Source organism: Pleurodeles waltl, chromosome 7 (assembly GCF_031143425.1).
Source record: "Pleurodeles waltl isolate 20211129_DDA chromosome 7, aPleWal1.hap1.20221129, whole genome shotgun sequence".
Lineage (NCBI taxonomy): Eukaryota > Metazoa > Chordata > Amphibia > Caudata > Salamandridae > Pleurodeles > Pleurodeles waltl.
Window position 1 is genome coordinate 1146650679 of NC_090446.1, and position 144179 is coordinate 1146794857.

The following is a 144179-nucleotide window of genomic DNA, read 5'->3' on the forward strand; positions in this document are numbered from 1 at the left end:
GGGTCCACACTTGGGTGGCATGGTGAGCAAAAGAACGATGGATTTCTCCAGGGGATTTCCCCTCACAACTTGTAGCCCCAGATTAAGGGCCTTGCACCTCTTCCATATTTAGAAACCGGAGTCTGAGATGGGAAGAGACAGGAGAGGACCCCCCGTAGGCCCAGGGAGGGGGGACCCGCAACCACCGACTTCTATTAGCTACTCTTGACAAGACCAGGGATGGATGGTTTGTTGTAGGTTAACTTGTTTACTGTCATTTTTTTTTTTTTACACTGTTTCACCTACGGTACGTGCTGGCTACGCTTACAACCTTGCATGATGATAAGTGTCCCTTAAAGTAGAGTATTCTTAGTGCACAATGTAACACTTACTCTAGCTGAGGACAAACAACAAAGGAAGTGGAGTTGTATTGGGTAGTCTATGATGCTTATTGATTAAGTATGCTTGTACTGTTTCACAAAATGTCAATAAAAAGAAGGTTACAAAAAAAAACAAAAGAACTATGGATTAAATCCAGATCTGTGACTGGGTGCGAGTTTTCAAAAAGTTTCATCATCCTTTTGTGTTACTTTTAGACAGTGGGCATTTCTCTGCTCTTACATTTCTATGTGCCTTGCAGCCTGCCTCCAATACATGTCATGGTTGAATGACAGCTACACATTGTGCATTTCCGCTAGTCAGCCAAAACATGGGCAGGATGGGTGTGACAGAGAACTCCTTTACATTCATCCGTATTCTGGGCAGGAAGAGGGAGCTGACACTCACAACTGAATAGGCAATGTCTAACCCACAAAAGGGCTGATTACCCACTACTGATAGTCTGGTGATAGGGCTAGGAAGAAAGGACCTCTACCCTTAAAAGTCCCTTCTTTGAAGTTTCCCCAATTCAAAGGCACAACAGAGAATATGTATTGAGTCTCTGACCCCACCAAATCAGACACTTCTGGACCTACAACTGGACTCTGTCAGAATAACTGCAGTGCTGCAAAAAGGACTGTTACTCTGCTGGACTGCTGACCTGGAAGGATTGTTTTTCTGCTGAATAGTCATGCTGCCTGCTGCTTTCTGACCCTGCTGAGGGAGAGTTGGACTGTGCCTTGCCCCACAAGTGATCTCCATGGGCTTCTTGGCATGCCTCTTGTTGCTTGAGGCTCAGGGACCATCAAAGTCTCTATCCCTGCTCTTGTGCCTGGTTCCCTAGAAGTGGACCCAGAGAGTTGCAACACTGAAATCAATGCATCTCCCATGTGTAGCAGAACTGGTGTATCGACCTGGTTGCAGGAATAAAACTGGTGCACAGCTCTCAGAACTGCTGCATTGCCTTGAGAGCCTGATGCAACGGAACTGCGCTTTGCCGACACTGCAGTCTATTGAGATCAACGCATCCCTCGACTGTGTGGGCAAACCGGGTGCATCTCACTTTGGAACCAATGCATCTTTGCCCCAGTGCTGGTCTTCGGAGATGATGCATCACCATCACTAGATGGGATAGATCAACGGATCCTAATCTTGCAAGGACCTGATCGATCCATCTTGCCACGCAGCTTGCTGCTGCGACCAGGAAAGGTACTGCGTGCATTCTGTAGCTGGCCTGCACTCCATTGCAGTCAGACCCAAATGTGACTTTGCTCTGGTCCAGCGTGACCTAAAGTAACCCTGACATCCTTTGGTGTAGTTTCCCTGGACTTTTTGCTTTCTGACCTGTTTTGACTGTGTGCTGCACTTTATTGTGGGCTTTATGACTTTGTCCACTTTACTACTGCTAACCAATGCTAAAGTGCATGTGCTGGGTGTCAAAAACATGGTAACACTGGCTTCTCCATCATTGGCATGTTTGATTTACTAATAAGTCCCTAGTCCCTAGCCCAAGACCTATAAGTCAAATGCTACTAGTGGGCCTACAGGGTTGGTTGTGCCACACACTACGATAGTGTAGGAGGCTGGCCTGGCTTGTAGTGGGTACCAGAGGTACTTACACCTTGTGCCAGGTCCAGTTATCCTTTATTGGTGTAGAAGAGGTGTTTCTAGCAGCTTAGGCTGATAGAAGGTAGCTATGGCAAAGCAGCTTAGGCTGAACTAGGAGACATGTAAAGCTCCTACTATACCACTGGTGTCATATGCACAATATCATAAGAAAACACAATACCCAGAAGTACTAAAAATAAAGGTCCTTTATTTTTATGACAATATGCCAAAAGTATCTCAGTGAGTACCCTCAGAATGAGGATAAGGTATAAACACAAGATATATGTACACAAACCAAAATTATGCAGGTAATAGCAAGAAAAGTAATGCAAGCAATGTAAAGTTACAGTAGATTGCAATAGGAGCACATAGGTATAGGGGCAACACAAACCATATACTCCAAAAGTGGAATGCGAACCACGAATGGACCCCAAACCTATGTGAGCTTGTAGAGGGTCGCTGGGACTGTAAGAAAACAGTGAGGGTTAGAAAAATAGCCCACCCCAAGACCCTGAAAGGTAGGTGTAAAGTGCACCTACTACCCCCAGAGAGCACAGAAGTCGTGATAGGGGGATTCTGCAGGAAGAACAAACACCAGCAATGCAACAACAGTGGATTTCCAGACCTGAGTTACCTGTAAGACAAGGGTAGTAAGTCCAATAGTCGCGACAGTGTCGAGAGTGGGCAGGAGCCCAAGAAATGCCAGATGAGGGTGCAAGGAAGCTGCCACCTGTTGGAAGAAGCTTGGAGTTCTGCAAGAAATAATAGGACTAGGAACTTCCCCTTTGGGGGATGGATGTCCCACGTCGCGATGAAGCTTGCTGAAGTGTTCCCACACGGAAAGACCACAAACAAGCCTTGCTAGCTGCAAGGGTTGCGGTTAGGGTTTTCGGATGCTGCTGTGGCCCAGGAGGGACCAGGATGTCGCCACTTGGATGAAGAGACAGAGGGGATGCCCAGCAAGTCAGGGAGCCCTCCCAGAAGCAGGCAGCTCCCGCAGAAGTACCTGAACAGGCACTTGAAAGAAAAGTGAACCGGAGTCCACTTAAAGTCACAAAAGGGAGTCCCACGACGCCGGAGGACAACTCAGAAGGTTGTGCACTACAGGTTAGAGTGTCGGGGACCCAGGCATGGCTGTGCACAAAGGAAATCCTGGAAGAATGCACAGGAGCCGGAGCGGCTGCAAATCACGCGGTACCCAGCAATGCAGTCTAGTGTGGGGAGGCAAGGACTTACCTCCACCAAACTTGGACTGAAGAGTCACTGGACTGTGGGAGTCACTTGGACAGAGTTGCTGAGTTCCAGGGGCCACGCTCATCGTGCTGAGAGGGGACCCAGAGGACCAGTGATGTAGTCTTTTGGTGCCTGCGGTTGCAGGGGGAAGATTGTCGACCCACTGGAGATTTCTTCAGAGTTCCTGGTGCAGAGAGGATGCAGGCTACCCCCAGAGCATGCACCACCTGGAAACAGTCGAGAAAGCCAGCAGGATGAAGTGACACAAGGTTGCTAGTAGTCGTCTTGCTACTTTGTTGCGGTTTTGCAGGCGTCCTGAGCAGTCAGCGGTCGATCCTTTGGCAGAAGGTGAAGAGGGAGATGCAGAGGAACTCTGATGAGCTCTTGCATTCATTATCTGGTGAGATCCCCAAAGCATAGACCCTAAATAGCCAGAAAAGGAGGTTTGGCTACCTAGCAAGGAGGATTGGCTACCAAGAGAGGTAAGAGCCTATCAGAAGGAGCCTCTGACGTCACCTGCTGGCACTGGCCACTCAGAGCAGTCCAGTGGGCCACAGACACCTCTGTTTCCAAGATGCGAGAGGTCTGGGACACACTGGAGGAGCTCTGGGCACCTCCCCTGGGAGGTGCAGGTCAGGGGAGTGGTCACTCTCCTTTCCTTTGTCCAGTTTCGCGCCAGAGCAGGGCTAGGGGAACCCTGAACTGGTGTAGACTGGCTTATGAAGAGATGGGCACCATCTGTGCCCATCAAAGCATTTCCAGAGGCTGGGGGAGGCGGCTACTCCCCAGCCCTCACACCTATTTCCAAAGTGTTACACCCTCTCTCAGAGGAAGTCCTTTGTTCTGCCTTCCTGGGACAGGGCTGCCTGGACCCCAGGAGGGCAGAAACCTGTCTGAGGGGTTGGCAGCAGCTGCAGTGGAGACCCCGGAAAGGCAGTTTGGCAGTACCCTGGTTCTGTGCTAGAGACCCGGGGGATCATGGAATTGTCACCCATTGGGGTGACAATTCCATGATCTTAGACATGTTACATTGCCATATTCGGAGTTACCATTGTGACGCTGTACATAGGTAGTGACCTATGTACAGTGCACACGTGTAATGGTGTCCCCGCACTCACAAAGTCCGGGGAATTTGCCCTGAACGATGTGGGGGCACCTTGGCTAGTGCCAGGGTGCCCCCACACTAAGTAACTTTGCACCCAACCTTCACTAGGTGAAGGTTAGACATACAGGTGACTGATAAGTTACTTAAGTGCAGTGGTAAATGGCTGTGAAATAACGTGGACGTTATTTCACTCAGACTGCACTGGCAGGCCTGTGTAAGACTTGTCAGAGCTCCCTATGGGTGGCAAAAGAAATGCTGCAGCCCATAGGAATCTCCTGGAACCCCAATACCCTGGGTACCTCAGTACCATATACTAGGGAATTATATGGGTGTCCCAGTATGCGAATGTGAATTGGTAAATTTAGTCACTAGCCTGTTAGTGGTTACGCTCTCTCTGCTTTCCAAATTTGTCACTGAGGTTCTGGTTAGCAGAGCCTCAGTGAGACAGTTAGGCATCGCACAGGGAACACATTCAGGGCACATACTTAAGAGCACTGGGGCCCTGCCTGGCAGGGTCCCAGTGACACAGACTAAAACAACATATATACAGTGAAATATGGGGGTAACATGCCAGGCAAGATGGTACTTTCCTACAGATAGCCTTTCAAACATGACTCAGGCCTGCCATAGCCAAGCCTGTTTGTGCAGTTTAAACTGCCATTTCGACCCCAACCTTCCTTTTTATTACATTTTCAGACACCCAAAAGGTAGGCCCTGGTTAGCCCCAAGGGCAGGGTGCAGTGTATGTAAAAAGTTAGACATGTAATTTTAAGTTTAACATGTCCAGGTAGTTAAAAACTCTTACATTCATTTTCAATATTACAAGGACTATGGCTCCCGTAGGTTAGTATGGGGATTACCTTAAAACATCTTTTAAGTGTAATTTCCCACTGAGAAAAGATAGAAACATGGAGTTTGGTGTCTCTGGACTCACAACAAAAACATATCTTTTGGTAAAGGTGTTTTTTTAAGTTGCTGGTCTGAAAATGCCACTTATGGAAAGTTGGCATTTTCTTACTTTAACCATTCTGTGCCTAGCCTGCCTCCAATCCGTGTCTGGTCTGTGTGGTCTGCATCTGTGCATTCCATCCAGACAACCATACAACACAGGACACTCCACTGCCCCTGCATTCCATTTGCATACCGATGGGTCTTCCTGGGGAGAAAGGGTGGAGGGGCTTTCCACCCTTCAAAGAGTAGTGACCTGACCCCACACATAGGACTGATAACCCTCCACAGACTTCCTAGCAGACAGGCCTGGGCTAAAAGGAAACACAGGCACTTCAAAACCACTCTGAGGACCCCCCTCTTCAAAGACACATATGGGTAGTACTGGGCCTCTGAAACCATATAGAAGGAACACTTCTAGAGTGAGGACATTCTAACAGGAAGAAGGATCGTTGTGCTGTTTGCCCTGCTGTGTAGGCCTGCTGCCTGCTATACGCTTGGGAGTGAGGACTGAACCTAGCGCTCTACATCCTGCAATCTAAAGTTTCTCCAAGGGCCTGACTGAACTTGCATCCTGTTTTGGAAGTCTCAAGGACATCAAAGACTTCACCTGCATCTTGCTACCAGCACCTGGCCTCATCTGCTTAGAGTCCTGCTCTGCCAAGTGGTGCCAAATCCATTACTGGGCCCTTGGAGGTGAGTGTGCTGCTGCAACAGAAGAACTGAGATGACACCAGGACGTCACTTGGAACCGACGCATCCCGCTGCACAAACGCCTCTTTACCACAGTCTGCACCGAAGCTGCGGATACCGCTCACCAACTGTGCAACACAACAACCCCAACTTACAACACAGCCCGGGCTTTGCCGACACAGCACCAACACATCGGAACCAGTACTCATTGCTTCTGGACAACGAAGCATCAACAATGTTGCCCAATCAGGAAACGATGCATTGCCTGCAAGCGTGGCGCATCCCATCTTCAGGATCAACGCATCAACACAACAGAGGTAATGTCAGCAGGTCTGCGTGACTCCGGTACCCAGCCCACACTATATTAGTGTTGGACTGCCCTTTTGAATTTACCCTGTCAAGGGGACCCAGATAATTCCAGTTAGAGTAGGTATCTTCTAAGCACTGTATTTTGATTGCATCATTGAAAATTCATAACTTGACCTGTGCATGTTGGATTTTTATTGTTTTGGTCTTGTTTGACGCAAATAACTATTGGTTACTTTTCTAAACTGGTGTGGCATCCTTTTGTGGTGTTTTCACTGTGCTACTGTGTGTGTTCACAAATACTTTACAAATGACCTCTTTAGTTTAGCCTGACTGCTCTATGCCAATCTACCAGAGGGTGAGCACAGGCAAACATTTATTGGTGCTTACTTGCCCTGAGTAGGACTGTGGTCCCTATTTAAACAGAGTGCAAACCTCTGAGAACTAAAGATCAAATTTCTAACAAAGCTCTAAGGGGCATATTTATACTCTGTTTGCGCCAGATTTGCGTCGTTTTTTTTTACGCAAATCCGACGAAAAGCTAACTCCATATTTATACTGTGACGCTAGACCCGTCTAGCGCCAAAGATCTTGGAGTTTGCGTCATTTTTTAGCGTGGACACCTACCTTGCGTTCATGAGATGCAGGGTAGGCGTTTCCACGCCAAAAATGACTCTAAGGCATTTGCGCCTTATTTAAACTCCCGTGCAAAAATGACGCACGGGAGTGGGCGGGCCTTAATAAATGACGTCCAGCCGCATTTGCGTTATTTTTTAATGCCTGGTCAGGGCAGGCGTTAAGGGATCTGTGGGCTCGGAAGGAGCCCAGAGGTGCCCTCCCATGTCCCCAGGGACACCCCCTGCCACCCTTGCCCACCCCAGGAGGACACCCAAGGATGGAGGGACCCATCCCAGGGAAGGAAAGGTAAGTTGGGGTAAGTATTTTTTATGTTTTTTTTTTGGCATAGGCGGGCCTGATTTGGGCCCCCCTACATGCCACTATGCCCAATGACCATGCCCAGGGGACATAAGTCATAAGTCCCCTGGGCATGGCCATTGGGCAAGGGGGCATGACTCCTGTCTTTGCTAAGACAGGAGTCATGTCAATGGAGGTTGGGCGTCAAATAAAATGGCGCAAATCGGGTTGAGGCAAGAATTTTGCCTCAGACCTGACTTGCCCCATTTTTTGGCGACCAAGCCCCATTTTCCCATACGCCGGCACTGCCTGGTGTGAGTCATTTTTTTTTACGCACACCAGTCCACAGCGCCGGCTAACGTCATTCAATAAATAAGGCGCCCGCATGGCGCTTTGGAATGGCGTTAGCCGGCGTTAAACAGTTTTGCGTCAAAAAGTATAAATATGGCCCTAAGAGCGATATTTGATTGTAAGCACCATTTTGCATTTATTTTTTGAAAATTCATATTTTGCTTTCTACACAGTGGATTATTTTTCGTTCTGGTCTTAATTTATTGATGAAGGCATAATCTATTTTTCTAATCTGGTGTGGAGTCTTGTTGTGGTGTTTTCACTGTGTTAATGTATGAGTTATTGCACAAATACTTTACACATTGCCTTCTAACTTAAGCCTGCCTGCTCTGTGCCAAGCTACCATAGGGTGAGCAGATGATAATTTAGGTAGTGTTGTGACTTATCTTGACTAGGATTGTGGTCCAGTAGTGGGTTGTTCCTAGTTGTTATATCAAGATGGATAAAAGAATGGACCTGGCCAATCTTTATGATATGAGGATGTTATTATTTATTTGGTTTCTATGTGCAGAGATCAGTCTTAATCAATCAATTTCTTGCTTAGTTGTCCTTCTTTGTTTCTTCCTGTTGACTTTTACTCTGTCTGTTCTCGTCTATGGTTTTTCTTCTATTCGCCTTTTAGATATCATCTCAGGGATCAGAAGTAGCTTGCACCACCACAGGCTGGATTCCAGGGAACAGATTCAAAAGAAAAGGTAAGTGGACCGTATTTTCTTGTTCATATATTTTTGTTTTTAAAGGGGTGGAGAGAAAGAGGAAAAGGAAGACCCGGAAAAGAAGAATTTAAAAGGGAGAGAAAAGCCCCTGCAGAAAGAAAAATAAAATCTCCTGTTGATATAGTGAAGGATAGTGCTCAGATCTGGTAGTACTGTCTCTTCATTTAAGTTGATATGATTTATAAACCTGTGCTGGTGAAATGTGGAGCCCAGTAATGATGGTGCCCAATGTTTTAAAACAGCCACTTCTTCTCTATGTTAAGCTTCTCCCTCTCCCTCCCTCAGCCTGTCCGCCCCTCCTCCCCACCTCCATAAGTACTTTGTAGAATTATGTATGCAGGCACGTACCTGTATGACACGTGGCAGGTTCTCTCGTTTCCTCTCACCTCTGGTCCCTCTCCCGTTGGGATGATGGGTGCACTTGTCCTTTCTTTGTGGCGTGCGTCTCCTTCTCCGGCACTCGGTCTCTTCAGTGTTCTCCCTACCGGATATTCGGGTTTGCGTGGATGGTCCAGCTCCTTTGACTTTCAAAAGTGCTCCAGGGGTACAGAGTTGTCGGCCCCATACTCGCACTATCCAGTAGGTGCCGAACAACTCTGTTACAGGTCCCTACTTGGACAGGATGCATACCTTTGCCAACTAGAGATCCCATTTCTAAGAGTGATTTATGTTTAAAGATTCAGGTTTTGTTTGTGCCTCAAATGTATAGATAAAGGGATGACAGGGACAACCTTTGTCGAAGGAAGCTGGTGGGTTCCATGTCCTGTCTGTCACATGATTGGCTACCTGTTACTACATGTTCTGCATGAATAAATGTTGTAAGGAGTCACTGTAAGAGAGCAGATGTGGTGGCAGGGCCTCATGTCCGAGGAGATCATAAGGCTTGCACATCTGGACTACTGTGCAATGGTAGTCAAAAACTAGTTGTTGCCTCAATTCGTTGTGTGACATGAGGTGTGGGAAGTCTCAGGTTTGACCCGTAGTAGGATTGCTGTGACTGCTAACTATATTTTTGCTGTGTCTCCATGGGTACTGGAGAGTTTTGTTTGTTTTTGGGTGACTGTATAAGCTAGATATGTTGGTGATTGAGTGGTTGTAAATAATTGTCTCTGCTCCATTTATGCAAACTAATCACTTTTATATTTAGTCGTTTGTAAGGAATAGAGGTGCTAGTACCCAGAGTGTCTGCATTACTTATATATCTGAGCTGGTGTTTGGAATGCTGTGAGTGAATGATGTAAAATAATGTTGGTATGTATTGTGGAATGTATGCAAGGAGCTAGTGACAGCTGGAGGAAGGATAGAGCCCTGACAGGGTCTACCAGCTGCTATTGTAACCCTAAGGGTCTAGCTTGAAATGAAGAACTTACCTTCTTCCGGGGTTGTTGCATTCACAAAGAACATTGATTTTAAATTACACAGAAAACAAGATGCCTGTAGGAATGGTGTATTTTTTTTTTTTAAAGTTCACTGGTTATCAATATATTTGGTGTGGAATGATGAAGGAAATTGTCACAGATGCAGGTAAGGTTCAAGGATTTGGTTTTATAGGGTAGGGACAGTGCTGTACTAAACTGTGGCCTGAGGACTGATTGTGATAAGAACACAGCAGTATGACCTTGCACAGGGGACAGTTGTGTACAAAACTGTGGCCTGAGGACTAGCTGTGGAAAAGGACACAGCATTATGACCTTGCATTCCTAGCCAGCTATGGAGTTTGCACATTGGTGAACAATGTCACTGGGGAAAAAAGTGATGATCCATGTAGAAAAAAAAGTGTTTTCCGATACAAAATGAACAAGGGGCACCTGTACATATAAATATAGTTATATTACAGTGTTTGAAGTGCAACATTCAGTTTAGGGAAAGCGCATCTCAAAAATGGATAACAAGACGGCTGATACTCAATCCCATTCACAGGAAACAAGAGTCCCTTACACAGTATAAAAAGTAATAGCCCAAGTGGCTCAAGAGCTCTGGATGGGGGGCATCAAAAGACATTGTAATGAGGTGAAGGCTTCTTTTTATTGTCTGATGAGATTATATAAAGTAATTGAAAACAAATTACGATGGGATAAGAAATCGCTACAGGTACTACTTCAAAAAATTATGTATGTTGTTTCATTGGATACTATTTATCTCTAAAAAGAGTCCACAGGCAAGCTGAGCCACGTTGATGGGTTTAAACACCAGCTTAAGAGGAATGAATAGGGAAATCAAAAGAGCAATGACAGCCAAGTTCTAGCTGAAACATCTGACAATATGGAGTAATGACTGCTCCTTCAGTTTGGAGGAGTATTAGTTCCATTCATTTTTCACATTTTAGTTTTTGGTGTACTTATGGCAATAGATTTAGTGGCAATGTGTCTAGAAGAGGAGACCGTCTTCATGGATCCTGGTTGTGGGAAATAAATGTGTGGCTTGGTTGGTTAAGTAAAAAATTGATGAGATAATGCTTGACCATGTTCAGCGCTCAGCTGTCTTTTGAATAGGTTTGCACTATAGATATACCATATACATACATATCGGCTAAAATGTCACCTTGAGAACCTCAGTGATGAGGCACTGTGAGCTGTTGTGACTGCAATTACAGTCTACAGTAGGGAGGAATTCAGCACTAGATATTTGCAGTTCAGCATGGGCTGAAGTAAAGAGTAACCAGACCCTGGTTATTGTAAGTATGTGTCAGAGAAGGGTCAAGGTAGAACCAAGGTCTACAAAACTATTGTTTCAGGAACCGAGTATCCACCAAGAGGGCAACAACTATGATGAACAAAGATAAAGTTATGAGTTGGCAAGAGTAGGTAAAAGAGGTCCAGGTGCAATGTATGCCTTGTGTTTGTGTGAGAGGATCATGTACAGTCACAATAGGATTGTATTTTTCCACTTATAGACTTTGTGCCCACTAAAAAAGAAAAGGCAACGAAAACAAGGTGATAGATGGAATGCTGGAATGAATCAGAGCCATGGGCAATTGGTTGTGCCTGCACCACAATGCACTGTTTTTTCACCCACCATTTCACCTCAGTTTGCACCCAGCTATATGCAAATCAGGCTTGACCCTTCTCAAATGGGAACAGTCCAGTAGGCCAAACTGGCAGGCCAGGTCTCTCTGGTATGGAACACAAGCCACCTAGAACTGGTTTTGCCTTTATTAGGGCTCATCAACAAGGTATAGCTTGGTTCCATTGGCACAGTGAGCATGGGACCCATGTCTGAGCATACCAGTGACACTTAGGGCAACAAAAACAAGGTGATGGATAGAATGTTGGAATTAATCTCAGCCAATGGCAATCGCTCGGGCCGCATCCTTGTCCATTGTTTTTCACCCACCATGCCCCCTCAGTTTGAACTCGTCTTGTGTGACGCAACAACAACGCAAAGGCATAGTACATCTGCACTGCTCTCCCTGCTTTTTGGAAAGCATTACAATGATGTAAAACAGAGAGGTGCTACTATATGATCTACACTAAGGTGAAAGTTGTACAGAACCTTTTTTATAATGTATTTTGATATCATTAATATTCTCTCATTAAATCTGATATGAGTATATTGAACACAGAGAATAAGGTTAGATGTAACTTATTTGTTGATAAGGAAAGTTTGTTGTGCTTCAAACAGAACAACAAATATTTGAGTAAAGACAATGCCTGAAATTCTATGTCAGGACCGGAGGCTCAGATTATGCTTTCTCTTTCTTTACTGACTTAAACAGCAGCCAATCAAATACAATTAACAGAAAAAACTACAACACCCAGGATACCTAACATCCTGTCACATGGTCCAATCACTGTCCATGTCCTCTGCTATGAGTCCTTTGACCTATGAAGTCACTTCCTCTTTCTTTGCTGCTTCGCAGCAGATAAGTACACGTTTATTTTCTCTCCTGCATTCTGAATGTATTACGAGTGTTTTTAATTGTGTAATTGGTTTAAATAAGCGTCGCGATTCAGCGCGCTTTCCTGCTATTGATGTAAGCGCCCTCGGGCTTAATATTTTGGCATTTTGCCAATTTGTGTAGCCCGTCTCTTTGGTGGAGTGGGAGCTGAGCTGCCCTCGGGCAGTCTTTTTTCTATTTTTAACGCGCGCGCATTATCGAGCCGATCTCTTTCCAGATTGGAAATCGATCGGCTCATGTATGCTGCGTGTTAGTCTGTGCCCAATTCCCTCAGCTAAATATTGCTCCCTGACGCCCAGCAGTTATTAAAGGCTGGCTGGGTTGTAAAATAAAGAACAGGCTTCTGCCTAGAGTGCTTTTCAGGTCGCTCCCACCACACTTTAATTAAGGGCTCCTTTTCCTGGCCTGAACTTGGGGTTTGTGCACTCCCCCGATTGGACCCTTGGTTTATAATAATTTTTCCTCCTCAGTATTGTTACTATCCTTGAACCATGGCTCAATGGGATGAGCAGGAAACCGAATACTACACAGAAGAGTTGGGTAATCAACTTGAGGTTGATCTGGTGGAAGCCCTTGATACCAGGGTCCAACAATCAGTTAATGAGGCTCTAATGAAAGCTCTGGGCCCTTTTTCTGGGCAAATATTTGACCTCGCCCGATCCCAGGGTTGGTCTCAGCGACAACAAGAACCCAAAAAATAAAAAGATAAAGCCAAAAATCTGGAACCAGGAGCAGAGGTCAGTGCTATTCATGCTGACGCTTTCGAGAAACTGCGAAAAAACGCAGTGGCGAACACAGTTACAGTTCGAAAAAAGGAATCCCCCTTTCTTCCTCTTCCTCTGATAAGACTTCCTCCTCTGATGATTCAGATGGTTCTGATGACCCTGTACCGAGCAAGAAAAGTAAGAAAACACCCCCCCCACTCCAGGTTCTGGACTTTGATCCTACAGAAATTATTCATCCCAGGTCCTCCAATTGGGTTCCCTCTCCCGAAGTAGCGCAATATGTTCAAGCCGAAAAAGCTTCGATAAAGAAGTTAGGTCACGCCTGAAGGCGGAATGCCCCAGACCTGACCTGGAAGGCAAGGTGTCTGAAACTCCAGAGATAGACCTCACCATGGTCACCTTCATGAAAAAATTAGCTAAAGATCCCAAAAAAGGCTTAGACCGCTCATGGCGCAGCTGCCAAGACAAACTATTGGACCTTTCAGGACCCTTGACTAAGATCCTGAATTGGCATATGTAGCCAAAGAATCTGGTTCTCCGGTGGACACCGATGTCCTTATCTGGTGGGCACAAAGAGCTGTGTGTCTTTTAGGTAACTCTAACTGTGCCATTTCAGCAGAACGAAGGAAATCGGTGCTTATGCGCACTGATCCCAAATTATCGGATCTCGCGTCTTCTGAAGCAGGACCTTCGGCCGAAGGACTGCTCTTTGGATCCTCATTCATTAAAGACCTAGCTAAGTTTTGCTCCACTTTTTCTTCCCTTGACAAAGCACAAATGTCACTTAAAAAGGTTTTTAAAAAAGGCCTTTTTGGCAGGGCCGGTCGTTACGGGGGACGTATGTCCGGCCGCAGCTCCTTTACCAGTCCCCAAAACTACCATCCAAGAGGCAGAGGTGGTTGGTACGGAGATCAAGACTCCACCGTCTACCCCACGCGACCCAGAGGGGGTCGACCCCGCTTCCGCAGGGGTCATCGCAGGGGACAACAAGGAGCTATTCAAGACTCAAGTTTCACAGGTGAGCATTATTCATTTTTCCAAGGTCAAACTTGGGGGCAGAATTGCATCTTGCTTAGCAAATTGGAAACGGATATCCAGAGATCCATGGGTTCTCCAAACAGTAGAGGGATTTTGACTGGAGTTTGTCAGTACCCCCAAACAACTCTCCCCCCCTTCACTAATGTGTTTTTCCCAAGCAAATCAAGATTATATAGACAAAGAAGTGCAAGCTCTCTTAGACAAAGAAGCCGTACAATTTGCTTCCCCTCATCCCTTCGGTTTCCTCAGCCCTATTTTTGTAGTAGACAAAAAGGGAGGAGGTCACCGCTTAGTCCTAAACCTAAAGGATTTCAACCACTGGATTCTGTACAGACATTTCAAGATGGAGGGTATCCACATGTTAAGGGACATCCTGTTAGAAGGAGATTGGAAGATGCGTCTGGATCTAAAAGATGCCTATTTGTTGATTCCAATTTTTCCTCCCCACAGACGATTTCTACAATTTCAGTGAAAGGGTCAATGCCTGGAGTTCCTGGCATTCCCATTCGGTCTATCGTCAGCCCCTTGGTGCTTCATGAAGCTACTGAGACCAGTGATGGAATGTCTCAGAACCAAGGGTGTCAGATTGATTATATATCTGGACGATATTCTGCTGATGGCTCAGTCCCCTCAAGTCCTAGTCTCGCACTTGGATTGGACCATCAGTCTCCTACAGGATTTAGGTTTTCTGATTAATGTACAGAAGTCATTGTTGAAACCCACACAGATAATAGAGTTTCTGGGCTTCCAGATAAATTCCACGTTATGTCAACTTCTCCTTCCATCTCAGAAGATACGCAACATCAAGAGAGAATTGAGATCGGTTTTAACCTGTCAGACCGTATCATTGAGGAATATAGCCAGAATAGTGGGCTTATTAGCTTCTTCTATTCAGGCGATATTCCCGGCACCCATACATTATCGGACACTTCAGAGGCTCAAGATCAGACATTTACAACAGGGTCTGAGTTACTCAGAACAAATCCCATTGACTACCGAAGTAAGATCGGAGTTTCAATGGTGGCTTCATCATATGGAAGCTTGGAATGGCAGAGTGATTTTCGGCTCTCGCCCGGAGGTAGTGATAGAATCCGATGCCAGCAGATGGGGTTGGGGAGCTCGTTTCAACTCCCTAGTGACGGGGGGCAGATGGTCAGAATGAGAACAATCCCTTCACATCAATTGTCTGGAACTTCTAGCGGGTTCATTTGCCATAAAGAGTCTCTCCCCGCAGAAAACAGATTGTTGCATACTATTACGGATGGACAATATATCGGCCGTGAGGTATGTCAACAAACTGGGAGGCACGAAGTCAAGAATCCTGGCGGAGATTGCCAAGGATTTCTGGCATTATTGCCTATCTCAACGTATAGTAGTCATAGCGGAATACCTGCCTGGGGACCAGAATATCATAGCAGACTGGAACTCCAGATACCTATCAGACTCCAGCGATTGGAAGTTAGATCCACGGATTTTTGCTCAGATAGTCAAGGAATGGGGCAATTGTGAAGTGGACCTGTTTGCATCACGTCTCAATTGCCAATTTCAAACGTTTTACAGTTGGCGTCCAGACCCTTATGCATTAAAGACAGATGCCTTTCTTCAGGACTGGTCCCAGTTTCGAGGCTATGCGTTCCCTACTTTTCTGATGATTGCCAGAGTTCTGTCTCATGTGCGGAGACAGAAAACAGAGGTTGTTCTGGTGACTCCGTTTTGGAGGGCACAGCCTTGGTTCCCCAGTGCTCTGCATTTAGCCTGTGCCTCTCCTCTTCTGATTCCTCCTTGCCCGAATCTTCTCTTGAGTCCAGAGGGCCTTCAACATCCTCTGATCTTGTCAGGGAAGTTAACACTTCTGGTCTGGTTAATTTCAGGTCGAGATGGAATATTCGAGATGGAATACCCCAGATGTTTCGCAACAAGCTGCGGAGTTCATTAAACAGGCCTGGGCCAGTAATACCCATAAGAGATATAATTCAGCCTGGCGCAGATGGTCTAGTTGGTGTGATGGAAGGGGTGCCAATCCAGTGCAAGCACATATTGGTTTGATTGTTAACTTTCTAGCAGAACTATCTAGCTCGGGTTTGGCTTATCGGACGGTCAATAATTTTAGATCTGCCATTTCAGCTGGACATTCGCAGTTAGAAGGTAAGCCCATTGGAGAACATCCATTATTTTGCAAGCTTTTGAGGGGTATACGTCTTTCTAAACCCCCTCAACCTAAATATACTGTTTTATGGGATGTTAATATTATTTTAAAATTCCTTGATTCTTGGCCTGCCAACAGATATTTGTCTCGCAAACAACTTTCAGCTAAGCTAACCATGCTGTTATGCCTTGTCTCTTGCAAAAGAGTATCGGACGTCAGAGCCTTAGATTTAGCAGGTAGAACTTTTTCGCCAGAAGGAGTCTCCTTTTCGGTGACAAGAAGAACTAAAACAAATTGCAGGTCAGTATCCTATCCAGTTTATACGGAAAATTCAAAATTATGTGTTGTTCAGTGTTTAAAGGATTATGAAGTTGTCACAGAAGAATTTCGACAGGATGAGAAAGGTCAATTGTTAATTGCTTTGCAAAAACCTTTTAAACCAGTTTCCTCAGCTACTTTAGGTAGATGGATGAGATGGTTGATGAGTGAAGCAGGTATTGATACCTCGGTTTTCGGGCCCATTCTGCTAGAGGGGCTATGGCTTCAAAATCATTTGCCTCAGGTTCTCGTTTAGAGGACATAATGAAAGCTGCAGATTGGTCTTCAGAAAATACTTTTCGTAAGTTTTATCATAAACCTGTATTGGATGTAGCTAGTGTGGTGATGGAACAGCTTTGAACTAGCATAATGGGGGGCGTGGCTTGGCCACCAGGCAAGATGGCCGTCACTCTGTGAGGCTCTGCCGGGGCCGGGCAATTTATCCGACATAATTTATCCTACATGCGGCAGTGAAGGAGCAGACCCCTGGGACTTCCCCCCGGAGACTCCGACGACGCTGTGCGAGCCGGGTTTGGCTGCTGCGGGCACCCGGGAGGCTGAGGCGCGCTGAGAGGCCTGGCGCCGGCGGTCGTCCGCGCGCGCCGGCTTCCGTGGTGTGCGCGGAGAGGAGGGAGGCTGCGGCCGCCCCCCCGGTCGAGGGGAGAGAGGACGGGGGCGCGAGGGACCCCGGGGGAGCCTGATCGGCAGCCGTTTCGGACCGCGGCTCCCCCTCCCTCCCCTTCTTTTGCTGATTGGCTCCTGGTGCGTGCGGCGGCTGGGGGCTCCGGCCTCATGGGCAGCTCCCGACCCTCGGCTGGAGTTTCCCTCCGGGCTTTCTGATCCCCGGGCCCCCGGCAGGAGCGTGCGGGGCCCGGTCGATAATAAGCGCTTTCTGAGAGCACTGTGACTGAAGGAGGCGAGGGCCTGAATTTGGGGCCTGCTGAGGGATCTGCATGGTGGTCCCTGGTATTGCCCCCGGCTGCCTGCACACGAACATTGCTGGTGCCCTGCGGACCGCTTCTGGAACCCTGCACTGTACTAACAGCACAGAACCAGGTAAGGGGCGGATTGGGGATCGGGTCGGAGGCCCTGGCTGGTACGGCGCTGTGCTCCTGAGGTCCCCCCTGGCTCGTGGAGCTTAAGCATCCTGGTTCTGCAATCTGGTGGCCAGCTGACCCCCCCCCCCCCATCCCCCCTGTGCTGTGTCGAACCCCCCTGCTGCTGGTGGGGCTTACGGAACCTACATACGGAAACGGATTGACTTGGGAGAGGAGGAGATCGCCAGGTGCTCCCTGGGGCCGCCTGGTGGCCTGGTGAGGAAAACGAAGCAGCTGACCAGGTGATTTTTTTGGAGACAGAGACCCGCAGTCTTGGATAGGTGCATCTGGACTGTGCTAGTTACACTATATGTGTAGTATTGCAAGATGGGCAAGGCAGATAAGCGACAGGCTAAACTCTCCTTCTCTGGAGGAGAAAAACGCGGCGCCCCTTCCGCCTCCCAGACTGGAGATGCAGACGCCGAGGGGGAATCTGCAGAGATGTCTGTGAGATCCATGTTCATGGAACTTAAGACCAGCCTGGTGGGGATAGACGCCAAGCTAGATCATGTATCGGAGCGGCTTGACCGCATCAGAGCCCGGGTAGATGACCACGATGCTAGGTTTGAGACTCTGGAGACTCGCACATCTGAGATAGAGGATGCGCGCAGTGGCGATAGAGAACAGATTGCACAGATGGAGCGTCTCCTGGAGGTGATACAAAACAAAAATGAGGACCTGGAGGCCCGGTCCCGACGTAACAACATCCGCATCGTGGGGCTGCTGGAGGCAACTGACATGGGACGCATGGAGGACTTCGTCGAGAATATGTTACAAGAGCTGTTCGCTGGCGAGCTCTCTCGGCTGTTGGTGATTGAGAGGGCACATCGTTCCTTGGGCCCTCGCCCCCCGCCTGGCACTCCTCCACGCCCAATTATTGCACGACTATTGAATTACAGGGACCGAGATACTGTGCTCCGGCTAGCTAGGGAGAAAAGTCCTCTAGTGTATAAGAACTCCGAAATTAACTTCTTTCCCGATTATACCCCAGGTGTACAAGCTCAGAGGCGGGCTTTTCTACCGACAAAGCGCCTGCTCAGCCAGGCTGGAATCGGGTTTGCTCTGTTATACCCAGCTAAATTGAGGGTGCGACATGAAGGCAAAGTGCTGTATTTCTCGGATCCAAAGCAGGCGAATAAGTTCACAAGACGATTACCTAAGCAGCGGGGGCGGGGACGCCGGGGGGGGTGGGCTCCGAAGACGCCTCTCTCAGTGACAATGATTAAGTGTTAGGTTCGGGACTCCATTACCTCTGAGGCTGTGGGGGCGTGTGGGTCCGCTCCGCGATCTGCCCCTGATGTGTAGCTGCTGCTTTCCCGTGGCCCCTCTCCCCTAGACCATCTGGGTGGAGAGTTGTACGGGAGGCTTCTGCCCCCACGGATGATTCCGGTTATTTTCTGTTACATGCCTGCAGTTTGGGCTCTAGGGATGGTTGGATGGGACACTACGAGGGTCCGATTGGGGGGCCTGGGTGGGAGGTGGGAGGATGGGGCTAATTGGGAAATGTTCCTGGTTCCTTTTTTGTTAAGTTTTTGGCAGGTGGAGGGATGTGTCCATGTGCAGAGTTGTATGACTGTGGTTCTGGACGGGGGATGATGTTTCTTCTGCTGTGAGATGCTTGACATGGAATGTGCGGGGACTAAATGATAATCGAAAGGCCCAGCTGGTGATGGCTTATGTTAAGCGTCATGGCATTGACATCTGTATGGTACAAGAAACGCATCTGATGGCATCGACAGTTGGTAGGCTGAAAGCTGGCTGGGTTGGGGAGGCTCACCATTCTGCATACTCTAGCTACGCTCGTGGGGTTGCAATCATTATCCGTAAGGGGCTGCAGTGGCGCACGCTCGAAATTATTTCTGACCCCAATGGTAGATATGTAATACTGAGCGGAGTGTTGTTAGACAGGGCTTGCCGGCTAGTGGCAGTATATGGGCCAAATGTGGATGACCCGGAGTTTTTCCTGGAGGTATGGCGCCAAGTAGAGTCGCTGGGAGCTGGGGCTGTGATCTGGGGCGGTGATTTTAATGTTGTCCTAGATGCGTGGCTGGACCGGGAGAGTGCGGCCAAGATGCAACATGTTTCTTCAGCAAGGTCATTGACAGCAGTAATGGATAGCGGCGCGCTGGTAGATCTGTGGAGGCAGAGACATATAGGAGTGCGGGAGGGCACCTGTCTAAATTACTTCCATAGCAGTTGGTCCCGTATTGATCGATGGCTGGGCACTAGAGATGTGGAGGACTGGACTAGAGCAATAGACCATCTTCCCCGTACGCTGTCAGACCACTCACCGGTGTTATTAGAGCTGGCGATACCTGGTGAGCTACAACCGATGGTGATGTGTCGGCTCCCCAGTGGTGCTCTCCGGGACGACACCTTCCGAGGGGAGGTACGGGAGGCTATTCGGTTATTTTTTTAGGAGAATCGAGGGTCGGTGGACTCCCCTGGCACTGTATGGGAGGCATTTAAAGTGGTTATCCGTGGGGTGTGTCTTGCAAAGCAGCATGGGATAGTGAAAGCTTTAAGGCGGGAGATGGCTGATATCGAAAGGAGGCTTGGTGACCTGGAACGGCGCTTAGAGGCGACATGGTCAAACGAGGTGCTTGCCGAAATCAGGCGTGAGGTGTCACTGTATGAGGAGGCCTCTCTCCGAGAGGTTTGCTTCCTTGGGAGACATGCGCAGGCTCGCAGGTATGGCGAGGGTGAGAGAGCCGGGAGGACACTAGCGGGATTATTGCGCAGCCCCTGGGCCAGCAATTACGTCACTGAGGTGATAGATACTGAGGGAGGCAGGGTGACTGGAACGGGAGGCGTGATGCAGGTATTTACTAAATTTTTCTCGCAGCTATACGCGCCTCCGGTGGGTCTTAGGGAGGCAGATATGAAGGAGTATTTTGAGAGCATTGCGTTAGTATGGTTTGAGGAGGCACACAGGATGTACCTGGATATGCCGTTCACAGTAGAGGAGGTGGTGGAGGCGATCCAAAGCCTACCTGGGGATAAGTCTCCGGGCACCGACGGTTTAACCCCTGCCTTTTATAAAGAATATGGGGACATCCTTGCCCCCTATTTGCTGGAGGTGTATGAGGAGTCTCTGGCGACGGGGTCGCTTCCGACCTCCCTCCGGGAGGCTTTAATAATAACTGTTTTGAAGCCTGGGAAGGACCCGACACGATGCGATTCGTATCGCCCACTTTCCATGATAAACATTGATAACAAGATTCTCGCAAAAATGATAGCTACCCGACTACAGCCACTACTCTCTAGAATGGTGCTTCCGGATCAATCGGGCTTTATTCCCGGGAGATCCACGAGCCATAATCTGCGTACTTTCTTTGCGGTGCTGGGATCACTAGAGACAGGCGATGATGTGGCTGCAGTGTTTCTTGATGCGGCTAAGGCCTTTGATTCTCTGGCCTAGGAGTATATGTTTGCACTTCTGAACCGAGTGGGTCTCAGCGCGCGTTTTGTGAACTGGATCAGGTTGTTGTTCACTCTGCCTACTGCCAGGTTGCGCCTTAACGGTGGTATATCAGCCCCATTCCTGGTCTCGCGGGGAACGCGACAGGGCTGCCCGCTGTCTCTGCTTCTTTTTGCGGCTGCTATGGAGCCACTGGCGGCAGGACTGCGACAGAAATATAGTAATAGCGGCCTACAGTTCCGGCAACGCCCTGTCTTGATATCTTTATATGCAGATGATATCGCGATATACGTGTGCAATCCCGGGCAAAATCTAGATATCTTATTAGATGAAATTGTTCGCTTTGGGAACTTTTCTGGGGTCACTATTAACTGGTCGAAATCAATGATCCTGCCACTAACCCCTAGCATGGAGAGATTTGATTTGCGATACCCTTTGGTTTGGGCAGATGGGCCAGTGCGCTATCTGGGCATACACCTGTGCTGCGACGCGGAAACGCTTCGGCTTGCTAATTACGGGACAGCGCTGACATGGCTAGAGGAAAAGGTGGAGGTCTGGAAAGCTCTGCCCCTTTCACTGACTGGTCGCATTGCTATTGCTAAGATGGTGGTACTCCCTAAATTTTTGTATTTATTCGTGAATCTTCCCCTGCCACTCACTAAGGCTTATTTCCGCCGCCTGAGATCCGCGCTTGTGCGGCTGGCATGGGCGGGGCGACAGCCCCGCATCGCTTGGGAGAAATTGACGCAGCCATTTGAGCGAGGCGGATTGGCAGCCCCAGACCTGGAGTTATATTATCACTGTGCACAGGCGCATTTTGCGTACTATTGGCTGAATCCGACCCGTTATATGCCACACCTTGCACCGGAGAGTGATTCTGTCTGGCCTGACGGCTTGGTATGTGCGCTCGGCAGGCGGGTTCTCCCCCGTTCTAGAGGAATAGACACGGTCTCCTGCACTGCGGGAGCATGGAGAGCGTTGATGCAGCGGGCTGGGATGCCAGCTCCCTTTGCTCCATCGCTGCCTGTTATGGCGGTGGCGGATGCCCAGATGTTTTGTGATGGAGGGGTGCACGGGTTTCTACGAGACGCTGACTTGCCGGTTCTGGGAGACTGGGTGGTGGACGGTCGGCTGTTGGATGTTCCTGGTGCACTCTCGAACTGTGATGGCACCCCGCTGCAGCGTTTTTGTGCTCTCTGTGTCCGCGCTTTGCTGCGGGTTCGTTTTTTTGAAGAGCCGGATGCTCCCTCGGAGTTTCGGGCTCTGGAGGCACTCTGTAGCGCGAGATCCCCCTCCAAGTTGATAACTAAGCTGTACAATGCTGTGCAGGAGCAGGGGGGCGGCCTTGTGGTACCCGCTCGGGCTACATGGCCGAGAGATGTGGGGGAGCCTATCCCGGAAGCGATGTGGCACAGCTGTTGTGCTCATATGAGGACATTGTCCCCGAATTATAGACTGCGCTTGCTGCACTTCAAGTTTCTGCACCGAATATATTATACGCCGAGGAAACTACATTCCATGGGACTGCAAGCGGACACACGCTGCGTCCGATGCGGAGCTCGGGACGCGGGCTTCTTTCACCTGGCATGGGAGTGTGCGGAAGTGTATAAGTTTTGGGAGGAGATAAGACGGTCGATTGTTGAAATGATAGAGGAGGAGATACCCCTCTCTCCTAAGATAGCGCTGTTGGGATATATGGACGAGGTTCATGGCCCGCATAGACGTTTAGTGGGCCTACTCATGCTGCTGGCTAAGCGAAGAGTCGCAATGTGCTGGGGCCAGGGGAGAGCCCCCCGTAGATCGGATTGGTTACGAGATGCTGCTTTTTGCCATGATCAGCTGTTAGTATTCTGGGAACTCATGCCAGAGAGATCCCGCCCTAAAGATATCTGGAGCCCTTTAAATGAATACTTTGCGACGCAGACTGAGAGTGCTGTGTGACTGATGTCCCCTATCTGCGCGTTTCAATCCCCCCCGAATCATGCGAGTTACCTTGCTGTGCGATAGCCCTGCGCGATGTGGCTGTGTCCTCCACCTGCCTGTTTTTAGAGGTTTTTGCAATTGTTATCTTTTTGCAGTTCTCCCTGCTCGACGTTGTTAGATTAATACCATTGGGCGTGTCTGCCCTTGCCCTTCTACGGGGTGGCGGACTGTTGCACTCCTCCGATATGGAGGGCTTTTTCTTTCCTTTCTTTTTCCTGGAACGGATCCCTGGATATCAGCATACAGAGAGAGATACCGGCAGAGTCACGTCTGCGATATGGGATACCACAGTAGTTATATGATGTGTAATGACTCTCATATATCCTTACCCACTTGTCGAGAGATCTGCTGAATTAATGTATGTTTCTTTGGTTTGTGTTTAACTGAATAAAACAATAAAAATAAATAAAAAACAAAAATAAAAACTAGCATAATCGGAGCCTCCGGTCCTGACATAGAATAAAAAAAATTCTAGCTATTGCGTCAAGAATTTTCAATTCTATTAAGGACACGGAGGCGAGGATTATCCCTCCCTTGTTATATATATGGAATATTTATTATCAATTATTGTACATATCTGATGATATATTGTTATTTAACCCTCCCATTATTTTCAATTATAAAGTTTGAGATAAGGTATACTTTATGAGATATTACCTGCCTGTTTGTTGTTACAGCTTCTGATCAGAAGAACGCCTGAAATTCGCAACCTCAAGAAAGTTGGGTTATAATGTTCTAACCAGTTGTTTCTCCGGCATGGAGCCTTCCAAGTTTCGGTTCTTCAGTATGGAGAAGAAGTTCATGACTCCGGATTACGGGATGGCGTAAGAAGTTCGATTTCAAGTTGATTTTATCTGTTTTGAACAAAGAAAGAGGAAGTGACTTCATAGGTCAAAGGACTCATAGCAGAGGACATGGACGGTGATTGGACCATGTGACAGGATGTTAGGTATCCTGGGTGTTGTAGTTTTTTCTGTTACTTGTATTTGATTGGCTGCTGTTTAAGTCAGTAGAGAAAGAGAAAGCATAATCCTCGCCTCCGTGTCCTTAATAGAATTGAAAATTCTTGACGCAATAGCTAGAATTTTTTTTACTCCAGCCCCTATTTGGACCTTGTAAGTCTCCAAAACATCTAGTGGAGATGTGTTTATCAATAAAGGAGACTATTCAAATTTCCCATTTGGGTTTTCTCCAGTCAGGTAAACACAGGGAATTTAAGTATGAAGACTGGTTACAGAAATTGTGTGTGATATAAGTTGAAATAATTTGGCACACCTTGTTTAGGTGTTAACAAATTATTGGCTCTGGCTGTCAGATAAGGGAACTTAGGGGCATATTTATACTTGTTTTGCCAGAACTTGCGTCTTTTTTTTATTTTATTTTAAGCAAATTTGGTGCAAAACTAACTCCATATTTATACTTTGGCGCTAGACCCATCTAGCACCAAATTTATGGAATAAGTCATTTTTTGGACATGGAAACCTACCTTGCGTTAATGTGATGCAAGGTAGGCGTTCCCGTACAAAAAATGGCTCTATGGCCTCAGCGCTATATTTATCCCCCCATGCTAAAATCAGGCATGGGGGGAGGAGGGGTCAAATACTGGTGCAAAGCTTGCTTGCTTTGCACCATTATTTAATGCCTGGGTCAGGGAAGGTGTTAGGAGACCTGAGGGCCTATTTCCATGGTGGGGCATCATGGAATAAGCCCACAGGTGCCGACCCCAGGGACACCCCAACCAACACCAGAGGGACAGCAGAGGATGAGGGACCCCATCCCAGGTAAGTATAGGTAAGTACAGGTAATCTTTTTTTTTTTTTGTAAGTGCTATGGCCATGCCCAGGGGACCCTGTTCCCCTCTGCTGGCCAGTGGGGTGGTGGCCATGACTCCTGTCTTTTCTAATACAGAAGTAATGTGGTATGGATGGTTTTGCGTCAGAAAATGACTCTAGGCTGGTTAGCGTTATTTTTATTTTTTTAACTCTAACCTGCCTAACGTCATTTTTTGGTGCAAAACCCCCTTCTCCCATACCGCCAGCCCTACCTGGCTAACGTCATATTTTTCTTTTTTTTTTACGCTAACCTACCGTTTGCACCCGCTTGCGCACCATTCCATAAATATGGTGCCCGGCTGGTGCTCAGAAACTGTGCAAGCCGGTGCTAAACTGCGTTAGTGCAGTTTTGCACCAAAAGTATAAATATGCCCCTAACAACGTCTGACAGACTTTTCTTTAATGAAGCATTGACTTGAAATATAAGGAATATGACTACCACTAATCTCTCACAGCTTGATTAGCTTTTACAGATATTTTTGTCTGCTGTGGGGCAAGAATAAGAGAAATACATATTATGTATGAAAACCTACGTTTAAGGGTTGATCATATTGATTACTGGTATATTAAGACCATTAAATTAACAGCATAGTTCATAGTTTAAATGCCAAAACAAAAACCATTTATTGGTGAAATACCACGTTTCTCCAGAATACATGTTGACACCTAATCTGCAATTTACCTTGCCACTTTTTTCACAACTTCCAAAATCACTGTTGAAAAAAGAAAATACTTAATTTGTGACCATTTTTTCCAAAATATAAAACAAAAGAAACTTAATCACAATATGAAATTAAAGACAAGAAGTTTATTTACTTTGTTCATTGTGTTTATTGCATCTCAAAGGGCACACATGCACTGGGGATTCCAAACAAAATACAAAGGAAAGCCATTTTGAAATGTACTTTGTATAATTTTCCCCGATTACAGTGTATGTTTATCCCCACAGTAAATCCAGAAACAACCACTTATCTTATGGTACCATACATCAATTACATAGTTAATTTGAAAGACTTACAGAAGGTGAATGTCTTTCTAACCCTATATGCTTTCACAAACAGCTGCCAAGCCACTTTTCAACACTGATAAACAGTGACTTCATTTGAATGCATCAACAATTTAAGCCAAGACACCAGCGTAAAGACTATGAACAATGAAAATGCGATCACAAATTTACAAAATAAATTATTATGTAAATAGTGTTTACAGAAGAACTTGATGTAGACAGAGGGAATATACTTCCTGCACATTTTGAGAATAATAGACTAAACAAACAAACTAGCAAATTAACAAAGATGAACACAAAGCAACGTAAAAAATAAATTGCCAACTTATCGAGATGGTCTGACGAAAGGTGATCCAAAAAAGTCTGTTTTCAAGAATTTAAATCCCTCAAAATGACAGACACATTTGGCTTCTTTTTTTGCTTCACTGTGCTAAACAGTTTACCTGGGGTCAAGCCCATTAAACTGACACATATGCTGATCCATGTACAGGTATATACATAAAAGCCTCCAAAACACAGACACGTTACTCCGAGTGGATCACCAAAAACAGTTGCATCATCTGCCCTCAAAAGTTTAGAAAACACTAGAAGGCATCAATAACATACATCCATTGTTTAAACTGTAAGACACAGAAGGAACCCATTTTCACAAAAATGGAGGTAAGAGTAGGGATAACAGCTAAGGTAGTACACATTCCTAATGTTCACTTTCACAGCTGTGCTACAACTTTCAGAAGTAAAATTAGGTTTGAAGAAGCACTGGGTTTGGTAGTGGTGGCTCATTTCAAACTGAGCTTAAATAGGTCACCGGTAGGCTCCAAACTCACATTCCCATCACAAAAGTGCAACTGTAAAGAGAAAACACAACAGTTAGAACTGCACTCACACCCATTTCCTCAGTAATTTCCACATTTTGTTTGTCCATTTTAAATCAGAAACATGACATTGTTCACCAGGTCACTTTCTGGGTTCATAAATTGTAACATTTTAGGGTTTTGTTTTTTTAGAGTCGGCGGCAATAGTAATATTCTGATTTAATAATTAAAAGGGCCACCAGTAAACGAGGTCACAATACATCTCAAAATTCAAGTATACTCCATGAAACAAAGCAACATTCTAGAATGTGTACTGCTGATGATTGGTAAAGACCAGACTTGGTAAAGTGAGCTGTCTTTTTACTCTATAGTGAATGGCTACTTTAAATTATAAATTCCAAGAAGAAATCTTCTCCCTCATGATGATGGGGGAGAATTACACCACTGGGTTCCCTTTTGAACAATAGTTCCTCCATAAATTGGAGAGATTTTCCCTTACCACCTATCGTAAGTCAAGCCACTAGTCTTTACTAAATAATCTTCTAGGTATAAAAACTAAATACAATAAATGTCAAATGTATTCAGAAGTCGAGAAGTTAAAGCTCAGTACCATGTTTACATGCAAGGAAAGTGAGTATAATTATGAGTTAAATTGCTAACCATCCAACTTAATGATCTAGGCTCATGCTAATGATATAGGTCTCTTGTAGGATTAAGTTGCTCGTGCACAGCATACAAACCCAACAGTTCTGTGGTGACTTCATACCAATGATAGCACACAGAGCACAAGGGTCCACGTGATCCCTAAATAGGCGAGGCAGAGGGAAAGCTGCTACAAGCAGCCAATGAAACATCAATCATGATTTAAACATGGAGCACTGCAGCTTAGGCTACCTAAGCGGAAAACAATGGAGAGTAAAGCGACAGAATATATCAAAATAAGAGAACATTCATTGGCAAAGCCAACAGGTTTTGCCTATTGTGCGAGTCATGCTGTTTTTTTTTTTTTTTTTACTTTTAGTAATATTGCACTGCAGCTCAACTGCTCTGCAATATGTAAAACAAAAACTGAAAGTCAACATGATTCGCATAGGTGGAACCTATAGGCTTTGCCAATGCTTGTTACCTTTTACACACTGATTACAGTGGGGTTAGTGCTATATAAATGCCACAATGCAATACATTTGCATTAATTTTTTAGCTGCACATCAGATGTTTACCCTTCCACCAGTTTGCTTCTGTAATCCTCTTTGTGATTAAATGAAAGGAGAAATAACTTTGGTGTGATAACTGGCTCTCTAAAAATCGCAAACTCGAGAACTGGACAAATGCCTAATTAGGACATGGAATGGCCTTTTTATTACTCACAAGTACTGGCACAAATGTTGAGAAACACATGGTGGCATGGCAAATCACCAAAATTGTGATAATCTTGTGCAAATAAGGAAAACGTTACTTACCCAGAAAGTGGCATGTAGTGCTGTAGATTCACATGCGTTGCATAAGTCCACAATCTAGTGTTGGACTAAGAGTTGTTTTTCTTCTAAGAATGTTTTCGAGTCACAAGACCGAGTGACTCCTCCTCTCGGTGACAGTGCACATGGGCAATGTGTCCTTTGTTAGATTGTTTTCCCGCAGGAGGGTGAAGTAAAGAGTATGGAAAATGTCACTTACCCGGTGTACATCTGTTTGTGGCATGTAGTGCTGCAGATTCCCATGATCTGCATAGCTTTTCCGACATCTAGTGTTGGGCTCCGAGTGTTACAAGTTGTTTTTCTTCTAAGAAGTCTTTTTGGAGTCACAGGATCGAGTGACTCCTCCTCTCGGTTACAGTGCACATGGGCATCAACTCCATGTTAGATTGCTTTCCTGCAGAGGGTAAGGTAGGAGTGATAGAGTATAAAGAAAAGAGATGTCCATGCTAAATTTAAACATATATATATATATATATATATCTACATTTACATATGTATAAATGTTAACTCAAATGACTACAGGCTGTCGGGGAGGTAGAAGGGTGCATCTGAATCTGCAGCAGAACATGCCACAAACAGATGGGGCAAGTGACATTTGCCGTCCGATGGCATGTGTAGCTGCAGATACACATGCTGTGCATAGACTACAAAGCAGTTAGTCCTCCCATAAAAGCGGTGGTTAGTCTGTAGGAGTCAGAGGTGTTTTAAATAATGTTCTGAGTACAGCTTGACCCACTGTGGCTTGCTGTGTTGCTAAAAAACCTACACAATAGTGTTTAGTAAATGTATGTGGTGTTGACCAAGTAGCTGCTTTACATATTTCAGCCATTGGTATGTTTCCTAAAAAAGCCATTGTATCACCTTTCTTCCTTGTGGAATGTGCTTTAGGAGTAACTAAGAGTTGTCTTTTGGCTTTAACGTAGCATGTTGTCCATACGGATCAGAACCACTTTGTGGGAGAGTTGTGGCAGAAATGCTTTGAGCGCTAGAAAGACTGCTAATAACTCCAAGTAGTTGATGTGATAAGTTTGTGAAATGGGATCTTATCTGCCTTGTATTCTGAGGTAGTTGAGGTGATGTATCTGTAGTGAGAGTGATTTGAGGCACAGGGTCTTGAAAGGGCAGCCCTTTTGAAAGGTTGGTGGGATTCTACCATTGCAGAAAGGGGTAAGTCTCTCAGTCCAGCAACACTAGATCCTGAAGATGACCCTGTGACTGAGACCATTGATGAGACAGACACTGCTGTAATGATGCATGTGTAGTCTGGCATGAAGAACTATGGCAGCGCAGGAAGCCATCATCCCTAATAGCTGCATCAACAGTCTGACTGTGTAAATATGGTTCTCCTTTAATTGAGACAGAAGAGTTTGCAAAGCTTGAAGCCATGCTGGGATTGGATATGTCAACCTTGAATGAGTATTGAGAATTGCTCCCAGATAAGGCTGTATCTGTGAGGGTTGGAGATAGGATTTGAGAAAGTTGATTGTGTAGAAGGTTTCCTGTGTACTGAGTATGCTTCTGACATTGTTGGATGATACTGGTTTTGATGAGCCAATTGCCCAAATATGAGAAAACGTGAATATGTTGTCTTCTGAGGAACGCAGCCACTACTGCTAAGCATTTTGTGAATATGCTGGGATCGGTTGTTACCCTGAATGGTGGAACCTTGAATTGATTATGTTTTCCCGAAAAGACAAATCAGAGATATTTGTGATGTGCTGGATGTATGGGAACGTGAAAATAAGCATCTTTGAGATCTAATGCTGTCATGTAATTTCTATGCTGTAATACGGGAAAAACATCTTGCAGAGTGACCGTATGAAAATGCTCTGAAGGTATGTATAGGTTAAGAGGTTAGAGGTCCAGAATTGGTTTAATGAGCCATCTTTCTTTGGTGTGAGGAAGTTTAGGGAATATACTCCTAACTCTTGTTGAGATAGGGGAACTAGTTCTATAGCCCCTTTGAGATTAAGGCATTGTACCTCTTTTAAGAGAATGAGATCATTGCGTGAGTTTGTGAACATGAGAGGGCATATTTGGTGGAGTGGAAATTAGTTCTAGACTATAACCATGTTGGATAATTGACTGAACTCATTGATCTGTGATGATACTGAAACATTGAGGACAGATATTTGCTAGTCTTCCCCCCAGCGGAGAGGTGTGTGCTGTTGTGATTTGTAAGAAGTCACTGTCTTGTATTTGAAGCAAAATGTCTAGAGGTGGACGCCTCACCTCTGCCTCTTATTTGCGCCCCTGTAAGAGCCTCTGAAGGAACCTCTATTGTACCTTGTTTGGTTTGGGAGGTGGAAGGCTCGTTAGATGACTTGAAATCTCCCCTAAATGTTGGCCTACAAAAAGTACCTCTAGTTGGTTTAGTTACTAAGCCCCCCATTACTTTAGCTGTTTGAGTCTTTTTTCAGCTTGTCAATAGTGGTATCAACCTCTGGGCCAAATAAGTGTTCTTCATCGAAAGGCATGTGGACAATTGCCTTTGTATTTCTGGCTTGAAGCCTGAGCACTTCAAGCAAGCATGCCTTCTTATGGGAACACTGGTGTTAACACAATGATCTGCTGCATCAATGGCACATCAGATTAAATTGTTTGAGATGGCCCCCCCCTTTGGGACTATCTCCGGACCTCTTTTTGATGTTGTTGTGGATGATACTGGAGCGGTTCCTCCATTTCTTCCCAGTGAGCCCGGTCATACCTTACTAGGAGTGCCTGAGAATTTGCAATTCTCCAGTGATTTGCAGCTTGAGCACCAACCCTTTTGCCCACTGCGTCCAGTTTTTGTTTTTTTGCTCTCCTTATCAGTAAGAGGAGCATCTCCTCTGGACTGACTTGGCACGCTTTTGTGCCGCACTTACGATTAGAGTCTGGTGGTAGTTGTGATTTTATAAATGTTGGATCTGAGGGTGCAGCTCTGTATTTTTTTTTTACTCGACCCTTGGTGTAATCACTCTTGACCTAACAGGTTCTTTGAGGATCTCGTGGCATGTCTAAGCATACGTGGCAGCATGGGCAGGAACTGACTCTTTATGGGTGTTGATGAAAGTGTCAAAGAGGAAATCCTCTTTGCTAGGGTCAGTGTGCATAGGTACATTATGATATACCGTTGCACTTGCAATAACTTGGTTGTATGCTGTTGTTTCATCAGAGGGTGAAGGCCTGGAGTATAAAACAGCGACATTGGAGAGTATGGGATCTGGATCATATAAATGCCATGGATCTAGATCTTGTGGAACATAACCTAAGTCATCTCTATGAGGTGATGATTACCCTTATGGAGAGAATTGTGGCTGTATGAAAGATGTAGGAAATTGTGGTGATGGTGGAGTAGGAGGAAGTACAGGAGAGTGAGGTGGAGAAGGCTGAGGTTGATCTGGAGCCTTGTCTTTGTCCTTGGAGACATAGTTTTTTTTTTTTTTTTTTAGGAGGAGGAGCAGTGTCCAATGTTTCTTGAAAGGTAGGGTCTCCTTTTAATTGGAACAGGCGGAGAAGCAATTATTTTCCTTGTTCCTATTTGTATATGAATTTTGCGCTGACGAGCGTCCATGACTTCCAAAATGGGGTCCACTTGCGAAGTCCCTTCAGCTGAAATTGTGGAGTCTTCTGTAAGCATAATTTTCGATTCTGAAATTTTCGGCATTGGAGTTATTCGGACCGAAGGTGTCGGCTCCGAAGCTGATGTTGAAAGCTTCCCATTCAGGGCCTAAGTGCTCGAATTGAAAGCTTGACTCGATCCCGATATTGGTTGGGAGGCTGTTGAGTCTTTGGTCAGTGCCGAAGACACCTTGGTCTTTGCAACTTTCAGTGCTGAACCGTAGGGTGGGGCATCTGAATATAATTTTCAGATCCTACCATGGGCCGAAGGCAGTGGTGGACCGATGACCAGCTTGGAAGTCTTTTTCAACATCTTTATGTGCAAAGATGGGGTGTTGTACTCACATACTATGTTGCTGGAATTGACTGGCTCTCGATGTCAGAATCTTCATCCAAGTTGGAGTCTCGGGTAGAGAGGGCTGCCTGATGTTCAGTTTCTTCTTGTGCATGTTCCTCTCCAAAGATGTCAGGAGTGTTGCCCAGTGTCTTGGAAGTCATCTCCAATGACGTGCTCTTCAGTCCTGGAGTCTTTTTCGATCAGGCGTCGCAGGTCTCTTCTTTAAGTTCCGGGGACAAGCACAAGTTACACATCAAGTGTTGATCTGTGTATGGCAACTTGGAAGGCATTGAGGACAGAACATAAATGGAGTTCGTCCCATTAGCCCAGCATTTTTTGGCAGCAAATTAACAGAGTAGGCATAAGAAGGGTTTGAACGCCATTAGGGGCGTTGAACCGACCCCGACGCTGAAAATCAGACTGATTAGTTAAAGTGTGGAAATATGCTATCAAAATACTATACCGTTGGCAAAAAAATGACGGAAAGGAAAGTTCGAAAGATCGAACCGAGAGGAAACACGTTCAAACCAGACAGTGAAGAGAAAAAAAATCTAACAAAAGGACTCAATGCCCATGCGCACTATCACCAAGAGGAAGAGTCACTTGATCTCGTGACTCGAAAAGATTCTTCGAAGAAAAACAACTTGTAACACTCCGAGCCCAATACCAGATGGGATACTTATGCAAAGCATATGTATCTACAGCCACACATGCCATCGAACAATAAATTACTGAAGTACACCATGGTGACAGGCTTTCTAGTATTTGCTGAAATTCAACTTACGGGCAGAGAAGTAGATGCAATTTTAAGGAGAACAATGCACTGGTCTCAATCTAAGATAAACCACCTCTTTCCCCTCCACACACAAAATTGGAGACAATGGGCATGCGCAGGTGGAAGTAACAGACAGTGTCAGTACTAAAAAGTGCCTTCTGTCTGCTTGAAGTTGGGTAGGTGTTCGTGTGTTGCACATGGTAGTTTTTGAATAGGACGTGGTGTACGTGCCGAAATGTTGGGTAGGTTGCACGAATAGAGTGGTGCAAGAGTATGTAGCGCTAGGAAGAGCTGCTGCATGCTCCTGCTTCATTCATATTTAAGGTATAGCCTATCAATCCAGGTATAAGGTATACTCACCAATGCCAGGCTTAAGGTATGGTCTCCAATTCTAGTCTCCTAGCTACCCGTTCACTTCAGCAAAGTTTACTCTAAAAAAGCTGATCTCCATGAAGTGCTCACAATATGGAATGCATGATGAATATAACTTTAGAAAGCATACATGTGCGGATAACTATTTTGTTATTTCCAAACTCTATTTTACTTGTTTTATTCATGTCCGAACGATGACAAAGATTCCAGTTGACTTGCTGGGTTCGAACCTGCGAGCAAAATGTTAAATCCAGCACTTGTAATGGATGCAACAGTCAACTGCACCACTATATAAGGCTTAATTTATGGGGTTTTCTCACTACAGAAAAACCAATAGGTTATTTTGCATTAGCATAGTAAAGGTGTCACTGAAGCAAACACAAAATAAAACAAATAAAAAATAACTTCCACTAGCAGTGACAAAATAAGCAAAAAAAAGGAGTCATAAGAAAGACAGTAAAACAAAAACAGCAGATGACTCAGCATCCAAAGACATTAACTGAAATCTTTCCAAACGGCGCTACCAATGTTTTCAAAAGCAAATCATATGTTTTGACTCCTAAAATAGGTTTACTCACTGATTTCACAGACACTAGAGGTAACACACTGTACACATTCGCCCCCCCCCCTTACAACTTAAAAAACTGCCAAACAGTTGTACATTCTCATAGCGGTTCCGAAAAGAATTACATGAAAGTCTCGGGGAAGACTCTCCGTCTTCTTGGCGCAGTAGGACGGAAGTGTAATGGATGAAGGCAGGAAGGAAGTTTCTGGATGAGGGTCACTTTGCGCAGTGCGCACAAAGTGTTGTAGTTTTTACGGAAACCCAAGATATCGGTGCTGTAGGTCCAGTTCAGTTACGAAGAAGATATTTAATACTGCAATAATATTTAAATATATTCAATAAAATGAAAAACAAATCTGGCAGTTGTAAAATAAACAAAACTTTGTTTGGAACAATAAAGGAACTGTGCCTTCACATTTAAATGGCCGGAAAAGCAAGTATGGCAAAGCATAAAAGAAGCTAGAGTAAGGGTTAGATCAGCCAACCTGGAAGCTGGGAAACAGAGTTTGAGTCCCCCAGGAGGCACAACATCCATTGTTTCTGTGCAAATTGCTTAATCGCTCCATGTCTGTAAAGAGCTCCAACTCGTTCGTGCGACGTGTAAAATAGCAAATCAAGAAAGAAAATAAATAAACAAAGGTTCGTTTGTTACAATACAGAAACTCGTGTCTTCACATTTCAAGGGCCAGAAAAGCAAGTAAGGCGAGGCAGAAAAGAAACTAGCTGTAAGTTTCAGAGAGGGTGACCTGGAAGATGGAGAACAGGGTTCAAGTCTCTGATGGGAGGCACAACATCCATTGTTCTGTGTAATCATTTAATCTCTCCAGGTTTGAGGTATTTGTAAAATAGTAAATCAATTAAGAAAAAATTCTAGCAAAGGCCATGGAAACAGTAGTCCCCAAAAGTGGATGTAAACCGTACTTGGGCCTCAGGACACTCATAAGAGCAAACACAATGAGGAAGAGCAGGAAATAGTATGCCACAGCCAACAGAAATTGAGGAAAAGTAAGTGGCAAGCACAGGAACCAATGAAAAGCAAGTAAAGGATTTCACAAACACAGCGCAAACACTGTGCAGGTGAAAGCTAAAAACCAGAGCAATGCCCTACGTAGGAATACACTGAACATTAGGCAAGCAGGTTAATAATCCTCAACCATCAGCAGAATAGATGAAAAAGAAAACCAACACCCTTGTACAGAAAGGGGTCATGCCTGTGCGTGAAATTCACAGCCGCACTGCACCTAATGTCAATCAATTAATCAATCAGTGTATTTGTAGAGCGCACTACCACCCGTGAGAGTCTCAAGGCACTGAGGGGGGGGGGGGGCAGGGTGGGTGCTGCTACTGCTCAAATAGCCAGGTTTTGAGCTGCTTCCTGAAAATCAGCAGGTCTTCGGTCTGTCGCAGGGGCAAAGGAAGGGTGTTCCAGGTCTTGGCGGCTAGGTGGGAGAAGGATCTGCCTCCGGTAGTTGCTCTCCGGATGCGGGGGACGGTGGCGAGGTCAGCTGAGCGGAGTTGGCGGGAGGGGTTGTAGAAGGTGAGTCGTCTGTTGAGGTAGGCTGGACCAGTGTTGTGGAGCGCCTTGTGTGCGTGGGTGAGGAGCTTGAAGGTTATCCTTTTGTTGACGGGGAGCCAGTGTAGGTCTCTCAGAAGGGGGGTGATGTGGCTGTGGGCATCGAGGATCAGGAGTGCGGAGGCGTTTTGTAGGAGTTTGGCCGGGGCTCCCGTGTAGAGGGTGTTTCCGTAGTTAAGTTTGCTGCTGACAAGGGCTTGGGTGACTGTTCTTCTTGTATCTGCGGGGACCCATCTGTAGATCTTGCGGAGCATGTGGAGGGTGTTGACGCAGGTTGAGGAGACAGCGCTGACTTGCTTGGTCAAGGAGAGTGCTGAGTCAAGGATGATGCCCAGGTTGCGTGCGTGGTTGGTGGGTGTTGGGCCGCTCCCAGAGTGGTCGGCCACCAGGAGTCGTCCCAGGCTGAGGGGTTGGCGCCGAAGATGAGGACCTCCGTCTAATCAGAGTTCAATTTCAGTTTGCTGTTCCTCATCCATTCGGCGACGGTCTTCATTCCTTCGTGGAGGTTGGATTGGGCGGTGAGGGGGTCTTTGGTGAGGGAGAGGATCAGTTGGGTGTCGTCGGCGTAGGAGATGATGTTGAGGTTGTGCAGCCGGGCGAGCGGGGCCATGTAGATGTTGAAAAGTGTAGGGCTGAGAGACGAACCTTAGGGAATGCCGCAGATGATCTTAGAGGCTTCGCAGCGGAAAGAGGGGAGGTGGACGCTCTGGGTTCTGCCGGAGAGGAAGGAGGTGGTCCACTCCAGAGCCTTGTCCCTGATCCTTGCGTTGTGAAGGAGTGTGCATAGGATGCGATGGCAGACGGTGTTGAAGGCAGCCGAGAGGTGCAGGAGGATGAGGGCCGCAGTTTCGCCGTTGTCAAGCAGGGTCCTGATGTAATCGGTGGCGGCGATGAGGGCGGTTTCCGTACTGTGGTTGCTGCAGAACCCTGACTGGGATGGGTCCAGGATGTTGTTTTCTTCGAGGTAGTGGGTCAGTTGTCTGTTGACGATCTTCTCAATGACCTTGGCCGGGAATGGGAGCAGGGAGATGGGGCGGAAGTTCTTGAGGTCTCTCGGGTCCGCCTTGGGTTTCTTGAGTAGGGGTTTGATCTCAGCATGCTTCCAGCTCTCGGGATAGGTCGCGGTCACGAAGGAGAGGTTGATGACTTTGCAGAGGTGGGGTGCAATGGTGGCGCTTGCTTTGTTAAAGATGTGGTGCGGGCATGGGTCTGACGGAGATCCAGAGTGGATGGAGCCCATGGTTGTGATTGTGTCGTCTTCGTTCACGTTGGCCCAGACTAGTAGTAGGTCGTAGTTGAAGGTTGAAGGAGAGTCTGAGGAGTCAGTGATTGGCGGGTGGTCTGGCTGTTGAAGCTGTCATGGATGTCTGATCTTGTGGTGGAAGAAGGTGGCGATGGAGTTGCACAGGTCTTGTGAAGGTGGGATGTCATTTGTGCTGGAGCTGGGGTTGGAGAGTTCATTCACGATGTTGAAGAGCTCCCTGCTGTTGTGTGCGTTGTTGTCCAGGCGGTCTTTGAAGGAGGTTTTCTTGGCAGATCTGATGAGGTGATGGTGATTGCGAAGGCGTTCTTGAAGGCGGCATATTTGTCCGGAGTCTGTTCGAGGAGCCACTTTCTCTCCAGTTTCCGACAGGTTTGCTTGGAGACTTGAAGGCCCAAGGTGAACCAGCTGGCTCTCTTGTTGGCACCTCTGTTGGAAGGTTTATTGATCGGGGCGAGGGTGTTGGCACAGTCTTCGATCCAGCGCCAGAGGTTGTAGGCTGCGAGGTGGGGATTGGTGGGTTCGGTGGGTGGTTTTTCGGGCGAGGATTGTGTTCAGCTGGTCTTGGCTGATTTTGCTCCAGTTGCGGCAGGGGATCTGTTGGGTGTGGTGGTGCGTGGTAGGTTTCTGGAAGGTGAAATGGATGCAGCGGTGCTCAGTCCATGGGAGTTCGGTGGTGTGGCTGAAGGTGACGTGGGGGCTAGCGGAGAAGATGGGGTCCAGCATGTGGCCGGCGGAGTGTGTTGGGGTAGTGATGAGTTGTCTGAGTCCAAGGGTGGCAAGGGTGTCGCTTAGGGTGGTGGTGTTGGGATCGTTGTTATTCTCCAGGTGAAAGTTCAGGTCGCCGAGGAGGACGTAGTCAGCGGAGGCTAGGGCGTGCCTGCTGGCAAGGTCGGCGATGGCGTCGCAGAACTGAGGAGGAGGGTTCCTCTGAGGGTGGTGTTGGGGTTGGTGTGGATCTGGAAGTGCAGGTGTTCGGCGGTGCTGAGGGTGTCGTCGGTATAGGTGGTGACCCTGATGGTGTTCTTGTGGAAGATGGCAATTCCACCTCTGACTCCGTTGGTGCGATCCCTGCGTGATCTTTTACCCATCCGGAATGGCTATGGCGATGTCTGGGGCCGAGGAGGCATTCATCCAGGTCTCCGCCAGGAAGGCGACATCCGGGGTGGAGGTGTCGAGCAGGTCCCAGAGTTCGACGGCATGTTTGCATGCGGAGCGAGTGTTAAGTAGGATACATCAGAGGTAGTTTCGGTCAGGCTCGGCAGGAGGTTGGATGATTTGGAGGCTGATGAGGCGGCAATTCCGGCAGGTGAAGGGTCCCTGGGTGTGCTTAGGGGAGGCCAGGAAGCAGGCGTGTGCTCGTCCAGTGTTGAGTGCGCAGAGGGTGCTGGCGGTTTAACGGCGTTGCTGGCCGTGCTGGTTTTGGGGACCAGGTGTCCTGGTGCTCGGCGCGTCGGGCTTGCCTTAGGTGCGCCTTTGGCGCGCCAGTGGCGCGTCCATGCTGCAGCTGCCATATGAGGGGAGGTGGGAGGGAGTGGCAGCAGGGAGGAGGGAGGTGAGCGAGCAGCGAATGGGAGGGGAGCAAGCAGCGAATGGGAGAGCAAGGGGGGGCTGCAGGGCCGCAGCGGCGGGAAAAGGGAAAACTGAAGTGGAGGGAGGGTGGCAGGGACGCAGCGGCAGGGGTCGAGGGGAAGGAAAAAGAACAAAAAAGAATCACAGGCACCTGGAAGCAGAGGCAGCACCGGCACGCGGTGCAGGGGAGCAACCTGCCTGAAGCCATGTGTCAATATCTATTTGACTGTTTTACAAATAATTCTTGCTCGTGCACTAGATGGCACAATACGCTGCTATTCAGCATAGGTAAGAACCAGGATGAATAATTACCAACATGCAGATATTAATGGAGAAATATCACTGATGCTCCAATCAAAGGACACACACATTTCTACTTTTCACAGCAAATATAGCCTAGCGTGTACCGGCAATTGTAAGCCACATTACATATTTGGCGCTCCCATGGCTCACAAGATTCTAATGCCCTAGTAACCAGTAGTTAACCTAATAATAAAACCAGTAGGCTGACAATTGGTCTTTAAGTGTTCTCCTGTCAGGATCCACATTCTTAGAGAAGGCTCTCCATGCAACAGGTTACCCTCTTCGGATCTTTTCAAACATGTCTTGCTTGATCCAAGCATAGGTTTTTAAAACTCTTCTACCTTATTTCTATCCTAAGCTTGAAAGGTGACATACTTTCTCATCAGTAACGTATTAGCAATTTCACTATGTTGTTGAGCCACAGTAAGGTGATTGTGCAGTTCTTTTCTTGAGGTCAATTGATAACAAAATGAAAGGACAGACATGGAAATACAGTAGAGTAACTAACGTAATTCTTAAGAGAAATTCCTGCCACTGCTATAAGATCCTTCAACTAAAGATCAGCAAATGTGAATAGGTAGTTAGCTTTATAGAGTAAGGCAGAGTTTTAATTGTTATCCAGATCTCGAAGATACCATAGGAACATTTTTACGATCTCACTATCAAGGAAGAGAAGGAGCTATGAGAATATATACAAGGAACTCTTGCTGAGGGACTTATCTGCCACTCAACCTCTTAGGCTGTGAATGGAGAATTATATATATGCAGTGATGACTATGAACTAAACGTTATAAGAATAAAAAAAAACCATCTCTTTCCTCTCATATCAGTGCTCCTTGATTAAATATGTACTGCTTTTGTCTTTACATAAATAGATTTAAAAGGGGTACACAATTTTCTTCACATTAGGATACATAATGAATGGAAACCATGTATAAAACTACATGGCAGTTTTTCCAGCACTTAATAAATTAAATATTTATGGATACTTTGGACATCTACGTTATTGTATACCTTGAAGACAACCCAAGGTTTTCTAACACACTACAAAACATTGGAAGCACAAAATGTAAGTCCTTTGATTACAACAAAATCATCAGTATGCCAAGTTAGGGAAATGTGTGTGTATGCCTCATATTTAGGATTCACATTTAGAGCAAATACGGTCAACATGGACAAAGGAAAAGTACAAGCTTTTTTTTCACTTGCCTGCACCAACTATTGTTAGAGGAGTGCTCAGGTTTCTTGGTTTCTCAACATTTATGAAAAACAATATATTCAATCCTTTTGATCAATCATTGCTCCTACAGTACAGTTAAATTGTTCAATTTATTGGCATCCTTGGCAAGAAGAAGTTTTAAGGAACTGTAAGAGATATCCACAACAGCCCCTATTTTGCAATCTCCTGATCCTGCATTACTATTTATGGTAGAAAGAAAAGGGTCTGTCACATCAATTGGTGCAATCATATCATAAAGAGATTCAAATACCAACAACTTACAATTACATTGAGTTGCTTTCTACTCCTGAACACTTGCAGGAACTGAATTGCATTACTCAAATTACAAAAGAGAGATTAGCCACAAGAGATGCTTTCCCCCACCTGAGACACTATTGGGGAGGTGCCAATCAACACATAATTGTTTGGATGGGCCATAAATGTATAAGCTTTCCAAAGTTTATGCACTGTGTAAACCGTAGTCTTGCACCTAGACCTAGAAACGTGTGTGCAGAAAGACAGATTACTATCCCAAAAATATCAAATTTTCATGCCTGCTTATTCATTATGTGATAAGTTCATATATTAGTGCTACGAAACTCCACTAACTGGAAACCATGATGTTTGAGGAACTCTAGCTTTCGCACAACACATTGTGGTAGTCAGAATTGAACAAGAAGTCAAACACACACAATCTTGTGTCACATTTCTTTAATCTAAATCCAGTCACACTAAACCTATGGGACTACTTATGCCCCTTCCAACTCCTGTGATACATTGGTCCAGAATTTACATTGACTTAATAGTTGAACTACTTCAGTCAGAATTTTGCACAATACCTTAAGTAGTGGTGGATGATTTCAACATAATGTCCCACTTCAGACATAGCCTTCTGCACCAGTTCTAGCCTCAGTGTTTTTAAAAGAGATAACCAGATGTCATAGTCTACTTAACCTCTTAGCTGCTGGGCCTTTCCCCCCCCCCAGTGCTGAGCCCTTTTTTGGCTATTTGGGGTAGTTCGCGCTTAGGCCTTCATAACGTTTTGTCCACATAAGCTATCCACGCCAAATTTGCGTCATTTTTTCCAACATCCTAGGGATTCTAACGGTACCCAGAGTTTGTGCTTTCCCCTGGAGGAGACCAAGAAAATAGCCAAAATACAGTGAAAATTTCTTTTTTTCCAAACAAATGGGAAAAAAGGGCTGCCGAAGAAGGCTTGTGGTTTTTTCCCTGAAAATGCCATCAACAAAGGGTTTCTGGTGCTGAAATCACTATCTTCCCACCTTTCAGGAACGGGCAGACTTGAATCAGAAAACCACATTTTTCAACACAAATTTGGCATTTTACTGGGACATATCCCATTTTTACTATTTTTGGTGCTTTCAGCCTCCTTCCAGTTAGTGACAGGAATGGGTGTGAAACCAATGCTGGATCCCAGAAAGCTAAACATTTCTGAAAACTAGACAAAATTCTGAATTCAGCAAGGGGTCATTTGTGTAGATCCTACAAGGTTTTCCTACAGAAAATAACAGCTGAAATAAAACCATATTGAAATTGAGCTGAAAACAACAGCCATTTTTCTTTATGTTTTACTCTGTAACTTTTTCCTGCGATGTCAGATTTCTGAAAGCAATATACCGTTTTGTCTGCTGGACTCTTCTGGTTGTGGGGATATAAAGGGCTTGTAGGTTCATCAAGAACCCTAGGTACCAAGAGCCAATAAATGAGCTGCACCCTGCAGTTGGTTTTCATTCTATACTGGGTATACAGCAATTCATTTGCTGAAATATGAAGAGTGAAAAATAGGTATCAAGAAAACCTTTGCATTTCCAAAATGGGCTCAAGATAAGGTTTTAAGGAGCAGTGGTTATTTGCACATCTCTGAATTCCGGGGTGCCCATACTAGCATGTGAATTGCAGGGCATTTCTCAAATAGACGTCATTTTTACACACTCTCTTATATTTGGAAGGAAAAAATGTAGAGAAAGATAAGGGGCAATAACACTTGTTTTGCTATTCTATGTTCCCCCAAGTCTCCCAATAAAAATGATACCTCACTTGTGTGGGTAGGCCTAGCGCCCGCGACAGGAAATGCCCCAAAACACAACGTGGACACATCACATTTTTTGACAGAATACAGAGCTGTTTTTTGCAAAGTGCCTACCTGTAGATTTTGGCCTCTAGCTCAGCCGGCACATAGGGAAACCTACCAAACCTGTGCATTTTTTAAAACGAGAGACCTAGGGGAATCCAAGACGGGGTGACTTGTGGGGCTCTGACCAGGTTCTGTTACCCAGAATCCTTTGCAAACCTCAAAAAGTGGCTAAAAAAACACGTTTTCCTCACATTTCGGTGACAGAAAGTTCTGGAATCTGAGAGGAGCCACAAAGTTCCTTGCACCCAGCGTTCCTCCAAGTCTCTCGATAAAAATGATACCTCACTTGTGTGGGTAGGCCTGGTGCCCGCAACAGGAATAGATCACACAACGGTCAATGTTGGTCCTTACATGAGGCAGCTGTTGACCCTGGTGTGATCCATTCCTGACGCAGGCACTAGGTGTAGGCACTCAAGTGGGGTAGTGTTTTTATCAGGACAGGTGAGGAGTCACTGGGTGGTAGGAATTTTGTGGATCCCATTATATTCCTGTAGTTTGTGTGACAGAAAAGCGAGAAAAATAGAGTTTTTATTCAACATTTCAGCTTTGCAGGGTATTCTGGGTAAGAAAACTTTGTGGAATCCACACAAGTCACACCTCTGTGGACTCCCCCGAATGTCTAAACCCAAACATTTCTGGAAACTAGTGTGTTTCTCTATATGGCAGCCAAACCCAGGACCAAAAACACAGGTGCCTGCCTTACAAAACCAGTTTGTTTTGCCATAGATCATTTTGATGTCTCCACAATACGATTTGGGTGGTGGAATTTGGGGCTGAACTAAATTGGGGAGCTCCCAAGAGAGCACTCTCTCTCTCCCTCTGCTTGCCGCCGCATTCACCTGCTCTCTGGGTTGGGCTAACCCACTATTACCCAGTTGCACAAACAGCTTGCAAAGGGACAGCAGGACTGTCCTCATCACCTCCCTCATAATGTACTGGAAGAGGAGTTATCGAATGGGACTCCTCCGACTGAAAAATCACTCCCAGAGTCTGCGCCATTGTCCTATCCCTCAGATGCTGTCTCAGTCTCTGATCCTATGTCAGAGCTGTCCTCTATAACCCGAGTTCAGGCAGCAGTCATCCATCAAGATGCCATCTCTGCTATTGGCTAAACTGTTGCTCTAAAACACTAGCCTACGTAGACAGTCACAAAATCGATGGTGTGTGTGAGATACGTGCAACAGTAGAGGCCACCTTACCTGCGCTTCTTCCCTCAATCAGCACGTTCTTTCAAGACACTCAAAAAACACCTTGTCACATACCATTCGTCACAGTCTTTAGCACCTCCTGCGCCCAGTCCAACAATCATTATTGGTGCTCCCACTCCCTCCTCCTCGGATTCCCTCATTACCACCCAGCAAAAGTGCCCTTCATCTCTCCATAGCCGCCCTTCACCCTGCACATACTTTCATTGGTATTATAGCGCAGGTAATGGCTGACTTTACTAATGTACTCAGCTATTTTCATAAAATACAGATTTGCTCTTTGCAGTAGGCATATAAACCTTCTGCGCTTCTTTATGGCACTAAAACTGCCACTAGACAAGTCTGACCCTTTTCCCCCCAGGGAAACCACACACATATTGACAAAAGTGATATATATATATATGACAGCCAAACACCTGAAACTCAACTCAAGCAAAACCGAAATAATCCTCTTTGGCCCACACAAAAACACCTGGGACCGCTCATGGTGGCCCACCACGCTAGGCCCTGCACCCACCCCCGCCAACCACGCACGCAACCTCGGCATCATCCTAGACTCCTCCCTCTCGATGACCCAACAAGTCAACGCTCTCACCTCCTCATGCTTCAACACACTCTGTATACTGAAAAAAACAGTCAAATGGATCCCCACAGAGACCAGAAAAACTGTCACTCACGCACTCATCAGCAGCAGACTTGATTACGGAAACACCCTCTAAGCCGGCACCACTCTAAAACTCAAGCGCAAACTACACGCATCCAGAACTCAGCAGTACGACTCATCCTCGACCTCCCCTGACACGAACACATCTTTCCACAGCTCAATTCCCTCCACTGGCTCCCCATTGACAAAAGGATCACCTTCAAGATCCTCATCCTCGCACACAAATCACTCCACAACACAGGCCCTGCCTACCTCAACGAGATTCACCTTCCACACCCCCACACAAAACCTCCACTCAGCTGACCTCTCTCTTGCCTCTGTCCCCCGCATCAAACACACCACCACCGGGGGCAGATCCTTCTCCTACCTTGCACCCAAAACCTGGAACGCCCTCCCAACCCACCTTCGCAAGACCCAAAACCTACTTCTTTTCAGGAAGGGCCTCAAAACCTGGCTTTTTGAACAGTGAACCTCCCAGCCCCTTTCCCTCCCCCGTCCCCCCTCTAGCGCCTTGAGACCCTCACGGGTGAGTAGCACGCTTTATAAATCTCTTTGATTGCCATTTTGGCCCCCAAGGAAACCATACAACAACTAAAAAAAATTAATCTATATATAGATCTATATATATAGATATATCTCTATATAAATATCTATCTACATAGATATATCTATAGATATATCCATGTACATAGATATATCTACATAGATATATCTATATATATAGATCTATATATAGATACATTTTTTTTAGTTGTTGTATGGTTTCCTTGGGGGCCAAAATGGGGCCAAAATGGCGATCGCGCCACCCCCCCCCCCCCCCGGGGGCACCTACCTTTTTAAAAAAAAAGAAAAAAAATATGCACGGGGGGGGGTGCTGCAGGGGTTTTCCAAGGGGCCCAAGGGGCCCGACCCCCCCAAGTGAAATCCCTGGCATCTAGTGGTGTTTCCTGGCCCCCGATCACAGCTGTGATCGGGGGCCAGGAAACACTTTCAGAAGGCCTCGTAAGAAAGGGGAGACTCTCCCCTTTCTTACGAGGCCTTCCCGAACGTGGGGAAGGACATTTTCCCCATCGAAGCAGGAAGCAGCCGCAAACAACTTTGTAACGTCAGGGGGGTGGGGGAGACACGGAAGCTTCCGTATTCCTTATTAACACCCTCCCTGTTGAAGCATTGAAGGGGTTAATAGCACGGTGACAGACCGAGGTATAAAATTCACTTCACAATTTTGGACATCAGTTATCAGAACCTTAGGTGTGGAAGGGTCTCTGCCCATCATTTATCATCCCCAGCAATATTGCTAAACCAAAATGGGAGATCAGGCTCCAGTGCAATATCTCAGGAGCCACCTTAGTATAAAATTGACTAGGTTCACTACATCTTCGCTGCGGAGTTCAAAATAATGCACTACACAGTGCATGCCACTACTATCCATTCTACTGTTCAGTTTCCATCCACATGTGGTACCCTTTACATGTCCAGCAATATCACCCTTATTTCTCCTGGAAAATAACCAGTTCTCATCTCTTACATCGCAAGGTCTCTCAGCGCATTAATGCAACAAATGTCTCATACAGGAAACCTTATTCACTAAAATAATCAATCCTGTGCCTGTTAGACTCGTCCTCCTGATCCGATGGAGATTCATCCTGTTTTCCATGTCTCTACAATCAAATCATCTCTTTTGGATTCTCTAGGGATCACTTCACCACCTTCCAGTTTTATAGATGATACTTCTGTTGAGTCTGAGGCAGTCCTCAATCTCAGATTTCACAATAGACAGTTACAGTATCTAATTGCTTCCAAAGGTTATAGCTCTGCTGAAAACTCTTGGAAACCTTTCTGTTTTGTCCACACTCATCAGCTGATGTGAGATTTGTGGATCTACTTCCCTAATAAACTGGTAGGGCCTATTGGAAAAGGGGAGTGCAGCCAAAATCCAGATGGAAGTGTTAAGAAAGAAGAGGTTCAATTTCTGTGTTTCACTGTAAATATCATGTTAGCACATGTAACCACTTACTTGGGAGTACATCGGAGCAATGTACCTGCTGGTAGACAAAGGTTTACTGGGAGTTGCTGACACCAGTGACCAGGGCATACATGGAGGAGTACCTCACGTGGAAGAGGCAGTGTGTAGTTGGACCTGGACGAGTCAGCCCTACTGGAGTCTATTAAAACCACCAGGTTCTGTAGTTATAGTAGACATCAGTCTGTTTCCAATATGGCCACCATTTGTATTTATTTCTTCCTGCAGGACACCGTTGGTGTGGCAGTAACAGAACTCAGGGATTCATTCAGTTTGCACCTGCCAACACTGCATGTTGCTGGGTTTACCTTACTCTTGTGCTGTTTGTACTGACCTTCGCTCCACTAAACACCTTTCTTGTTTTTCATCTCCATCCTTCAATTCACCAGTGTTCATGCTTGTGTTCTTTTTTTGCAAATAATTTATTAGCATGCATAACTATGAAGCTCTTTTCATAATACAATAGTATGTGATATTTTAACCTCATGGTTGTTCGATTTGTTGTGTGGGGAGACCAAGGCGCAGTTTTAATGAGCATGTGAATTCAGAAGTATTGATTAAAAAATGCATGATTTTAAAAGTGCAAACGGGATGGCATCTCTATTTCTGATTCACAATGAGCATAAAGAAGCCATCATATGTCTTCATATGAAGTATTAAAATGCCTCTCAAACAAAAAGGCAATAGTTAAATTAATTTTGTTTTTAAATCACTTGCATGGTGTGGATGCAAAGTTCAGTGCTTTTGAGGAAATTATTAAAATGTGCCTTGTGCCCGCTCCTTTCATGGAGGACACGTGTAAGGAAAGGTTTGGGTCACCACACCCAAACCTAAACAAACAGCAGACTGAGTGCCTGTTCCTTAACCAGTTTTGGTTTAACGTCTTTAGAAGCAACAGTCTGTGTTGCGTCTTCATCTCCCAGTAAGACGACCTGTTGAGTCTCCAAATTTCTGACTTGCTCATGATTTTGTGTCAGCGGATGTACCATCGACATGTGAACATTCAGGTTGTGAGCTTTCTCAAAATGCTTCCCACACTGGTCACATGCAAATTCCAGCTCTGCTTCAGCCTTATGTTTTGTCATGTGGTACTTGAGAGAAGCCCGTTGTCTGCACTGGAAACCACTTATTTCACACTGGAGGGGCTTTGCACCAGAATGGCGCATCTGGTGGAAGGAAATGTGGTTGCGTTGTTTGAATGTCTGTCCACAATGATCACAGATATAATTCCTTTCCTCTGTGTGTCTGAGCTTTACATGGCACTGAAGGTATCTATCGATCATGAGTACTTTGTTTCCGCCAGGGTGGGGACAGGGCCTCTCTCGCACCTGCTCATGATGCTCTTTAATGTGTTTTTTCATGCCATCAGCCCCTTTATATACTGCAGTACACATGCTTGTGTTCTTCTTGGATTTTGTCTCTCTCACATCTGTATTGTACTAGTGACTCCCACGTTTACTGGTCGAGGTTGAAGACATTCTGTGCTTGCTTTTTCGCCTCTTGACCGAACTGGAGATGTGAGTGCACTTCATGGTGTGATCATAATTGTGTACCTAAAAATGTTACATCTCTAATGCCTGCATTTGCAATCCGATAAGCAAAAAATTGATGGGAGGATTACCTGACAATTACTCTAGGCCGCAATCGATTCATCCGTTTTTTGACCACTATGTCACCTCAGACAAGTAGTATATATATGCAAATCATTCTTGGTCTTGCTCCTACAGGAACAGTCCAGCTTGAACTACCAACCAGGGTCTCTATGGGGAGAAACAAGCAACCCTAGACATGTTTCACCTTATTTGGGCCTTGGCGGTAGGGTGAAAATGTCTAAGCTGGCACGTGGACAACAAAGATGCAATGGGTTGCAGCCCATGCATGAGCTCATTCATATAAGAATAAATCATTAGCAAATAATACTAAATTGTTTGATCTTACAATGCTCTTTCAATTAGATTGTTGCAATACAGTTATTTTGCTTTCATGCATTACTATATATCGGTATTGGCAAGCAGTCAAAGTAAAGCAGACACATTAACCGAAAACCAGGGAGATTCGCAGTGGTACCGTACTTGATTATAAGAAATCCTTGATGTTCAGGTCAGCTAATGGGTCCTTTGTTGGTTGTTTCTTGGGACTCTGAGATGCAGGTGAACTTGGAGAAAGCTAACAAAGGAAGAACAGTAAAGAAAAATAAGAAAATCAATATCACTACTTTACTGCAATATTGTGACTTTGCACTAATAATACTAACTAGCATGACAGAGTTTGTAGGCATTCCAATGTAAAACGTAACCATATGGATTTCAAATGTTTACATTTACACCCCAATATACCACACTTTGCTGATATGTACACCAACAGTGGTATGGCATTGAGTAGTGAGTATGCATAGAAATAGAAACATAACATGGCATCTTGGCTATTTCTTTTTATATTTTAAATCACTAGGCAACTATGAGAGTGGGACTTCAAATGGTATGAAAGTAGGTGGTTTATGAGGGTGGAGTGTTAGTTGTGTCTCTCCAGTTTATGACATTATTTCTCTTCCACTTGTAGGAGGCTGGTCTGGTGTGTGGTGTGTGGTGGGTACCTATGGTCCTTACACCTTATATCAGGTCCAGGTATCCCTTATTAGTGTAGTGTAGTTGGTGTCTAGAAGCCAGGTTCTCTAGAGGTAGCTGTGGATGAGCTGAGCAGCCAAGGGCTTATCTAGGAGACATGCAAAGCTCATGCAATACCACTGTAGTCACACTTAGTACTTACACACATGAAAAAGAACACTCAGTGTTACAAAAATAAAAGTATTTTGTTTTGGTGATACAAATACCAAAAATACCATGAAGGCTATACTCCCTTAGGAGGTAAGTAATACACAAATTATACACACTAGTATGCAGAAATAGGCATAAAAACAGTTAAACTAACAGTGTAATTAGTGAAAATCACAACAGAGAGAAATAGCCCTGGGGAGCACAACCATATACTAAAAAAATATGGATTGTGAAAGTTGGTCTCCCACCTAGGTAAGTGGAGTGTGTAGACAGAAGTTGGGAGTACTAGGAAAGCCCAAAGGTAAGTACCACAACCCACCCCATCAACCAGGAAAGCAGGGGTAAATCACTGTAAATTTCCCAGAACATCCACTTAGAAGAAAAGAAGAATAATGCAATGCCCAGAAGAGACTGCAAGACACCAACAGTTGATTCCTGGACAAGAGGACTTGTGGAAGAGGGGGACCAAGTCCAAGAAGCACAGCACAGTCCAGGAAGGGCATGGGCTCCTGCCCACCAGACTGAAAGTGCAAGAGGTGAGTTGACAGTGAAGGAGGAGAGTCAGCACTGCACCCAAGAAGAGGAAGTTGAGTTCCTGGAGGATGCAGGTGATGTCCCAAGTGGGAACGAGTATTGCAGTTGGGTTTGCGTCTTCGAATTCCGCCAACAAGCCTTGGCACACGCAAAACTCGGGGTCAGCGGAAAGTGGAGCTGCCGGGGACCAGGAAGGACCTGGTGGACTCTACCAAGGAGGGGGAATCAGAGGGGGCCCTCAGCAACACAGAGAGCCCACAGAAGACCAGGCAGCTCCACAGGTGGGGGGCACGAAAGTTGAGGAAAAGGCCCACGCAGCACTACGAAAAAGGCTCCCGCGCCGCCAGAGAACCATTCAGGAAGCTGTGCGTCGCAGGATGGAGTGCTGGAGCTTCAAGATGCCTGAAGATCTCATAGAAAAGATGCCAACAAGCCTTGGTGGGTGCAAAGGATGTGGTGCACACAGGTACTGTCCTGTGTGGGCAGGAAAGGGCTTACCTCCACCCAAGTTGGACAGCCTGAAGAGAGGACTGTCGGGACCAATCCAGTTCACCACCTGTGATGCGGGATCCAGCCAGCTCAGGAGGAGAGGGGATCCACGCAGCCGGCCATCGTTGCAGTTGGTGCCTGCAGAAGCAGAGGAGTGACTCCTTCACTCCAAGGGAGATTCCTTCTTCCTTCTGATGAAGGCTGAAGACCGGCTGTCCTCAGAGGATGCATGATCGGGAAATGTTGCAGTTTCTGGGAGGAGCTGTGGATACAATGTTGCAAGAGGGACCTTGCTTCTTTGTTGCAGCCTGTCGGGCCCTGGAGGGTTCAGATGCAGTTTCTTTGGTCAGAAGTCAGAGTGGAGGGTGCAGAGGATTCCTGCTGTAGTCTCGCAATCGGAATCTGAGGAACGACCCAAGCGAGAGACCCCGAATAGCCCTGAAAGGGGTAGTAATCACCTAGCTAGGTGACCACCTATCAGGAGGGGGCTCTGACATCACCTGCTGGCACTGGCCACTCCGATGCTCTCAGAGTTCCCTGCCAACCTTCAATCCAGGATGGCAATACCCAGGGACCCTCTGGAGGAGCTCTGACCACCACCCCTGGGGTGGTGATGGACAGGGGAGTGGTCACTCCTCTTTCCTTTGTCCAGTTGTGCACCAGAGCAGGGCCTGGGGGTCCCTGAACCACCGGTGTAGACTGGTTTATGCAAGGAGGGCACAAAATGTGCCCTTCAAAGCACTTCCAGTGTCTTGGGGAGGCTACCCCTTCCAAGCCTGTAACACTTATTTCCAAAGGGAGAGGGTGTAACACCCCTCCTTCCAGAGGAAATCCTTTGTTCTGCCTTTCTGAGCTTGAGCTTCTCAAGGCAACAGGAGGGCAGAAACCATGTATGGTAGGTGGCAGCAGCTTGGGCTGCCCGGAAAACCCACAGAAGGCTGTAATGGCAATGCTGGGGGTCCTCTAAGGAGTCCCCACAGTGCATGGAATCACACAACCAATGCTTGCTAAAGCCTTGGGGTATGATTCCTACATGTTTGATATCAAACATGCCTATGTTCGGGGTTTCCATTATGTAGCTGGACATAGGTATTAACCTATGTCCCGTACACGTGTATAATGGCGTCCCCGCACTCACGAAGTCTGGGAAAATGGGCCTGGAGTTTGTGGGGGCACCTCTGCTAGTGCAGGGGTGCCCTCACACACAGGTACTTTACACCCTGCCCTCTGGGCTAGAAGGCCTGCCATAGGGGTGAGTTATAAGTGACCTGGTGCAGCGGAAAATGGCAGTGAAAGGGTGCTTGCACCTTTTCACGCAGGTTGGAATGGCAGTCCTGTAGAGCCCTTTGCTTGGGCTTCCTGTGGGTGGCAAAATATATGCTGCAGCACATATGGATCTCCTGGAACCCCAATGCCCTAGGTACCTAGGTACCATATACTAGGGACTTCTAATGGGGCACCAGTGTGCCAATTGTGGGGTGAAATACAGAGTTTTGGGAGGGAGCATAATCACTGGGGTTAGCAGGATCCCAGCGAACACAGTCAAACACACTGACATCAGGCAGGAAAAGGGGGTAACCATGCCAAGAAAGAAGATGCTTTCCTACACCACTACTCATGGATTTCTTCTTCTCCTCTCACCACCTTCAGTCGTCATTAACTATGATCGCTCCTCTCCTCCACGTCTGTGATTTCCACCATTTATCAAACTTGTTTGCAACTCATAGACATCTTTAAAACAACCTTTGACTAAAGCTAATAGGCAAGTTTTTTTTTTTTATTTGAACAAACATGCTGATTTATTGATTGGCATGTTTGTGTGAGCGTGTAAATATGAGTGCAAGTAGGAGTCTATGGATGGATGACTGGATAAGTGAAAGGATAATAAGGTGCAAGTGCAAAGATTGGGGTGTGCACAGTGACCTCAGTGGGTCTCATAGTTTTTACATTATTACATAACTCTCCCTCTGCACGTTCTGATCGTGCTTGCCGGCCGACTACTTCGTTGGAAATGAAGAAACAAGTGCCATGCTTTGGAACAAGCACTGGGACGCCTAAACTCTTTGCTCCACGAGGGAGGTGGTGCTTTCTTTTTAAAGTGGAGCTCCCTGAACGCCCTCAACAACCCTCCAATACTTACCATAATCAGGAGAAGATTCTGGGCTGTCTTGAGGGCCACAGACACCATCATCATGTCTGCTCCCATGAGGAGGAAGCGTAGAATGTGCGGTTGGGTGGTGCCTCGCAGGCAGGCCAGTTTGGGAATTTACCTCAAGGGGGCATAGGAGTAGTTGTTTGTAAATGGTCAGGGACTGCAATGAGTTTCTTATCATGTTGTGGAGGCAGCTGGTGACAGTGGAAGGGAGAGATAAGTTTAAAACTTTAAAACTAAAGGCTAATCTGGATTGCGATTCTGAAGTGGAGCTGAAGGACTGTATGTTTTTTTTTTATTGTGGCTCGGACATTAAATAGTGTTCTGCTAGTGTCTGCTTGGCTCTACACTGTGATTCCCAAGGCTGCTTTCTACGAAGTCTACACTGACTGTGTGGCTCTGTTCTGTGGGCCCAAAACATCTGAATTATGTGTTGGTTTCCAGCTGTGCATGGCATAATAAGATGACATAGGCAATTGCATGGACGATCTAGACCTTTACAGTGAATTGGATTTACCAACGTAATTCCCACAAGAACTAGCTAGGTTAGTTAGTTGTGCAGGGCAGCAACATTTGTGCTGATCGCCAGAGACGAGACAGGTGATAGCACAAGCTACGCCTGTTTCAGACAGGTCCATCAAAACAGATCTAGACCTTGAGAAAGATGTCCCATCTACCTATCCAGTACTCATCGTTATGAATGCAACAGTTGAGGGGGCACAGCCAAGCAGGCCAAAATGGCAAACACTCATTGCTACAGCTTCGCGACATCTGACTCAACTCTGGCTTTCAACCGTGAATCCCAATCTCCTCCGCAGTTGACTCGTCAAACTGCTGACAATACTGTAAGAGCGGAGTACTGATTTCCATGGCATGGGCAAGTGGACTCCTGCTCACATATTCATCTGCTATGTACTAACTCTTTAGTGTATGCCTTGTTCATTGAGTTTTTATGGTCACGCCTTCCTTGGCCACCAGGGTAGAGGTGACTCCCTATTTAAATACTTCTTATTATCTAATGGTTCTCTCATTTGTGCACTACTAGTTGAGTTTCATGACCGTGTCCTCCCTGGCCGCAATAACGGAGGCACGGCCATTTTCTTCGATATGATTTTAAGGCTGGACACAGTACAACTTTGATACTTACATGCAGAGCTAAGCCGCTCTTGAAACCTCCCTACGTACAGCTATAGCCACTATCCACCAAAACTTGATGTTCACCTGTCCAGTTTGGGTATATCATCAGTTGCTGTATGTTTCGTACTTGGAGTGTACCTGTTGTCATCCATCCAAGATTCCATTCCACAAAAAGAGCTGAGGTAGACCCGAATCAAGGGGCATATTTATACTCTGTTTGCGCTGAATGTGCGTCAAAATTTTTGACGCAAAATCGGTGCAAACCCTGCCCCATATTTATACTTTGACGTCCGACCCCACGGGCGTCAAAATTCCACCATGTGCGTAATTTTTTGGAAGGGGGAACCAGCCTTGCGTTAATTATATGCAAGGTAGGCGTTCCCTTCCAAAAAATGACTTTAAGGCCTGTGCCCCATATTTATACTCGGATGTCATTTTGACGCACAAGAGGGGGCAGGCCTTAAAAAACGGCGCACAGCCTGATGGGCGCCGTTTTTTAACGCCTGGGTCTGAGCAGACGTTATGGGACCTGTGGGCTCAGAAGGAGCCCAGAGGTGCCCTCCCATGCCCCCCAGGGATACCCCCTGCCACCCTTGCCCACCCCAGGAGGACACCCAAGGATGGAGGGACCCATCCGAGGGAAGTTGTGGTAAGTTGGGGTAAGTATTTTTTTTCGGGTTTTTTTTGTGGCATAGGGGGACCTGATTAGGGCCCCCCTACATGCCACTATGCCCAAAGACCATGCCCAGGGGACAGGAGTCCCCTGGGCATGGCCATTGGGCAAGGGGGCATGACTCCTGTCTTTGCTAAGACAGGAGTCATGTCAATGGAGGTTGGGCGTAAAAAAAAAATGTCGCAAATCGGGTTTGAGGCCTGAATTTCGCCTCAGACCTGATTTGCCCCATTTTTTGACGCACAACCCCCATTTTCCCATACGCCGGCGCTGCCTGGTGTGAGTAATTTTTTTTGACGCACACCAGTCCGCAGCGCCGGCTAACGTCATTCCATAAATAAGGCGCTCGCATGGTGCGTTGGAATGGCGTTAGCCGGCGGTAAAATTTTTGACGCACAACTGCGTCGACGCAGTTGTGCGTCAAAAAGTATAAATATGGGCCCAAGTGTCTCATGTAGTTAGGGTGGTTTGGAGCAGATGCATAGGAGTACTCCCCAGAGGCCTCTCACTCCCGGGGTCATGTTTCCCTTATTAGTCACATTATGACTCCACTCACTACCACAAGATTCCACACCATGACCATATGGGGTATGCACACAGCAAGGAAACGTTACTCTTTACACTCCTACGTTAAGAGACAACAGGCATAAATAGTCTTTCTACTAGGGGTGGGTCGAAACCGTGGCGTTTTACTCCACGTAATTCTCCGGATTTACATATTAACTGCACGAGATTTCGTAGGCTTCCGCCCACCCGTAGCTATTTGAAGTTTTGTGCGGTTTTCTTCAACAAGAATGAAAACAAAAATCCAGTAGGATAAAGCTGTCTAGTGTGAGCATTTTCCATTCTGGTGCGCGAATGGGGCACACTTTAGATCAATAGAAGCAGGCAGTTTGAGGTTATGCCATTGGCATCGCCTCCCGTTGCCTCATATGACTTCACTAGGCTGGCCGATTGATGAATCAGCTTATCGACGTTTGTTTGCTCACATTTTGTGAATCCTACACACAATCCTGGGCTCCCAAAATACCACACACAGTCAAAATAGCACTGCACATCCATAAAATGTCTAATGTGTTTCCGTGATATTAATCTATTTATTTTGCTAAAGGGGAGTGATTGATATTGCTGCATTTTTGTTTGTCATTTCTTATGCAGCCCCTTACTCCATTTTGTTTTGGTAATCACTGTCCAGCCCGTGTTACAAGAGCTCACACGCTTACTACATTAAATACATTCTGCACAAAGAATCGGCACAGATTGTAAATGTGTGGCTGTGTGTGTTTTAAGCAAATTCATTTATTTTAGGAATATTACACTACTTTAATTTCACCTCCAGATGTTTCACATGTTGTTGATGTCTAAAATAGTTGTGCTGAAAAGGGAAACAATTTCATTGTGCTGCCCGTCACCCAGACACGTTTAGCAGGACGCGAGAGCAGGTTACATTACAACTTACAATAATAACAAAGACCTAGGCACTCAAATATCTGCTGGTGGAGCAGAGTTTACAGCCCATTCCTAGTTTCTAGAAGAAACACACAACACGGCTGGGGAGCTGCTGCGACTCCAAAAGCAGTTGCAGTGGTCCGTGTATGCCACCACCCACTATGCATTTGCCAAAAGGGCTATGATCTGGACCGGCCCAGTGGTTTCTTTTCAGGTATTCGGCATGACGATAGGAAGGGGCGCATCGTACTGATGGAGGGCCCCCTAGACGAACCGCACATTCTTCTGGGGAGCATCTCAGCCCCAAACACTGACCAGGAGTAGTTTTTGACAGAGCTCTCAAGAGAACTAGCACATAAAACTCAGATGCAGTGGATACTAGGTGCAGATTATAACTGTGTACTCGATTTACATCTTGACCGCTTTCACCCACTGCTTCCACGCACCTCCCCCTTCACACAGCCTGAGAATTTTGTATGATGGGTGCAACTATGAGTACTGGGAAAGGTATGGAGGGCCACACACCCGACTTTCCAATTCTACTCCTGTCACTGCACAACATGACCTGTACGCATGCCTGGACCGTACCATATGCTCACTTCCCATCTTGGCTTCAGTCCGCAAAGCTGCATTCTCTGATCATGACGCTCACGTAGTTGACTTGCAGTGGATTACCTCGCACCCACTAACACCCATGTGGTGACTTCCTCAAGATTGCCTGGAAGATTCCACATATAGGTATACCCAGGAATCCCACATCCTGGGTGAAGTCCTGCTTTACTTCACCACCCCAGCTCAACCACGTGGGAAATATGCCTGGGAGGGACTCTGCTTAACTTCTGTGAACTAGCCGTCTGGCACCTAGAGGTTTGTCGCTATCACTCTCCGTCGGACCTCTTTGATAACAACCTGAGACCCGCATTAACAGCATTAAAATTGCAAGCTCGATTCTGGAAGAAGCTGCTGTTGGCCACTACAGGAAAGATAGCCCTTTTGAAAATGGTGATATTAATCAGGCTCCGATACCACTTTACGAACCTTCCCTACCTGTGGTTTCTTCCACAACCTAGATTCTTTATGAGGAGAGCTTAATTGCAGAAACAAACACCACTGAGTAGCCCTGATAAAACTGCACCTGCCAACTGAAAAGGGAAGTTTATGTGCCCAATCATTTAAAGCCTATTACTTGGCGGCACAGCTGTAATGGGTGGCCCATTGGCTGGCAGGGCTCAATCTAGAGGCGACATATCACTTGTCACACCCCCTTAGGTTGACCATGATTCAAGGCTTCCTGCTTCCCAAAGTCATACGTAGCTTCCCACATACCCTACAAGCACAGGTGGTTTGTAAATACATCGTCACAGTGCACCTCTCCATGCGTCACATCCCACCGTATGCACTGAAGTTCCCAAATAAGGGCATCCCACGTTATCCAGGCATACATTCGGCTGCAGAATTGCGTAGTTGGCAGGACAGATGACTGGTCACCATTGGCGATCTTTTTTCTGATGAACACCTGCTTTCCTTTGATTAACTATAGTCTGAATATGGTCTCCCACTAGGACAATTCCTTACTTGCTGACAACAGCATAACAAATGGGAAACTCTGTGGTCTACACAGGATAAAGAAACAGTGATCCATAGTGTCCTCCAAGCACTACTCACCATGGGAGAGGATAGTCCCCTGATCACATGGATTTATAGAGCGATACGCGACCACACTGGCACTTTTCTGGGGACCCAATGAAATAAATGGAAGGGTGGATGACTTGGGGAGGGTTTTAAACACTGACTGAAAACAAGCTTTTCTTGTTTCAGCAACAACTCTCTAGAAATGCATGAATTAAAAATATACAATTCTCCACCCTACACCAAGCCTACTCGATCCCTTCACAGCTCAACTGCTATTTCCACGCATGGAACTTCATTGCCTCTGTTGCAACTTGGGGGACGCAGATCTCCATGCCATGATGTGGTCCTGTCCAGCCCTCTTAGCCTACTGGCAGGCGATACACAAGGCACTGCGGGAGGTTGTGGCACTCACAGGCTTGCCTGGGAGGCCCACGCTTTAGGCATTTTGTAAGTGAAAGAAGTGATATAAGGGAGAGATATGCAAAAACTGCAAGTCTCTGCTTGGTGACAAAGTTGACTTGTTACAATGGCTGCCACAAACTAAATGTTCTAATGGAAGGAAGCAGCAGGAAATAATAGTGATCCGGGAGAAGAATGCTCAATAATTCCAAGGCAGCTGACTAGGCACTACAGTAATGTGAACACAAAGATAATAATCCAACTCTGGCTCAAATAAAAGATTGTGCAGACCCAAAGCTCAGATTGAGGGCTACAAAATATGGTCTTTAACCATATATAATCAAAAGGCGTCTAAAAAGACTCCAGAAACTGCATAAGAAGGGGCCAAACAAAATAGTGGAAACTATTTGAGCACAACATAAACAGTGAGCAGAGAAACTATTCAACTTTGGCAGCAACCCTAAACAAGGGAAGAAGGGAACAAAAATAAAAAATAGGTTAACGTCTCCATTCATTCAGACACACATGTCATAGCCCTGCACTCATCACAAGATCATAACTACGCAGCCGTAAGGTAATCCTTTACTCTTGCCGGGTACTTATAATGTCTGTTACAAAATTACATTGGCCAAGGATAGTAAGAAGTAATATCAGATTGCCCAGGAGGATCAGAAAGGACAAAACTGGCAACTTGTGACAAATACTGGAGGCACAATGACAAGAAATCAAAGAGGAAGCACCTCTGGGGAAAGCAGCATGAGGCCAGGTAATTGGGAAGGAGACAGATAAAACAGATATATTGATATTAAAATGTCCAATGGAATTTCACAAATAGTCAAAACCCGACAAAACCCTCAGGGGAACAAGGAATCTTGGATTAATGTATATCGGGTGTAAAGTCAAACAGATAAATAGAAGGTAAATACATCTAAAAATAACATGGTAGCCATAAAGAGCCACCCAAGCTCTGTTCAATCTGAGGAATATACATCTCCCAATATTCTGGCCCCTTTAGATGTCCAAGAATTAAAGTCGCTGATGATAAACGTTATGTCAGGTCGGGAGAAGGATCTTTTTTTAGGTCAAGCGCCAAGCACTTTCACCTGTTGTAAGTACTGCAGGCTTTTAACCACAGCAATCACTTTCATTCTATTCCGGGCTTGCCTTTCAAAAATCTCTTAATGTCATTGGTAAATGCTTTATGTTTGTCCTGCAATGAGGCTGTTTTTGTCAAGCCTTTGCAGACCGTCCCTGTTACATGGATTATTGCAAGATTGCCATTATAATTAGCATAGACAAACTACTTTTTTTTTTTGTCTCTCCCCTTCATGCTGCACGGTGGCCATGGTGCTCAGCGCAAACTCGATCAGACCTGTAGTTTTGTGTTTGACAATGTAAGTGAGGGGTAAAAAAAAAAAAAAAAATGGCACAATCTAATTAATGAGATCATTATCTTGACATTCATATTCACATTTTACAAACACTGAGGTGTCACTGAGTAGATATCAACTTTAATTTGTCCACAACTTAGCTGTCAATATTCCAAGGTCAATGAGAGACTAATTAGTCTAATTTATTTGTTGTTGTCTAGAATTCTGGATTTATACTCATTTAAATAAGACTATAAGTCCCAGAGTTCTAAGAAAAAAATCATGCATGACCTAACTAGTCATACGTGAACACAAGAAACTTGGCAGCTATGCCACACTTCCGTACAGTCCCAAAGCACCGTACCACCTCCTACACAGAGGGATTATGTGCACACTATGTTTTGCAATGCTGCCAAGCGACCCCATGCCAAGAACTACACAATTAAACCAGGTTCGGCGCTCTAACTGACACCACTTTGCAATTTGGGAATTTTAAGTCTCTTTTCCTATGGATGTTTTGCAGCAAACATCTCTCAATTTAAAGTGCTGGTCGCTAAACAGCATTAAACAGTGTTTCATGGCGTGTGCTATAAAATGGCACACACAGTGAAACCGTCCACTTATAGCCGCCATTGTGTTCACAGATCTCCTGAGCAATGGAGGCAGGAAGCAGCTGTTTAACATCCGAAAGGCTGCCATCCTGACCCTTTACAGCGTAGACAAGTACAATGTCTCCTCTCCAATCATGCAGCCGTACTTATTTCCCCCGAAGGTAGGAAGAAGACTTGCATCTGTTACGAACAATTACCCTTTTCATTCTTTTTTCACAATTATACCACAATACATTTGGTATCATTCTTAAGGGTTCAGGTGGATTCACCAGAAACAGACTTTCTTTAGGATGCTTATATATTAATAATTGGGAAATTGATCAGTTCCATAGGCTTGAAAAAAAGTTAAATCATAAAATGTGCTTTTTATTGCTTGTTTTGGGTTCTTTGCTATTCTCCTGAACAACGGGTCATCCAATGTTCCCTCTTTTTTTTTCTCTAACTGCAATCCACCTTGGGTCCCGGACTCATTATGCGTCAGGTAAGTGACTTCTTTAGCTACTGCAAAACAGTTCTCTTTTGCGTCTATCTTTTAGAGCCCCTGTATTCCGGGTTAGGTCTTTGTGCTCTGGTGTAATAGCAGTTGTGCCACATCCCTTACACAAGAACACGTCAGTCACATTCCCCTCATTCTTTCAGAAAAATAGTTGGCTCCAGATACCTGAAACCATTCTGAGGCACACTGTCCAAGATGCTGCCTTATTACTAGTTCTAGTTAAAAATCTAAAAACAAAATGCTCGTTATGCTTTTTTTTTTTTTTTTTTTTAAATCATAACTGAGGGGGGCATGAAACCCATTGATGCAACAGTGTGTAAACTGACAGAAAGAAATAAAGACACATTGTGGAGGAAACTTTGTAGAGAGTAAACCTTCAGAAAGACTTTTGTTTCCAAAGTTTTCACCAAGCCTAATATTATTAAGAAGATAAAAAGGAAGCGAGAACTGCAAGCCAAAAAACGTTTTGGCGTCTAATTCAAAGGTAGACAGACTGGTATCCATTCAAAGGAAGACAGACCTTTATTCACTTTCCAGCACTCACAATATCAAAGATTCATCAAAAACAATAAATCACCAGGAAATCATCTGAGCGCACTCAAATGACGTAATTAGTGGCAACACTGTTCCACATCCACATAAAGGATTCACGATCCCTACGAAATATTCCGGACACTAACGGCAAAAACTGTATTTAATCTTAAAATTGCTCATGAGGTCAACCATATGTAGTCAAAAGGGAAATTAAAAGAAGAATGACAGAACACAAAACAGGGACATCTTGAGGATTTTGGGGACCCTGGACCAAACGTATTTTGGGGGATCCTGCTCGGAACAGTTTTCTGTGGCATGGAAACTTGCCCCATAATGATTTGCAAGGCATAACTTCTACAAAACATTTTTGCTCATAACTCAGCCTGTGGTGGTCCTAGGACAATGGGACCAACTCCAAAACGCTCTGTCTACATCTCTGGATCCTCACAATAGGTTAGTGGGCACCCCAAAATAATAACCCCTCCCACCATTCAGTGTCTTTTAAGCTTTCTATTGGCTAAAACTTTTGATTTACAGCTGGGAGAAATATTGTTTTAAAGGCCTTTTTTGTAATAATATTGCAGTAGGCCTGCTAGCCCACAAAACTCCCTCCAGGGGCTAAGTATATGATTACACTACATTACTTTCTCCTTTTTTTTTTTTTTTTTAAATGGGGTTATCCTCTCTGTGGCTAACAATATGTTTACATGACCATGTTTCTTGCAAATGATATTTTCGTTATGGTGCCCTCTAGGGGCTTTTTTAAGCATTACAGTCTAATGGCAAAAGTTTGTTTCTGATAAAGGTTTATATGATAATTGAATATGTTTTAATAACTTCTCCTTATTACAATTATGACCATAATTCAGGCCAATTTAACCCCTTTATTACACAATGACTGTTTGAACACTCTTGATATGTTTGGGTGACCTAGTTTACTTCTACTCTGTAGCTGTCTGGTGTCTTTTGGGGGGAAGGAGGTTGGTTGTGTTAGCCAGCCAGCAATTTTGATGGTTGGGCGCTGAAAGTGGTATTCTATTGGAATTAGCATGGCAGATTTAAATTAGAATGCTTAACGGCAACATTTTCATTTTTTGTTGCAGATGGAGGAAGAAGGTAAATGGAAGTGTTTTAGTCATATGCAGGGCCACTGGAATTATATGGCAGGAAAAGATGAAATTATGAGACAGGGCTCACCAATGTGCCAAGAAAAGTTCAGTTATAAATTTACAATGCAAATAGCTCTAACTCAAGCAAATGTGAGACCTATTGCATTGCAAATGCTTGTTTAAATTGATTTTGTTCAAACTTACAGGCCAGAAGGGCCATTCGATGTCTTGAACCGAAATAATATACTGAGAATTTTGCATCACTGGAAACATCTTGAGGTTATATGCTTGGGGGGCTACTAACCATCCATTTTAGTGCAGATAGTAAATCCCTGAAGAAGTATACAAAAACAGGCCATGGAGGATATTAATTTAGAAGCTCTACTTGCAAAAGGACATAAGGGGAGATGAAGTGGGTGCCTTGAAAAACTTAAAATCAGAGGTGGGCATTACTAGTTACCAGGTTATCATAAGAAAATAAACCTATTGGCTGTCAAATGATAATTTTAACAATTATCAGTTATGTGTGATTTAATATTTATATTCCCCCACAATGGAAAAAAAGAAGGAAGGAACTAATTGCTTTGCTAAATCAAGTGGAAACCGCAATTGATTCAAACAAAAATGATACAATGCTATTAAATGACTGTTTCAAAAATGTTATTACTACAAGGTGATAAAAATGAAGAGAAGAGTCTCCTGACCAAATATGTAAAGTTCTTGAAGCAACATTGAAAAAACAAAAGCAAAAAGGAAATGATCAGGATAATTAATCTGTCTCACCCTTTATGAAAGGGGGCACGGTCACCTTAACAGAAGATATGCAAAAGACCAGCCAGCACACGCCATCCTTCAGAACTATGGGGGAGGAATCAATAATTGACTGTACATTTTTGAATATGGTAGACTTTCACTTGATAAAACAATAGAAGATTGTAGCTAGTATGGAAAGTGATCATAACCTACAGCACATAGTAATAAATAAAAACAATGAATTGTTTGCATTAGATAACAAGTTATACGGGGAACATTTAATGGTAAAATCGTGGTAAAGGATCACATGGAACTTTATGTTGAATTTACAGATGCAGCAGATATGGGCCCAATCCTTCTATGTTGAGACTATGATGAAGGTACAAACTGTGGCAGGGAACTTAGTTCTGGAAACCAAGATGTGCACCAATCGTCTCATGACATATTTGATTTCCTTCCCGCAACAATACAAAAGAAACCTCGTTTAGACCAACAGCCAAAGTCACACCATGAAAACAATTTTAATGCCAAAAGAATAGTCTGGAAACAACTCAAACTACTATATAAGTAGCCCAGCCCAGATAGTTTTCAGCTGGCAATGCACCTAAAAAAGAGGTCTGGAAAGGGAAATTCATAATATTAAACAAAACTATCAGGAACAGCTTCAGACTGAGCGACAAGATGCAATACAAGAAGCAAATTCAAGGATGTTTTGGGCCCTGGCAGTGTGGGGAACTAATCCCTATATAACGGGAGGAGATAATATCATCCTTTTTGTGGTCTGGGAATATGACTTAACTAATCTGTATGAGTCCTCAACACAAACTCCTCAACCATGATAAGAACTGCGAATCGACGAGTTATAACATCTCTCTAAATAAAACAATACATTTTTTTTAAAAAAATGGTTGATTAGACCATTCAAGGGTCCTCGGGCCGAATGGCCTTGCCATGGCAGTTATCAAACTCGACGTATAAGCTTGGAGTTCTTTGGTGGCTATTTTAATTAGTGATTTATTCCTGGTGTGTGCTACCCTCTTGGAAGGGCTCGATTATTCAGCCGATCTATAAATGAGGTCTAACAAATTCCCCTCAGAGTTATAGGTTAAATGCTTTGCTAAACGCAGAAAGGAAATCGTTGCAAAGTGTCTATTAGGTCATCATCAAAAGTAAGAAGAAGAAACCATGAGACTATTTCTCCACTACTTTTGAAAAAGTAAATTGAACACAGCTGGATTTGTGGGGAATCGATCAGGTCATCTGTCAAGGCCTCCTAAACATCAAAATGGATCTCTACAGTGACGCCTGGGTTAGGGAGAGACTTCTGGGTGGCAGAGAAATGACAACAAAGATTAACACCTATAACAATCTGAAACAGGGCTGTATGCTACCTCTACTATAATTCAAGTCACACATATCAGATCTTGCACCTGCACTGCAACATGGAAAAGGGAACGCACCCAAATTATCCAAAACCCAAATAAAATTTGTGGCCTATGCTGATGAATTGGTAGTGCTCTCCACCACACAGTGTGGGCTTCAAGAGCAACTGACCAATGAGTTAATTATTTGGATGTTAAAGGCCCAGATATGGCTGGGCTATTGGCTTGGACAAAATTGGAGAAGGTGTCTAAATAACTATTCATATAACAAATTAAATGGGAACGCTGAATTGACACATCTATGACAGAAAGTGGCAGCAATATCAGGAGTAATAAAACGTTTCTCACTAAAATATGGAGGTGGGCCCAACTTTAACTGTGGCCAATGCCAAATTAGAGACAGTCCTTACACATGGTTCTATCTGTTGGCCCCAAGACACAATCAGCAAAGTATCAACTTTATTTCTGAACAGAATTAGGAATACATTTAATATATGGAAAGCAAGGCTGCAAAGTCTAATAAGGCTGGAACTTGGAATCATGTCCTGAAGCTCAGAGGACAAACCCCCCCTCAGCGCCTTGAGACCCTTACGGGTGGAGTAGCTACACTTTATAAACATTAATTTGATACTAGAAATAATAGTAATTATTATTTTATAGACAGAGGGTGAAAAATAGCACAATAAGATTTTATGTTTTCAAAGAACTGTCAAAGCTGAATCATGAAGCAACAGCAGCAAAGCATAAAAGGATAGTCTGGCTGTGTCTAACCTGCTGGTTACAAATGAGTAGTATAATATGTCCAAAGGTACATGAAGTTACTGTTAAAACAGGAAATTAGAAACTCTAGGTGCCTGTGTGACATTGAGGGGGCAATAAAATACAAAACTGCGCGATACACCTTGGAGTCATATACAACACAACTGCAAATTTATTTAGATATTAGCATGAGTGCGAAGGCTAAAATAGCATTTTCACATTTTATCTACCGTTCTTCCAATTCGATGGACAGTGCAGAAACTCCCCGAAAGCTAACAGTGTGTGCCAACTCTGTAAATCTGAGAACATAACATTGTAGCATATTATCTGTATATGTACCATGTTACTAGACATTCATTGGAAATTCTTGAGAGAGATTTTTGAAGCAGAAGGGTAAAGAACAATAGCAAAGGCAATGCCATTTTGTTTTAAGGGCACTACCCCAAAAACATGTGGGCCAGAAAAATAAAGATTTTTAATCATAACAATCAGAAGGTGGGACAGTAAATCTATGACGAGCTAAAAGGGTGTCAAGGTACCTTTTTCCAAAATTCATCTTATGGTTTTTAAATTTGGTATCGTTTTTTTATTCATTTATTTTTTACTTGGATGTGTAGATACAGTAGAGTGTATATGATTTTCAAGAAACAATACAGAACACTTATTTAGAAAAAAAACAGAGTCCATAGTTTAAGGAATGGGCGAATGAGAAAGTGACAAATAGTCTTGACATGCTGCAGTTTAAGGGAGATAGTGATCATTACCTCTTCATAGCATGTACTTTAAAGGACGACTCTGTTTTTTCCACTTTCCCCTTTCCGGACAACATGACCTTTATGCAATCCTCAAGATATACATGTACCCTACCCCCTTTGTGTCACCACTGTAAGAGGTATTTTCTCATGGCATAGCACAACAGCTCAAGACTTGGGGTTTCTAGGTTCTGCAAAGCGTTTCTTAAAGGTACATCTCAGTTCAGATCAGGTTGCACATCAGATAAATTTAACACTTAAAGGAATTGAAAGGGTTGCACAAAATGCCAGGGAGCTTCAAAGAAGATTGTTTTCAGTCGATTACTGAAAATGGATTACCATCTGTGGATCAACCGTTATGTATGCAAACAAAAAACAAATCAGAAGTAATATCCTTTCAGCCTTTTTTTTGTACAACACAGCTTCCCTCTCTACATGAAACATAGGAGCTAGCCTTTCAACAAAGCATACTAGCTTCACTACTTGCCCCAATAAAAACTCACTGATTGACCTCTCCATTACTTCCTCTCTTTCTCCATATGCCGGTAAACTTTTCCTATAGGTATCAAATTTCTCTCTACAGAAAGCAAAGGGTCCAACACTAATTCTACCCAGCAACTTGCAAGAGTATTCAAGCACCCTATAAAGCCATGTTTTGCAGTTACTCCCAGCATGGTGTCGGAATAAGGATATTGTTAAACCTGGGACCCAGATAATCTACACTGTCTACTACCAAACACACAAAAGGTGATTGGAGAAATGCTTGTAATAAGTTAATCAATGGCAACCTCTTGGAGTAGCAGTTCAGCCCCTTTGTTTTTTTGCCAAACACACTGCCTCAGTTTTGATCTAGCTGTATGCAAACCGGTCTTGACCCTGCTTCAAGAGATATACTCCAGCCTGAACTGCTAGGCCACATCCTCCCTCAGCCAGAACACAGGCAACCAAAGACCTGTTTCGCCGTGCTTGGGGCTCGTCAGTCGAATGTAGCTTGGTTCTAATGGAACAGTGAACAAGGGATCCATATCTGGGCATGCCCTCGCCACTTAGAACGGTACAATAAATACATTAAGGGTGGTGGAAGGCATGCCTGCAAGAAGACTAACTAAGGGCAATTGGACTGGACTGTCCCCATCAGAGCAGGGTCACAACTGATTTGCATATGGCTGAGTCCATCCTGAGGAGCCATAGTGGGCAAAACAAATGAGATGGAATGCTCTCACAAACTATTGCCAATGGTTAGACATATTGCAAACATTCTTCTCATCACCTTGTATGTGTTTGAATATATTTTGTCTAGGTAGCATCATTAGACTGGATATTAAATATTACACCTTTAATCCACATTAAGGTCATAGATGGAGAAAACAGAACTGGTTACACTTATTTACTGAAACTTAAGTAAGCTCTCCTGCCATTAAATGGATCAGACTGTTGCACCAATAAAAGGACCATATATTGGAGCAATGGTGAAGCTACAAACTTCAAGAATGCACTTCAACATCCTCCGGTGCTAAGGGGTAGCAAGATGCAAAAGTGGAAGCCACAGCAACTGAATGCAGCAAGATGCACCACTTATCTGCAAGATTAATGGCTCAAAAGAGTACTTGCCACATGTCTGCTTTATGCCACACTATGATTTAAGCTCACCCGTCCCCACATGGACTCATGTGGCTACTGCACAAATTACATTTCCATATACCACTACTAGGACAAAACTCTTCAGGAATGGCTGTTAAAAATGACCAACGGTTGTTCAATGAGGGCTGATCCATATGAGATTTTTTTTTTTTTTTAAAAGCAACAGCGCCAAGCGGTCAGAAATTATGTTCCTTTTCTTGCAAAGATCATAAAAGCCTCTCGCCAAACAGAAAAACCTGCCAGTGGGTGGTTGACAAAAAGGAATCATAAGAAAAATCCTAAAGAGGCAACAGAAAAAATTACTTATATTCCATCAATCGGGGATACTAATAATTTAATATTAAAAATAGCAACTAGTCAGGGAAGAACACAGTCTTCTTCAAGGAGGAAGCTGTGTCCTCAATTTAACAAAGGTGTTGCCTGGCTTTGACAAGCAAGGCTACAGTCTAGACATTGGCAGGAGGTAAGCCCTACCACGAGGCCCAATGTCTTTTTTTTCTACTTGTCATATACTTATTGATAAATATGACCACAAACTCATCTCATCCTCTCTTCTCTTTTCTACTCTAAAACAAGGTGTGTGGGTGTTATATGAAGTTGTCAACAGTAGGACATGACATTTAATGTTTTGATTAAACTGAAGTTTATTGTTAATATGAATATTTCTACAAAAGTAGTTAAAAACTGCTAACATTTCTCAAAAGTAAATAATTGGCTTAAGTGAACACTATCATGGTGACTTAGACCTGGATGTGTGGTTGTCCAGCCTGTCAGGTCACTAGAGACCATGATCTCTTCTTTTCAGGCTGAGGACTGCTCAATATAATTTTAGATACCTGCTTGCCTGGAATGTTCACTTTTGTCACTGCTGATGCTGAGTGGGTTGCCATGTATATTTGGCCTACTCAGGTCTTTTTTCCCCAGTTACAAACTCCCAAAGTGGGGATTTGTTTTTGAAAAAGAACACTCAAAGGCTGTGATGCAGAACTAAGTTTTTGATCTGCAGGTACAGAGAATTGTGGATTTTTCGTTCCTAATCTGCCATCTCTTTCTCTAATCTTGGCTTTGTGAACATGGAAAAATAAATACGATATTCCTCAAGTATCATAGAGGAACAATTTGTGAACAAGTGAGAAGCAGGATGTTAGAAATGGGGTTTCTGGTTAGCTAGGGTAGGCACATCAATCAATTAGAACACACTAGTCAGGGCAAGTAAGTTACAGACCAAAGGTTGCCAAAGATAACCTGTGCTCAGCCTCTGGTAGCTTAGCGCAGAGGAGGCAGACAGGCTCATCCTCAGAGGATGTGTGTAAAACATTTGTGCAACACACTCACTCCTGAAACAAAATAAATACACCACAAAAAAAAGACTCCACACGTGATTATATGAAAATAGGTTTCCCTATTATGTATCATAGGACCAAAGTGACATAAATCATAAATATTGTGCATAAAATGCAATTACTGTAATAAGACTTAGTATTCTGATAATGCAAGAATCAAAATGATTCACATTATGCAATACCTTGCAAGTTATGCGGGTATAGTGGAAGGCTCATAGGTCGCAAAACAACATGTATTATATAATCAGCCCAAGTAATGAAAACAGGTTTATAACAACACAAAACACCATATATAATCACAAGGCCCTGGACCACCTGCACTCCTATTAGGTGAGTTATGGTAGGTCTTATGAGACCTGTCGAAAATAAGGTATTTAGAATCTCAAATGTAGAGCACCTGCAGGCCTCCACACCTCTTAGGTTTCTACGGTAACTGGGGAGTTCAAAGTGCTTCTCCAAAGCACAGGTTCCTTTGGGGAGAGGCCAGAACCGTGCCTCCTCAGTATCAGCGAACCCAGAGCCCTCCGTGGCCACTGGGTTGCGTCTCCTGGTTTGAGGAACACGTGCTGCCCGCTAAGGTAGGGCGAGACAGCGGTATGAGTCCCCAGGGATCGGGGCGACCCTGGAAGGTCCAACCTATCGGGGAGTGCCGGCATACGCACCAATCCGGAAGTGGGGCCAGACAAACAAGCCTCAGAAGCAGGCCCACACCTGGTAACCTGAGCAGCACTTCTGCTTTTAGGGAGGAAGGGAATGCAACGGCTGAGTGGTGATCCTACCTTCCAGGAAGGAAGCTGGGTGCAGCTTCCACAGCAGGGGGCCTGCACCAGGCACCTGCACAGGGTGCAGGGCGGATACAGCTTCTCCTGCTGTGAATCCGTGTCAGTTCTTTACTTTGAAGGTACATTTTTAGACCATTTTTTTCACATTTGGGGTCCAATTACAAGCATCCCTCACATTTTGGCACCCAATTCATGAGTAGATTAGGGTTTTGGTCCTGATGAATTGCCTTGATCATTACGCACATTAAACGGGCAAGAAACATGTTGACCTTTTTCGCATAAACATCTGTTGTACCAGCTATGATCACTGTACCCATTTCTTGCCAGTGTCATTTTAATAAGATTAGGACATCCCTTAGTTATTTTTAATCATACAATCAGTCTACTCATATCATCGCACAGAACACTGCACCTCATCCTTAACACAGGCAGACAATACAAAAGAACTCTAGTAAAGAGCCCCTGAGCGGGGCCCATTGGGCACTGCAGCACCAGCCCAATGAGGAGCTGCCCAAAAATTATGCATGACACCTTTTTGGCTGTCTGAGGGCTCTTGTTCCTAAGCAATCAGATCCTCTGATCAGGTAGCACAGGTTGTTTCTGACCCGTTTTTGTTTTCTCTTCTTTCTTAGGAACTGCATACCCTTTATAATTACATAGTCTTACTGGGAACGTGTACGCTGGACCTTATTCTGCCCTCTGTCCCTTATTTTTTGTATAAAGTGGTTTGAAATGTCAAGGTGGCAGTAAACGTTGCACGTAGGTCCTGCAGTGGCAGGCCTGAGAAAGGTTTGACAGCTACTTCTGCAGGTGGCATTATCAGAGCTGCAGGCCCACTAAAAGCATTTAATTTAAAGGCCGTCGGTATATGATAGATGAATTTACAAGGGACGCACAGGTAAATCAATATGCCAAACAGGTGAAAGTCAATCATACCATGTTTTAGGGGAGCGAGCACCGGTTAATATTGGTAAAGTGTCCAGAGTCCTAAAGCCAACAAAAAGAAGGTCAGAAAAATAGGGGGAGGAAGGCAAAAAGATTGGGGGAACCCTGCAAAAAGGGTCAGATCCAACACAACCCCTCTCTAGCGTACATTCAGAGTAGGCTAATCAATACCTTGATGAGCATCCCTGCTTAGGGCATTAGAACATGGATCCCGGCCCACGACTGCAGGGGTGTATGCCAGTTCTACGCCTCTCTGAACCCAGTTGGATCCCTCTGTCTATAATCTCAGGACCCACTAAGCTAACCCATGGGGAATCCTTCTCCTCACCTGTGGACCACATCTGCGAAGCACCGAACTCTTATCTAGTCACAGATGCATCACAGTAGGCCAGCAGTACCATCATGACCAACAAAATGATGCAGCCCATTCCAGCCCTTGGACCTGATTTCTGTCCCCAACCCCCGGAAAACTCTGTCCACGAGGACAAAAAGGTGGTAGGAAAAATAGGAGGAGGGAGGCAAAACTTTTGGGGTAGCCTTGCAAAAAAGGACCGGTCCAACATAGGAGTACAGTGAATTCTGTTTCTGATAAACCTCAGCAAGGTCGTGGGAAAAATGATGTAGAGGTTGGAACATCACCTCAATAAAGCAAAGGAAGGCAGAAAATTACAAAAAGGGTTTATTATTAGTGGATGGTGAGGTCTTGAGCAGCAATTTTGTCTGCGCTCCAAACATCCTTGCAACATTTTAGAGAAGAAACAGACAACTAAACCACAGAACAATTCCCTGGCTATTGATATTTCAGTATGTATTCCTCTTCTTTGCCTCAACTCTTCCTCCCTCTCAGTCGTTCACTGCTATAATTTGGTGCTAAAATCAAAAGTGCAAAAATGAGCTTTTTAAAGGGAAACAAAATGCAAGGGAGTGATTCAGTACTGCAATTGTTAGCCTCCGTTGTACTACCCCTTGAAATAATCATATTTACTTAATCATTGTTTCAGATTTTGGAAGGGCCAGGGAGATACAAATTGGCCATTTAACTCCCCTGTTTCTGGTAGAAGCCTGTGTAGCCATGAATTTGATTTATCCATGTGGCAATTAGGGAAGCAGTGAAAGGGGGAAGGATCTGCACTTCAGCGCATGGCATTTTGCTCAGAGTCAGAAACTCACTTTGAGGTGGACTACTGAACAGTGGCAGAAGACAGGAAGAGGGAATGAGGCTCTTTCTCTATAAGTATTCACAATTTCTGAGCTATATTACGATTGCTATATATATTTAGAGGTATAAAGAAAAACACAAGGAATGCCGATCCAGATTTCTTTTTGGAGACCCGTATGTTGTGGTTAAGGGTGAAATGATGAGTTCTGATATCTGAATTAAGCCAGTAGATGAGACCATGAAAAGTAAGATAGGCATTTTCAGTTCCAGTCAAATTTCCAAGATATACAATGATTTGGTTTAAAAGTCATAATTCAGGGAAGGTAGTAAGAGAGTGAGCATTCGGTTTATATATCGCACATTACAGCAGACTAGAGATCCACAAAGTCTCTACAGACAATTAATTCTTTTTTATTAACATTCTTGGCAAATGGCAATATAACTCAGTAAAAGACTCCAAGAGCACTTGCTTCAAAAAAAGCTTGGAGTGTACTGTGGTACCTGAGTGAATGATGTAAAACTAAATCCCACTTGATGTAAGTGATTGCATCTCATATCCTCACTTCAATACATGCAGAAAAGGCACATTCTAGCCGACTCTAGATGCCAGTAAATGGAACTGGGACGGGACTGGTTTGAATGATCAAACTGAGACATAAAAAAATGGATATGTCACCCTTCAACATATTACTGGAGATGGTAACCTAAAGTTAAGTACTCCTACTGATCATTATATTCAACCTAGTATCTGTGTTCAACATTTTTCAAATGTGTATTTCTGCAGTAGTTCTGCTGATTGCAGGACAATTGTTGGTCATCAAACAAGCCACCAATCCAATTCTTTCAATAAACAACATTGTCTTTTCATTTTCTGATAATCTGAACACTACAAAGTCCTTCAACTCAGGAAAGGTATAAGGCCCTGATAAGGATCATGGGGACCTCTTTTGATCTGATGTTTCAGTCTGAGCCTTGTACATAAACATATTATTCAATACTATTGTTGCTGGAACAGACATCCCAGACTCCTGGTGAGGGGCTGCAATCTTAGTCATTTATACAAAGGGATAAAATTGCTCCCAGGCACAGTAGGTAGATCAACTTGTTGGACAATTTGCAGAGGGTATTTTGCAGAGAAGTTCTGAACAAATTAAAAGAGTGGGTGAGTAAGCCTCACGTTTTAGCTCCTTTTCAGGCTGGCTTCGTAGTTAACTGTATAACTGAACAAGCCTTCAGAATGTCTTTAATTTTATGGAAGTACATTAAGCTCAAGAAAGGTCATCTATATGTCCCATTTGTGGTTATGAGCTTTTGATTTTATCCCCAGACTTCGATTGTGGCCATTCCTCAAGTCTCTGGCATTTCGGCTATGTTACTGACAACCATAGTAAGGCTCCATGAAAATAACTAAGTGTATGTCCACTGAGATAGGCAGGGTGAGCTTTCTGAATGCATTTATTCACAGAGGCGTGCAACAGGGATACATTTTAGCTACTACCCTTTTCACTCAGATTATCAATTACATCATTGATGGCATACCAATCCCAACTTTACTCTTTGCCTAAAACACCTTGATAATCTTGAGAAAACCCATGGGACTTCAGAATTTGTAGGACAAGTTTGGGGTCTTTTGTAGCTTCAAAGGACTTGAAATTAATATCCAAAAGTTCACATAAATGGGTATTACTCTGGAAAGGTCTTTGGTGGGGTGGCTGAAGTTAGGGGAGGCCTGCCTGGATAAGGTAAAGGTAGAAAAATGTCACTATTTGGCCATCAAGGTTGATAAACTATCCTGAAAACTTTATATTGGGAAGAATAGGATTATAATGCTCCCAACAAGGCTGCCTCAGTTTTAAAAGTTCACAGAGCAACAATATCTAAATCTGTGTCTCCGGCCTAAGTGATCTATAGAGCTAAGGCCAAATTGGTCTTACTGCCTGGAGTCAAAGTCTGGGGAATCTTAAACGATATGTTTTTAATCTCACAGGAGTTACTTTATTAGATAACTATTCAACCTACCTCAAGTTACCGCTGTGCTGCCTTTATTTTTTGTTACTGGCCTAAAGAATATTTAATATCATACTCCTCTTAGACTCAATGTTCTGAATATGTTTGTGATCAACAGATGAGGGATGGTTTATTAGAGATTTTAGATCTCGATACAGCCATTTCACTGCCTGGACAAAATCTGCCATGTCAAATTTTGGCTAGGTGCCCTGGGACTGGACAGCATGTGCACTGATCCATTGCTCCATTTACCTGGTTCCAAAGGTATCCTCAAGGATTCTCATTGAAATCCTGCTGTGGTCTATAGCATCAGAACACCTGTAACAGTAGTTTATCTGATACATTTTTGTACTTTAATCCACCCCCCGTTTTGAATTGTACACAGATTAAATATTATCAAACCAAGCAAAAACTTATTATGAAATTTTAATTTGGTATTCTGAAAATAAGGGGCTTTACGTGTAAATGGTAAACGTATACTGTTAAAAATAATCTGTGCAAAAACAAATGAAATATAGAGCACCTTTTATTTTGTCTGCCTGGCATTTCAATATGCTAGAAGAAATGGCTCTGGCCCCTATATGTTCTTTTTTATAGGTCTCAATAGCTTATTTTTTTCAGTGAGTTTTCACATACAGACATCATATAACAGTTCTACAAAAACAGTAGTTTCAGCCGAATCCAAAACATCATATGGACAAAATCATCTGAGGCAACATTGAAAACAAGAAAAATAACACCTAAGAGCCGCCATCCTGATACCTATGTAGCAAGGGACCCCAGACCTCCTCATACTTATGGAGTTGATCGTTGAGCTTATAAATAAATCGCTCCTAAGCAGCTATTTTGTGCATGTCATCGAGCCATGTATTATGGGAAGGCGGCATTGGCTGATTTTCAATGGCACAAGATTTCCACCTTCACCACTGGAAGGGCCATAGCCAGTAAAATACTTGCCATGACGGGTTAAGACTGGGAATACGGACGTCATAAAGCAATACTAGGCTGGCCATCAAGTGCAGTGACACCCGCACATTTGTTATCAAGTTATCCAAACAGAGCCCCAGTAGTGTGAAAGCACCGCACATTCCCACAGAAGATGTACAATATTACATCCCAGTGTACCACACCACCAGCACTCTGCATCCTCTATTTGCGCCCTACACAGCTGATCCAGCAGCCAGCATCGGAGGTGCAGGACCTTGAAATAACTAAATTTTAACCTACCATCCCAAAGGAAGCTGTCATGCACTCCCAAAAGGTTGTGCCCTTCCTCAGAGATTGAGAGGCCTAGCTTCTGCTCCCATTAACAAGGCAATCTTTGGGCAGTGGGATGTGAAAAAAGAACTTTTGTCAGGGTCCTCCCATAAAGCTCCTGTAACTTTTCCACTTCAGGATATACTGCAACAGTGGATCTGGCTCAATATCATAAGAGGGGGCACCCAACATGTGTTGCAGGCTATGCGTGAGCTGTCGATACTGTCAGTGTTGCAAATGAGGCAACCCGTAGTCGTGCATGAGAGCAGCAAAGGGGGCCAATTCACCGTCCTGTAGCATAACATCCAGAGAGTATATCCTCCTAGTCTTCCACTGCAACCAATGAATCTACTCTACCCCAATCGAAATATCCCTGTTCTGCTAAAGCAGTATGTTATGATGGATCTGCATGGTGATCAAAGCAAGTGATGAGCACGAGGACAAGCACAGGAAGACCCATGTGGGCGTTTCTTTAGCTTGCTTCAGCATTTACACAATGTACAACAATTGTGAGACCAAATAGTAGGTCTCTGTGTGTGGTAGCCGTTGCCCCCGTAGTAGCCTTGGTATGCAGCTTAGCAGCCTTAAGGTGAGGCCTACATCCCTCCACACAAAAGCCCGGATCAGTTGGTCAATCTCCCTATACAGGCCACGAGGGACTTTCAGGGTAAGCATTCTGAATATTTAACTAAATCTCGGCACCACATTAATTTTCATCATTTGAACACAGCCCCCACTGAGACAGACACAATGTCTGCCAGGTGGAGAATTCAGCCTATACTTTGTCAATAATAGGAGCAATGTTATCATACACTACCATAGAGAGATCACTACACAGGTACACCTCCCAAGTATTTCTCATGTTCTGTCTGCCAAGCAGACCGCACCCCACCTAATGATGCCACAGTAGTTCCGATGTCATAGGCAGGGCCTCAAACTTTGACCAGTTTATATGGTATCCTAGGAAAGGCAGAGAAGGACTCTATCACTGCATAAGGGCTGTGATTGATTCATGTGGGCTAGAGAAGACTGCCAAGATAACATCTGCATAATAAAAAGCTTTCCTCTACCCGCTGTTGTGGCTATCTCATGTATACAAGGTCTACTGTTGATCTTAGCGCCCAAGGGTTCCTGGCCAGCAAAAATAAGTGGAAAGAGTGGGCAACCTTATCTCGTGCCACGCAGGACAGCAAAAAAAAAAAAATGGGGGACAGGAACCCTTCCTCCCCCCCAACACCCTCACCCCTACCCACAGGACACCAAGGCTGTAGGATCACTGGAAAGCCAACTGACTTTGACAACGTACGCCCCACTTAGGCCTATGGCCTCTATCACCCGGAACAGGTATGCCCACTTGACCTGGTCGAACACCTTCTTAGCGTCAAATGCACCTTCGCATCATCATCCTGCTGCACCTGCCAAAGCAGATGGGAAAGTTAACGCAGGTGATCTGCCGAAGTGTGGCCAGGTACGAATCTGACTTGTGAGGGGTAGATCAGACGGGGGATATAAGTCTTGAGCCTAGTGGGCAAGAACTTTGCCATGACTTTCATGTCCGTGCTGATCGGGGAGATACACGCCCTATTGAATTCTGGGAGGGGGTGGTGGTGGTGTTCTCTCTGAACAGGTTGCCTAACACAGGCAATATCAGGGGGTTAGTAATCTTTTAGACTTCAATTGGGAGGCCATTGCCTCTTGGGGCCTTCATGGTTGCCATCCCATCAATGGCCTGCTAAATTTCTTCAGCAATGATGTAAGCACAGAGTAACTGTGCCTGGTCCTGCAATAGTGCAGGAGTGCAAGTCCCATCAGGAATGCCTTCTCTGTAGTAGCCTGTTCTTGTGCTGAGAAGGAGTAGAGGTTCACATAAAAAGTAGCAAACTCTTGCAGTAAGTCAAACAGATCGGTAAGGAGCACGTCATGCACGGAACTAATGGCCCAGCATTGCTATGTGCGACTGCGCCTTAGATAACTGCACAGCCAACAGTCATCCAGCTTCCCCATCCACCCTTGTAGTGCCGCTGCCACAAGCAAAAAAGCTCTGGCTTTGCTTGCGTGGTGTAATGAGAGTTCAGATTGTTTATGGTCCCAGTAGCACCTTAAGACAAGCGGTGGTCGTGATGCGTTATACCCTGAGTCAGGTGAAGGGTGAAGTCAGTCTCAAACAACAGTGCTCCTCCTCACAGCCGCACTCATGCACAGCCAAATCGCTCATCAAATTACCTCTTGCAGAGGCCTTCCCGGCCGCCCAGATAACCTATGCAGAGGAGATAAATCCAGCATTGTCTTCAAAGTATTGGCTCAAATATTGGCACAATCTACTCTTGTCTTCAGGGGCTTTATACCGCGTGGTGTTCATATGCCAATGAACCTTGGGGGGAGGGTTTGCAGTAGATCAAGATCAAGTAGCACAAGGTCAGAATCATAAGTACTGTTCTGTAGAATCAAGGTTGTCACTATGTTACTAAGCAGTCTGATGGGCACCAAAAAGAAGTCGATATAGGAATGTAAATCACGAACAAAGGAGGTGAAAGTGTAATCCCTGTCCTCGGGTGGGTTAAGGGCTATGGATCTACCAAGATATGGTCAGCAATAATGTCAGAGAGGATGAACTGGTCTCAGGACTGTCTGGTCGCATGGTTCCCACACTTTTCAAGGTACGGGTCGAGCGGGCATGTTCCAGTTCCCCCTTCCCCATGATTATCATGGACATTCCAAAGGACAGCGGGAGCTTGTTCAGTGTGGCAAGGAAGTCCATCCAATGACCCACTGGGGCATAGATGGAGCCCATGATCAAAGACTCCTCACAGTTCCGGACCGAGGTAAAAATATATCACCAGAAAGGTCTCTCTATGTCTGCAGTATGTGGACAGCTGGAGACTTTTGAAACAAGATGGCACCCCACACTTCCTATGGTCCAAGGGAGTAGCCGGATGTGTAAGGGGAACCTGCGTTCTATTGGCATGTATCACCGTAAACAGCCAGTCCCTCTTAAGCTTATCATGTTCAGTGGGGAACAGGTGGGTTTCCTAAAGCAGTGGTTTCCAACCTGTGGTCCGCGAAACCTCCTCAGGAGGTTGGCGACTGCTTAGAAAAGTTAATAATTTTAACAGGTTAGGTCCCCAGTTTTCAGTAATGACTCAGTAGGAGGCCTGGTTTCCAATAATGAATCATTAGGGGTCCTTGGGTTCCAGTCTAAAATGGGGGTCCACAGAAGTCAAAAGGTTGGGAACCACTGTCTTAAAGCAATGCTACATCCGGTTGGCACATCTGCAGAAAAGAGAGAATTTTCTGCCTCTTAATAAAATGGGTCAGACCAATCACATTAAGGGGGGCGATCTGCAGTGTTAGGGTGGGTCATCCCACGTTCTAAGGAGTGTCATGTGGAAGGCCTCAAAAGGGGCTGGAGAAGGGAGAAAAGGGAGCTAGAAGGCAGGAGCTGGTGGAAAACCATATCCTGGATGTCCAAACCAAATACTCCAACAGGCAGAGAAGAAGGACAAATTATAACCCAGAGACACGTGAGACAACTGCTGTTTCTATCCCTATCTCTGGAGAGTATGAAAACAAGGTCTGTAGATCCGGAACAGAGTTAAAACACCAACCTGCAGCCATGGGCCCGGGTCCATGTAAGGACAGAGTGTGTATATACACCGACTCGGACTCACATAATTGTCACCCAGGGCAAGAGGGACCCTAAGCCCAAAACCCAAGCACCTTCCATCCCAGTCGGGAACACAGGCACAGTATCGGCAAGGATCAGTGCAGCAGTACAGCTGCCAGTTGCAGGAGGTTGGCCTGGTTTGTAGTGGGTACCTAAGGTACTTATACCTTATACTAGGTCCAGCTATCCCTTATTAGTGAAATGTAGGTAGTGTCCAGAAGCCAGGCTTTCTAGGTGTAGTGTGGATGAGCAGCCAAGGCCTAACTAGGAGACATGCAAAGCTCATGCAATACCAATGTGGTCACACAGTACTCACACACATGAAAGAAAATACTCAGTGTTACAAAAACAAAGGTACTTTATTTTGGTGACACAAAAACCGAAAATACCATAGAGACTATACTCCCTTAGGAGGCAAGTATTACACAAATTATATACACTAGTATGCAGAAATATCTGTAAAAACAGTTAGAAAACAGTGCAATTAGTAAAAATCACAATAGTTAGAAATGGGCCTGGGGGAACACAAACCATATACTAAGAAAGTGGAATGTGAAAGTCAGTTTCCCACCTAGGCAAGTGTAGTGAGTAGAGGGACAGTGGGAGTATTAGAAAACACCAAAGGTAATTAATAGAACCCACCCCAGAGCCCACGAAAGCAGGAGTAAATCACAGTAACTTTCCTAGAACACACAAGAACACAAGAAAGAACATATTGCAAGAACCAGAAGAGACTGCAAGACACCAGTGATGGATTCCTGGACCTGAAGACCTGTGGAAGAAGGGGACCAAGTCCAAGAAGCACAGACGAGTCCAAGGCAAGCAGGAGCCCCTGCTAAACCGGATGAGGGTGCAAAAGAAGAACTACCAGTGAAGAACAACAGTTAGTAATGCACCCAAGAAGATGGATGCGGGTTCCTGGTTGGTGCAGATGATGTCCCACGCCAGATGGGTGATTGCAGTCTGGTTTGCATCGCTGGATTCAGCCAACAAGCCTTGGCACATGCAAAGCTTGTGGTTACCAGAAAATGGCACTGTCCGAGACCCAGAGGGGCCTGGTGGACTCTACCCAGGACGGAGAGTCAGATTGGTCTCTCAGAAACTCAGAGAGCCCTCAGAGGACCAGGCAGTGCTCACAGGAGTCCCACAGCAAGGGGACAAAGAAGGTGCAAAAGGAGCCCCTTGCAGCACTATGACAAAGGGTCCCACGCTGCTGGAGAACCACAAAGGAAGCTGTGCATTGCAGGAGACAGTGCTGGGGTGGAGCTGCACGTGCACGAAGAACTTGTAGAAGGATGCCAACAAGCCTTGGCAACTGCAAAACACACGGTGCATGGGGAGGCAAGCTCTTACCTCCACCAAAATTGGACGTCAGGACCATTGTGACCACTTCAGTCCACCACCTGTGATGCAGGATCCACGCAGGTCATCAGGAGAGGGGTACCACACAACCGGTTGTCGTTGCAGAGAGGTGCCTGCTGAACCAGGGGAGTGACTCCTTCACTACAAGGGAGATTCTTTCGTTCTTCTGGTGCAGGCTGAAGACAGGCTGACATCTGAGGATGCATGACCGGGAAACAGTTGCAGTTGCTGGTAGGAGCTGAAGATACAATGTTGCAGAAGTCGTCTTTGCTTCTTTGTTGCAGTTGTAGAGTTCCTGGAGGGTCCAGATGCAGTTTCTTTGGTAAGAAGGTGAAGTAAAGAATGCAGAGGATTCCTGCTGGAGTCTTCCAATCCGAATCTGAAGAACCACCCAAGAGAGAGACTCTAAATAGCCCTGAAAGGGGGATTGGTCGGCTAAACAGGTAAGCACCTATCAGGGGAGGGCTCTGACGTCACCTGCTGGCACCGGCCACTCAGATGCTCCCAGAGTTCCCTGCCAACTTGGAATCCAAGATGGAAAAACCCGGGGACCCTCTGGAGGAGCACTAAGCACAACCCCTGGGGTGGTGATGGACAGAGGAGTGGTCACTCCCCTTTCCTTTGTCCAGTTTCGCACCAGAGCAGGGACTGGGGGTCCCTGAACCATTGTAAAGTGGATTAAGCTAGGAGGGCACCATCTGTGCCCTTCAAAGCATTTCTAGAGGCTCTGGGAGGATATACCTCCCATACCTGTAACACCTATTTCCAAGGGGAGAGGGTATAACACCCCTCTCCCAAAGGAAATCCTTTGGTCTGCCTTCCTGGGCTTGCAACAGGAGAGCAGAAACCTGTCTAAGAGGTGGCTGGGGCAGCCTGGAAAACCTCAGAAGGATGAAATGGTAATACTGGGGGCCTCTAAGGAGTCCCCAGGGTGCAGGGAATTATACAACCAATGTTTGCAAAAGCATTGGGGTATGATTCCAACATGTTTGATACCAAACATGCCTATGTTCAGAGTTACCATTGTGTAGCTTGGCGTAGCTATTGGAATGGGCTCCCTATGGGTGGCAAACGAAATGCTGAAGCCCAGAGGGATCCCCTGGAACCCTAATGCCCGGGGTATCTTGGTACCATATACTAGGGGCTTATAAGGGGGCACCAGTGTCCCAATTTTGGGTGAAATATTGGATTACCAGTATCCTATAACCATAATTTAGGTGAGAGAGCATAACTACTGGGGTCCTGATTAGCAGGATGCCAGTAAACACAGTCAAATACACTGACAAATAGGGAAGAAGTGAGAATAACCTTGCTAGAAAGAGGCCAGTTTCCTACACCAGTCTCCTCCATCGCCATGTAGGCGAGATGGGTAATGGCGGAGAGTCCCACAGCTCCCACAGCTCCACACCCCGTGCCAGCTGAGCAGCAGACTATCAGCATTCGTTCATCACGAGACCGCCAGGTCAGTGGCATACGGTAGAAAGGCAGCAGTCAATCCTGGCAGCCAGAGGGCAAGATGGCAAACTTCCTAAACCTTAAAGCGGTGAGCGTGACTTGTCCTGTGGATCACCCACAGACTTTTTCAGGTGCTTGCCTCCATCCAAAGGCAAGTGTTGCATGACTCTCTGAAGCAGCGATGTTGCTCATGGTTGTCAGGAAGTCTAGCCTCCCTTACTGTGGTGGTGACCGATGGACCAGCAGGTGACTCTCGGTGTCCATACTGGTGACAACCATAGCATTCAGAAATCTCTCCAGGTCTCCAGTTCTCACAATTAACATTACATCTGGCTGCAGAACACCATAACGGATGTTCCTCTTCAGAAGGTCAGGCCGCAAGGACAGAAATTGCTTCCAGACAATGCTGGTATCAGGAGAGAAATCGACGAAATAAAAATCTGGTGTTTCTCACACCGATAAGGGCCATGCTTTTTTTGTTGCAAAGAAAATATGCTGTGCTTGTTGGTGCTGCAGAAGGAATAGGCTAGATCTCTCTGTGGAAGAGGAGGAGGTGCGTGAACGGACCGTGTGCGTTGGCTCTATCTCCGGTTTCAGCAAAAAAGAAAGTCAATAGTTCTGGCAAAAAAATCACAAAGTAAGAAGATCACGTGTGCCCCCTCCATTTTCTCCAGCAGCCCAGAGATACAACCATTGTCCTGTTTGTTCCTGTGCCCCAGGTCACCACCCTCTTCCACAGTGCACCCCCTTCATGGACCAGCCTGGGAGGTCATCAAATCGTGCCTCCATGTCTGTGAGGTGGGTTTCCATGCTGTCAAGCCACTGGTGAAAGGAGGCAGTGTTCATGCAAAACAACTGTTTGTGACAGTTTGGGGCAGGGCAGAGTACAGCAGGCCACCAGGCATCATTCCGTGGCGAGGTGTTGTTCCCAAAGATGAGGACTCCTGTCTTGTCTGTGCTGCGCATGAGGCAGTTGTCCTTCATCCCGTTGGTGATGTTCATCATGCATTAGTGGAAGTTGGCTCTGGTGTTTGAGGTGTCTTCTGACAGCGAGAGGATGAGATGGGTGTTGTTGGCATCGGAGATGATGTTGAGTCTGTGCACTCTGACAGTTTTGGCCAGGGGGGTTATGTACATGTTAAAGAGGGTGGGGCTGAAAGATGATCCTTGTGAAAAGTCGCAGATGATTTTCTTGGCTTCTGAGGTGTACAGTCGAAAACAAATTCTCTGAGTTCTTCCAGTGAGGTATGAGGTGATCCATTTGAGGACATCTGTAGGAGGCTGGCCTGGCTTATAGTGGGTACCGGATGGTACTTACACCTTGTGCCAGGTCCAGTTATCCCTTATTAGTAGATTAGTAGTGTTCTAGCAGCTTAGGCTGATAGAGGTAGCTATAGAAGAGCAGCTTAGGCTGAACTAGGAGAAATGCTTATATCATATAGGTACTATATCATAAGAAAGACAGTACTCAGAGTTACTAAAATAAAGGAACTTTATTTTAGTGACTATGTGCCAAAAATATCTGAGGATATACTCCCTTAGTAGGTAGGTAAAAGGCACAAAATATACACACAAACCAAAATCGGGTAAGTAAAACAGTCTGAAATTAGTGCAAACACTGTAGAATACAATAGGATGCAATAGGCCTAGGGGCAACACAAACCACATACTATGAAAGTGGAATGCGAACCACGAATGGACCCCTAGGCTAGTGTAGTGTGTAGAGGGTCGCTGGGAGTGTAAGAAAACACTAAGGGTGTCCAAGATACCCCACCCCAAAACCCTGGAAAGTAGGAGTAAAATACTGTAGTGTAGTAGTCACTATTAGTTAGTCACTACGCAGGTACACACATTCAGGCCACAAACAATGAGCACTGCTAGCAGGATCCAGTGAGACAGGCAAAAACAAACTTATATACATGTGAAAATGGGGGTTACAAGCCAGGCAATATGGTACTTTCCTACACAACCACCCCCTCCCAAACGAGGGACAATAAGGCTAACCTTGCCCAGATGAGTCTCCATTGTCTAAGTGGAAATATCTGGAGAGTCCATCTGCACTGGAGTGGGTACTCCCAGGTCTACAGGGAGTGCAGAATTATTAGGCAAATGAGTATTTTGACCACATCATCCTCTTTATGCATGTTGTCTTACTCCAAGCTGTATAGGCTCGAAAGCCTACTACCAATTAAGCATATTAGGTGATGTGCATCTCTGTAATGAGAAGGGGTGTGGTCTAATGACATCAACACCCTATATCAGGTGTGCATAATTATTAGGCAACTTCCTTTCCTTTGGCAAAATGGGTCAAAAGAAGGACTTGACAGGCTCCGAAAAGTCAAAAATAGTGAGATATCTTGCAGAGGGATGCAGCACTCTTAAAATTGCAAAGCTTCTGAAGCGTGATCATCGAACAATCAAGCGTTTCATTCAAAATAGTCAACAGGGTCGCAAGAAGCGTGTGGAAAAACCAAGGCGCAAAATAACTGCCCATGAACTGAGAAAAGTCAAGCGTGCAGCTGCCACGATGCCACTTGCCACCAGTTTGGCCATATTTCAGAGCTGCAACATCACTGGAGTGCCCAAAAGCACAAGGTGTGCAATACTCAGACACATGGCCAAGGTAAGAAAGGCTGAAAGACGACCACCACTGAACAAGACACACAAGCTGAAACGTCAAGACTGGGCCAAGAAATATCTCAAGACTGATTTTTCTAAGGTTTTATGGACTGATGAAATGAGAGTGAGTCTTGATGGGCCAGATGGATGGGCCCGTGGCTGGATTGGTAAAGGGCAGAGAGCTCCAGTCCGACTCAGAGGCCAGCAAGGTGGAGGTGGAGTACTGGTTTGGGCTGGTATCATCAAAGATGAGCTTGTGGGGCCTTTTCGGGTTGAGGATGGAGTCAAGCTCAACTCCCAGTCCTACTGCCAGTTCCTGGAAGACACCTTCTTCAAGCAGTGGTACAGGAAGAAGTCTGAATCCTTCAAGAAAAACATGATTTTCATGCAGGACAATGCTCCATCACACGCGTCCAAGTACTCCACAGCGTGGCTGGCAAGAAAGGGTATAAAAGAAGGAAATCTAATGACATGGCCTCCTTGTTCACCTGATCTGAACCCCATTGAGAACCTGTGGTCCATCATCAAATGTGAGATTTACAAGGAGGGAAAACAGTACACCTCTCTGAACAGTGTCTGGGAGGCTGTGGTTGCTGCTGCACGCAATGTTGATGGTGAACAGATCAAAACACTGACAGAATCCATGGATGGCAGGCTTTTGAGTGTCCTTGCAAAGAAAGGTGGCTATATTGGTCACTGATTTGTTTTTGTTTTGTTTTTGAATGTCAGAAATGTATATTTGTGAATGTTGAGATGTTATATTGGTTTCACTGGTAATAATAAATAATTGAAATGGGTATATATTTTTTTTTTGTTAAGTTGCCTAATAATTATGCACAGTAATAGTCACCTGCACACACAGATATCCCCCTAACATAGCTAAAACTAAAAACAAACTAAAAACTACTTCCAAAAATATTCAGCTTTGATATTAATGAGTTTTTTGGGTTCATTGAGAACATGGTTGTTGTTCAATAATAAAATTAATCCTCAAAAATACAACTTGCCTAATAATTCTGCACTCCCGGTATGTTCCACTGTATAATCCATTCCCTGTAGGGATATGGACCACCTCAACAATTTAGGATTTTCACCTTTCATTTGTTTAAGCCATAAAAGAGGTTTGTGGTCTGTCTGAACAATAAAGTGAGTACCAAACAGGTATGGTCTCACCTTTTTCAGGGCCCAGACCACAGCAAAGGCCTCCCTCTCTATGGCAGACCAACGCTTTTCTCGAGGGGTCAACCTCCTGCTGATAAAAGCAACAGGTTGATCCTGGCCCTCAGTGTTAGGCTGTGATAGAACTGCCCCTACCCCTAATTCACAAACATCAGTCTGGTCTATGCATTTCTTGGAGTAACAAGGGCTTTTTAGGACAGGTGCAGAGCACATGGCCTGTTTGAGCTCATCAAAAGCCTTTTGACAGCTAGTTGTTCATAATACCTTTTTAGGAATTCTTTTGGATGTGAGGTCATTAAGAGGGGCAGCTATACTGCCATAATTCTTTATGAACCTCCTATAGTACCCTGGGTGGCCTAATGCGGCTCTCACCTGGGTTTGAGTTGTAGGGGGAGTCTATTCCATAATGGTTTGAACCTTCCTCTGCAGTGCTGCAATCTGTCCCCCACCTACCAGATAGCCCAGATAAACCACTTTTCCCTGGCCTATCTGGCACTTTGAAGCCTTGATAGTGAGGCCTGCCTTTTGCAGGGCCTCCAAAACATTCCATAGGTGGACCAGGTGATCATCCCTGGTGGAGCTAAAATCAGCTAAATCATCTAGCTAGGCTGCACTAAAGGCTTCCAATCCTTGCAGGACTGTATTCACAAACCTCTGAAAAGTGGCAGGTGCATTTTTCAATCCACAGGGCATAACAGTGAAGTGATAGTGCCCTCCAATGGTTGAAAATGCTGTTTTAGGTTTAGCATCTTCTGACAACTTAATCTGCCAATACCCTGCTGTTAAGTCAAAAGTGCTTGGATACTTGGCAGAAGCCAGTGTATCCATTAACTCATCTGCCCTGGGTATATGGTGAGCATCAGTTTTAGTTACTTGATTGAGACCTCTGTAGTCAGCACAAAACCTAGCAGCTGCAGTTCACGCGGTGCACAGGATTACTATCTGGAGAGGGAAGGCAAGGACTTACCTCCTCCAGATTTGGACAGTTGGACCACTGGACAGTCTGGATAATTTGGCTCCACTACAGGTGTTCCACAGGCCACGCTCGTCAGGATGAGAGGGGTCCAAGAGTACTGGGGACGCTGAAGTTTGGTGCTTGCTGGAGCAGAGGGAAGATTCCTTCAACCAACAGAAGATTTTTTCGTGCCTTCCAGTGCAGGATGAAGGCAGGCAGCCCCCAAAGCATGCACCACCATAGTCTTCTTGCTACTTTGCTGCAGTTTTGCAGGCCTCCTGGAGCAGTCAGCGGTCGATCCTTGGCAGAAGTCAAAGAGAGAGGTGCAGAGGAACTCTGGGGAATTCTTACAAGTCATTATCTGAGGAAAAGCCCACTGGAGAGACGCAAAATAGCCCTCAGAGGAGGATTGGCCACCTAGTCAGGTAAGCACCTATCAGGAGGGGTCTCCGACGTCACCTGCTGGCACTGGCCACTCAGAGGCCTCCAGAGTGCCCTCACACCTCTGGATCCAAGATGGCAGCGGTCTGGGACACATGGAGTAGCTCTGGGCACGACCCATGGGGTGGTGATGGACAGGGGAGTGGTCACTCCCCTTACCTTTGTCCAGTTTCGCGCCAGAGCAGGGATTGGGGTTCCCTGAGTGGGTGTAGACTGGCTTATGCAAGGAAGGCACCATCTGTGCCCTTCAAAGCATTTCCAGAGGCTGTGGAAGGCTACTCCTCATCAGCCCTTAACACCTATTTCCAAAGGGAGAGGGTGTAACACCCTCTCTCAGAGCAAATTTTTTGTTCTGCCTTCCTGGGACTGGGCTGCCCAGACCCAGGAGGGCAGAACCCTGTCTGTGGGTTGGCAGCAGCGGTAGCTGCAGAGAACACCCAGAGAGCTAGTTTGGCAGTATCCGGGGTCCATAGTGGAGCCCCGGGGATGCATGGGATTGGCACCCCAATACCAGATTTGGGATAGGGGGGACAATTCAATGATCTTAGACATGTTACATGGCAATATTCGGAGTTACCAATGTGAAGCTACATATAGGTATTGACCTATATGTAGTGCTTAGGTGTAATGGCGTCTCCGCACACAGATTCCAGGGAAATGGCCCTGAACTATGTGGGGGTACCTTTGCTAGTGCAAGGGTGCCCTCACACTTAGTAACTTTGCACCTAACCTTCAGCAAGTGATGGCTAGACATATAGGTGACTTGTAAGTTAGCTAAGTGCAGTGAAAATGGCTGTGAAATAACATGTGCGTTATTTCACTCAGGCTGCAGTGGTATTCCTGTGTAGGATTTGTCTGAGCTCCCTATGAGTGGCAAAATTAATGCTGCAGCCCATAGGGATCTCCTGGAACCCCAATACCCTGGGTACCTAGGCACCATATAATAGGGAATTACAAGGGTGTTCCAGTGTGCCAATTAGAATTGGTGAAAATGGTCACCATCCTATAGTGACAATTTTAATGGCAGAGAGAGCATAAGCACTGAGGTTCTGGTTAGCAGGTGTTTGAAGTTCTCAAATAGTTGAGATCTTGTCGCAGAAGAAATACGGTAGGGTGTCACACAGTTATTGGGAGGGGGTGAGGTTGTTAACAATGGCTGCAGAGTTGGAGAATTCCTTAACAATGGTGGCCAGCTCCTTGCTGTGGTTCTTGCTGGCATCTATGCAGTCTGCCAGGGAGCTCTTCTTAGTTTCTTTCAGAAGCTAGTGGTGCTGGTTGAGTGCTGTTGTAAAGGTGGTGTGATCTTCTGTCTTTTTGGTGGTGTGCCACTTTCTTCCTAGTTGCCTGCAGTTGCCTTTGGGGGATTTTAGTTAGCAGTGAACCAGCTGGCTCTTCTGGCAGGTACTTTGGGTTTAGCTGGCTTGACAGAGGCAGCTGTCAGCGCATTCTGCCATCCATTGGGAGAAGTTTCTTGTGGCCTGATCTGGTTCAGATGTTGAGTGTTGTTCCATTGGTCTTCTGATATCTTTTTCTACTTTTTATGCGTGGAGCTGGGGGTGTGTGGTGTCAGCACTGGTAGGACCTGTGATGGTGAAATTGACACTATTGTAGTCAGTCCTGGTGAGCTGCGAGACATGGTTGTATTTGACTCTGTTGCTGGACATAAAGATGGGGTCGGGAGTGTGTCCTGGGGTGTGGGCAGGGTTTGGTGACAAGTTGTTTGAGGAAGATGTTTCATGCTTTCCAGGAGGTCAGCTATGTTGGTGTTGCTGGGGCCATTGAGGTGGAAGTGGAGATCACCTAGGAAGATGTAGTGTTTGGAGTTTACAGTGATCAGGCTGATGAAGTCTGGAATGGTGATGCAGAGGCTGCAGCGTGGGCCCATTGGTCTTTATGCAAGGGTGCCTCTGATGGTGTTTTTCCATCTGTCGGAAGTTTGAAATTGAGAAGCTCCATTATCGGGGTCGAGTCGTCTGAGCCGGTTGTGCAGTATCTCTTGTCCTTGTGGCTGATGGCAATTCCAGCTCAGTGTTTGTTGATTCAGTCAAAGTGTGTTATCTTGTAGCATTTGGGTGTGGCAAGACGATGACTGGCAAGGAGGTGGGGGTTCAGCCAGGACTATGTAAGGAAGATGATGTCCAGGGTGAGGGAAGAGATTGTGTCCCAAATCTCAGTGGCATGTTTGCCAAACGATTGTGCTTTGAAAAGAATGCAGTGGAGTTGTGCTGTGGTGGTATTGGTCGGCGTGGTGGATGCAGTTGTGTTTGTTGCGTCTCTGGCATTGTTTTTTTTTTTTCCGTGGGGCAGGTGAAGCGGCAAAGGAGGAAGGCCAACAGTCCTCTGGCGTTGCGAGGGAATGAGTGGCAGCAGTTATTGAGGCTGATGGACCCGGGATCCAGGGCTCTAAGGTCTGCAGCAGTGTAGCTGATCGGGGTAGAAGAGCCAGGATTCCTGGCACTGGGTACAGTCCAGGCATACAGGCTTGTCTATGGTGCATCTTTGGCAAACTAGATGTGCAGCTACGCTGCAGCCTCTATTTAGTAAGTCCTGGGAGGGGCCGTGGGTGAGGTTAATGAGGGGCAGGAAAAAAAACAAGTGCAAGGAAGCAGGGCAGGAAAAAACAGCAGCCGATGGTGCCAAAAAGCAGATGCACCAAAAAATGAACAGAAAATTGTCCAGTAGGCAGACAACAACAGGCAGCAGACCAAGTACCACGGAGAACAAGGTCACAGGTCAAACAGAGCAGCACTCTTAAGAGGGGGAGCACAACAAAGCAGAGGAAGCAGGGAGCTGGTACGAGAACCTTACAACCCAGGTTCATTAAAGGTTATAAAAAGAGTAATGCCCTGGAAGTGTAGTTTCTATTTCTATCAACATTTAATGGAGTATTTGTACACAGTTTGTGGTAACTACAGCTTGCTGTGCCAAACCCTGAAGAAGCAAAAAGAAAAAGGTGATGGATGGAATGCTTGAATTAATCTCAGGCACTGGCAATTGCTTGGCCACATCCCAATCCATCACTTTTTTGCCCACCATGCCACCTCCGTTTGGACCCAGCCATATGCAAATCAGTTTTGACCCTGCTCCTCATGGGAACAGTCAAGCCCGAACTGCCAAGCCAGGTCCTCCCTGAACCGCAACACAAGCAACAACCTAGGACCAGTATCGCCCTACTTGTGGCTCTTCAGCCAGATATAGCTTGATTCCTGTGGAACAGTGAGCCAGAGATCCACGTCAGGGCATACTTGGTGCACCTAGGATAGCAAATACAAAAATATTGAGGTGACAGATAGAATGCCTGAATTAATCTGAGCCCCTGGCAATTAATCAGGTCTACATCCCAATCCATTATAACTAGGGCAAAACAGGACCTAGGTTGCTGTGGTAATCCACAATATAGCAACAGTCATATTCTGGGGATGTCCTTAATCTGTAATTAGTTATAATTGATAACTACAACAAATGGAACACACATACTGCTTAATAGTGTATCGAACAATGTTTAACCCTGGAAGGTCAAAGGGAAGCTTGAATATAAGTTATGCTTAAAACAGGGCCTAATACTGTTCAATAATATGGTATATGTGTGCTAATCACACAAGCACTGAAACCTGCCTCTAAACTTCTCCAGCATTAAAGCTTTTTTCTTGGATACTTTGCCTGCATACAAAGCTCCTGCCTTCTGTGCATGTCTTCTCTCTCAAGAAGGTCCTGGAGGAGGTTTAGAATCAACACTTCCATTACTGTTTTTCAACTCTCTGCATCCTGAAAGAAATGCCGTGAAACAGGATACTGCACCCTGTAAAGCAACATTACTTGGTTGCAGAACTATGATGCTTATTACATGCTAAGGTAACAACCTAGCCTATAAGTCTCACACTTTAAAATTGTTCCTAAGCAAGAGAAAAATGTTAGGGAATTGCTACCTGTTAGCCGCTTTATTATGTGAAGCTGGCCACCAGCTTGGTGAAAGATACAAATTCTCTTTCTGCCAGGATAGCCACTAAAGCTGTGACTGAAAAAAATGACTAAGCTCTGTTAACAGATGCAGAATAGATCTATCTTTTTCACATCTTCAGTTAATCACAATTTCTGCTGACTTTCTTGTGTTGGGTGAGAAACATATTGGTAAAACCCTAATGGAAGAAGACAGCTACCAAATGTTTGCATGGGGTAAACAATAATCCCAGAAGATGCAAGCCATTACTGCTAGCCTTTATGAGTAAGACCAACACACAGGGAGATAATAAAGAACCTCATACTGTTGGAGGTATGAAGTAAGCTCACATAAGAAAAAGTGAACATTTTGATGCAAAACATAGGTTGAGTGATGACCACAAGGGAGACCTCTGACCCTGTTTTCCAGGCAGGTCGCTCCCCTCACCGCCACGCAACCCCCTGACCGCTGCTGTATTCTTCTGCCTGCGTAGAGTGCCAGTGCCCTCCTTCTCTTCTGTTCCCACGAGTGAGTGCCTGTACTTCGCCCCCATTATACCTGTGTCCTTGCTGCCTTGTTTTGTTCCCCTCTCCTTGTTTTGCCCAGATTGTGATCCTTATTTTCTGTTTTCCCTGCGCACCGCATCTCCCCCTCGCCACCCGTTTCCCGCCCCGCGTCCCGTAGCTCCGCCCCCCTCGGACCCCATTGGCCGCCCCGCTCCCACCTCCCAGCTGCTCCTCCCTCCCTCTCCCACTCATATGGAGGCCGCGCAGAGGTAGAGAGAGCGACCTCTGACCCTGTTTTCCAAGCAGGTCGCTCCCCTCACCGCCACGCAGCCCCCTGTGTGACCGCTGACCGCTGCTGTATTCTTCTGCCTGCGTCGAGTGCCAGTGCCCTCCTTCTCTTCTGTTCCCACGAGTGAGTGTCTGTACTTCGCCCCCATTATACCTGTGTCCTTGCTGCCTTGTATTGTTCCCCTCTCCTTGTTTTGGCCAGATTGTGATCCTTATTTTCTGTTTTCTCTGCGCACCGCGTCTCCCCCTCACCACCCGTTTCCCGCCGCCGCGTCCCGTAGTTCCGCCCCCCTCGCACCCCATTGGCCGCCCCGCTCCCACCTCCCAGCTGCTCCTCCCTCCCTCTCCCACTCATATGGAGGCCACGCAGAGGTAGAGAGAGCGACCTCTGACCCTGTTTTCCAGGAAGGTCGCTCCCCTCACCGCCACACAGCCCCCTGTGTGACCGCTGACCGCTGCTGTATTCTTCTGCCTGCGTCGAGTGCCAGTGCCCTCCTTCTCTTCTGTTCCCACGAGTGAGTGCCTGTACTTCGCCCCCATTATACCTGTGTCCTTGCTGCTTTGTATTGTTCCCCTCTCCTTGTTTTGCCCAGATTGTGATCCTTATTTTCTGTTTTCCCTGCACACCGCGTCTCCCCCTCGCCGCCCGTTTCCCGCCGCCGAGTCCCGTAGCTCCGCCCCCCTTGCACCCCAATGGCCGCCCCGCTCCCACCTCCCAGCTGCTCCTCCCTCCCTCTCCCACTCATATGGAGGCCGCGCAGAGGTAGAGAGAGCGACCTCTGACCCTGTTTTCCAGGCAGGTTGCTCCCCTCACCGTCACGCAGCCCCCTGTGTGACCGCTGACCGCTGCTGTATTCTTCTGCCTGCGTTGAGTGCCAGTGCCCTCCTTCTCTTCTGTTCCCACTAGTGAGTGCCTGTACTTCGCCCCCATTATACCCGTGTCCTTGCTGCCTTGTATTGTTCCCCTCTCCTTGTTTTGCCCAGATTGTGATCCTTATTTTCTGTTTTCCCTGCGCACCGCGTCTCCCCCTCGCCGCCCGTTTCCCGCCGCTGCGTCCCGCAGCTCCACCCCCCTCGCACCCCATTGGCCGCCCCGCTCCCACCTGCTCCTCCCTCCCTCTCCCACTCATATGGAGGCCGCGCAGAGGTAGAGAGAGCAACCTCTGACCCTGTTTTCCAGGCAGGTCGCTCCCCTCACCGCCACGCAGCCCCCTGTGTGACCGCTGACCGCTGCTGTATTCTTCTGCCTGCGTCGAGTGCCAGTGCCCTCCTTCTCTTCTGTTCCCACGAGTGAGTGCCTGTACTTCGCCCCCATTATACCTGTGTCCTTGCTGCCTTGTATTGTTCCCCTCTCCTTGTTTTGCCCAGATTGTGCTCCTTATTTTCTGTTTTCCCTGCGCACCGCGTCTCCCCCTCGCCGCCCGTTTCCCGCCGCCGCGTCCCTTCGCTCAGCCCCCCTCGCACCCCATTGGCCGCCCCGCTCCCACCTCCCAGCTGCTCCTCCCTCCCTCTCCCACTCATATGGAGGCCGCGCAGAGGTAGAGAGAGCGACCTCTGACCCGGTTTTCCTGGCAGGTCGCTCCCCTCACCGCCACACAGCCCCCTGTGTGACCGCTGACCGCTGCTGTATTCTTCTGCCTGCGTCGAGTGCCAGTGCCCTCCTTCTCTTCTGTTCCCACGAGTGAGTGCCTGTACTTCGCCCCCATTATACCTGTGTCCTTGCTGCCTTGTATTGTTCCCCTCTCCTTGTTTTGCCCAGATTGTGATCCTTATTTTCTGTTTTCCCTGCGCACCGCGTCTCCCCCTCGCCGCCCGTTTCCCCCCGCCGCGTCCCGTAGCTCCGCCCCCCTTGCACCCCATTGGCCGCCCCGCTCCCACCTCACAGCTGCTCCTCCCTCCCTCTCCCACTCATATGGAGGCCGCGCAGAGGTAGAGAGAGCGACCTCTGACCCTGTTTTCCAGGCAGGTCGCTCCCCTCACCGCCACGCAGCCCCCTGTGTGACCGCTGACCGCTGCTGTATTCTTCTGCCTGCGTCGAGTGCCAGTGCCCTCCTTCTCTTCTGTTCCCACTAGTGAGTGCCTGTACTTCGCCCCCATTATACCTGTGTCCTTGCTGCCTTGTATTGTTCCCCTCTCCTTGTTTTGCCCAGATTGTGATCCTTATTTTCTGTTTTCCCTGCGCACCGCGTCTCCCCCTCGCCGCCCGTTTCCCGCCGCTGCGTCCCGTAGCTCCGCCCCCCTCGCACCCCATTGGCCGCCCCGCTCCCACCCTCTCCCACTCATATGGAGGCCGCGCAGAGGTAGAGACAGCAACCTCTGACCCTGTTTTCCAGGCAGGTCGCTCCCCTCACCGCCACGCAGCCCCCTGTGTGACCGCTGACCGCTGCTGTATTCTTCTGCCTGCGTCGAGTGCCAGTGCCCTCCTTCTCTTCTGTTCCCACGAGTGAGTGCCTGTACTTCGCCCCCATTATACCTGTGTCCTTGCTGCCTTGTATTGTTCCCCTCTCCTTGTTTTGCCCAGATTGTGATCCTTATTTTCTGTTTTCCCTGCGCACCGCGTCTCCCCCTCGCCGCCCGTTTCCCGCCGCCGCGTCCCGTAGCTCCGCCCCCCTCGCACCCCATTGGCCGCCCCGCTCCCACCTGCTCCTCCCTCCCTCTCCCACTCATATGGAGGCCGCGCAGAGGTAGAGAGAGCAACCTCTGACCCTGTTTTCCAGGCAGGTCGCTCCCCTCACCGCCACACAGCCCCCTGTGTGACCGCTGACCGCTGCTGTATTCTTCTGCCTGCGTCGAGTGCCAGTGCCCTCCTTCTCTTCTGTTCCCACTAGTGAGTGCCTGTACTTCGCCCCCATTATACCTGTGTCCTTGCTGCCTTGTATTGTTCCCCTCTCCTTGTTTTGCCCAGATTGTGATCCTTATTTTCTGTTTTCCCTGCGCACTGCATCTCCCCTTCGCCGCCCATTTCCCGCCGCCGCGTCCCGTAGCTCCGCCCCCCTCGCACCCCATTGGCCGCCCCGCTCCCACCTCCCAGCTGCTCCTCCCTCCCTCTCCCACTCATATGGAGGCCGCGCAGCGGGCGTGCCGCTGGTGCACCGAAGGCACGCCTAAGGCAAGCCCGTCTGCGCCTGGCCCGCGCCCAGCGCCAGACCCCCTGGCCCCCGCAGAGGCCATCCCACCCGCAAGACCTACAACGCCGCCACTCTCATCGCACTCAACACCGGCCGGATCCCCGGCTGCTGCAGAGCCACCCCTAGACGCACCCACAGGCCCTTCACCTGCCAATCCTGCAAGTTCTTCTGCATCCGGACCCGGACCGCACCCGCCAAGCCAAGCACCAGCAGCAACCACCTGAAGTGCATCCTGCTCAACACCCGCTCCATCCACAGACACGCCGTGGAACTCTGGAACCTGCTTGACACCACATCTCCAGACGTCGCCTTCTTCACAGAAACCTGGATGAACGCCTCCTCAGCGCCGGACATCGCCATCGCCATCGCCATCCCGGATGGATACAAGATCACCCGGAGGGACCGCGTCAACCAGACAGGAGGAGGCATCGCCATCGTCCACAAGAACACCATCCGCATCACGACCAACTCCGACGACACCCTCACAGCCGCTGAACATCTCCACTTCCAGATACACACCGACCCCAAGACCACACTCAGAGGCACCCTCATCTACAGACCCCCAGGACCCCGCACACAATTCAGCGAAGACATCGCAGACTTCATCAGCCCACACGCCCTCCCCTCCGCTGACTACATCCTCCTAGGGGACCTCAACTTCCACCTGGAGAACAACAACGACAACAACACCACCACCCTGCTGGACAACCTCGCCAACCTCGGACTCAAGCAACTGGTGAACACCCCCACCCACTACGCCGGACACACGCTTGACCCAGTCTTCTCCTCCAGCAAGTACATCTCCTTCAGCCACTCCACCGGACTGCACTGGACAGACCACAGTTGCGTCCACTTCAGCTTCAGAAGAACCACGACTCACCACCACCCACAACAGGCTCCCCGCAGGAGCTGGAACAAGATCACCACCGACCAGCTCTCCACATCATTGAGCCAGAACCCTCCCGCCAGCTCAGCGGACCCCAACCAAGCAGCCAACAACCTCACACAGTGGATCACCAACTGCGCTGACAACCTCGCACCTCTGAAAACCCACCCCACCAGGCCCAACAGCAAGAAAGCCTCCTGGTTCAACAACGACCTCAAGAACTCCAAGAAGAACTGCCGCACCCTGGAGAAAGCCTGGCGAAAAAACCCGACCACAGACATCATGACCGCCCTCAAGCACGCCTCCCGCAAACACCACCAGCTGATCCACACCACCAAGAAGACAGCATTCAAAGAACGACTAGACAACAACGCACACAACATCAAGGAACTCTTCAGCATCGTCAAAGAGCTCTCCAACCCCAGCGCCGGAAACAACGTCATCACTCCCTCACAAGACCTCTGCGACTCACTCGCCTCGTTCTTTCACTGCAAGATCACCGACATACACAACAGCTTCGGCGCACAGACCACGCACCCAACCACCAAACCAACACCCCCCAACACCACCCTCCGCGCCTGGACCCCGGTCAGCACCGAAGACACCATCCATATGATGAACACCATCCATTCCGGATCACCAACCGACCCATGCCCCCACCACGTCTTCAACAAGGCCGACTCCGTCATCGCACCCCATCTCCGGGACATCATCAACTGCTCCTTCAACACCGCCACCTTCCCGGAGAGCTGGAAGCATGCCGAACTCAGCGCCCTCCTGAAGAAACCATCAGCAGACCCCACCGACCTCAAGAACTACCGCCCCATCTCGCTCCTCCCGTTTCCTGCCAAAGTCATCGAGAAGACCGTCAACAGACAGCTAGCCGCCTTCCTCGAGACTAATGGATCCCTCGACCACTCGCAGTCCGGCTTCCGAGCCAACCACAGCACCGAGACCGCCCTCATCGCAGCCACTGACGACATCCGAGCCCTGCTCGACAACGGGGAAACAGCGGCCCTCATCCTCCTGGACCTCTCCGCAGCGTTCGACACTGTCTGCCACCACACCCTAGTGCAGCGCCTCAGCAACATCGGAATCCAAGAGAAGGCACTAGAGTGGATCATCTCGTTCCTCGCCGGAAGAACCCAAAGAGTCCGCCTCCCCCCGTTCAGATCCGAGGCCACCGAAGCCATCTGCGGCGTACCACAAGGATCATCACTCAGCCCCACCCTCTTCAACGTCTACATGAGCCCCCTCGCAACCATTGCACGCCAACACAACGTCAACATCATCTCCTACGCCTACGACACCCAGCTGATCCTCTCCCTCACCAACGATCCAGCCACCGCCAGAACCAACCTGCACGAAGGGATGAAAGACGTAGCCGAGTGGATGATGAACAGCCGCCTGAAACTGAACTCAGACAAGACAGAAGTCCTCATCCTTGGATCATCACCCTCTGCCTGGGACGACTCCTGGTGGCCCCCTGCCCTGGGCAGCGCACCCAAACCAACGGACCACGCACGCAACCTGGGCTTCATCCTGGACTCCTCCTTCTCGATGACCAGACAAGTCAACGCCATCTCATCATCATGCTTCAACATCCTACGCATGCTCCGAAAGATCTTCCGATGGATCCCCACCGAAACCAGGAAGACGGTCACCCAGGAACTCGTCACCAGCCGACTGGACTACGGTAACACCCTCTACACCGGAACCACGGTCAAACTACAGAAAAGACTCCAACGCATCCAGAACGCCTCCGCACGCCTCATCCTTGACCTCCCCCGACACAGCCACATCTCCGGACACCTGAGAGACTTGCACTGGCTCCCCATCAGCAAGAGAATCACGTTCCGTCTCCTCACCCACGCACACAAGGCCCTCCACGACCTGGGACCCAGGTACCTCAACAACCGCCTGACCTTCTACACTCCCACCCGCCAGCTACGATCGACCAGCCAAGCCCTCGCCACCGTGCCACGCATTAGAAAAGCCACCATGGGAGGAAGATCCTTTTCCTACCTGGCAGCCAAAACTTGGAACTCCCTCCCCATCCACCTCCGTCTGACCCTAGACCACCTTTCCTTCAGGAAGCAACTCAAGACCTGGCTGTTCGAGCAGTAGCGGTCCCCCCTCCCCCAGCGCCTTGAGACCCTCCGGGTGAGTAGCGCGCTATACAAATTTCTTGATTGATTGATTGATTGATTGATTGATTGAGATGTGAGCTAATATTCAAGAAATTCACCAAGGCGGCACAGTGGGAAGTAGAAAATAGGTTTAATCGTCAATAAAGGCTCTATCCACAGCAACACTTCTTTCTCCATCAGTGTCTCCTCTCCAACTGTCCCCCCAACATTCCACGCTGATCCACAAACACCAGTGGAATCTTCCTCACTTCACATTCCATATTCCACTAAACATCTCAAGATACTCTGATGGAGTGTGTAAAGCTGCTAAATAAGTATCACAATAAAACATTAGAAAACAAAAAAGCTATTTTAGTGCCTTACATTTCTGCAGCCAAACTGTCAGTTTAATACATGGTTTGCTGTGTCCATTGTTGGATGCAATATTACTTAAGCATCCCTTGTTTCTCTCACACGTGGGTACAGTTGTTGATGGTGGACATGCCACATTTTACAGCTAAAAATGAAACTGCAGATGTGCACGGAACCAGGGGCTGTAAAGGTAGTCTTACCAAACTTTTGAAATAATTTTAGGCCACTGAACATTTGCACACTTTAAAGATACATACTGATTTATTTTGTCAAATACAGCACAAGTACTACTGATCGGCAAGGGACCATTGTCAGCTAGCCCTAGTAGCATACCATGCTAAAGTAGAGGCGGCCTGGTGGAGGCCACAGAAATCCCACTTCCTTCATACTATGTCAAACAGTTTTGTAAGTAGTGTTAAGGCTTTTCCCAGAGCAACTGCTCTTCATCACTTAGGACTGAGATGGGAGTGGTAGCTCATATATGAAAAAACATTACTAGAAATAGGCAATACGCTATTTTAGCAGACACCAGCTGAATGACTAAGGCAACAATCGAAGTGGTGAAAAAAAAATTTGGAAGAAAAAACAATGATGAATTGTTGACCTAAATGTCTTTCACATATCGGCCTTGTGTCTGGCTTATCTTTGTTTGAATTTGTTCTGGGTATGTACACTTTAGACAAATGTTGCCTATCCATTGCACTACATTTGTGAATTTAATTCAGTACTATATCGGTGCATGTCCTATCTGTGAAACATGGCAACCCTTACAGCTGTGGGTGTTCTCGGGTCCACATTGAGGATGATATACAGTTTCTCTCTATGTAGCTGCTGTACACAGTGTTGATTGCTCTTGCTGGAATAGAACATTACCAATAAGGACAGAAGCAGCATTTGTAAGCAAACTGACAATGGGAACACACTGTTCAAAGAAGTCAATTAATTAACCTAAGAAACTGTATGCACTATTGTGGTGACTGCTTTGTATTATGTGCTTGTGGGCCTTTTCTGCAAGATCCAGGAGATCCACCTCTTGAATGGAAACTTTGGCTAAAGCATATCTGGGTGCCATTGATGGTCATAAGTTCAGACCAGAAATAAAAAAAAGTTTATTGTATTATTATTTGGGAATCGAGGGACAGAACATATTCAATCATCTTCCAGTTTATGAACTCGCAGAAGATGAGGAGTTAGATGAGTTTGAAATGGCTGTTTCTCAATTGGACAAGTATTTAATTAAAACTAAGAACATTATTGACCATCGTTATAAATTCCTCATGAGGTCACAAGGTCCCAGTGAAAGCAATGACACCTTTATTACTGCATTGAAAGTTCTTGCAGCCAAATGTGAATTTGAGAACTTTACATCGCAACTCATCCGTGATCAGCTAGTTGCCAGGTGTTCTTCAAAAATAATTCAGGAAAAGTTTCTGACTTGCAAAGATCCTTCGTTGGATAAGGCTATTGACATTGCTAAAAGCATTGAATGTTCCATGGAGGATGCCAAGCTATTAGAGGCTTCCATGGCTAGTGAAACCATGGTGCAACAATAAGCATTTAGAAAGAAAACAGAACAATTCATTTTTAAGAAGTAGAATCAATCAGAGCTCACATGCTACAGATGTGGTTCTTCTAAGCATGTATCTTCATTCAAGAATTGCCCTGCTTCACAACAACAATGCAGAAACTGCAACAAATTGGGACACTTTGCGAGAGTGTGCAGAAGTGCAAAAAAGAACAATATTTGTGGTGTAATTAGTGGTGATACAGAGAATGTGTTGGAAGAACAAATGAATGAATATATGTTGGTGGTTAAAGACTCTGCCAATGTTAAGAGAGTTGTTGTTGATCCGGACGTTGATGTAATAATTAATGGGAAAAACATTAGGTTATTGGTAGACACAGGGGCTCGTATAACCATAGTGGCTCAGGAAAAGTACATGGAAAACTGGATTTCTAAAACTCTTTACCCTCCAGATGTTTCCACTGTTGCATTTGAGGGTAGCAAAATCGATTTGATAGGTTACTTCTGGGCCTCGATAACCATTTTCAACAGAACACTGTGTGGTAAGATCTATGTATCAAAAAAAAGGGATCAATGTTCTTGGGTTGCTTCATCAGGCTGAATTCAACCTATCAGTCAAGCCAGGCCGAGACAAACCTGTAGTTCTAGATGATGAGAGCTTAAGTCCAATCAACTTTGTCTCCAATTCAGTAGAGGTATGGCAACGTAAATTCACCAAATTATTTCAGGAATGACTTGGCAAGATTACTAACTATTCTCACACGATAAAACTCAAACATAATGCTGTTCCAGTCAAGCATAAGCTGAGGAATGTACCTTTAAGTGTGAGATCTGAGTTGTCCAAGTTGCTAAAGGAAATGTGTGAACAGGGTGTGATAGAAAAGGTTGAGGCGACTTTGTGGTTATCCCCCATAATCCTGGCTAAGAAAAAATCAGGTGACTTGAGGATGTGTATGGACTTGAGAAGTTTGAATGAGGCAACTTGGGTGGATAGCTTTCCTCTCCCGAGAATTGATGATCTGATTGCGAAAGTTGGCTCCTCTTAATGGCTCACCAAATTAGGCCTAAAGTCAGCTTACCACCAAGTAGATTTAGATGTAGATTCTAGACATCTTACAGCATTCATTACGCCTGATGGTACTTATTAGTTTTGTAAACTACCTTTTGGCTTAGCCTCAGCGGCTGCAGCTTTTCAGCAACTAATGTCTGATATGTCCTGACAATCCTAATGTAGCAGTCTTTCAAGACGATATTCTTGTGTTTGCTAATAATGAGTCTGAACATGATAAAGTTTTAGAGAAAGTGTTTTACACATTGGAAAACAGAGATGTTACCTTGAGAAAAGATAAGTGTGTCTTCAAGGTTGATGAAATTGAATATCTTGGCCATGTTTTCTCAGGGTATGGCATCAAGCCCAAACCAAGTCTAGTTAAAAGCATACTAGAAGCACCTCCCCCCAAAACCAAGGACCAGCTACTGTCATTTCTGGGGCTATGCAAATTTTATGCAAAATTTCTGAAGAACTTTGCCAAAAACACTGAATGTTTTAGAACCGTATTAAAGAAACATGTGTTCTCTTGGTCCAATGAATGTAATGACATGTTTGAGCAAATCAAACAAGAAATTGTTAGTGTTACTGCCCTACAACCGTTTTCAGAAAATAAGAACACTATAATTACAGTGGATGCTTGTGAGTATGAGCTTGGTGCGGTCATATCTCAAATTTCTAATGATGGGAAAGGAAGCACTGTGGGTTTCGCATCTAGGACTTTAAGGCAAGTGGAACGTAAGTACTCAGTGATCGAAAAAGAATTATTAGCCTGTGTCTGGAGTATTGAAAAATTCAAACAGTTTTTATGGGGTAGACAATTTGTATTGAAGACAGATCACAGACCCCTGGTAGAAATTATTTCCGGTAAAAAGGTGAAACGTTCAACAGCGAGGATTGCAAGGTTATCTGCCAAGCTGTTAGAATTCACTTTTACAGTACAGTACATACCTGGTGGGAAAAACAGGAGGGCTGATTGTTTATCTAGGCTTCCCATTAATGATAATGATGAACAATAATGGGAAACTGAAATCAAAGAATGTTTCATTGCCTGTGTGTCTGAAAGCACTGTATCTTTAGATGAAAGAGAGTGGGTAAAGGCGGTACAGGATGACAAGACTCTTTGTGAATTGATGCGTTTGGTCAAATCAGGTTGGCCCAAGGAGAGGTGTCTACCACCTGAGTTACAATCCTATTGGAAAGTATCCAATGAGCTGTCCATTGAAGGGGATAAATTGGTCAGAGGCAAAAGGTTGGTTCCACCAGAATGCGTAAGGAGAAGGTTGATTGCGGCGTCCCATATGGGTCATTTGGGGTCTACAATCACCAAAAGAAAGTTAAGATCCGAATTTTGGTGGCCCAAAATGGATACTGAAATTGAAGACTATGTAAAGAGTTTTCCAAGATGTTGTACCAGTGACAAGGTGTTGATCACGGAAGGCTCTTCTGAGACTTTCGTTCCTTCTCCTGCAAGGGCCTGGCAAAAACTCGGTCTTGATTTTTTGGGTCCTTATCACATTTTGCCTCCAGATATGAGATACTTTGTTGTTATAATCGATCATCTATCCAGGTGGGTGGAAGTTGAGCCTGTCAGATTTCCAACTACTCGCCTAGTAATAGAATGTCTGAAAAAGATATTTAGTCGTGAGGGTTTTCCTGAACAAATTCTAACGGACAATGGTGTTCAGTTTGTCTCGGCAGAGATGCTTCAGTTTCTAAATAAATGTGGTGTGATACATATCAGAACACCTCTTTACCATCCACAAAGTAACGGCATGGTCGAACAATTTAATCGAGTGCTGGTAGACTGTATTCAAGCTTCATATAGAAATCACCTGTCCACTTAGTGGTTTGGTCTTATTGCACCACACCTCACTCTGCCACGGGTAAAACTCCATTTGAACTTATGAGAGGGAGGGTGGCATCTACGGAGTTGTGCCCTTTTTGGATGGTAAAGTTGTTCCATGCAGGTTGTGATCTTAAGGAACTTTGGCGGGTTGCTGAGTGTAATTCCAATGTCAGTGGTCTAAAAAGGGGAACTGGTGAAGGCAACACGGGAAGTAATTTAAAGGTTGGCAATTGGGTGAGGGTGAAAAATCCTGTGCTAGTTAAGAAAGGATTTTCTAAGTTTAAGGATGCTCAGCAAATACGTGAAGTGCGGAAGAATGCGGTCAGGTTGGCTTATGGAAGCTGGTGGAACAATTCTCGCATAGCTTTGGATCCTGTTGCACGAAATTATTCTGATGTCGCTTTCACTGATGGTGAAATTATGCCAGGCATCAATGGAGAACACAAATGTAGGAAAAGCACTACAACATGTCAAACACCCAAAAAAAAAAAAGAGATTTTGTTTTTTCATAATTTATTTTCTTTTATGTAATTTATTTTTTGTGTGATTTCATAATTTATTTCATTTGAGTTAATATAAAAAAGGGGAGGATAGATGTGGTGACTGCTTTGTATTATGTGCTTGTGGGGACATAGAACAGCGTGGCATCATCGACATGATGTCACGGTGTTCTGTGTTCCTTGTTAGGCAGTTGCCTCTCTCTGTGCCCCCGTTGTGTAATGAATCTTCTTTGCCTCTTCTACAACAATAAACGAAGAAGAAAGGACACGTTTCTTTGAGATTCATTTCCCCTCACTTCAACTATTTTAGGGGGTTTATTTCGGAGTTTCTTTCATATTATTGGGAAGATAGGAAACAGAAGAGTATTCTACGCTACCTAATGCATTTGCTTGGCTTTACATAATCAAAGAACTGTGTTTTAAATGAAATGTGTGTGATTTATCAATTCAAATTTTCCAAATTTGAAGCTGATAATTGTTCAGTTAACTTTATAGTCATTCAATCTTTGATGTTTTTTAAGGAATGTTTTATCTGAAATAAAGTTATAGCATTAGTACTAAATAATGTTTTATAAAGGGATAACACACAAGTCCACACTGTGTATTATCTAAATTATGTATGACCTCTGGGAGATCGCTGCGTTGGTTGCCAGTTGTGCCTCCTCTGCAACAAGTTGCTCACCTCAATTCCCCACATTAACGATCTAGGCATTGGTGGTATTGACCTATGTTTGTTCCGGCCACTTTGATGCATGTCGAGTTGGTCATCTCCTACACAATTTCAAGGTGTGTGCTGGAAAATTATAACCATCCAGACGATCCTTTGAAGAAACTATGCCACTAGACATTGTTTTGAGTGTCACACTTCCTGTTCTTCACTCATTATAAACATACCGCACGTGACCTCTTTTGTATTCATTAAAAGAGGACTTTCAGAGCATACTGTATACAGTACAGCATTCATAATAGGATGTACACACTGTTTCTTAAGCTTACAATATAAAAATATTATATTATATAGACACAGTTTTTATTAGCTGATGTATAATCTAAATCTTTCTCATCACTACTATTAGCCTTCCGTATTAATAGAATGCATTGTTACTGAAATTGGGCACACTCCATTCCTTCTATGGTTGCAGCTAGTATAATTCAACCTCCACCCTTCCATTATGAAGTAGGTAAACCAGATATACCACGGGAGAGATGGATAAGAATCTTAACGTCCTATTTGATAGCAATAGGAGGAGAAAAATGTATTCCCACAAGAAAGCAGCATGCATTATTACAAAATATTGGTTTACAGGCTAGGAACATTTATGAAAATCTCCCGAAGGGTGTCTCAATAGAAGATGGAGTAGAGGGAGAAGGACTGAATGTTTACCAATCCACATTGACTAGATTAGAGAACTATTTTATAAAAAGCTAAATGTGGTCCTGGTAAGGCATAAGTTGTTGTGCAGAGTCCAAGGCAAGAAAGAGAAAACTGCTTATTACACTGAAGTACTCCAAAGTTTGTCAGCCACATGAGAATTTGGTCAACGTACTGATTCCCTCATACGTGACCAATTAGTAAGATGTACAAACAACCCCAAAGCACAAGAGAAACTACTTGCTTTAAATCCTAACTTATAAGAAGCAATAGATATCGCCAAGGGAACTGAACAGCAGAGTGTATAAAGGAAATGAAAGCTCAAACTAATGGAGTTTTACCTAATGAAACAGCGGATGTAAATAGTGTAGTAGAAACAGATGACATTCATAACAAAGAACATTTAAGAACAGAAGTTCAACAAAAGAAGTTGTAAAATCAAAAAGTTAAGGTATTAGATGATGTGGCAACACTAACCACGGAGCGAATAATCCCAAATGCCCTGCAAAATCAGTGTTAAGCAAAAAAATGGAATAAAAGAGTGCATTTTGCTAAAGTATGTAAAGATTCAGGGAGTAAAGGTTTCGGTGTAGTGAAGCCTTTAGATAATGACTGACGCAAATCTAAGAATAGAATTGTTTTTCAAGTAAATATAATCGAAAAGAATGAAAGTGTTGCTTACCAAACATGTGACACTTCACTAGATGGAGTAGATTTTAAAGTGCATGCAGACTCATGCTCTCCCTACATGATCAATGAAAAGAAAAAACTTCAAGGACAAGTTTGCTGGCACAAATTATGTATTAGAACCTGACATCCATCCAGGGGGCTCCAATAAGGATTCTATTCCGTTGGAAGGAATGATCAAAATGAGAACATCCTTGAAGGGTAGGAGCACTGTAGGAAAAATATATATTTCCAAAGGTTCTGATTTTTTAGGTTGGAAACATCAAAAGGAATTGGGCATAAAACTCGACCCCATTAATGAAGAACAAGTACTTTTTATTGACAGATCTGGTATTGAGAAAAAGTATGTGAAGAATTCCCAGGGGTCTTTGCAGAAAAACTAGGACTTCTTGCTTAATGATTTTGTGCACAAAACCAAACTTATAATTAATGTCATCCCAGATAGACCCAAATCCATTACTTATGAAAGAACCCCTTAAAAAGAATCTTGAGAAGTTGGAAGCACAAGTTGTAATTGAAGGAATTGAAAGTTTGGAAAGGCTTGTGCTGACCTTCGTGACCTAAATTCTAATATATGGGTTGGCAGGCATCCCCTGCCCAGAATAAATGAGATGTTAACTTTAATTCATGAAGTAAAGTTTTTTTTAGCATGCTAAATCTTTCAGCAGCTTACCATCAAATTGCACTCCGCAAAGAACCCGGTACCTTACCTCGTTCATTAAACCTTTTTGAGCATACTGCAACTGCAGGATGCCCTTTGGGTGAGCTTCAGTGGTGTTTGATTCTGTGAAATGTGCCCCCATACATTCCAGCAAAGAAGAATTTAAATTGTTCTTAGGACTTGCTGAGTATACGTCTAAATTTGTAAGAAATTGTCAGACACTGTACAACCATTATGCATGTTTCTAAAAAAAGGTGTCTCATATGAATGGAAGCATGAACATACCATGGCATTCAAGAAAATTAAAGAGCTATCGTAAATGCTCCTAACATAGGCAAATAAAATGATCATTATAAAACCATCTTAACTACGGTTGCCATTAATAGGGGACTTGGAGCTACTCTAACCCAGGTAGTAGAAGGTTCAGAGACCATTGTTGCTTTTGCTTCCAGACAGCTCAAAGGGCCTGAAGTAAATTACTCCGCTGTAGAGAAGGAAGCGTTAGCATGCTTCTCGACACCAACCACTTCAAATTCTACCTATTGTGTTAGCTGTTTCTATTAGGGATGAATCACAAACCTTTAATACCAATACTGGCTACCAAAAGCATGGAAAACACCACACCACGTAGAGCCAAAGTGGATTTTATAATCACAGGGCTATAATTTTAGAACAGAACACATGCCAGCGGTAAGGAATCTGGCAGCGGACTGCCTTTCTAGACAACCCATTGCAGATTATACCAAAAAAAGTTCCTTGCGAGATGAAACCATTCTATCTATATTGTCCCTGCCTTACTAGAAAACGAATGGGAAGGTAACACTAAAGTATCAGTCAAAAGGAAAATCATACAAGGATGGCCAGAGAAATGGAAATCTTTACCAGAACACTTACAGCCCTAATGGAACTAATTATTCATTCAAGGAACTTATATTCTAAAAGGTTATAGAATCATACCTCAGAAAACCTTACAGAACGCATTGCTAATATTGCCCATGAAGGTCACCTAGGAAGGAACTTAATGAAAAACACTATCAGGGCAGAGTACTGGTTTTCCAACATGGATAGTATAGTGGAGAACAAAGCAGAAGATTGTTATGCTTGTGTGAAAAGTGATAACACTAAAGCAACACAAAGCTCCATTCTCCTCAGTGACTGTTCCGTCTAAACCATGGGACTAACTGGGATTGGCTCGAATAGATCCTATCAACATTACAGGGGTAAATCAAAAAATCTTTGTGTGGACTGATTACCATCCATATTGGATCAAAGCAAAATTTGTAAATAACAAGCATTGAGCCATTGATAGAATTCCTGGCTGATTCATTCTCACAAGAAGGCATCCCCAATACCATAAAAACTGACAATTGGGTACAATTTGTATCAGAAGAAATCAAAACTTTTCTGAAGAATCTATCCATCAGTCATGTAAGAACACCCTTATACTGTCCCAAGGCTAACGGGTTAGCAGACGGAACAAATAAAATGATCAAGAAAGCCATCAAACGTGCTCACATTACAAATGGCCATACAAAAAACCCTAAGAGACACATTATGAGCATACCACATGTCTCTCCATTCCATGACAGGAGTATCACCATTTACAGCCCTAAAAGGGAGGAAGTCTAGTTCTAAGCAATCTTCCAGCTGGCTCAATGGAGGTCAATCAGTATGGGTGGACAGAAAGCCTATGAAAGAATCTACAAGCGATGACCAACAAAAACACAATTCTTGGTATAACAAAAAAAAGGGTAACTCAAGACCAAAAACGGAGGGTGGGACAATGTGTAGTAGTAAAAACAAGTATTCCCAACCATCAAGGATTTGTGAATTGAAACAAAATGTGGTAGATTTAGGGTATGGTAAAATGTGGAGTATGGACAGACTAGCCCGCTGTCCCAAAAATGTTTTAGATAACCTCAACTAGTAAAACACAAAATACCAGAATAACGTAGGAACAACAGAACACCAAAAAGGCAAAAGGATTCTAAATTTCCCCAAATGGTTAATAGATTATGGAAGGTAGTCTTGGCAAGATTAATTAACTTGATTTATTACAGATATTGTGATCAATTGATGCTATTTGTAAATATGTGTATCTTGTAACACTCCAAGCCCAACACTAGATGTCGGAAGCAAAGGATAGCATGTGAATCTGCAGCACTACATATCACAAACAGACGTATACTGGGTAAGTGACATGTTACGTTCGATGACATGTGTAGCTGCAGATACACATGCTATGCATAGACTACAAAGCAATTGCTCTCCCCCAAAAATGCGGTGGCTAGCCTGTAGGAGTTGGAGTTGTTTGAAATAATGTTCTTAACACAGGTTGACCAACACTGGCCTGTTGCTTTGAAAATACATCTAGAGTAATGCTTGTAAGTGTATGTGGTGTAGACCATGTGGCAGCTTTGCATATGTCTGCCATTGGTATGTTTCCTAAAAATGCATTAGAGGCACTTTTTTTCCTAGTGGAATGAGCTTTAGGTGTGATTAAAAGTTGGTGTTTTGCCTTAATGTAACGTGTTTGCATACATTTACCAATCCATATAGCTAATCCTTGTTTAGAGATAGGATTACCTTTATGTGGCTGTTGGAAGGCAATGAAATGCTGTTTAGTTTTTCTAAAATCTTTTGTTCTAACCACATAATACATAAGAGCTCTTTTAAGATCAAGATTGTGAAGGGCTCTTTCTGCGGTTGAATCTCGCTGTGGGACGAAGACTGGCAATTCCTCTGTTTGGTTTATGTGAAAAGGTGATACAACCTTTGGCAGAAATGTTGGATTAGTTCTAAGTACAACTTTATGTTTGTATACTTGGAAAAAAGGTTCCTCAAGAGTGAATGCTTGTATTTCACTAACTCTTCTTAATTAAGTAATTGCTACTAGGAAAGCAACTTTACAGGTTAGAAATTGAATATCACAGGAATGCATGGGTTCAAAAGGTGGGCCCATTAGTCTTCTGAGTAAAACATTGATATTCCAATCAGGAACTGGTGGTTTTGCAGGAGGAATAATATATTTTAGTCCTTCCATGAAGGCTTTGATAACTGGAACTCTAAAGAGAGAGGTATGTTGTGTGGTCTGCAAATATGCCGATATAAATGAAATAGGTAGCATACAATATCTTGTATTGATGCTGTAAGTGGGTCAGTATTTTTAGATTGACAGTAATAAACAAATCGTTTCCATTTGTTAGCATAGCATTGTCTAGTTGTAGGCTTGCATGCTTGTTTGAGAACTTCCATGCATTCTAATGGAAGATGCAAGTATACAAATTCTATGACTTTAGGAGCCAAATCGCTAAATTGAAAGCACTGGGATTTGGATGTCTGATTTGATCTTTGTTTTGTGATAGCAAATCCGGTCTGTTTAGAAGTTTGTAGTGAAGTACTACTGGTCTAGGAGTGTTGTGTACCAATGTTGTTGTGCCCACGGGGGGGCTATGAGTATTATGGTGAGAGAGCGTTGACTCAGTTTGCTGACCAGAAATGGAAGTAGTGGGAGAAGGGGAAAAGCGTAAGCAAATATCACTGACCAGCTGATCCATACAGCATTTCCCTCGGACAGAGGGTGTGGGTATATGGATGCGAAGTTTTGGCATTTTGCATTTTCACTTGTTGCAAATAGGTCTATTTCAGGTGTCCCCAACATTTGAAACTACTGATGAAGAACCTGAGAGTGAATCTCCCATTCGTGCATCTGTGTTCTTCTTCGGAGATCCGCTAGCTGATTGTGTATTCCTGGGATATATTCTGCTAATAGATGAATGTGATTGTGAATGGCCCATTTCTATATTGTTTGGGCTAGGGACAGTTGAGATGAATGTGTCCTGCCTTGTTTCTTTAGGTAATACATGGTCGTCTTATTGCCTGTTTTTATCAAGATAGACTTGTGTTTGAGAAGGGGTTGAAACGCATTTAGGGCAAGGAACACAGCCAATAATTCTAAATGGTTTAGGTGATAATTTAGCTGTTTTGAATTCCATTCCCCTTGAATGGTAAGGCTGTTGAGATGAGCTCCACAACCTATCTTTGATGCATCTGTTGTTATTAAGGTCTGCGGCACAGGGTCTTGAAATGACCGCCCCTTCATTAAATTGCTGAGATTCCACCATTGAAGGGAGCTGTGCTTTTGGCAGTCTAACAACATTAGACGTTGCAATTGACCCTGCGCTTGAGACCATTGCTGTGAGAGGCACTGTTGTAGTGTTCTAATGTTTAGTTTTGCATGGAGTACTATTGCTTTGTAGGATGCCATCATTCCCAATAGTTTCATGATAAATCTTACAGTGCATTGTTGATTTGGCTGCATTTGTGGTATGAGGTTTTGGAAAGCTTATATCCTTTGTCTATTTGGATAGGCTTTTTCCGTATTGAAAATAGCACCTAGGTAAGGTTGCACCTGTGCTGGCTAAAGATGGGATTTTTGGTAGTTGAGAGTGAACCCTAATGTATGTAGGGTTTCTACTGTGTATTGAGTGTGTTGTTGACATTGTATAATATTGCTTGATATTATTAGCCAATCAACTAGTTAAGGAAATACATTTATGTGTTGTCTTCTTAGGTAAGATGCTACTACCGCTAGACATTTTGTGACTACTCTTGAAGCTGTTGTAATGCCGAGTGGTAGAAATTTGAATTGGTAATATCTTCCTGCTATCACAAATCTTAGGTATTTTCTTTAAACTAGATGGATGGGCATATGGAATTACGCATGTTTGAGGTCTAATGCAGTCATGTAATCTTGTTTTTGTAGTAGTGGAATGACGTCCTGCAGAGTTACCATGTGAAAGTGCTCTGACAGGATATATAGATTTAGTGGTCTGAGATCAAGAATGGATCTGAGAGTGCCAACCTTTTTGGGAATGAGGAAGTATAGTAAGTATACCCCTGTTCCTTGTTGAGATTTTGGGACTAATTCTATTGTCTCTTTCAGGAGTAGCGATTGTACTTCTTGTAATAGAACATTGTGTTCTAGGGACAACCGGTGATACCGTGGAGGAATGTTTGAAGGGTACAAATCAATTCTAGGCAATAACAATTGCGCATAATTGTAAATACTGATTGGTCTGTGGTGATATTTTGCGATTGGGAGTGGAATTGCACAGGAGATGTGTGGGGTTGTGGCATGCTTTGTAAGTCACTGTTTTGATGGGGTAGTGACATGTTTTGAGGCCTGGAATTTGTCTCTGGCTCTAAAGTGTTGGCCTCTATAGGAGCCTCTAAATCTCCCTCTCTGACACTGTTGTTGACCTTGTTTAGCCTGGGAGGTAGAAGCCTCTGTAGATTGTGGTTTTAATCCTCCTCTAAATTGCTGCTTGCGAAAGGAGCCTCTGTAAGGTGTTGTATATAAGGCTCCCATTGCTTTAGCAGAGTCTGAGTCCTTCCTGAGTTTTTCTATTGTGGTGTCACCCTCAGGACCAAACAGGTGTTTCTTACTGAAAGGCATATTTAGGACTACCTGCTGTATTTCTGGTTTAACTCCTGAAGAACGTAACCATGCATTTTTGTGTATGGTTACAGCAGTATTCACACTTCTAGCTGCTGTATCTGCAGCATCAAGGGCAGACCTTATTTGCATTATTACTAATTGCCTGACCCTCTTCAACAATTTGTTGAGCCCCTTTTTGATGTTCCTTTGGCATGTGTTGTAATTTCTCCTGCATCTCGTCCCAGTGAGCTCTATCATACCTTGCTAGCAAGGCTTGTGAATTTGCAATGCGCCATTGGTTAGCTGCCTGTGTAGCTACCCTCTTGTCAGCAGCATCAATTTTTCTGCTTTGTCAGGGGGAGGGGCATCCCCTGACGATTGGCTATTAGCCCTTTTTATGGCAGCACTGACAAACAGTGAGCCTGGAGGCACCTTATGTGTAATATAAGCAGGGTCTGTAGGTGCAGGCTTTTATTTCTCGTCTATGCGTGGTGTTAAAACCCTAGACTTAACAGGCTCGGTAAATATTTCATCTGCATGCTTCATCATGCCAGGTAACATTAGGAGGCACTGGTAATGTGAGTGCATGGAGGACAAGGTATTAAAAAGGAAATCCTCTTCTAGATGCTCACTGTGCATGAGTACCCAGTGGTACGCAACTGCCCTAGAAATGACCTGCGTTTATGCAGTTGTATCCTCTGGTGGGAAGGTTTAAAAGGATATAAATCTGGGTCAATAGCTGGTATGGGATTTGGATCATACAGATCCCAAGGATCAACCGTATCACCATGAGAATAAGTCTGTGAGAGAGTTGGTGAATGGAATGGTGGAGGGCTAATGGGTGGTGGTGAAAAAGAAAGTTGTGGTGAGTGTGGGGGAGAAGTATGTGAAGGTAAAGGCTTCTCCTTTCGTTTAAAATTCTTTGCTGGTGGAGGAGCAGTAGAGAGATTTTCCTGAAAAGCCAACTTTCTCTTAGTCTGTGGAGGAGAGGCAGTAATGATCCTCCCAGTCTCTTTATGGATATGGATCCTTGATTGTCTTTCATCCATAATTTCTAAAAATGGTTGAATGGCAGTTTTCTCTGAAATGTATTTTGATGGTTTCAATGATTTTTAGGACTGTTCATCATATGTTTTTGAGCTCTGTTTTAGGTGGCTCAAAAGTCCTTGTTCTTCTGAATAAGAATACTTTTTTGGCTCCGAAGTTGGCAATTGATTCGGGCCCGAACATACAGCTGGTTGTTTTGGCTCCGAGGCAGGACGTCAAGGCCTTGACTCTGAACAGTCGGGATTCTGACTCGGTTCGGAGGTTGACCTTTTGGTGGACTTGCTCGACTCGAAGTAGGTGTGGCCTTTTTCGGCACCGAACCCGAAGGTTGGTCACTGAGTATTTTCTTGCAGGTCAAACCATGGCTCTCTGGCAGTGGTGCAACCCAAGGCCTACGATGATCTTTTAGGAGTGGGTGTAGGAGCAGTTGTACTCACGTGCTGATCGACAGTGATGAGTGTATGTTCCTCCAAGTCTTGTTCGGAGTCTGTGTTCTGGATGGAAACTGCAGTCTGCGTCTGTTCTTTCTCCATGGTGTCAATATACTCGGTACTCTTCAACGCCATTTTCAGTTTCCTGGCTCTCCAGTCACGTAGGGGCTTATTGGATCAGAATGATAGTCAGGCTTCACAATTCTCTTCTTGGTGATCGGGAGAGAGACACAGATTACATATGAGGTGTTGGTCTGTGTATGGAAATTCAGCTTGGCATCGGGGACAGAATCGAAATGGAGTCTGATTCATCAAGCTTTGATGTGGTAGGCGCGAACAGGCCTGAATTGGGCGTTCGCACACAGAAGGGCAAAATCTGGGTTTCAACTGTACTATCGGTTCGACTATAGGTGAAAAACAGGATCGAAACAATACCGACGGTTAACAAAGTTATCTAAAGTTTCAGTTTCAAAATCTCGGAGCAAGAGGAAACACTTCCAAACCCGACAGCGGAAAGAAAGCAATCTAACTATGGAGTCGATGCCCATGCGCAGTATGACCGAGAGGAGGAGTCACTCGATCCCATGACTCCAAAAATACTTTTTCAAAGAAAAACAACTTGTAACACTCAGAGCCCAACACTAGATGGCGGAAGCAATGTATAGCTTGTGTATCTGCAGCTACATATTGTAGGAAAGTACCATCTTGCCTGGCATGTTACCCCCATTTTTCACTGTATATATGTTGTTTTAGTTGTATGTGTCACTGGGACCCTGTCATCCAGGGCCCCAGTGCTCATAAGTGTGCCTGAATGTGTTACCTGTGTAGTGACTAACTGTCTCACTGAGGCTCTGCTAATCAGAACCTCAGTGGTTATGCTCTCTCATTTCTTTCAAATTGTCACTAACAGGCTAGTGACCAATTTTACCAATTTACATTGGCTTACTGGAACACCCTTATAATTCCCTAGTATATGGTACTGAGGTACCCAGGGTATTGGGGTTCCAGGAGACCCCTATGGGCTGCAGCATTTCTTTTGCCACCCATAGGGAGCTCTGACAATTCTTACACAGGCCTGCCACTGCAGCCTGAGTGAAATAACGTCCACGTTATTTCACAGCCATTTTACACTGCACTTAAGTAACTTATAAGTCACCTATATGTCTAACCTTTACCTGGTAAAGGTTAGGTGCAAAGTTACTTAGTGTGAGGGCACCCTGGCACTAGCCAAGGTGCCTCCACATTGTTCAGGACCAATTCCCCGGACTTTGTGAGTGCGGGGACACCATTACACGCGTGTACTACATATAGGTCACTACCTATATGTAGCTTCACAATGGTAACTCCGAATATGGCCATGTAACATGTCTATGATCATGGAATTGCCCCCTCTATGCCATCCTGGCATAGTTGGCACAAACCCATGATCCCAGTGGTCTGTAGCACAGTCCCTGGTACTGCCAAACTGCCTTTCCTGGGGTTTCACTGCAGCTGCTGCTCCTGCCAACCCCTCAGACAGGTTTCTGCCCTCCTGGGGTCAAGCCAGGCTTGTCCCAGGATGGCAGAACAAAGGACTTCCTCTGAGAGAGGGTGTTACACCCTCTCCCTTTGGAAAATGGTGTGAAGGCAGGGGAGGTTTAGCCTCCCCCAGCCTCTGGAAATGCTTTCATGGGCACAGATGTGCCCAATTCTGCATAAGCCAGTCTACACCGGTTCAGGGGACCCCTTAGCCCTGCTCTGGCGCGAAACTGGACACAGGAAAGGGGAGTGACCACTCCCCTGACCTGCACCTCCCCTGGGAGGTGTCCAGAGCTCCTCCAGTGTGCTCCAGACCTCTGCCATCTTGGAAACAGAGGTGCTGCTGGCACACTGGACTGCTCTGAGTGGCCAGTGCCACCAGGTGACATCAGAGACTCCTTCTGATAGGCTCCTTCAGGTGTTGCTAGCCTATCCTCTCTCCTAGGTAGCCAAACCCTCTTTTCTGGCTATTTAGGGTCTCTTCCTCTGGGGAAACTTTAGATAGCGAATGCAAGAGCTCATCAGAGTTCCTCTGCATCTCTCTCTTCACCTTCTGCCAAGGAATCGACTGCTGACCGCGCTGGAAGCCTGCAAAACTGCAACAAAGTAGCTAAGACGACTACTGCAACTCTGTAACGCTGATCCTGCCGCCTTCTCAACTGTTTTCCTGGTGGTGCATGCTGTGGGGGTAGTCTGCCTCCTCTCTGCACTAGAAGCTCCGAAGAAATCTCCCGTGGGTCGACGGAATCTTCCTCCTGCAACCGCAGGCACCAAAAAGCTGCATTACCGGTCCCTTGGGTCTCCTCTCAGCACGACGAGCGAAGTCCCTCGAATCCAGCAACTATGTCCAAGTGACCCCCACAGTCCAGTGACTCTTCATTCCAAGTTTGGTGGAGGTAAGTCCTTGCCTCCCCACGCCAGACTGCATTGCTGGGAACCGTGTCTCTTGAAGCTACTCCGGCCTCTGTGCACTTCCGGCGGAAATCCTTTGTGCACAGCCAAGCCTGGGTCCACGGCACTCTAACCTGCATTGCATGACTTTCTAAGTTGGTCTCCGGCGACGTGGGACTCCTTTGTGTAACTTTGGGTGAGCACCGTTTCATGTATCCTCGTAGTGCTTGTTTCTGGCACTTCTCCAGGTGCTACCTGCTGCTGAGAGGGCTCCTTGTCTTGCTCGACGTCCCCTCTCTCTCCTGACGCAATTTGCGACATCCTGGTCCCTCCTGGGCCACAGCAGCATCCAAAAACGCTTACCGCATGATTTGCATCTAGCAACACTTGTTGGCAGTCTTTCGGCGGGAAAACACTTCTGCACGACTCTCCACGGCGTGTAGGATCCATCCTCTAAAGGGAAAGTCTCTAGCCCTTGTCGTTCCTGCAGAAACCTAAGCTTCTTCTGTCCAGTAGAAACTTCTTTGCACCCACAGCTGGCATTTCCTGGGCATCTGCCCATCTCCGACTTGCTTGTGACTTTTGGACTTGGTCCCCTTGTTCCACAGGTACCCTCAACTGGAAATCCATCGTTGTTGCATTGCTGGTTTGTGTCTTTCCTGCAGAATTCCCATATCACGACTTCTATGTCCTTTGGGGAACTTTAGTGCACTTTGCACTCACTTTTCAGGGTCATGGGGTGGGCTATTTTTCTAACCCTCACTATTTTCTAATAGTCCCAGCGACCCTCTACAAGGTCACATAGGTTTGGGGTCCATTCGTGGTTCGCATTCCACTTTTGGAGTATATGGTTTGTGTTGCCCCTATCCCTATGTGTCCCCATTGCATCCTATTGTAACTATACATTGTTTGCACTGTTTTCTAAGACTATACTGCATATTTTTGGTATTGTGTACATATATCTTGTGTATATTTCCTATCCTCTCACTGAGGGTACACTCTGAGATACTTTGGCATATTGTCATAAAAATAAAGTACCTTTATTTTTAGTATAACTGTGTATTGTGTTTTCTTATGATATTGTGCAAGTGACACTAGTGGTACTGTAGGAGCTTCACTCGTCTCCTAGTTCAGCCTAAGATGCTCTGCTAAGCTACCATTATCTATCAGCCTATGCTGCTAGACACCCTATACACTAATAAGGGATAACTGGGCCTGGTGCAAGGTGCAAGTACCCCTTGGTACTCACTACAAGCCAGTCCAGCCTCCTCCACACACACACACATATATATATATATATATATATATATATATATACATACATACATACATACATATATACACACACACACACACATATATATATATATATATATATATATATCAAATAAAAGGTCAGCGTTGAAGTCTCAGCGCCGCACTCAGCTGCCCATGCCAAAGGAGACCAACCTCAAATTAATTGTATATCCAAAAGAATTGTTCACCACACTCCAAAGAATCAAATTATAGCATTTATTATCCAAACAATCAGCAACCACCAAAGCGTTTCACCTCCACTTGAGTCTTGTTCACGGTCAGTGAGTCCTATTTCGATTGCCTTTAAATTGAAAAATTCTATCCTCCCCATATTAATACATTCTATGTATAATAGTTTTACCAAACATAACCAAAAAGAAAAACAAACAATACATAACAATTAAAATAAAACTGGCAATATAAAAAAAAAAATATTAAATCCTTTCAGACGTATCAATTGTCATTAGATGTTCAATTATTGTATGGGTTAGTAATTTGAAATCAAGTTAATTAAATTATAACCATTTCTCTTGAGTATCACACATTATATACAACCTGAAAGAAAATTATATAGAACCAGATTATAAGATGACAATGTAATAGTAAACACGCTATTATTTGCAATTCCTTCCCTATATTGGCTAAGTGCCTCATACCATTCAATACTTGAATTCGTACAGGACCGAAAAGTAATATATAATACCTCTACTCTTATAACAATGATATCGGCTAAGTGCCCAATAAAATACTTTTAAATAATGCGATAAATGTCTCTCAAATATAGAACCTAGTTACTGACAATAACACTGACTCCAAAAATTATGAAGACTTGTGACTTTTCAATACCAATATCTACCAATACAAGAGGATTGTTTACAATTAATTAAGCCTGCGTTCAAATATACTTTACTTGTAGTTCATCCCCTTTATAGATGTAGATATAGTTACTCCTCTCCTGGGGATCTCTTGACAGTAATAATGAATAAAAACAGCTCACTGAACAAGTGTTTTATATACAGGCCCCATGGGATTTTAAAAAAACATGCACAGAGGATCTGCCAATGGAGGCTCCAGTCAAAGGCTAAACGGGCCTCAGATAGTTCTGGTGAGGGGGTCAAAATGCCTTTAGTGATCAGCCCTTTGGAAGGTGCCCGTATTGTCCTTCCTTGAGGTCAGGTTGGCTGAGGCACCACTTGATGAAGGTGGATTCATTCCGAGTGACCTGGTCATGTCCTCTCTTGGCTGTTATCTCTGAGCGATTTCTGTGAGTAACTCTGACAGGGACGACCTTCAAATGGAAGGTGGTCTCCCACCTCCCCTGGCTTATTGGGTCAGGGTATTACTACCCGGTCCCTTCAGTTTTTTCACAAAAAAGGTTTTGGGGCTCGGGTATGTCTGAGTCCCATTTTCCCTTTAATAACTCCAAAACTACGTAACAGATTTACACCAAATTACAAAAAGGCTCTTTCTGTAACGAGAGCTAGCTTTTTGCCAAATTCGGTGTAATTTTGTCCAGCAGGTTGGATTATAGCCGTGCCTAAAATTCCTATGAGAAATTGCCTGGGGTAAATATGTTTTTCAGAACCACACTCTTTCTCAGCCCCTGGTTGATAAATCACCCTCAAACTTTCAAGATGGCAGGTGAAGTCAGCGGTGTAATAGTTTTTGAAAATGTAATGAAGATTCGTCAAAGGGTGCAAAAGTTATTGGCAAAACCTATGGAAATTAGCTCCTAACTAGAACTCCCTACTGGTAACCACAGTAAGGTATGTGTGTATATAAATATATATGTTACTTACAGAGTAGACATCTGTTTGTGGCAAGTAGTGCTGCAGATTAACATGCTTTGCTTAAGTCCGCCATCTAGTGTTGGCCTTGGAGTGTTACAAGTTTTTTCTTCTAAGAAGTTTTTCGAGTCACAAGATCGAGTGACTCTGCCTCTTGGTGATTCAATCACTTTGTATGTCTTTAAATCCGGTAAGTGCTTTATTAGATAATTAAGTAAACAGCATTATAAGTAACAGTATAGGTGTTAACTTACTGGTGCTGTGGGAACTGCCGATGCTCCAAAGGGTGGTCTCATTCTGGGCTGAGAAAACATCATTGGTTGTTGTGGCATCATTGATACACTTGTTCCAGCAGGGGGCTGAATGAAGATGCAATTATTAGTATGCCCCACATCAATTTAAAACTCATGCATGCTCTCTCAGTGTTCCACTTACCATCCCAAATCCTGCTACAGGTTGAGAAACAGGGCTGCCGCCTGTTACAGGTGTGGCACTACTCGCTGGAGTCCCCGTTCCCTGCTAAAATGAGTAACAAAACATAATGGGCATTACCCTCCAGACAAGAGTGGCAACAATGTATGAAAATATTTTGGCCAATTAGATGTATGCAATGAACAGCTGCATTAAAATGTTAAAGAGCAATTATTACTAAAACCGGTCAAATAGGTATTTTTTCCGAATGCCTAAAAATGGAGGAAAGTTTTTTAAAAAGTGTTCCTAAATCATATAACATGGCGTACTAAGATACTTTATAGAAATATATCAAAGATAGACCCTGTACAGAAGAAAATCTTTCTTTTATAACTACAACACTTTTCCAATTCTGAAAACGTAGCCCTGCACTTGTAAAAAAAAATGTGTTACTCAGAGGTTTCCATTAGAGTAGATCTACTCCTGTAAAGAGTGGGTGTAATAGGGTAGGAATACCCTGTAATTTTCTGCACACCCACAAATATCCTTTTGTGGGCATTCAAATGCCATTTTTGATCACGTATCACACAGGAAAAGTTGTTTTTATCTCATGTCAAGGGCAGCATGACATCCATTTCCAGCGTTGGAAGTAAATATGCTCCCAATACTGATGGGATTGTACAAGACCATGAGGAAAATATAGCTCAAGTGGAAGGGAAAAAAGTTGGGCAATGCATTTGCACTCGCACTGCAGACGGTCATACAAATATTTCCACATTTTCACATTAGAAAATGGAATGCAGAAAAGATTTTCAGAAGTGCACCTGCAAACCTCTGACAGTGCCAGGTTTTCTGATGTACCTGTGGGAAGCTTACTCAATTCCCCAAAGTTGTAAATCTGCACCAGTGCTACACTCTCATGTGCCTGACCTTTCAGAATCTGGACCATTGCCTTCAGTTTCAGAACAAAGCATCTGCCCTAATTTTTTATTCAGTATTTTGAAATAGTCTAATTTTTAAGGACATTTCGTTTACAAGAGTTAATACTAGAAACAATGTTTACATGCAGAGATATGACTACTTAGATTTTTGTGAATACAAATACTATACCAGTGGCGCACTTGGTGATGCACCAGAAGCCCATGTGGCAGGTGCTACTTTTGGTTGCCAGTTCGCTCCTCCTGTTAACTTCTTTTAACCAGCATTCCATTGTAGATCTCCCCTAGTACAACGAAAAGAAAAATAAAGAGGTAAAGGGCCTAGAATATTCTAGCCCGTAAAAATAAAATCAGATTCCATGGTTCAAAAGCGTTACAAAAATATTCTTTTATCTGACTAGGAACCTCCAATGGAATTTACAGGTAACATGCAATGAGTTCGAACGTTCAGACAGAAATCAATTGTATTATGGGGGTTAAGTATTCTACACAAAATATGCATCCTTAGGGATGTGTCATGGTATCTCAGGTTTTTGTGAGAGTGGACCAGATCTTCTAATCTAAAACTGAACAACTGAAAACTTCAAAGCATACTTGCAGGATACATACTTAGGCTCATGAAATTGTACCCTAATACAACCCTTATTGTCAACATCATTGTATATCTTTTTACATAGTAACATTGTCATTCAATCCCCACCTTGCAGGAATTAGCTCACTTTAATTCTCTGCCTTCTCTCCTTCTTCCATCTACCTTCTTACTTCCTTTGACATGCTTGCTGTCTAGGTGGTCTTTCACAGATCTCCATATTTCCTGATGTTACACTTTTCTTCCTTGTTCACTTTCACTGTCAGATATTTTTCGCTATCTGGCCTCTACTATTTCCACCCACTGATTTCCAAATGTTTTGGCCAACATATGTTATTTGTTTATGATGAGGGGAGAACGGGATAAAGGAGCTTCAAGTGTAACAGGGCACAGAGGGACACACTGTGGGACATTTAACAAGACGGTCGACTGCGTCTGTTAGCGTCTGTACACTGACTGTAGTGTGTGCTAATGAGTCAATTGCTGAGAAGAGCATCAGCAAACATCTACTCTTTATTAGTGCTATGGAGAAAGGGCCTTCTTGAAATGACGGGCACCTTCTACATCTTTACCTATGACTGACTCCGCAAAAAAGTCCTAAAAGCATTACACGTTTCACCTCATTCAAAAGAATGTTTCATGGAAAATCACTGGATATTCTGTGCACTTCAGGAAAATCCTAAATCCACAGTAAAGGAACAATTTATTAATATTAATGTTGCATGCAACAATGCAGCCCCAACCTCATTCAGGTACCAAAAGGTTCTAAAACTCTGCTTGGCAGCCATCACACAAAACACCTGAATGATAGTAGTACTCTCACTGGATTTAAAAATCCAAATCATTTTTAAAGTGCCCCAGAGCCTACCAGTGAATAAAGGATCTAGACTAGGAAAATCTTCACTTGTTTCCTGCATGCCAAAATGGTCTTTGGATTCATGGTGTACTTAGTTTACTCCATAGTTTAATAGGTAAAATACATTTCTACTTGTCTACATTCTTTTAAATGTGACATTTATTAGAAAAGATTTGTCAGATGAACACACAAATTTCAGATCAATAACTTTGGATTTTTCAGTTTCAAAGGGCTAGGCCAATTCTATAGACTGCAAAGCTTTACAGTGCAAAATATTAACCTTTTTGCAATTGAAAGGAGTCAGGCGCTGAACAAAGAGGACAACACAAACATCTTATGTTCCTCTTAGGGTGTCGATAACTATTCTTGCTGCCTGGTTTAAGATCATTTCTAGGAGATGTAACAATTCCAAAGATGCACAAAGAGATGTAGTAATCAATACTGGCTCCAATGACTGCATAAGCCACCACAGCTGACAGTTCTAGGACAGATCAAGACCAATCATCCACAGCACCCTGAAGGTCCCACGTTTACATTAACGTGCTTTTGTTAAAATTCCAGACATATGTCCTAAGTTTGAGCCTGAGGGACTGTTGTAACGTTTAAATATTCAATCAGAATGAATGGATTGGCAACCCTTACCTACATCAGTGTGTCTGCAGTTCAACATAGAAGAAACTCACTTTTGTTGTGTACAATGAATCCCCATAAACAAAATGGAGTCTTGCAATATTGCCAGGGATTTTAAAAATCACTTGCATATTTTCATCACACATGTAATGATTTTCCATTCTTCTATAGTGCTGGAATCCCATCCAAGGAACACCAGAATAAATGGTGACTCAAGAGCCTGAAGCTCAAAATATGCTAGGCTTCCAATGATTTTCAATTAAAAGGTTATAATGGAAATCAGGCAGCAGCTTGGGAACAATCACTGTACAGCACTCAAGGAAAAGTAATGAGGGTGCCATGCAATTTCTAATGTTCTAATTATATTTATCAACTCCTGCTGAATGAGTGATTAAAACTTCAATTTTCTCGTGAAGTTACATGGAGAGCCTAAAGATACTAGCTGGATTTAATCTGGTCTCAAACTCTATGCAAGGGCAGGAACAAGCTAAAACTGATGGTGGCATTCATCTTGAGCTCTGGATGACAGATATACATATTCAATTTCTCTACTGATCCAGGTGAGCAAGATAGTCCTGAGAGCACAGAATACAGACGTGAAGGTCTGGAACATAAACCAGTGTGTCCATCTCATGACTGGCTGGATCCAGGACTAGATCTAGTGACCTTTTCACTGGTATGGCAGTGGCTGTACTGCCTGGTCAATAGAGGATTGGTTGTAGGAAACTTACAAATGAACTCTGATCCACTGAGACATTAGGGATCCTTCCAAAGTGAACTGTGACTCGATATGTGCTGGGTCGAGTAGCAAGAATGTTCCCCAAAGCAATGTGGAGTGGGATAACTTTCACTGTCCCAAGGGCTGTTTTTAGCCTGAACGTTTGTGGGTCTGTAGGTAAAGGAACAGAATTGTGCTGGTGTGTGCGAGCGTCATGGCAGAGATGTCCAACTTTGCAGGACTCAAGGTACAGCTTGATGAGATGTATAGGACGTGGTCCCGTAAGCTCATGCCTGCTTGTCAGTCTTATTGGTCTGGCTTGATACACTGGAGATATGGCAGACAAAAAAGAGACAAGGCACAAAGGTGGAGTTCTGCAGGCATCGAAGAGCGAGATCCCAAAAGGAACACAGGAAACATGCAGAGGGATAAATCCCAAGAGGAAGGTGAACTGACACTCAGAAGTGCAGAATGAGCACTTCTGTGATCCACTAGCACTTTCCATGTCACTTTAAATTAAACCAACAGTGCTTTAGCCTCCACATGCTTAGCTCTAAAGGCCAAATGGGAGAATTTGATGAAGGGAGATGTGTAAGATAAGCAAGCTTTATAACTGATAGAGGTTTGTCTTCTAGTTCTAGAGCACTATATGTTTTCAGTGTATTATACAAGTAAGAAGTTGGAGAACTTAAAAGGTGGGCCGAGGCTTGATTGGTAAAACTGGACACCTCAGCAAGGAGGTATGGATAATCAGAGGGGACAATTTCACCTGAGAATCTTGCTAGTCGCGTCCAAGATTCCTGCAGATGGCATGCAGAAGAACAGGGAAGAGTTTCTGTGGAACCTATCTGGTCAACATGAAGACTGAACTCACTCAATTGTTTGCTGTTTTTACAGTATGCTCTTAGGAAAATCCTAGATGGGAGCTAGTCCTAGTGAGGCGGTCATGGTAATCCTGAGGCTGGCAGATCTGGGGGACTTGGTTTTGGAAGTTCTATCTGCCATAATCAAGTCTTTAGTGGAGGAAAAGATGTGACAGTGTTTCCCATTTAAGCACAGAGACAGTATCCACAAAAGGTTCTTACTGTTAGTCAGGAAAGACCTGGACATGATTAGCATCAAAGTAAAAACTGAAAGTATGAACTTGTGCCAAGAAATACACCTTTACCCAGAAAGGGGAAGTCAGGGCATTTTTAGATAGTCATACGGGAGAATATGCCTGACAAAGATTGTTGGTTTTCTGCCACTTCCATAGTGGTTTCATTGTAAAGGTTTTGGTGTCCATAGCTGTCCATGAACAGATTAGCTAGATCAGGGGTGAATCCAGCCCCCATGCTTATACCTTTCTTCTGTAGATAGAAGGTAGCCAAGAACTGGAAAAAGTTATTAGTTAGGGTAAGCCTTGTATGTTTGACAATAAAGTATCTAGGGACAGCATGTGAAGGCTCTCTCGTGTCTATACAGCTGGATATAATCTTGAAAGCCTCCTGCTGTGGAATGTTAGTGTAGAGTGCCTGAATGTCTAGAGCGACCAAACGTCAATTAGTATGATCAAATGGTAGGCCCTCTATCTATTGGATGAGATGCATACTATCATGTGTGTATGAACATGCCAATGGAACAAAGGGTTTGACAAAGGGGTTCCAGCAGAGAACCACATCCTCATATGGTGGGACGCCCAGGCGAATGAGTCAATGCATTAAGGGCCAGATGTAGCAAAGGGTTTGCGCCTCGCAAACGGCGAAAATCGCCGTTTGCGAGGCGCAAAAGCCTCTTTGCTATTCAGAAATGCATATTGCGAGTCGGTACTGACTCGCAATATGCATTTCAGAATCGCAAATAGGAAGGGGTGTTCCCTTCCTATTTGCGAGTCTGAGTGGGATGCAATACCATTTGCGACCACGTACGCGGTCGCAAATCGTATCGCAGTTAACATCCACTTCGAGTGGATGGTAACCCACTCGCAAATTGGAAGGGGTCCCCATGGGACCCCTTCCACTTTGTGAATGGACCCAAAATTATTTTTTCAGGGCAGGGAGTGGTCTCAGGGACCACTCCCTGCCCTGAAAAAATACCGAAACTAAAGGTTTCGTTTTTTTTTTTTTAAGTGCAGCTCGTTTTCCTTTAAGGAAAACGGGCTACACTTAAAAAAAAAAACGGCTTTATTAAAAGCAGTCACGAACATGGAGGTCTGCTGACGACAGCAGGCCTCCATGTTTGCGAGTGCCTATACTCGCTATGGGGCCGCAATTTGCGACCCACCTCATGAATATTCATGAGGTGGGTCATTGCGACCCCATAGCGAGTTGCAGTCGGTGTCTGAGACACCGTACTGCATACCAATTTGCGAGGTGCAAAGTGCGAGTCGCATGGACTCGCACTTTGCACCTCGCAAATTTTAAAGTTGCTACATCTGGCCCTATGTATCTTGGGCAATGTGTAAATGACCGGGGTCCTGGGATGTTTGGTGTTCAAAAATACATGTTCTAGTAGCTAGGTATCTACATTTGTCCTGAAGAAGAGACCCTTTTAATCTCACATTGCAGGGTCAAAGCACTGACTTTACATCAAACCCTTATTCATCTATTGGAAGGACCTTCAAGTTTTGTGGAATCACATGATTTTATTCTTGGATACGCAATCTATATCCTGCTGGTTGATGACATTTGTGTGCTGTGCACTGATACATATCATTCACAATGTATCAACTGATTACTTTTGCTCTGCGCCATCACCTGCAGCACCTTTAAGATTGGCAGAAATTGTCATATGTAGAGCTTTGAATATGATTAATCTAATAATTAAATTTTTTGACTTTTTTATACATTCCTTTTGTCACTTTGAGAAGTAATTTGTGTTCTACCAATACTTGTATTTGTTCACCTCTGTTTAAACAATCACCTTTGGAACAACTTTTTTCTATAATAGCTTCCACATGTGACTATTTTCTACTAGAGAGATTTGAGTTCTATGAAAAATGCACAAAATAACTGAATCTGTGTATCCGTCGGAAGCATCTAACTTACTCTTTACCAACATTATCCACCAGGAATCTTCAAAAGACACATTGGATTTGTGCATCTTTTTCAACCAATTCACCACAACCCCTGGAGCAAACTGAGTAGCCTCCTAGAGTCCTTGTCAGATACTGAATTGATATGAATTGACCTAGAAAACCGAGCACACAAAGATTTTTAGTTTGAAGATAAACTATTTAACTGGGTCAAATCTCCCCTATCCATATTTGACCACTTGCACTTTTAGCTCAGCTTAACCTTTCTCTCAGTACCTCATTAAAGAGGCATAGTAAAACTAAAACTTGCTTTACTTTTTCACTGATTCCTCTTGCCTGCTAGAGTAACATCTGGCAGCTCTGATGTATAAACAAATCTGTTAAAGCAATTTTTCAACTGCTTTCTTAGGCAATTGTCCCTAATCTAAAATACACATGTATTCATTAGGAGCTTGCTTTGGATTTTAAAATATGGAATCTATTTCTTATTCTTTAATATTGCACTTCGAGTACAGGTCCTGAGCTCGAACAAAGCCTTTGGAAGATGGGACAATCATACTTTAAGGAAATCAATGGTTTGCCTCAGAGGATCCCATCTGACAAGACTTCTATGGAAGGCGTCCTTCAGCATTTTTGAAAGTCTTTAGGACTCGTCCATTTTACTATGCTGCAAAAATGTCTTACACACCTGAAACCAAACTGTACTTGTAATATTATTGTCATAGCCACTTATATTTTTTTATGCCTCAATTCCACTTTGGATATAAAGTGGACAATTTATTAGAGAAAATGTAGCTGTCCAAATTTCTTCATTTCCAATTTGTATTTTACTCCTTAGACCAACTGGCCTTTGGTGCAATGAAATATATTACATATGGTGAAAACAAAAATACATGTATATTTTATTGCCAGCGTACCTACAAAGCTTATAAATGTAAAAGCAATAAAACATACACTTTTGAGTATTTAATGTTAAAGTGATTAGAAATCAGCCACAGAAACAATCTCAAAATTGAGCAACAAAGAAGAGAGAAGAAAAACGAATTGTTCATCCGATTGTGCATAGTCTGAAAGTCACACCACAAGTAAGCTATTAAGTCTGGGACCAGTATTGTCCAATGAAAAATATTGTAATTGATCTTGCTGTACAAGGGTGCATTGAGATAGGGGCTGTATTCTTTCGAAAACTGCATAGTATTTTCAATATTATGTGGAAAGACCATGTTAGATCAAAGGTTCAGGGCTGGCTTCGGGAATGTTTAATTTGAGCAGGTGGTTGCTGCTAAGGGCCACTCAGTTTTTTTCCCCTGGAGCTCATCTTTGGGGACCAGCACTTATTTTTCTTCATCACACTTTTACAGAGCGCAAGTGAGGGGAAAAAACACAAACGTGGAAGAGAATCATGGAAAAATGCCACCAACGGAGAAAGCATGAACTTGGAAGAGGTAAAGGGGCAGGCAGTGTCTGTAAATGGATTAAAGAAGCCTGAAGTGGCCTCAGGACTAGGCAGCCTTGGTGTTCAGCACAGTGACATTTAATAGCAACTTCTGGCTTCTGATTTGAGATTTCGGCAACGGCAATTATTATTTGAAAATAAAGTAAGTATAATAGGCATTGGACTTTGGCTCTTCTTTAGAGACATTTACAAGTTACTGTGTCCACACCTTACAATGATGCAGTCTGTGTCTTGGGTACATTCTGAAATATTCAACTGTGTGACATGCTTATGGTCCTACTCTCACACATGACTGTAGCCTACTATATTCCGCACACCATGAGACTCTTGTTTAATAAGGCATTCCTCAGCACTCTTTGTGGTTTTGAGGACGTTTATGATGATCATGTTTCTTCACCAAAGAACCAGGAACGTACTTATCAACGGTGAAGCTTGTGCAGTATCACCAGAGTTGTGAGAGGCCCTATGAACTCTAATTAATGATGGCTGTACTACTTAGAGGGTCTTATTTTCCTTGCTTGCATTAGTGCCCATGGAAACTTTACTACACCACAGCAGGGAAAGCATCCTATTCTCCATGGGTGGTGGCATTTCAGTTTATGGCTTGAAGATAAATTATTGTGGTCTATCTGGAGGTTGGGGCACCACTACCAGGACTCTTCCACCTTGACACTGATATTTTTCCATACGGCAGATGAGAGGCGACCCTCATTTCCTTATAGCATTGCTCTCCTTGCTTGGGATCTACTTTAATTATGTTTGGGTTCCCCGACCATTAATGACGATTGAAAAGGTTTTTCTGTGATGCTGTGCAGATAGGACAGTGTTGATTTTGCTAATTGACGCACAGCAATGCTGTTGGTATTTGAAAGGGTCGAGGTTGGGTTGGTCATTTGCAATGCTGTTGGTGTTTGGAAGAGTCAAATCTGGGTTGGCCATTTGCAGCATCTTACTTTTTTCATCCAAGATTCTTACTAGCCATGACATTTCTTGTGGAGGCTCCCAAAAAATCATCTCTGTGCTATTATTATTACTAGCAATTCAGAACCTGGGGTTATGCCCAAACATGCTTACTTGTTCCACTAGTCCTCCTACTCCAGCCCTAGTCCCACAAGTGCCTATGATCTTCTTCAGTGGCTTGTGGTAAGTCACTAAACTTGGTAAGTATTTTCCGATAGTTACAAGTTACCTCTTCTGTATATTTCTGGTTCTGCTGCCTCTTTAATTGTAGTTCAAGGGCCAGATAAAAAGGCTTGGGAGGGTAAACCTGACCTGTAACCACTAATTGTTGACTTCGTGCTATGCTTCACAGGAACTATAACTGCTACTCCTGGGATTAATGTTTGCAATATCTGCATAGTTATATTCCCTTTCTTCCTAAGACCTTCTTGAAGACTGAGCTCTGTGCAGACTTCAACATATATCTTAGAATCCCACAGTGACTCCGTGGATGGTCTACCTTTCCATGATAACGGTTCTATCCAGTGTGTTGAGTTGTGCTAACTCCAACCTCCTCCACTTGCATGCACTCTTTTCTATGATTAGCTGCAAGGAGGTGACATGGAATGTAGAGGAATGCTCCAGTGAATCAGCTTGCCTGACTGGGACACAAGTTCCTTCTTCCTGAATTCCCCACCTCTGTTTTGTTCTGGGCTTGAGGGGGAATAAAGGGCTGCAGAATACATTTTGCGTTTGGTCTTCTGGTTGGCCTTGATATAAAGTATGACTTCAGTTCAGGACATGGGGTGTTAGAAAGAAAGTGGAGCACAGCTACCCAAGGCGAGAGATGACTTTGCAATCATACAGGGAGTGTTTCCGCTTGTAGAATGGGCAATAGGGAGAGCTGTAGTCCCCATCCCATCCTTAATTCCTCCCTTCTCTACTTTGGTCCCCACTAAATGCCTTTCTCTCTTGTGGACAAATTAGTGATCTGTCCTTGGCATGAACATGAGTTAAAGTTTGCATTGCTGTTGCGAAAGTTATGAACTACGATCCTAACAATAAAAGTTATATATTTCAAGTGCTATGGATAAAGCTAACCATAATCTTTGATCCTTCTGTTTACTAAACATATATCTATGTGTAAACACACATTCCCTCCGCTTCCCTTTTCTGATCTCCAAAGGGTTGGATGATGTACCCATTCCAGTCTACTGTCAAAACAGTAAAAAACATTGCCTGAATGTATAGAGCATTGCTATGAGCATAATTGCTGGGTTCTGAACCCCTGAAAGGTTACATGACTTCAGTTATTAATCTTTACAAAAATAAAACCAATTGAAACCACATAATTATAATCTGACAATCAGCCTCTTGGTTCAAGTTTTAAAGTACTGAAATGTAAAGTGTACTGTAAGCCTACAGACATGCTTACAACTAGGGGACATTAGTATGAAGGTTGATGCGGAGTATTTCTTTTTGTCTCCTAAATTATGTTAAAGTAATTTGTGTCTGGCGAACATTAGCAAGATAACATGCAGAAGAATTTTTAGGCAATTATTTCATTTAACAGAACATTAGGTTTTTTCAAGGTAGAAATGCTCAACAGCTATATGTAAATTTGATAAGTGAAGCCAAAATATTCACGAAAAAAAAAAATGACAACAAAGAAAAAGAAAAAAAGCTGATAAATACCAATAAAGCTACTTGGGCCTGAAGAAAGGATGAACAGTCTTCCAATGGCGGAGCCAAAATACTTAACCCTTTCTGCAAAGAATTGGGGTTCACAAGTCTCCTTTCTATTTTGGGAAAAAGGAACAGAAAGGAAACCTGAAGAAGCCCAGGGGTAGAAGGAGGCATGTCTGCTTTGGCGATAGAAGGTAAAAGTGAAGTAAATCTAGCATAGGCTTCAGAAACAGGCCAGTGGAACCAGAACACATGTTGCAAGATACGGCAGTAGGAAGGGGAATGTGGACGAGGACACACCCCAGTACAGAAAACTAACTTCGTGCATTATTAATCTTATCTTACATCAAGAACAGAATCCCACTGCACATGTACTTTCATGGAAGAGAGACAGGTCCCCTGCACAGCTGCCACATTGTGCACCACAGCCTCAAGTTACACCTAGCAAGCTTTAGTATTTTTGACCCTACATCAGCAAAAATGACAACCATGATCATGCTGGGAGGCATTGTTTTTGATTTTTTAAAGTTTTTTTTCCAACATGGAGTGAGACTCAGACCAGAATGTGCTACTGTCACCTCACAAGGACTGACAGTGGTGGCAGCGCTAACCTTTTAGTCAGCAGGGCAGGCCTTTTTACTTTTTCCCATGCTCACACTTTGAACAAACACTATACCTGGACGAGTCGTCAGTGAAATAGCAAAAGTGCAGAACTACCAAAACTAGTTGTGGATCAAAACTAAGGGAATACATAAAGTCTGCCTGCAACTTGGGTATAAACATTTGTCTGAAACTTCATGTTGGTGTCCAAGATTTACGGAACAGAAGCCTAGGCTCCCACTGAAGACCAAGAGAATCCCTAGAGCACCAGGGTTGGGGTGAAGCTCACAACTCCCCTGGACGAGGTTTAGAATGAGTAACATGGGATATCAACCACTCTACCGGGAGGGGTGGCCAGGACCCCACTTCTGGGGAAAGAAGTGGTCAACTGCTGAGATGGAAACTGGAACTGCCTTTGCAAGAGGAAGACACTGCTTTGAAGGAGATGGACTAAGGAGTGTAGGTGGGACAGATGGATGCTGCCACATGGAGGAGATCGGCACTGCTGATCTGAGAGTGAGGGTTGAGGCCCTGTAAGTATCTTCAGCCCTTGCAGTGACATCAACCTCCTTAATCAGAGGGAGTCAGGGAACTCACCGGAGAAAGTTTATTTTCCAAACATCAAATGGCAACAAGCAGACAGGTGCCAAGTTAAGTCAGCTACTGTCCACATTTGAATACCACAACTGCAACCAAGGTTTGGCACCTAGCTTGCTTGGGTAAGATGTGGTGACTCGGCCTGAGGAAGAGCTGTAGCAGCAAGACTACTAGGACCCCAAGCACGGCAACCCAACTGCAGTGAGAGAGACAGTTATCCTTGCTTGGTGGGTTATCCAGGGGCACACCATTAGACAGAAACAATGGAAGGCACTAGACGGATGAGGAGGAACTTGGAGGCAGGGAAGACACCGGCCGCACGGCGCTCCACAATGACTTCAACATTGAACTTAATTTAGCGTCCAGTTCTAGTGTGGCGGTATCCCTTAAGATGAATACCGACCAGAGGGAAGGTACTGGTGAACCCCGATGCCCCTCCACACCCATCGCATGTGCACACTCCTTGGGGCAAAAATGTTGGAGCTGTGTTATCTGCTTCTGTGTAGGAATGAAGCTTCTGTGAGACGCAGAAGAGCCTGTCAAGCTTGTTGCGGCAGTATAGCGGCAGAGACAGCACCAGCTTGGCAAGGCATATTGTGGTCTATCACGCCGATATGGATGAGAAACCAGGAGTGTGGTGATTGTGCCCACCAGCCTGTCAAAGCGAATGATGGATCATGCTCATTCCCAGCGGCCTTCATTTTTCGGTCAGGTGCAAAAAACTGGTCTAAATTCAAAAGGGTTTGCACAGTCAAGACTCTCAGTGAGTGGGAAGGAGGATATAAGGGGCCTCCGTAAAATTCCACCAGCAACAGAGGCTGTGGTTTCTAATATCTTGCTTAATCCTGTCATTGCAGACAAAAAGAAGCAGGTTTCTGCCCCTTCAGGAGCATCTATCAATGGGTACACTCTCTGGTCTAATTGGCAGATAACACCAGAAAACTTGCAGTGTGATCCCCTAGTTGTGTCTAAGCCTAGTTGAAGGAGGAGACTGAATTGGGATATCGCAAAAAGGCAATCCAGGTAAAGTGGGGGAGTACCGAGACTTACGGCGTGGAATGCGGCCTAAAGTTCCTTAGAACAGGACTACCCTTTCCCCAAATTCTTTTTTTTAGAATCATGGAGAAAAAGGGTAAAAGTTCTACACAGCAGGAGGGGCTCACAACTTCTAAGGTTTCTTGTACAGCCAAGGAGGATACTGAGGCCCAACTATATTCCAACTCGGTTCTGAATACTATTCCTGTGAATAATAGAGTTCAGGTACTAGATCAAGAGACTAGTTTGAGTTATATTGGTGGTTCTGCTACCACAACAGCTATTACTTCTGCACCCTAGTAATCTCAGAATCTTGAGAAACTGGATGTGACACAAAATAAGGTATCAACAAGCTCCAGAAAATGACACCATGCAGGTGAGCAGTTTTTTATAGGTTTCAAACAAGAGATCATGCAAAACGTTGAGGTGTCCGAATGGAATCAGATAGAGACTGAAGGGACTTGTCAGGCTCTATGGGCCAAACATGATGACCTAACCTTATATATACACAATGCTTAGAAGAACAGGTGGAACAGGCAACCCAAGGGTTAACAAAAAACTCAAAACAATGCAGAACTGATATGCCAGAACTGATAACTGAGTAAAGATATGAAAGATCAGAAATTCACTCCAGAAGGTAAAACTTGAGATCCTAGATGTCTGAGAGGATGCAGAAAGGACAGACTTGAAGAGGTTCTGTATTAGGCTTCTGAGAGAAGGAATTTCAAAAGACAGACCAGATATCAACCTAGAGGCAGAAATTCATCAAATTCATAGGGATCTCTTTAAGCAAAATCCTAATCGTAAGGTTATGGGTTAATTTTCAGTTGTATGCTGTCAAGAGCTAACTCTCGCTATTGCATTACCGCAGGGCCTCGGATCCATGATTCCTTATCATATCAGGTTAGGTCGGAGATAGGCAGAATCACAGCATAATGTCAGTGGAAATTAGGAGGCGGGACATGTGAGTGCTTAGAGACCTGGGGGCTACAATACAGTTCAGGTATCCAGCTATTTTGAAAGTGATATAGAGAAATGAGATGTACAATCTCCAAAGGAAAGAGGAAAGTGAGGATTTAATTCACAAAAAGTGGTCAGCCTCTAGGAGCCTTAATGATAGATAGGCCAGGGTTTGATGCCAAATTTGTCGAGTGTGTCAATGTTTGGTGGGTGACTGGCTTATTTTCTTTTCTCTTCTTTTCACATTCTTTTCTTTATATTTGTTTTTCTTTTCTCCTTTTGCACAAGTACTTATTTACCTTTCTTAGTGGATGTTATAGGAACGGTTAGTTGGTACTAGAAATCATTCTGGGGCATGAAGGCACTAAGATGGCACCACATAGTTTTGGGAAGGTTCCTCGAGCGGGTGCACAGGGGTTGCGGGAACTGGGGTTTCTCATTGGGGCACTTATTGGTTTCTTAGGAAATGTTAGGGGTCACCCCTCTTGTAAACCTGGGGAAGACAGGGATGGTTTTTGAATTTTTAAAAGTCTAGATCATCATTTTGCAGGAGACGCATTTAGCAAAGTGAAACTGTAAATCAGCCATGATGAGTTCTTCCTGGATTCAAGGGGTTATTTGTTCGGAGCAGATGGGAAGCACAAAGGGAGTTTCCATAGCTGTAAGGAAGAATTCTGGTATAAGGGTGGAAAGGTCTAAAACATATAACTAGGGGAGATGTCCAATAGTACTGTGCGTTGGCTCCACTGAGTTCACCTGTGCAGGATACTATGGATAAAACTGCAAAGAACTTCTCTATCTAGGTCACCTGCAAATGCAATTGGTAGACTGTCCTTTTCCTTGCCTTGTGGCTGGGTATTTTAGTGTTATCCTTAACAATGAATGTGATAGAATGTATAGGTTAGCCCTTTCGACTATGGTCACTGTTAGGAAAAGAAGAAACGTTACGATGTTAGATTTAAGTTTATTATATATCTGGCATAACGGGTGGGGAAATCAGAGAAGCTATACTTTTTATAGTAAAAAAAAATATGGTCAGCTCTCTCGTGCATTGATTTCTTCCGCTTGGATCGGTCGCACATCCACTAAGTTCAGTCAGTAATGCATGTCCCAGCAACAATTTCCGACCATTCAGCAGTGTTGCTTGCTCTGAATCTACTAATCTCAAAATCTCCTTAAAGGTGGACCCTTAGAAGGGAACCTCTACCAAGATGAGGGAGTTGTTGAGGAACTAAGAGGGTTAACGTTAGCCGGCGCTGCGGACTGGTGTGCGTAAAAAAAAAATGACTTACACCAGGCAGCGCCGGCATATGGGCAATGGGGGTTGTGCGCCAAAAAATGAGGCAAGTCAGGTCTGAGGCAAAATTCAGGCCTCAACCCGATTTGCGCCATTTTTTTTTACGCCCAACCTCCATTGTCATGACTCCTGTCTTAGCAAAGACAGGAGTCATGCCCCCTGGCCCAATGGCCATGCCCAGGGGACATATGTCCCCTGGGCATGGCCATTGGGCATAGTGGCATGTAGGGGGGCCCAAATCAGGTCCCCCTATGCCACAAAAAAAAAACGAAAAAAAATACTTACCCCAACTTACCTCAACTTCCCTCGGATGGGTTCCTCCATCCTTGGGTGTCCTCCTGGGGTGGGTAAGGGTGGCAGGGGGTCTCCCTGGGGGCATGGGAGGGCACCTCTGGGCTCCTTCTGAGCCCACAGGTCCCTTAACGCCTGCCCTGACCCAGGCGTTAAAAAACGGCGCCCATCAGGCTGTGCGCCGTTTTTTAAGGCCTGCCCCCTCCTGTGCGTCAAAATGACGTCAGAGTATAAATATGGGGCACAGGCCTTAAAGTCATTTTTTGGAAGGGAACGCCTACCTTGCATATAATTAACGCAAGGCTGGTTCCCCCTTCCAAAAAATGGCGCACATGGTGGAACTTTGACGCCCGCGGGGGTCGGACGTCAAAGTATAACTATGGGGCAGGGTTTGCACCGATTGTGCATCAAAAATATTAACGCACATTCGGCGCAGAGTATAAATATGCCCCTAAGTTTGAACATCTCCAGAGGGAAATCAAGATTCTTGTGGAAAATAGGATACAAGCAAAATGGGAGGCCAGCAGGCTTCAAAACTGAGTATTGGGAGAACAGTGGTGCATTATTAGCCTGGAAGGAGAGAATTGGTCATGGAAAGAATGTTACAGATGAGAGTCAGATGGCAGCTGAATTTCACCTTCCTGATACAAAGCGACAGTGGTCATGATTCTTAAGCCAGGAAAAGTTGCTAGGCTGACAATTTCTTATAAGCCTCTGTCTTTGTTGAACTGCAGTTACAAAATCTTAGCAGGAATTCTGGATAAGAGGCTAACTATTACTCTCCAAACTATAATTCATCTGTATCAAAAGGGATTTGTATCTAGCAGGCAGCTACATGAACTAACCCAATCACAACAGTTGATGCTGCTAAAGCATTTGCCAGGGTCAACTCGGTCTGCTTGGGGGAGGTATTGCAGCATAATGGCTTTAGCAGCAATGTTATCAAGTCTATACAAACTCACTATAAGGAGCCGGTAACTAACATTTTGGTCAATGGTGAACTCACAGTACCTTTCCAGATATACAGGGGCACCAGGCAAGGGTGCCCTCCTTTTGCATAGTCTTTTTAACCTATATATTGAATCTTTTGCACAGATAATCTGCCTAGATAAGACTCTGCTCCCTTTTGAAGCTGCAGGGCTTTTTCTTTTTTTTTTTACCAAAATAGCACAATATGCTGGCGATATAGTTCTGTATACATCAAATCCAGAGTTGTCTGTCTCTAGGTTTGAGGAGCATGTTGAATATTTAGGGAATATGCAAGGGTTTTAAATCAAAGGGACAACAGAGATTATGAAATGGGCTAATGAGAAGCTGAAGTTTCTGGTTAGAAACAAATTAGATATCTAGGGGTCATGGTAACTCAGAATCTAGAGGAAACAACAGTGTAAATCTATCTAAGGTACGTTGTGATATAGATGCCCTCCTTAGAAAGTGGGAAAACTTACCACTTGGTATTCACAGGAGGGTAAGTATCATCAAGGTTTTGGTTCTCTCCTAGGTGACCTTTCTGTTTAATACTGTACCACTCTTCTTTTCCAAAACCTTCATACAGAAACTCTAAGGGAGGGTTAGCAGTTTTATATGGGCATCTAAATGAGCTAGGATCTCCTGGAAATAACTACAGAGGACGTTGAAGCAAGAAGGGCTGTCCCTTCCAGATTTCCAAGCTTATTGTTATGCTTTTCAGTTCAAGAATTTCCAGCTGCTAGTCAGAGAACAGGATGATTTTTACGTGAGCCAACTGTACAGATCCATGTTACAGCATACAGGACCAGATACGTATTTTTTTTTTTTTCTTTTTTTTTTTAAGTTTGGAGAACCCAAAGTTTTTCAAACAAGTCAGACTGGAGGTACACTTAGCTGCTCTGAAGGTATAGGTATATTGGAGGAACATTTCTGAGATACGTTACTACACAGACCCAGCACCAATCTGGGACTCCCATGGGACTCCAGATTAGCTTAAAAATAAGCTTGGCTACCCCCTTGAGTGTGTTAACTGTTTTACTTGGAGAGAATGGTGATATTCCCATTACATGGCAACAGTTCTCTGACCTTCAGAAGACGGAAGTTTTTAAATTTAAATACTTCCTTCTATGTTCTTGGTGTTCATCTTAAAAGCTGTCGGAGGCGAGCTGCTCAGCTGAGGAGGAATTCTTTGAGCAAGCAAGAGCTATGCAGCACCTCAAAAAAGAGGTCTCTAAGTGGTACTGAATAATTATTTGCTGACTGAGTTCTGAGTCTCTAACCCCACACCACTTCCTTGAGTAAGTCTTCAACTGCTCGTCCCAGCTACCCCGAGAGGCAAGTGGTAAAGGCATGTACTTGCAGACCAACTTTCGGTCCAACAGTAGGACTAAGTACCAGGACACCAGTAGTAAACTTCTCTGAATTATCTTATTTTGGTCCAGTAACCCTGACTGCCCCAGGATTCCTGAAAAAGCTCTCATACACCAAGACTATAATTTTAGCCATTTGCTCAGAAAATTAGAAAATCCAATGCCTATTAACACAGATTTACTAAAAGGCTATGTAACAAAATACTATGGTATTATTGCTGATCAACACATGTAGCTATCTTCAGGATATAGAAAATGCTGCATCAATGATCGGATTTGACATTTTTGATGCCACGGCTCCATATAAATGATTGCTGGGCTTTGCCAGCTTCAACAAATGCACCATATTAAGAAATGGGGAATGTATCTTAAACTCCATGACCACTGATACATTATGCCAAATGGATTATACAAATGGGAGGACTTTAACCCATGCTGCCACTTAATCTGAACTATTCCATAGCAACAGTCGCTGTAAGTTTATTAAAGTACATAAAATTGGTGGTTTACTTCTGAGATCTCCATATCATACATATTTAATACTTACTTTTTTACTGTACTGCTGGAAATACCAAGACCTGAAAAATATAAAAGATAAAATGAAGTGAATAATGCTTAAGTCACAGTGAAAACAATATACAGAGATGTCCAAACATGGATGTTCCTCACACATTAGATTCAGTGCATATGTATAACACTGTATCTTCACTAAGCCTTCATTTCCTAGTAACATTATTGGCAGATTGATATTGTGACCTAACTCTGATTTCACAGTAACCACAGAGATTTTTTCCTTTTATTGATTTCTAGTTTGGCCTCATCTAGGCCCTTGTGTAGCCAAAACTGAAGTTGTGGGCCATTGTACCTCTTGCCCAGCATTAAGCTGAAAAACTTAAAATCGGCAAAAACTAGTTGACCCTATCAGGAGTATGTCACAGGCAGTATGACTTATGTTTTAGTCTATGAATGCTTTTGTATCAACATCTATGAGCAGGTCTACAACATTCCAGGTTTTTCATCTAGTAGTTCACTGAGAAGGCCAGACTATTTCCTCATGAATGGTGGGGTACAATGTGGTAGCCTGAGTGAGGTAATCTTTGGCAGAACAGCCACGTAATCCAAGCATTACATCTTCATGCTGGGCAAAGATATGCAGCTACCTGAACAGCTTTGTAGAGCAATTACAAGGGAGACCCTTTGTCACCAAAGTTAAACTTGAACAATCTTCCTCTGCAGATACAGTCACTAAGGCTCTCATGTACAAAGACCCCATTTAAGGAATCAAATTGTGGCAAATAACGATTCACAATTTGTGATTCCTTGAATGGAATGTACAAAAAGGCTTTGCTAAAAGTGGTTGCAATCCACGCACTGACTTCTAACGAATCCATTCATATTTTGCGAATCAACCTATATATTATTGGGTTCGTTCTCAAAATACTGATTCATAGTGGGTCACAATGTGACATACGATTGGCTAAAATGACTAGTATGGGGGCCTGCTGGGGTCAGCACACAACATAAAAAATAAAAAAAATGATATATATATATATATATATATATATATATATATAAAAATAAATAAAAACACTAGATGGCGGAAACATGCATAGCATGTGTATCTGCAGCTACACATGCCATCGAACACACATATATATATATACATATATATATATACATATATATATATATGGAAAATGTCACTTACCCAGTGTACATCTGTTTGTGGCATGTTCCGCTGCAGATTCACATGCTATGCACAGATCCTGCCAACTAATGTTGGGCTCGGAGTGTTACAAGTTGTTTTTCTTTGAAGAAGTCTTTTTGAGTCACGGGACCAAGGGACTCCTCCTTTTCGGCTCCATTGCGCATGGGCATCGACTCCATCTTAGATTGTTTTCCCCGCAAAGGGTAAGGTAGGAGTGATAGTGTAAAGAAAGAGATGTCCATGCAATGGAATAAAGGTGTATATACATATGTACAAATTTTAAATGTAACTTGAACAGCTACAGGCTTCCAGGGAGGAGGGAGGGCGCATGTGAATCTGCAGCGGAACATGCCATGAACAGGTGTACACTGGGTAAGTGACATTTTCCGTTCGATGGCATGTGTAGCTGCAGATACACATGCTATGCATAGACTACAAAGCAGTTCTCCTCCCCTAAGCGTTGGTCAGCCTGTAGGAGTTGAAGTTGCTTGAAATAGTGTTCTTAGTACAGCCTGTCCTACTGTGGCCTGTTGTGTTGCTAACACATCTACACAGTAATGCTTGGTAAATGTATGAGGTGTTGACCAAGTGGCTGCTTTGCAGATTTCTGTCATTGGTATATTTCCTAGAAATGCCATTGTTGCTTCTTTTTTCTAGTGGAATGCGCTTTTGGTGTAATTAACAGCGGTCTTTTAGCCTTTAGGTAGCAGATTTGGATACATTTCCATATCCATCTGGCTATGCCTGTTTTGATATAGGATTACCAGTATGGGTTTTTTGGAATGCGACAAACAACTGTTTAGTTTTCCTAAATGATTTTGTTCTGTCAATGTAATACATTAAAGCTCTCTTAATTTCTAATGTATGTAGTGCTCTTTCTGCCACTGAGTCTGGCTGTGGGAAGAAGACTGGAAGTTCCACTGTTTGATTTAAATGAAACTGTGAGATGAATTTTGGTAGAAATGTAGGGTTGGTGCGAAATACAACCTTATGTTTGTGTACTTGTATAAAGGGTTGTTCAATAGTGAATGCTTGTATTTCACTAACTCTCCGTAATGAAGTGATTGCCACTAGAAATGCTACTTTCCAAGTTAGGAATTGAATCTGACATGAGTGCATGGGTTCAAAGGGTGGACCATTGAGTCGTGTGAGTACAATGTTAAGATTCCATGAGGGTACTGGTGGTGTTCTTGGAGGTATGATTCGTTTTAGACCCTCCATGAAAGCTTTGATGACTGGCACTCTAAATAGAGATTTGGTTTGTTTATTTTGCAAATAAGCAGAAATTGCTGTGAGATGTATCTTGATGGATGAAAAAGCTAAATTTGCTTTTTGTAGGTTGAGTAAGTAACTTACAATGTCTTGTATGGTTGCATCTAAGGGTGTTATGTGTTTTGCTTGACAGTAGAAAACAATTATTTTCCATTTGTTAGCATAAAACTGCTTGGTGGTAGGTTCTCTTGCCTGTTTAATCACTTCCATACATTCTGGTGGAAGATTTAGATATCCAAACTCTAAGATTTCAGGAGCCAGATTGAGCATTGCTGGATTGGGGTGTCTGATATGTTGTTTGTTTTGTGTCAACAGGTCTGGTCTGTTTGGGAGTTTGATGTGTGCTACTACAAACAGGTCTAGCAATGTGGTGTACCATGGTTGACGTTCCCACGTTGGTGCTATATGTATGAGTTTTAGTTTGTTTTGATGCAGTGAGCTGACCAAAAATGGAATGAGCGGGAGAGGAGGAAAAGCGTAAGCAAATATCCCTGACCAGTTGATCCATAGAGCATTGCCCTTCGATAGGGGATGTGGGTGTCTGGATGCGAAGTTTTGGCATTTTGCATTTTCGCTTGTGGCGAACAGATCTATGTTTGATGTTCCCCACTGTTGAAAGTATCATTGAAGTACTTGAGGTTGAATCTCCCACTCATGTGTTTGTTGATGATTTCTGCTGAGAACATCTGCGAGTTGGTTGTGTATCCCTGGAATGTATTGTGCTACGAGGTGAATTTGGTTGTGTATTGCCCATTTCCACATTTTTTGAGCTAGGAGGGAGAGTTGGGACGAATGTGTCCCTCCTTGCTTGTTAAGGTAATACATAGTGGTCATGTTGTCTGTTTTTATCAGGACATTCTTCTGAGTGAGAAGAGGCTGAAAAGCTTTGAGTGCTAGGAAGACAGCTAACAGCTCTAAGTGATTTATGTGTAGCTGTTTGTGTTGGGCATCCCATTGTCCTTGGATGTTGTGATTGTTGAGGTGAGCTCCCCAGCCAATCATTGATGCATTTGTTGTAATTATGGTCTGAGGCATAGGGTCTTGAAATGGACGTGCTTTGTTTAGATTTGTGGAATTCCACCACTGAAGGGACATGTATGTTTGGCGGTCTATCAACACTAGATCTTGAAGTTGACCGCGTGCCAGTGACCATTGTTGTGCAAGGCACTGTTGTAAGGGCCGCATGTTTAGTCTTGCATGTGGAACTATTAGAATACATGATGCCATCATTCCTAACATTTTCATGACAAAACTGACAGTGTACTGTTGACCGGTCTGTATCTGTGCGATTGTATTTTGGAATGCTTATATTCTTTGCGTATTTGGACTTGCTAGCGCTTTTCTGAGTATTTAGTGTTGCACCTAAATACTGTTGTATTTGCAACTTTTGGTAATTTATTGAGAACTCTAGCGTGTGCAGGGTTTGTCATATGTAATGCGCATGGGTTTTGACAGTGCTTATGACTGTTTGATTTTATTAGCCAATCGTCTAGATATGGAAAGACGTGTATATGTTGTCTTCTTAGATAGGGGGAAACTACTGCTACGCACTTTGTGAATACCCTTTGAGCTGTTGTTATTCCGAAGGGTAACACTTTGAACTGATAGTGCTTTCCTTGAATGACAAACCTGAGATATTTTCTGTGCACTGGATGGATGGGTGTATGAAAGTACGCAACCTTGAGGTCTAATGTTGCCATGAAATCGTGTTTTTGAAGTAGTGGAATAACATCCTGGAGAGTTACCATGTGTAAGTGTTCTGGCAGGTTGTAAAGGTTGTGGGTCCTGAGATCTAATATTGGTCTTAGGGTGTCATCCTTTTTGGGAATCAGGAAGTATAGTGAGTAAACTCCCGGCCCTATTTGATTTTGTGGCACAGGTTCTATTGCTTGTTTGAGTAATATAGATTTAACTTCTTCCTGTAACAGGCTGATGTGTTCTGTGGATAATTTGTGTGGTTTTGGTGAAATGATTGGGGGAGTTTGTATAAATTCTAGGCAACAACCATTGCGGATAATTGATAGTACCCAATTGTCTGTGGTAATGGTTTGCCAATTGGTGTGGAACATTTGTAGTCTTCCTCCCACAGGGGAGGTGTTGAGTGGAAGGGGATGAAACAAGTCACTGTTTAGTGTGCTGTGAGGTTTGTTTAGATGTTTGATATTTCCCTCTACTTCTGGGATACTGTTGTCGATATGTGCCCTTAAAACCACCTCATTTGTATTGAGGTTGATAGGTTGGTTTTGCTTGCGATGTGGATGGTTCTGCTGCTTGAGATCTAAATCCACCTCTAAATTGAGGTTTCCGAAAGGATCCCCTGTATGGTGTGGTGTATAGTGCCGGGATAGCTTTTGCGGTGTCTGAATCCTTACACAATTTTTTAATTGCAGTGTCAACTTCTGGGCCAAAAAGTTTTTTTTTTTAATTAAAAGGCATATTCAACACCGCTTGTTGGATTTGGGGTTTGAAACCTGAGGACCTGAGCCATGCACGCTGTGTCTGCTGCATCTAGGGCAGACCTAATCTGATTATTGGTGATGGCTTGCCCTTCCTCCACTATTTGCTGTGCCCTTTTTTGATGTTCCTTGGGGAGATGCTGAATTATGTCTTGCATCTCATCCCAATGGGCCCTGTTGTATCTAGCCAACAACGCCTGTGAGTTGGCTATCCTCCATTGATTGGCTGCCTGGGATGCCACTCTCTTCCCAGTAGCATCAAATGTCCTACTCCCTTTGTCTGGTGGGGGTGCATCACCTGATGACTGTGAGTTTGCCCTTTTCCTGGCAGCACTTACTACTACTGAGTCGGGAGGGAGTTGTTGAGTTATGTAGACAGGATCAGAGGGAGGTGGCTTGTATTTCTTCTCTATCCTGGGAGTAATCATCCTTGCTCTAACTGGCTCGCTAAATATCTGATCAGCGTGTTTTAGCATGCCGGGGAGCATAGGAAGCGACTGGTATGTTGAGTGTGTGGAGGAGAGTGCATTAAACAAAAAATCGTCCTCCAGCGGGTCAGTGTGCATAGTGACACTGTGGTATGCTGCAGCCCTAGCTAAAACTTGATTGTATCCTGTACTATCCTCAGGTGGTGAAAGCTTAGAGGGATAGCAGTCGGGAATAGGATCTGGATCATAAAGATCCCATGGGTCTACGTTAACTTGTTGCGAGTCAAATGAATGTGATGGTGACTGCATTGGTGTAGGACTGATAGGGGGAGAGATATGCAGGTGTGGAGAGTGAGGTGGAGAGTGAGGAGGAGAATGAGAAGGAGAAAATTGAGGAGGTGGTGGTCTCTCCTTTGTCTGTGGCACTTTAGTTGGAGGCTGTGAAGTGTCCAATTCCTCCTGAAAGGCTAATTTCCTCTTAGGTTTGAGAGTGGGTGCTGTCAGGATTCTGCCAGTTCTTTGTGAATATGAATCCTCGCTTACCTTTCGTCCATTACTTCAAGTATTGGTTGTACTTGAGGGTCTTCTTCAGAGGTTTTGTGACTTTCTTTGAGTGTCTTACAAAGTCCATGCTCCTCAGTGTCACACTTTTCGGCTCCGAAACAGGCTTTTTCCGTATGTTTGCTCGAGTCGGATACGGAGCTTTTCATCGACTCCAATGGTTTCGGAGGAGTGGCCTTTTTCGGTGCCGAACTGGCAGTTTGGGCACCGGGTGTCTTCTTTCGGGTCGAGTCATGGCCTTCCGGCAGTGGCGTACCCAATGCCTTATATTTAGGTCTTTGTGATGGTACAGGGGCAGGCATACTCACGTACTGTCCTGCCGTGACCGGTCTGTCGTCCTCGGATTCCTGGTCAGAGTCGGAACCTCGAACGGAGACTGCCATCTGCATGAGCTCTTCCTCTTCGACGTCGAGATGTTCGGAGCTTTTGGACGCCACCTCGAGCCTTCGTGCTCTTCTGTCTCAGAGTGTCATTTTAGATCGGAAGGATCAGCAGGCCTTGCAGTTGTCTTCCCGATGATCTGGGGAAAGGCAAAGTTTACAGACAAGGTGTTGGTCTGTATACAGGAATTTGGCGTGGCACCAAGGACAGAACTAGAATTGAGTCCGATCCATGAGGCTCCCACGTGGTCGGCCCAACCAGGCCCAAGTTGGGCACGTGCGCCCCAAAGGGCTAGTGGAGATGTCTTTTCCGATGGTACCGATGTGTTGATAGAAGATGTAAACCTAATCGATACGATACCAACGAAAGTGAAGCGTTTTCAAAGTTTTACGAATCAAACTATTGGAGTGAAAGGAAACACGTCCGAACCCGACGGCGGAAAGAAAACAATCTAAGATGGAGTCGATGCCCATGCGCAATGGAACCGAAGAGGAGGAATCACTCGATCCCGTGGCTCGAAAACACTTCTTCGGACACTCAGAGTCCAACACTAGATGGCAGAAGTATATGCACAGCATGTGTATCTGCAGCTACACATGCCATCAAACATTATTTTACATATATATGCAGCCCATTTTCCTTAAAGGATTTTTATTTTTATTCACATGAGATTGCGCAAGCACCACCCAACAGCTATGCAGACGAAACCTAAACAGTAGCAGAGGAGGGTAATAAGACAGTGTCTGTTTGGCAAAACATCTAATTCACTCGTGTTCGAAAGGCCTAATGCCAAAGACAAATATGAGACTTTTTAGGGTTGAGCCTGTGACAGCATGCGCTAGTGCATCTGTCTCGCTTGAGAGATGCTGTTGTTAATAAAGGCTTGGAGCCTGCCAGCTGTCCACCATTTGCTGGCATCCCTGACACTCTTCTTTACAACCTCATAATTTGTTACTGTAGGCCTGCCATCATTTCCATTCCTTTTTGTGGAGCAGAGACCAAGTATTGATTGATTCAACTTGTGTGAATTAGGTATTATTTTCTTCTTTTTAAGTTTAAGTGCAATGCAAACAGAACGCGTGTGACTAGCAAAAACATGCCTAGCAGATCAAACAAAATTGCAGTATTTTATTTTCTATAGTTAACTTTGTTATTTTGCCAAATCTCCTGTTCTCACTTTGCACTCATGTTTTCTTTTATTTTTGCTTGTGGATGCTGGGCTAAAATAAAGTGGATTATCTTGTTCGAAATATTGCAAAGAGACATTGTTTTTTTATGTGTAATTTCTGAAATTATGCTTTAACACATAATTGTACAGTACACCCCAACCCACCCCACTCCAATCCACCCCACCACACACTAATCTACCCGTTCAATCCAATCCACCTCAGAACATTCCAATTCACTCACCCCAGTCCAATCCACCACACTCCAATTCTCACAACCCATCTTCACTCCTTTCTTCCCCACTCAAATTCACCACACTCCAAACCAAAACAATCTGCTCCACTTCAATCTTCCACACTCCAATCTGCCAGACTCCAATCTAAAACAATCTGCCCCACTCCAATTCAAAATGAACTGCCCCACTCCAATCACCTGCAACCTGCCCCACTCCAGTCTGCCCCATTCCAATCCAAAACAATCTGTTCCACTCCAATCCAAAACAAGTCCGCCTCACTTCTGTCTCCTCCACTCCAATTCAAAACAGTCACCCCCCACTCCAAATCCAAAACAATTGGCCCCCTCCACTCTTCCCCATTCCAATCCAAAAGAGTCTGCCTTAATCCAATCTGCTTCACTTCAATCTAATCCACCTCAGCCGAATCCACCAACCCCATCCCAATCCCAATCCACCTCGCTCCAATCCACTCTACCCCACCTCAACCGAGCCCAATCCACCTCCCCCTTAACCAATCCACCCCACTCCCTCCCCCACCACCACCACAATCCACCTCCAATCTACCCCACTCCAACCTGAAACAATCTACCCCACTCCAACCTGAAACAATCTACCCCAATCCAAAACATCCTGCCCCAATCCAATACAACACAATCTGCCCTAATCCAATACAACACAATCTGCCCTAATCCAATACAACACAATCTGCCCCAATCCAATCCAATACAATCTGCTCCTATCCAATACAATATGCCCCAATCCAATCCAATACAATATGCCCCAATCCAATACAATATGCCCCAATCCAATCCAATACAATATGCCCCAATCCAATACAATATGCCCCAATCCAACCCACTACAATCCATCCCATTCAGATCTTCCCCATTA

The 144179-nt window shown here is 44.7% G+C and overlaps 1 long non-coding RNA gene across 1 annotated transcript; it reads right to left on the reverse strand.

Annotated features, from left to right (window-relative positions):
- Positions 1-26518: 26518 nt before the first annotated feature.
- LOC138247373 (uncharacterized) lies at positions 26519-117062 on the reverse strand. Its single transcript, XR_011194474.1, has 3 exons — positions 116980-117062; positions 47686-47779; positions 26519-26544 (listed from the first exon to the last, which is right to left on the reverse strand). It is a non-coding gene; the product is annotated as an uncharacterized lncRNA (long non-coding RNA).
- Between the last annotated feature and the right edge of the window lie 27117 nt (positions 117063-144179).